This window comes from Notolepis coatsorum (assembly GCF_963971535.1).
Source record: "Notolepis coatsorum genome assembly, chromosome: 19".
In the NCBI taxonomy this organism is placed as follows: domain Eukaryota; kingdom Metazoa; phylum Chordata; class Actinopteri; order Aulopiformes; family Paralepididae; genus Notolepis; species Notolepis coatsorum.
This window is the reverse complement of record NC_140183.1, coordinates 79,264,983-79,384,406: the sequence shown is the minus strand read 5'-3', so window position 1 is coordinate 79,384,406 and position 119,424 is coordinate 79,264,983. Positions and strand designations below refer to the sequence as shown.

At 45.0% G+C, this 119,424-nt stretch overlaps 4 protein-coding genes across 5 annotated transcripts in view; 3 read left to right on the top strand and 1 right to left on the bottom strand.

Moving 5' to 3' along the window:
- tuft1a (tuftelin 1a) overlaps positions 1 to 9,697 on the top strand; it is a gene marked incomplete at its 5' end in the record, with an annotated part of 13,145 nt that extends 3,448 nt beyond the window's left edge. Inside the window, 4 exons of the mRNA XM_084336722.1 lie at positions 797 to 902; positions 2,697 to 2,780; positions 3,834 to 3,928; positions 7,582 to 9,697. Coding sequence (XP_084192848.1) covers positions 797 to 902; positions 2,697 to 2,780; positions 3,834 to 3,928; positions 7,582 to 7,654 — 358 coding nt within the window. The 3' untranslated portion in view covers positions 7,655 to 9,697. The remainder of the gene's footprint in view (positions 1 to 796; positions 903 to 2,696; positions 2,781 to 3,833; positions 3,929 to 7,581) is intronic.
- Positions 9,698 to 17,288: 7,591 nt separating this feature from the next.
- ltap1 (lipid transport auxiliary protein 1) lies at positions 17,289 to 25,337 on the bottom strand. Its single transcript, XM_084336172.1, has 7 exons — positions 25,049 to 25,337; positions 24,743 to 24,844; positions 23,565 to 23,667; positions 22,745 to 22,798; positions 20,937 to 21,103; positions 19,848 to 19,906; positions 17,289 to 18,679 (listed from the first exon to the last, which is right to left on the bottom strand). Exons 1-7 carry the CDS (start codon positions 25,109 to 25,111, stop codon positions 18,466 to 18,468), a joined length of 762 nt encoding a protein of 253 aa, XP_084192298.1. The 5' UTR covers positions 25,112 to 25,337; the 3' UTR covers positions 17,289 to 18,465.
- A 17,042-nt stretch (positions 25,338 to 42,379) lies between these two features.
- On the top strand, positions 42,380 to 51,865 carry LOC311245832 (uncharacterized protein). Of its 2 annotated transcripts, none has more exons than XM_084335834.1 (6): positions 42,380 to 45,481; positions 46,183 to 46,378; positions 46,577 to 46,675; positions 46,904 to 47,156; positions 48,608 to 48,724; positions 49,998 to 51,865. In XM_084335834.1, the coding sequence occupies exons 1-6, from the start codon at positions 42,741 to 42,743 to the stop codon at positions 50,159 to 50,161; spliced, it is 3,570 nt and encodes a 1,189-aa protein (XP_084191960.1). In that variant the 5' UTR covers positions 42,380 to 42,740; the 3' UTR covers positions 50,162 to 51,865. The 2 variants fall into 2 exon arrangements, with proteins under 2 accessions (XP_084191960.1, XP_084191961.1); XM_084335835.1 differs by having other exon boundaries at positions 46,904 to 47,163.
- A 6,793-nt stretch (positions 51,866 to 58,658) lies between these two features.
- On the top strand, positions 58,659 to 92,406 carry aqp10a (aquaporin 10a; the record flags this gene model as incomplete). Its single annotated transcript, XM_084336721.1, has 6 exons — positions 58,659 to 58,742; positions 65,518 to 65,644; positions 86,490 to 86,627; positions 88,515 to 88,633; positions 90,449 to 90,666; positions 92,190 to 92,406. The coding sequence occupies 6 exons, from the start codon at positions 58,659 to 58,661 to the stop codon at positions 92,404 to 92,406; spliced, it is 903 nt and encodes a 300-aa protein (XP_084192847.1).
- Positions 92,407 to 119,424: the final 27,018 nt, after the last annotated feature.

Below are 119,424 nucleotides of genomic sequence, written 5' to 3'. Positions count from 1 at the left end.
TCCAGAACGTATGCCGTTGGTGACGATCAAAGCATCAAAAAATTACCCCCCCCCCCCCCCCTTTCATGCATTCATGATGAAACATAATACCTATTATATACATTTGATTTGGAAATAGTAGCGTGTCCAGGCGAGCAACGCCAACGCTTTTAGTCAAATTCACATATTCCTCCATAGCGCCGTTTTATGGAATTAACCAGGATCACTCTGAAACTATACTTATATTCACCACGGTATAACACGCGAACGTATACATGAAACAATTTATTATTTTTCACATATTGAACGATGGATAGTTGATGTCAAATGAGCCATAGTATTGTATCCATAGCTATAATATAGAATATAGATATAGTCCTGCAAACACCGCCACGCAGCCCTATCTCTTAGAGTGGCGGCACAGTAGGAACTAAGATGGGCTAGGCCTCTGGTGCTGAAAGAGTTAACACACACACACACACACACACACATTAACACACACACATTAACACATACACACATACATTAACACACACACACACACACAAACACATATTAACTCAGTAATTGTGTCTTTATTATATACATTAGAAATGTCTGTTTTAAATAATTCTGTGTTAAACAGCCAACAAATACATTAGAATTACCCCTTGGTTCAGATCGGCAAGAAATGGCCACTACAGTAAAAGAAAAATGTATTTCCCCCTCCTAGTCTGATGCACATCCATACTTCTGAATCCAGTGTGTGTGCACACTATTATAAATCAATGTCAGTCCAGTAACCACTCGTTGTGTGTTTGTGTTTGTTTGTTTATAGGGCAGAGCATTTGGAGAAGGAGGTGGCTGTTCTGAAGGAGAAGATCCATCATCTAGATGACATGCTGAAGAGCCAGCAGAGGAAAGTTAGACACATGATTGAACAGGTGAGACACACACACACACACACACACACACACACACACACACACACACACACACACACACACACACACACACACACACACACACACTCTTGCTCTTTCAAAACCGGAGTCCAGGGTGAAGTTGCATCCCAGTTACAGTGGTTGCGTGTGGACATAGTAACCGAGATTATTTCCAGTGTTTACGGCAGAGCTGTCTTTCTCTGGTCTGCATCCCCTTAACAATTGTTTGTATTGAGCCGTATTGTATTGTATCCATTCTGCAATCTGTTAAATAAAGTTTTCATCCATTCATTCTACTAGCGTTAACGTTACTAGTACAACCAATAGCGAGCGATATAACAACATTAACCAGACTGCTATATCAACAATGTTTGTGTCCAGCAAGATAGTCTCCCATATGTAACGTTACTACGCTAATGTACGCTAGCCGCAATGCTAACTATTATAATGGCAAATCACATTAGCATGTAAGCTAACAAAATCGGCTATCTTTTTGTGAGACTAAACTTTCCGCTCTTGGTGGTAAATTGTGTTGATGTTGGTTTTGTTTCATCAACAAATGAGGCAGAACACACAGTGAATGTATCCTTTTTTGTTTGTTGCACTTTGTTCTAGCTGCAAACAAATAATGAATGCTAATGTGCTAAGCGAGCAATTTAAAGATGGCGGGTTTCTGTTTTGTGAAGGACGTTCCCTCATGTAACGTAGTGACACGTTCAACCCTTCTGATTGGTTGAAATTGCCTTCATGTTTGAACTACATTGCCACCTATTGCTTTGGCATTGTACTACATGTATATTACTTCAGTTTAAACCACCTGTGTGTACAGAGGTTTATTTTTTTGAAAACCTCTGTGTCAAAAATACCCGTGATTGTGTGGACTGGGCCTAACTGTGGTGTAATCAACGTTTCTTTATGAGGTGGCCAGATTATATGGATGTTGATAAATCTAAAGGGCTCATGATAGATATTTTGACCTCTAAAGGTTATGTTGAAATGGTATGTGGTCCAGTTACGCTGCTCTGATTAAATGTCATGTCAAAGTGGTATGTGGTCCAGTTACACTGCTCTGATTACGTCCTCTTGAAGTTGACAGGCTTCAAATGTGACAGTATATCATCTTCTTCTTTTTTTTTATATTTTCTTTTTTTAAAATTTTTTAAACATAACAACAAATTAGACACACAAGCATTAACAGTAAACATCCAATGAAATCAACATTTGAATCATTATAAATGTAGTTTACGAGATATATACCTAATACTTGCTATCTAATACCATACAAATTATGCTCCTGCTCGCTCACCCCCCCCGGACCCCCACTTGGATAATCCATCCATTTTCATTCGTTTCTAACCAGGCACTACACTTCATATGCTAGCTTTTATAAGATGACAGTATATCATCTTCATACATTTTCGCCATGTTTTTCTATGCTAAATATTTTTCTTCAAAGTAACTAGAAACTGTGATGGGTTCAGATAAATGTAGTGGAGTAAAAGTATAAAGTTCCCTAAAATGAAAATACTCAAAGTACAAGTAGCTCGAAATTGTACTTAAAAGAACACGCCAACATTTTGGGAAAATAGCTTATCATCTTCTCCAGAGAGAGACAAGAAGATAGATACCAGTTTCCTCTCTGTGCGTTCACTAGAAAGCTAGCTGGCTGCACGTTAGCCTAACTTAGCACAATGAATGTTGGCGTGTTCCTTTAAGTACAGTACTTGAGTACAAATACTTACTTTCCCCCACTGGTCATGATAGATACGTGTGTGTGTGTGTTTGTGTCCTCAGCTCCAGAACTCTCGTATGGTGATCCAGGAGAGGGACCGGGTGATCAAAGATCTTGAAGAGAAGGTGGCTTTCCTGCAGGCTGAGGTGAGAACTGCTAACCATTTTATTTATTTATTTCTTAATTTCGCACCATTTCAACAAAACAGTAAAAACATTGACCATGACAGGAAGTATATAAAGGTGCTGAGTAGAGGCAATGATGGGCCTATACGGGGGCCTCAACTCATTAAATCATTGGATTAAAAAAAATAAACAAGAACAAAAGTAAAGTGAAATAAGTTCACAAAACAATTTTCATAATATTAAGATAATAATAAGATAATAATAATGATAACAATTATAATCAAAGTAATAATAATAATAACAAAAACAACAACATTAATAATTAGTCTAAACAAATTAACATGAAACTGTAAAACAAAGTGACATTAATGGTTTTATGAGATTGAAACTATTAATTTAATAATGTATATTTAAGCTTGGATTTGAGTGATGAAATAGATGAGCACATTTTTATTATGGAGGGTTTTGAATTCCAAATACCTCTAGCTCTATAAGTCGCTCTGTCGGTTGGTTGGTTGGTTGGTTGGTTGGTTGGTTGGTTGGTTGGTTGTTCCACAACATTCCCCACCCTTTAGCAGCCACAGTTTTCGCCCTAGGAGGCTGAAATGCATGGATGTCAATCAAGTGTGTGTGTTCATGCCAATTGGCTAAAAGGGGGCATGACAATGGGAGTGGCCTATCACAAAAAGGTGCATAACATCCAAATGGATTCACAGACTTGCACAAGATTTTGTGGAAAGGTTGGTCATGAGCCAAAGGACAGCTGGCTATCTGTTCACGCCAATTGGCACAAGAAAAGGGGGGTGGCAGTGGGAGTGGCCTATAACAAAAAGGCACATACCTGTGCCACTGAGCCACCATGGTTCCCCATAATCTGCTGTTATAACATGGCTTTCTCTTCGCCTCATTACTGTGTTCAACCATGTTGAATTCACCTGTTTGTTGGTTCAGATCATCAAGGTGTGGAGAGGAGGTCATGTTAAACAAAGATGATACAACCGTTGTCTGCTGTGCGTCAACTCTTACTCTGTTGTATTCTACAACCTGACCTCTGACTCCTTCCTCTTTGCGCAGAACCGGGAGATGCATGATCAGATGGACTACTTCCTGGGAGGGCAACGGTCAAACTCCTACCTCTCATCAGAACACAACCCCCAGATTGTCTACAGGTAACCAGGCCCCTACACGACAAGAACCACCGTAGTGCTGTGTCGAATTTGGTGCCATTGTGTCAAATGGTGGCGCTATAACAATGGACTTTACGCTTTGGCCTGTAACTTTTGATTCACAACTCTCAAAAACCTTTTTTTCCCCACTACTCCTCCTACAAATTTTGAGCAATTTGGACCAAGCTGAAGACATTTTATATTTCATACAGTCTTGCTATACAGTAGCTGGACCTCAAAGTTTGCTCAAATGCAAAACAAAAACCTTCATCCCTCCTGAACACTTTGGGCTATTGCAACCACGTTCAGGGGACATGTGTAATAAATATGATGTCTGAGTGACTATGACACATTTGGTGCCATTTGGCCAATAGGTGGCGCTGTAGCAGCATCACAAGTTTAAATAGCCATAATGAACTGCATATCTCGAGAACTGTTCATCCAATCAACTGGCTGTATTGCTGAGGGCCCAAGTAAGTGCAGTGCCAGATGTAAGGTTGATTGGATGCGCGGCTCTTGAGAACGCTGCAAGCAGCAATACCACAGTTCTTGAGAACGCTGCAAGCAGCAATATCACAGTTCTTGAGAACGCTGCAAGCAGCAATACCACAGTTCTTGAGAACGCTGCAAGCAGCAATACCACAGTTCTTGAGAACGCTGCAAGCAGCAATACCACAGTTCTTGAGAACGCTGCAAGCAGCAATACCACAGTTCTTGAGAACGCTGCAAGCAGCAATACCACAGTTCTTGAGAACGCGAACGCTGCAAGCAGCAATACCACAGTTCTTGAGAACGCGAACGCTGCAAGCAGCAATACCACAGTTCTTGAGAACGCTGCAAGCAGCAATACCACAGTTCTTGAGAACGCTGCAAGCAGCAATACCACAGTTCTTGAGAACGCTGCAAGCAGCAATACCACAGTTCTTGAGAACGCTGCAAGCAGCAATACCACAGTTCTTGAGAACGCTGCAAGCAGCAATACCACAGTTCTTGAGAACGCTGCAAGCAGCAATACCACAGTTCTTGAGAACGCTGCAAGCAGCAATACCACAGTTCTTGAGAATGCTGCAAGCAGCAATACCACAGTTCTTGAGAACGCTGCAATCAGCAATACCACAGTTCTTGAGAACGCTCACAGTTCTTGAGAACACTGCAAGCAGCAATACCACAGTTCTTGAGAACGCTGCAAGCAGCAATACCACAGTTCTTGAGAACGCTGCAAGCAGCACTTTCAGGGTCCCGGCATTCGGCCCCAGATCCGATCGGCCATGTTTTGAACTGCACTAGTTTTGCATGAATGAGGAGCGGATCCCCCCCCCCCCCCCCCGTTCTCCGTTGAGTAGTTTCCCCGTGTCCGCTCATTAAACAAACGCAACCATAATGTCCGCCGTCAAACTAAATACCCACTGTCATTCATTCTGTCTTGATTTGGAGCCGTGAAAATATTTGTAATATCATTCATTTATATATATATAATACAGTGGCGGCTGCTGACCAAATTTTATTGGTGAAGCACAAAATTATTATATTATATTATATATTAAATTATATTTTTTAAACATCCCCAACGCTGCAACACCCCCATTCCTCCCAGGTGTCAGGCTCCTCATTCGCTTCCATTCATTTTGGGGACCATGTTTAACCTGTTCCACACGATGTGAAAATCAGCATAAAATATATACCTAGGTAAATGGAATATTGCTCCACTTCTACAAGGGCTATTTGCAGGGAATGTATTCACAGTGTCAGAAATATTGTGTCTATTACTAGGCTTGCTTAAATTGTGATGAAACAAAGGAGAATATGAATTATGATTTTTCTTTGCATCTTTGACAGTGAATAACACCATGCTAATAATGACCGAAATCGAAGGAAATTAATAAAGGGAAGATGATAAAACCGGTTCTGTAGATACAGTACTGAATTCTCCCATCCGGACCAATGCAATTTGAAATATTATTATAGAATATAGAATAGATGCTTATTATAGCCAATTCGCACATTTATATATATATACATATTATCTTTCAAATGCCCGGGTTCAATTTGGATTTAGTATCACCAGGCGTGCATAAGAACAGATAATGATATCTACTGTAATCTAGTGTACTTTTTTACTTTCCCCACAGTGCAACCGTTTTGAAACTAATTTCAGATCTAATTGTTCCTACATGCTAACAATAGGGAGGAGAAACGAACTGCGTTTCAATATTTGTCGAAAACATTACCTTTTGTGGCTTATTATCGCGAATAATAACAGTTATTGACATATTTATAATTCAACTCTGAACTTTGAACCCCCATATAACTTGAAGGGAAATGTAGTTTGGAAAAATTCCAACGCTGGTCGACAGCCGTGCATGTCCTCTACGAAATGGCCGCAAAAAGACTACAATTCCCATGGTTCATAATATTATTTTTTTCAAGCTTGGAATGGCGATCGAAAAATGAAAACTTAAAAAATCTTTTAACACATTTAACCTATTGCTAAACTAACGTATTGGTGATAATATACATTCTACATGCTTTGTGACATGTTAGTGATGTTAATACTTGAAAACGTTTGATTTTAAAATCGCAAATTGTTTGCATCACTCTGAAAAATATGGATCTATGATCATAATGTAATTTAGGGGTCGGTACTGCTGTGACGATTTCAATAAAACAGACCATTCTGAGTCAATGGTACAGCAAAACTGTACAATGGAATATTGGTAAACATATCGGTCAATCCCATTGTCCCGTGGGATTATGCCCCCCCCCCTCCCCGCTGCGATATTAATATTTGATTAGAAACGCAAGCAAGGCTTGCGGCGACTCATGTGGTCCTTGGGGGCTACCTGGTGCCCGCGCGAACCGTGTTGGTATTACACACGCAAGGCCACAGCGGGCCAATGAATTCATAATCACTGTAAAATATATATATATATTTTAAATGCACTCACCACACAACAGCCAAAGCAGTGACCGATCTCATCTTCCATTGAATATTGCAGCTGCCTTCTTTCCTTCTCTATTGATATCTCCTCATCACATCTTGGGAATCATAAACATTCCTTCCTTCCTCACTTCCCTAAAGCGTCTTGTTACTCGCTCTGCTCTCGTCCCCCCGCCCCCCTCCTCCTCACGAGCTCCATGTAACGCGGAAGTGCAGTGGTCTATGCCATGTCTCGCAGCTCCTCTCTGATTGAGTCTCAGACCGTCGAGGGCTGTCAATCATTCAACCCGCGTTCGTGAGTAGCGTGCGCAAAGTTGCACAAGCAGGGCATAGATGACTCAAATAGCCTATTTTGATTGGATAATAGAATAAAAAGATCAACCCGTGCAGGGAAAGTTGCACTTGAGTGATTGACAGCTAGCCATTACTGACTGCAGGCCTGATCAGAGAGCTCAGAGCTGTCACTTTTGGCCATTTTTGAAGAAGAAAAAAATGCACTGGCATATATATATATATGTAAATTATTAATAATTATGAATTATGAGTGAATTTGTGTTTCACGTGTTGTCATGGAATAACCTCCACTGATATAATACTTTTTGGAAGGGTGTGTGTCTGGAGAAAAGATGTGGAAGAAAATTACTCAAAATCCTTTTGTACTACTACTACTATGTCATCCCGTCTAAAAAGCTGTATGGATTTCTGGTTGACCCCACAGTAAGACAATCAAACCAACCTCCTCCTCCAACAAACCACTCCCCTTCATCAAAGTCATCGAGATCAAGTCTTGAGCCGGAGGAATGCGGAGGAGAGGAAGAGGAGGGAGAGGACACTCCAAACCCACCAAACCTGTAACAAAAGAAGGAAGTGAACTGAAACCGGAGACCAGACCAAACCTGTAACAACAGAAGGAAATGGACTGAAACCGGAGACCAGAATCGTACTCTTTGAGTTTAACTTGTGATGCACATCAGCAGAGACGCACATTGACACTGAGCGCTAGGCCTCATTGGCCACACACACTTTTGAAGGATGCTATGGCAAATCTGCATGTATGTGTGTGTGTGTGTGTGTGTATGAATGGACTTGCATTTATATAGCGTTTTTTAATCCAAATCGGTTTAAAATATATTCCTCACATTTTACCCATTCACTCACACATTCACACACCGACAGCAGAGGCGACCATGCCAACCTGCTCATCAGGAGCAATTGGGGGGTTAAGTGTCTTGCTCAAGGACACTTCGACACGCTGCCTGGGAGGAGCGGGAATCAAACCGGGAACCTCCGGATTACCAGACGACTGCTCTACCTTCATACCCCCTGTCGCCACTCTGTGCGTGTGTGTGTGTGTGCGTGCATACTGTATGTTTTTGACCTTCCGCGTGACTGTGCGTCTGTCTGTATGTATGCATGAATGAGCGTGTGAGGACCTGGGTGTAGGTGTAGATACAGATACAGATACATATAGATACATATACATACAGATACATAATATATAAATATACAGATACATATACAGATAAGATACATATACAGATACAGTCGGCATACCGACAGCACTGATCTACAGATTAAGTTTTACACGTTTTACACACGGGTTATTCATGCGTTGCAGACATCTCTGTTTGTTCACCCACTCCATTTGCCTCTATAGTGTTATGACGTAATACGAAAACCAGTGACCGGTGACGAGAGGTCTGAGCGGCAACAGAAACGACACAGAACACTGAACGCGGGGGGAATTAGCCGCGTCATGTGTCATAAGCGACCCAGGTGTTGTGCGAAGCGCAGCGCGGCTGACATGCTGGCTCGGTGAGGTCAACGAAGGGTCATGAGGATGTGAACTCCATACATAGCTGTAGCTGCCGCATAGCAAACCAGACTCGGTCCTGACGGGAGACATGGGGGTATAGAGGAACCGAAGACAAGAGATGTTTCCAGGGGACCGGAGTAGGCTCGACACAGCTGCAGGGCTTAAAATTATTATTATTATTATTATTATTATTATTATTGTTATTGTTATTATTATTATTATTATTATTATTGTTATTGTTATTGTTATTATTATTATTTTTTTTTTTTAAATATGTTCCAGATACAATCATATGACAGATTGAGTATTGGAACCACATGTTGTTGATAGACATACATCGTTTCTCCATGACGGTTGGCTGTACATTAACACCATGACCTACTGTACACCCTGTACTGATGTGGCCTTGTACTTTTTACTTCCTTGAACTCATCCATTACAATTCTGTTTGCTTTCAGGAGTGAATGATATGCCACCTCTGACTGGGTGTAAATACCGACTGTAGCATACTAGCCTAGATACCGGTAAGACCACTGACATCTGTGTCGATGGCATTGGCTTTGATTGAGTGGTGTGTTGTTTTGTTGTTGTTGTTTTTGTACGAGCTGGATATGGTTATGAAGGCCCCCACCAACAATATGGAACTGTGTATTCAAATGGAAGTAAAAAATTAAATAAAAATGAAGGTGAAGTTATTTGGCAAGAACATAGTCCTCTTGTGAATATCTTGTCATTATTACAATAGAATCAGCGCAACAAGGCATTTCATATCCATTACGTTTCATTCATTATATTATTTGTAAATAACATTCTTTGTTTCTTCTTTTTATTTATGTTTTGCTTTTCTGACTTGCTCTTAACGTGACAATGTTCTCATTTTAAACTATTTATATAAAAAAAATATTCTTTTTAGAAAGATTATTGATTGATATGACTTTTTGTGTGTCTGTGTTGTTATCTAATACTTAATGTGTGCGTTTGTTTTGGTTATTTGAATAAATGTATTTTAAAAATCTTACTTTCCAATACAGCTTTTTGCTTCTCGATGCTGTGAAACTGAGGCCATTACACATTGTTAAGGTGATGGCGCCCTCTGCTGGTCACTCGGTGTCCTATGTGCTTAATCCTCTCTCCATGCCCTTTTGTGCCATAGAATATATGTATGTATGTAAGTAAGTAAGTAAGTAAGTAAGTAAGTAAGTAAGTAAGTAAGTAAGTAAGTAAGTAAGTAAGTAAGTAAGTAAGTAAGTAAGTAAGTAAGTAAGTAAGTAAGTAAGTAAGTAAGTAAGTAAGTAAGTATTTATAAAGCACCTTTCATACATGTCATGTAGCTCAAAGTGCTGTACACAAACATAGGCATATATAACGATAAAAGCAATAAAGTCACAGTGATCAGTTAAGTTGGTGCACAGCTTCAAGAAGGCCCATGTCAGACTTGCTTAACCTTTTTCATGTAATTGTTACAGAATAGGTCATGGACCTCCTTTGAGAAGATTTTGTCTTGCAACTTGTTCCTGTTTGCGGACGACTCAGCCCTGCTGGTCTCTGACAAGAACAAGTTACAGGTTGAAAAAACCCTCAGCTCAGAACTAGGCAAAATCTGCATATGGCTCGCTGATAACAAACTATCATTACACATGGGCAAAACAGAGTCCATTCTCTTCGGTTCAAATAACAAATGTTGGCGCAGCAGCCATTTTCAGCAAAGGTCTAGACAGCCTTGGGCTACTAAGGAGGAATAAAAGACGCCACACACTTCATTGCAGTTTCACACACCACTGACCGAATCTCACAAGTGAGCCGGCAATGATCCCTTTATTGGAACCAGCTGCGTAATTGTCAAGCTGACAAGTATGACGTCAGCATAAGAGCATTAAAGAGATGCATCGTTCACGACTGTTCAACACCCCCACTTGATCTTATTCTGATAAAACCTTTGACATACATTTACATTTTCTTTTCTTTCATTTTTAACCTTCAACACCAAAAATAAAATACACAAACTTTTCAAGCATGACCTTTGTTGCAGGTTTGGTTAACATATCAGCTACCATTTCTGTTGTTGGACAGTATTCAATAATAATGTTTCCATCATTTACTGCAGATCGAACAAAATGATATTTAATGTCAACATGTTTACACCTTTGGCGACACACAGGATTCTTTGAAAGTGCAATTGCCCCTTGGTTATCCTCAAAGATTGTCACTGGTGCATAATCATTTTCACTATCCATTCCTTTTAATAACTGCACAAGATAAAAACTTTCCTGTGTAGCAGCTGCCAAAGCCATATATTCTGCTTCACATGTGGATAAAGCAACTGTAGGCTGTTTCTTAGATTTCCAGGAAATAACAGGTCCTGTCTGACATAGACTAAAACAGTACCCAGTTGTGCTCCGTCTGTCATTTTGATCTGCTGCCCAATCAGCATCACAATATGCAACAAGTTTTAGTTTTGAATCACTTCTCTTGTAACACAACTCCTGGTCTACAGTTCCCTTCAAGTATCTCAACACATGTTTTGCTGTTACCATATGCTGTTCTTTTGGTTCGGATAAGTGTTGAGACAACTTACTGACAATAAAACTTAGATCAGGTCTAGTACATGTCATTACATAAATCAAGCTGCCTACCACTTCACGATACCTCTTTTGATCAACAGATTCACCTTCATTGTCAAATTGTTGTTTATACTCACATGGAGTCGATCTTGCCTTGCAGTCAGACATGTCAAACCTTTGCAATATTTTCATGATGTACCTTTTCTGGTTCATCTTTATTTCACCATCTGTCTGTGTGAAATCAATGCCTAGAAAGTTCTTAAGTTTGCCAAGATCTTTCATCTTAAATTTGGCTCCCAAAATGTCTTTTACATTTTGGATTGTTTGACTGTTGCTTCCTGCAATGATAAGATCGTCAACCCAGATTATCAAAATAATCCTTTCACCTTTAGATGTTAGTTTATTGTAAACACAATGGTCAGCCGGGTTTTGGATAAAACCATTTTCACTTAGATAATCATGGAGCATTTTATTCCAATTCCGTCCTGATTGTTTCAGACCATACAGTGATTTGTTAAGTTTACAGACCAGTTTCTCCCCCTTCTCTGACTTAACCTCAAATCCTTCAGGTTGCTCCATAAACAACTCACAGTCTATAGGAGCATGTAAATATGCCGTTTTAACATCCATTTGATGCAACTCCAAATTATGTTCTACTGCAATTTGCATTAGACTACGTATAGAGGTCATATTTGCGGTTGGAGAAAAGGTTTCCTTATAATCAATACCAGACACTTGACTATAGCCTTTTGCTACATACCTGGCTTTGCATGTTTCAACTGGGTTCTCTTTCACTGTGTAAACCCATCTGCCCCCCACTGCATGTTTACCTTCTGGCAGTGTGGTCAGGGTAAATGTGTCATTTTCCCTCAGTGAATCCATTTCCTCTTCCATAGCTTTAGTCCATAATTGAGAATTTGGTGATGACATAGCCTCCTCCAATGTTTGGGGCACATCACAAATAACTCTATAACAGTAATCAAGGGTTAGTTCTTCTTGGTCATCAGATTCGACTTTACACTCATAATCCTTCAAATATTGAGGAGGTTTTCTTTCCCTTTGTGGATAAGATTTACTCTGGAAATATTGAGGAGGTTTTCTTTCTCTTTGTGGATAAGATGTACTCTGGCTACTTTGGCCTTCACCTGTCTCAATGTTATCACAAATCTCATTCTCCTGTGACTCTTTTGTGAGTACATTTGCCTTTTCAGTTTTTGGTAGGTGGTTTACAGCTCTCCTCATACTGAAATCTTCATCACCTGTTTCCTGCTCTGTTTGAGTCTGATTCTCAATGACACTCTTGGTGATGAATTTGACCAACCTATTTTTAAGTACTTTTCCTGTGTCAGGATAAAACACCAAATAAGCAGGGCTGTTCTTATCATAGCCTACAAAAATACCCTTTTCACATCTTGAATCCAACTTTTTCTTGTTTTGCTTGTAAGCATAGCATGGTGACCCAAATGTTCTCATTTTTGAAAGGTTAGGCTTCTTTCCTGTTAACATATAGTATGGAGTCTGTCCTACACGCTTGTTGTAACACCTATTTCGAATGACAGCAGCAGTCATAACTGCATATGTCCACAACTCTTTTGGTAAGTCACTCTCAATTAGCATGCATCTTGCCATTTCAAACAATGTTCTCCAATTTCTCTCAGCTGTCCCATTTTGATGGGGTGAATAAGGAGCTGAGGTCTCATGTCTGATGGCATTTCTACTTAGCAATGACTGAAATTGACCAGAAGTATACTCTGTACCATTATCAGATCTCATGCATTTGATTTTTCCATAAGGTGAAACGTCAGCAATGTACTTCTCAGTAGCCTTGACTGTGTCACTCTTTGATTTCAAAAAATAAACAAAAACTGCTCCTGAATAGTCATCAGTAAATGCTAATGTGTATCTGAACCCATCTTTAGCTGTAGGATCTATAGGTCCAGACAAATCTGTGTGTACAAGCTGCAGTGGAGCCTTTGCTCTTTCATCTGGCTCTCTGCTCCTGCTCTGAGCAAATTTACCCTTTGTGCACACTTCACATGTCAAATTAGATGTATCAGTTTTGCCTTTAATTGTCATACCCTCTGTGACTTTTTGCAATTTTAACACATCTTCGTAGTTACAGTGACCTAGAATTTCGTGCCATGTTTTGATATCATAACACCCATGACATTCATCAACATTTTCATCATTAACTGTGTTTAGATAAAACAATCTATCATACACCTTAATATCAAATGTCGTACCGTTCTCATGAATGAGCTTGTTCTGTCCTTCCTTGAATACAACCGTGGCTCCGTTGGTCGTCGCTGCCTTGACCGAGAAAATGTCTTGGGGAAAGGATGGGACGTACAGCGCCCCCGTCAGCATCGTCTCCACCTCTCGACCCGTATTGTCTTTCAGCCAAACTTTGGCTGCACCTCTCTTCAGCGCTATGCCAGAGGCCCTCACTCCATCAGCCAACTCCAGGACATGTTTTCGTGGCTCGAAACTCTCGTCAAAGTCTTTGAACTTGCTCACGTCAGTCACTATGTGCGATGTAGCACCGGTGTCGACCATAAGCCCTCTTTGCTTCAGGCCATTGCCTGGGTCGCCGTCCACCTGTCGTTCGCGGGCCTTGAAGGCGAATGTGTGGTGGTGGTCGTGGTCCTCTTCATCCGCGGCCTGTTTTACGTTGTCTCGTCGTCCTCTCCGCCTGCAGTTTGCATCTCTGTGCGTGGAACTTCTGCAAAAACGGCACCACTGTCTCTGTTGTTCCCCGTGACCAGCAGCCTTGCACTCGCGGGCCATATGGCCCTTTTGGCCGCAAGCATAACAGGTCAGCAGCTTCACATCAAAGTCTTTGCCTCTTACTTTCATCACGCTGTCATCAACTGAGCTCCCACTGAACTTCTCAGTGCTCTCGTAGCTCCTCAGCTTGGTTTTGAACTCGGCGAAGGTGATCTTCTCATCACTTTGTGTAATGTGGATAGAAAACGGTTTAAACGACGCTGGCAGCCCCTTCAGAATCATCGCTATCAATAAACCGTCACTTAAAATCTCGTCTGCATTCCTCAGTGCTGTGATAGCAGTTTCTGCTCGTATAATATAGTCTGTAATGCTTTCATTAGCATATTTCTGGAGAGACGTAAGCTCTGTGTACAAGCTGATCACACGTGGTTTTCCTGTACTTGCGTAGTGATCCCTCAGAATCTTCAACGCCTTTCTCCCATCGTCCGCTGCATCTCTCATGACCAGAGACAAACTTGTGTCGTCCAACAATTGGATAAGTTCGGCGTAGACTTCTTCATTTTTGTCAGCATCTTCTGCGGCTCTTGTTGCGGCTGCGTCTGCGTCTTCTTCGTCCCCGTCACCGTCAGGTTTTTTCAATATGGTGCTTTTCAGCCCATGTAGACGCAGGTGGCCAAGAAACTTTGTTTCCCACAACTCATAGTTTTTCTCCTCTCCGTCAAAGCACAAACGATTCCATCGGCTTCCAAGATCCTTTCTGGGCCCATAACCTGTTGGCGCAGCAGCCATTTTCAGCAAAGGTCTAGACAGCCTTGGGCTACTAAGGAGGAATAAAAGACGCCACACACTTCATTGCAGTTTCACACACCACTGACCGAATCTCACAAGTGAGCCGGCAATGATCCCTTTATTGGAACCAGCTGCGTAATTGTCAAGCTGACAAGTATGACGTCAGCATAAGAGCATTAAAGAGATGCATCGTTCACGACTGTTCAACAACAAACTCAGCAAGACCGACGGCTTCTCAGTTACAGTGGGTGACAATATTGTCACAAGGAAAGAAGATATTACCTACCTGGGTTCCATCCTAGAGGCAAATCTTTCCTGTGATAAAATGGCATCCAATGTAATAAAAAAAAGTCAACCAACGAACTCGATTCTTGTACCGGATCTCCTCACTGGTAAACAAGAATACACTGAAGACTCTGGCAGGAGCACTCATTCAAGGGTACTACGACTATGCTTGCACCTCATGGTACCAAAGCACCTCAAAGGCGCTAAAAACAAAATTACAAACATCTCAAAACAAACTGGTCAGACTACTGCTTTTCTTTTTTTTTTGAGAAAAAAAATTATTTCCAATTTTTTGACATGACATACAGTAAAACTAGACACACAAACATTAAAAATTAAAATCCACAATAAATCATAGGACCATGATAGTCCAGTATTTAAATCAAAATAAATGTAGATTAAAGGATATACATATACATAATAATAATTACGATACACTACAATACATACAAATGCTCTTGCTGGCTCTTCTGCACCCTTCCTTTCTCCTGTGGTTACTTCTTCCCAGAATATCTTCACAGGGGGACATTCCCAATACATATGCATAAATGTACCGATCTCACCCTTTAAACACAATGAGCATCGAGAGTCCTGTTTAAGCCCCATAAGGTACAACCGTCTAGGAGTCAAGTAAGTCCTATGAATAAAATTAAGATTAATCTGTTGATGATCCGGGTTGCGTGACGAGTGACGACAGCCGAACGTTTGCCCAGACTTCATACCAATCAAAATCCACTTCCAAGTCTGGTATATCCTTCCTACAAACTGAGTCTAGGGGAAGGACTTCATACGAAGTGACGATAAAAGTCAGAGACGAAGCCTCTCGATGTCTCCTTTTCATAAAAGAATTTGTGATATCTGTGGTGCACAAGTGGACTCTTTAAAGGAACTCCATGAGCCTTCAAAGCAGCTCTTAATTGTAGATAGAAATAATAAGTAGAGCAGGTGAGGTTAAATTTGTTATGTATATCTCGATAGCTACAGAAACCCTGTTTGTTGAAAATCTACTGCTTGACCTTACTCCTAGAACCCACCTCACCCCTGCCCACTTTGACAACCTAGGATGGCTTAGAGTAGACGACAGAGTACAGCAACTTGCAATGGGCCTGGTCTACAAGATACACTACACGACCAAGGTACCCATGTACATGTCAAAATACTTCCCAAAGGTCAGTGAATACCACGATCACAACACCAGAGGGAGCTCCACAAATCATGTTAAACCCAGATTCGGCTCAAACAAGGGACTAAACACGTTTCGCAATTATGCCACATCAATGTGGAACGCCCTACCCAAAGCTGTAAAGGAATGTGAATCACTACCCACTTTCAAAAACACTCTCAAAAAACACCTACGGGAGACTGCAATTCAAAACTGGCCCCTGTAAATGTCCTAACACAACCCTCTCCAATGTACAGTAAATTACCAAACTGGTCTTGTCAATATTCCAATGTACAGTTTTGCTTGTACAGTTGTACAGTGTCCCCCCCCCCCCCCCAACCACCTCCAATGTACAGTCCCCCCCCACCTACCCAACCTCCTCCAATGTACATTTCTACGTCAAATGTATATACTCTCTTTTCTGGACTCTTTTCGTATCACAAACAGTACTGTATTTGCAAATCTGGTATGTCATAAATGTATAGATGTAGCAGTACTGTCTTATGTATGTCATATATGTTATGATTAATTGAAAATGGGGGACCCTGATGTAAACAAGACGAAAGTCTTTCTCTGGTCTGCATCCCCTTAACAATTGTATGTATTGAGCTGTACTGTACCCATTCTGCAATCTGTTAATAAAGTTTTCAATCAATTAATCAATAAGATTTGATTGTTGTTATTATATATATGTTAGATATGATTAAGCCCAGCATTCTAAATACTGAGATCCCAATGGAGATATTTTGTCATTCAGCTGACGCTTTTATTCAAAGCGACTTACAAGTTCTGTACAACAAGTCAGCAGGAAGGGTACAACTCTGGTAACAATGTTCACCAAACAGTGTTGAAACGTGGGTGCTAGTCTTGAGTAAAGAAGATATTAGCAGTAGTAAAGACACATTCTTCTTATTGACATAACCTCTACTGAATGAAATGGTGAAATTAAACTATGCCATATTTCTCTTTGGACCCCCTGGAAACCGCTCTAGGTCCCATGGGAGTGCCCAGACTCCCATGTTGAGAACCACTGGACTATATTCCATATCGCCCTTACTACCAGACAGACATTATTATTTCATTAATCACTTTTATTGAAATAGCATCTTATACATCTCACAGGATCACACAACGAATCAATTCAGGCGTTGCCAGGATAACCTGTGAAGCCACAATCCCACCAACCACACACAGTCCAGACACGGCTGGGCCAGTCTACATAATGGCTGGGCCAGTCTACATAATGGCTGGGCCGGTCTACATAATGGCTGGGCCGGTCTACATAATGGCTGGGCCGGTCTACATAATGGCTGGGCCGGTCTACATAATGGCTGGGCCGGTCTACATAATGGCTGGGCCGGTCTACATAATGGCTGGGCCGGTCTACATAATGGCTGGGCCGGTCTACATAATGGCTGGGCCAGTCTACATAATGGCTGGGCCAGTCTACATAATGGCTGGGCCGGTCTACATAATGGCTGGGCCAGTCTACATAATGGAGTGATGAGGCAGAGATGAGACCGGCCCGAAAGCGACACACCATAACATTCAGAACACATGGACGCTCTGGAAAGACTCTTAAGTTACATCATAATCAGTAAAAGAGCACTTATAGTCATTAGGATTAATTCGATCAAATATGGCTTCTGTAAAACAAGTGTTAAAAGCTAAATACAAATTGGCTATCGTGAATTTCTACTGCAGCAAATGAACAGTAGAGGCAGTGCAGAAGCCATTTTAACACTGAGACACGAAACACGGTTAAAGAACAGTTACAACCAGTATGTCGAACATATCACTTATATGGGCACATGACGTTTTACACAAACGCCCTCCCGAGTTCTGCTGGCAAATCTGCATAGGTATTTATATTGCGCAATGAACACTGATTGTCTTGTGCAAGTGCATAGCTCTGTTAGGTCTGGTTTCACTTTGGTCAAACCAACCATACACACTCAATATAAGGAGTTATTATCTATATTCTGTCCAACTAATGTCACGATAATGTTCTACTATCGTATAAGATATATAGGCTAAGCATAGCGGAAGGGCACTGGATTCGATACCAGTGCATTACACACGCTATGAGCCAATTGTACTGTGTGTTAGTACAGGTAGTCAATGTTTTTCTCATGGGTCTAGGGCGACATTACTCGTTATTCATACTACTGTGCTGAGTCTTGCCCCCCGTCCTCGTAGGCACTTAACAACGTTCCAATCCGATGGGGAATCCGATAGCGCGAGAGATCCAATAAGTGCTTTTCAGAATGTGCTCTCCAGCGTATTGTAGTTGTCCTTGAAGTTCTTCAGCTCCAGGAAGTGCTTGGGCCGCTTGCTGCGCTGCTGGGCCGTGGGCGTGAGGTGGGTGGTCTGGGTAGGGGGGGAGGACGGGGGGTGGTCCGGGACGCCGGTCAGGTCTTTGGCCGCAGACTGGTGGTGCTGGTTCAGGGCACTGCTGCTAGTCTGGGCCTTCACGCTGGATTGAGGATAAAAATTAAAACGGGTTATTCCTTCAGCGCATCACATTAAAAGGTTCCCGTTGCTGAACGTAGGGGACATTTAGATGACTATCCCCAATAGTCTCGTTCGTTCAGATTCTAGGACTTGTAATGTGGCATGTTGTAGTGCTATGCATCTATGACGTGTGTTTGGGGAAGTCAGTTCACCCTGCAGCTCTCTGGATAACGAAGACCTGACCCCTATCTCTTTGAATGGGGAGACATCCATATGTAAGAATTTATCGTACATATCATAATTTTAATTTCATAATTAATAATAATAATAATAATAATAATAATACATCTATTTTATATAGCGCTTTTCCAGGTGCTCAAAGACGCTTCACATGGGCAGGAGAGACAAACTATGGCAAAACAAAAAAACAGAACAAAACAGAACAAAAATAATACATGACAAAATAAAATAAAACCGACAGAATTAGAGGTCAAAAGCAAGATTGAAAAGGTGGGTTTTGAGGGCTGATTTAAAAGATGTCAGGGTGTTTGCATCACGGATATGGCTGGGGAGGGCATTCCAGAGGGAGGGGGCAGCAGCAGCAAAGGCCCTGTCGCCCCAGGTCCGGAGCTTGGTCGTGGGAGGTGTTAGAAGGTTGGCATCTGCAGACCTAAGGCGACGGGTGGGCGTGTGACGGCGGAGGAGGTCGGACAGGTAGGGAGGGGCAAGGTTGTTGAGGGCTTTAAATGTGATGAGTAGTATTTTAAAATGTATCCTGTATTTGATTGGAAGCCAGTGGAGGTCGTGGAGGACAGGGGTGATGTGATCATAATTGAAGTCACTGGTAAATTACTGACAACACTGAATGGCAAATTTGGCCAAAAAGGATAAAGTTATGATTTATGCCCGTCTGAAAAATGTCTCTTCATACATAGAGATTAGAGCGGCTATGAAGGCTTCACAGGGTGCAGTAGTGGCAAGGGCGAAACTTTAGTTTGAGAAGTGGGGAGGACACAATTATTATGGAATGGGAAATATGTACATGCGATTGATTTTTTTTTGTGCATGTGAAGAACACACACGTTTTTACTGGTTTTACTTTTTGAAAAAAGTGAGGGGGACAAAAACAAGATTTTGAAAAGGACATGTCGCCCCTGAGTAGTAATAAGTAGTAATGGTTGTTTACTCACACAGAGGCCAGTTCAGTTAAAGCCTCTTGGTATTTCACAAACTCTGCTTCACCAAACACCTAACGGCACGACAGGTCACACACAGAGAGGGGAAGAGTGACGACATGCACTACAGAACAGAGAATACCGACTGACCCATCTCAAACCCACCCTCTTTTCTTAATCGTCCAAACTTTGTTTGTCCGAGGGCAGCAACGGTTGTGATTGGAGGATCAAGAAAAGTAGACAGGGCTCGAGATAGGTCAATTTCACACACGCAGACATTTTTAGATTTGCAGTGAAGACAATCATGAGTCTTCTAGTCTCCGTTTCACACAAACAGTAAACAGTTCAGTTCAGTTATTTTTTATTTCGGGCTTTGGACACATAACAACGTCCATTCCATAAATCACCAAAGTTTTACCAGCTGCTATTGCAGCATTGTCCAATTGTCCGAAAAGGGCTGAAGGGAGAAGCACTAGGCTTGTCGGGCCCTACCCCTGAAGACTTACGTTTCATTTTTTTTTCTTTTTTCATTTACATACATACATAGTAGATACATATAGCACACATTTCAGTACACATTACAGTACACATTACAGTATAGTATACCTGCAGTATATAATAGCATATATAATAGTATATAGTACATAATAGTGTATACAGCACATATATAATGTGATGTGAGATATATAGTACATGTACAATACTAGATATACTATGTGAGATATACTATACAATACAATATAGTACCATAATATAATAGTATATACTGCAAATATAGTTCAATATAATATACAAATTAATTATAATATGATTATATAATGTGATATGATATAGCACACAATACAGTATCATATGTATTTATTATTATTTTTATATGCAATTAAAGCTCTTCTTCCCTTCTGTACCTATCAAAAATTGATTTTTTTAGTCTAGATTTGAATTGATTTATGTTTTCACAATATTTGTGTTCATCCTGTAGCCCATTCCACAGGGTGGCTCCGTAAGAGGAGATACACATTATTTTCAGGTTGGTTTTCATCACAGGTTTTTTGAAGTTCAACAGGCATACGACGCACACACGCACACGCACACAGAATGACTGACCCCTGTCCCGTGGCGTGCGTTATTGTAGCCCTCCAGCACAGAGTCTATGAGGGAACTTTGGGTGTTGCGGAAGAGGGAGTTGGAGTTCCGTAGCTCCAGGAGCCAGGTCCGGAACCTTTTCCCTGTCACAGCAGTGGGAGTCCCTCCCAGCTCACGGAAAGGGAAGTCTGCCCCGAGGGGGAAGAGAGACATTAAGGTAATGCCACAATAGGATTTGTAGGCAGTTACACGTTGTGATCAGCAGGAGGCACTGTTGGACTATGACGAAATGTGAAATGTACGCCAGCAAGTGGAGTAACCCCTCCCTCTGTTGTCTCAGCTCCTCCTACCTACATGGGTGAAGGCGTGTACTGGATATACAACACAGGTTAAAGGAACACGCCAACATTTTGGGAAATTAGCTTATCGTCTTCTCCAGAGAGAGAGACAAGATAGATACCAGTTTCCACAATGCTAAGCTAGGCTAATGTGCAGCCAGATAGCTTTCTAGTGAACACACAGAGAGGAAGCTGGTATCTATCTTCTTGTCTCTCTCTGGAGAAGACGGTAATGTAATTTCCCAAAATGTTGGCGTGTTCTTTTAAATGGCAAGGTAGAGTACGGCAAGCCTACCCGTACTGTGCCATCCCTACTAGTGAGTGGAATTGTCAATTATCATATAATGGGGTATCATTGGAAAGCCACACTCATTGGCTACAACCCTGTGCAAAGATTTTCGAGATCGCCAAATGATTGACGGAGCTAGACCCCCGGGAGTCGAGGGTGGTAATGTGTACTTTTGCGTACTTTGGGGCACACCTCACATATCGGCATGTAACTCGAGAACCGCTGAACGGATTTTGTCACCTGAAAGGGCAATCGACAGGCAACAAATAGGGCTTTAATTCTATCTATATAATGTATTAAAAGAAATACACACAAGCCACTAGAGGTCGGCAAAGAATCGTCCACATGTGGGATTGTGGGCCCTTGGATGTTAAGAGGTTAATGTTTTTAAATATTTTTTTGTAGCCAAGAGTAAAGACCATAACCCTATCAAAAACAGTAGTCAAAGTGTAAAATATTATTTTCATTTTTACCGATGTTTTATACGATTTATCGGAAATACGAATTTATCGGAAAATGCTAATTATCGTAAAAACCGCAAGGAAATGACTAAATCCAGATTCAACCCTGCCATTGGAAAGAGGAGCATTTTCCCTATCCATAGATGTATGATTTGGCCATAATAAGGTCAAGGTCAAGTTCAAATATGAATTTATAATTAAAATCGATTATCGTTAATTACTGTATCTACAAATCCTTCTGTTTAATCATCTTCCCTTTATTCATTTGCTTAGATTTTTTGTACACATGATCTCAATAAGGTGGTGAATGAGCTCAGTGAGCATTTTCCCGTACCCCGCAGATTTAACATGATCAAATATGCAAAAATCATAATTTATATTCTCCTTTTCTTCATTACAATTTACTCAGCCTAGTAACAGACACAATATTTCTGACACTGGAAATACATACCCCCAGGTCCCTAGATGTTCCTAGATACCAAGAACATGCAAATTGACCTTGCAGAAGTGGAGCAATCTTCCATTTACTTAGGCATGTACCTTTAGGCGAAATATTCCTACAGCTTAAGACAACTAACTAACTAACCAACCAGTGTCTCTGATAGCATCCATTGACCTCATCCTGTAGAGGTAGTGAGTTAAGACAACTAACTAACTAACCAACCAACCAGTGTCTCTGATAGTATCCAGTGCTCTCATCCTGTAGAGGTAGTGAGTTAAGACAACTAACTAACCACTAACCAGTGTCTCTGATAGCATCCAGTGCTCTCATCCTGTAGAGGAAGTCGTAACAGCCTGCAACACACAGAGACACATCGGGTCAGTGCAGTACAGTTCAATTCACTTTATTTACCATACATGGGAAATTGTAAATCATAATAACCGAATCATAACAAAGACAGCATGAACATACAAGAGACATCTAGCAACAAAGCCGAAAATGCCATACATTACGTGTGGAAGTGCAAGTGCAAATAATTATATAATAATAATAAACATTGTTTTATAGCACCGTTCATACAAGAATTGCAGCTCAAGGTGCTTTACAGCAGTAATAGGAGACAGGCATAAAATGAGGACAAAATTGGCAGATCAAGAGCAATGCATAAAGTGCAGACATAAAATAAATATAAAACAAGTATAAAATAGATAGCAGCAAAATAGACAAAGTAAGGCATAGAACATTAAATCACATCGTTTTTCATATTAGGATCCAACATCTTAATAGGCCACTTTGTTTATGGTTTGATTATCACTGATACACATGATATAGACATTTAGATGTTTAGAGCTGTCAGATCCACCACAGGTCTTTCTCATATACTCCGCCTTTCCCCCCGTTCTAAGGTACTTTAAGTTTCATTGCAAAGTTCACACGGCAGGAAATAATATTAAATCAACTCAATGGTGTCTGACAGTTCTATGGCCATTTTAAATAGACAGTAATAAAAGAGAGAAATAGAATAGACAGAGTAAAATAGAATAGAATATAATGCAATAGTGTGTGTGTGTGTGTGTGTGTGTGTGTGTGTGTGTGTGTGTGTGTGTGTGTGTTCCTCACCAGCCTGTGCTTTTAACCGGTCGTCATCCAGTGTCAGCAGACGGGGCTCAAAGCTTATTTTCAGTACTTTATTTAGTTTGCTGTCAATTTCCTGTCTCAGATCCTAAGGTACACAGAGAAACGGTGTCACCAGTCACATACAGTATATAAACACACTTATGTCAACACTTTAGTCAAACACTAGAACGTCCTGCAGCCTCACTAGCAGCCATTGAGGCTGACGTGACCCTACCACCCCACCTACGTACCTCCTGGATCACTACCCACTTTCAAAACCTCTCTCAAGGGACACCTACGGGAGACTGCAATTCAACACTGGCCCCTGTAAATATCCTAACCCAACCCCCTCCAATGTACAGTCATTTACCTAGTATGGTTGTCAATAGTTCAATGTACAATTGTGTTTGTTTGTACAGTGTCTCCTCCCCCCCCCCCTCAATGTACAGTGTTACTTGTTTATACAGTGTGCCCCCCGCCCCCCCCCCCCCCAACCACCTCCAATGTAAATTACCCAGTATGGTTGTCAATATCCCAATGTACCCAACCCCCCCCACCCAACCTCCTCCAATGTACAGTTTCTACGTCAAATGTATATACTCCCTTTTCCTGACTCCTTCTGTATCACAAACAGTACTGTATTTGCAAATCTGGTATGTCATAAATGTATAGATGTAGCAGTACTGACTATCTGTATGTCATGTATGTCATATATGTCTATATGAATTGAAAATGGGGGACCCTGATGGAAACAAGACAAACGTCTTTCTCAGGTCTGCATCCCCTTAACAATTGTATGTATTGAGCCGTACTGTATTGTACCCATTCTGCAATCTGTTAAATAAAGTTTTCATTCATTCATTCATTCATTCCTCTCTTTTTTAGACTATTTTTGTATCACAAACAGTACTGTATTTCATGTATATCTTGTATGTCATAAATGTATAGATGTAGCAGATTTTTTATAAACGTTGGACCTCTACTATACATGATGCATGATGAATTGAAAATGGGGGACCCTGATGTAAACAAGACGAAAGTATTTCTCTGGTCTGCATCCCCTTAACAATTGTATGTATTGAGCTGTACTGTACCCATTCTGCAATCTGTTAAATACAGTTTTCAATCAATCAATCAATCAATCAAGTGACGTGACGGGGTGTGGTGCGTCGTGTTGTTACCTTGGGGGCATTGTGGCCAAGGGGGACATGTGGACCTCTCCGAGACTTCATAGCAAAGCGCATGATCTGTCTCTTCACAAAGATGAACAACAAAACAAACACCTGGAAACAAGAGAGTTTGTCAGTTTCCCCATCGTGTCCAATGCGTGCTCAAGAAAGAGTTGCATCGGATCAGCAGAGGGCTCACACACCCTTGCCTCGGTTTGATCGTCTGTTTATTTTACACTGCGATGTTCCAATTCCCATCACAAACATAAACCGATCTGACATTGTGTTTATCATAGTTAGCTAGAGAGCTGAACTTACCAGACTCCCGTAAGCCATTACAAGAACTACGTTGACGCTTGAGAGACGAGAATCGGACCCCATGTCTCTCTTCTTTCGTCTTCGTTGTTGCAACTAATTTATTTGTACCTGACGGTGCAGCACCACTCCGGGTACCGTAAGACATGCAGTTTCATAAATCGACAGTCTGTAAACATATACAAATAATAGACAAGAGAGGAAACAGAAGAGGTCAAAAGAAACGTTGTGCTGTTTCAGTCCATGTTTCGGACCGGTATGGTAAGCTCACGGGTACGCTCTACTACTACAGTTTGTTGACTTCCTGGATAATCACGTGATCGCAGAATTGATGACGTAAGGTCACCCCAATAGGGTATATCTGCAGAGCCGCAAGCCCAACGCCTGGGCGGGGCTTCGGGGCTTGTACTCGGTTTGACTGTGCGGTAGTCAGTTTGTGCTGTTTATTTTTACAAGCAGTGAGGACTCGACAGCATTTGCATTTCTGTGTTCCGTGTTGCAGGTTAAGGTTAGGGTTAAGGTTAGGGTTAGGATTAAAAATAAACAGCACAAACTGACTACTTCCGGGTTTTACAGGAAACAAGACAAGGTACAAGCCCCGACGCCTATTGCTTATTAACAGCGGAGCAGTGCTGCCGTTGCTTCCGCGTTTTCCCTGATTGGCTGCGACACGCCCCGCGGCAGGCGCGGCAACCGCGGAGCGGAGCTCTGCCGCGGAGCGGAGCGGCAGAGCTTGCGGCATTATGTAACCGCCCTAATCCGCCATGATTTTCATTCGAAGCTCAGCTCACCTGGCAGCGCAGCTGTCCTGCGGTCCTGCGGTCCGTTATTGACAAGTTTGAATCCCATCAATTTTTTTTTAACGTGTATTCTTTCGCCGGTTAAGGTTAGGCATGGTTAAGGTTAAAGTTAAGGTTAGGCATTGTTTCGGAGTTGGTTAAGGCAGTGGCGGCCGGTGGGTACTTCGCCACTAGGGGCGCTATACCAAAAATTTTGCAAACATGTACAGTACAGTACCACGCAACAGACTCATGGCAAGACGTGAGCGATTCGACTCACGCTCACGGCAATGAATCGGCTCTTATGAACGAGTCGCTCAGCTGTTACTACAACAACACACAACCAGTCAAATAAAGTATAGTCTAGACTCTAATTCACAACTTGAAACACAATATATAAATAGAAAAGTTAGAAACAAAACTCGCCCGTCTCCAAACACAGGAAGATCTCTCACTCTCTCCTTCTCTCTCTCACACACAGCGCGACGTGGAATCGATTCGTTACACAATCAGACCTATTATATACCAAGAATAACTTCAGTATGAGTACAGGGCTGTACACATATTTTGCATATTGTTAAACGAGCCAAGGCTAGCTATTAAACTATCGATATGAATCGAAAATCTGGGACCCTGATGTAAACAAGACAAACGTCTTTCTCTGGTCTGCATCCCCTTAACAATTGTGTGTATTGAGCCGTACTGTATTGTACCCATTCTGCAATCTGTTAATAAAGTTCTCATTCATTCATTCATTCAAACATAGACGATATTGAACAAGCCATAATCCACGTATTTTCAATCCGAGAGAGCTGCAGTAGTTAAATCAATGAGCCATCGACATAGTCAGTGTGGTAAGTAACGTTATTATTGCATCCAAGATTGATACACGGCTGGCTAGGCAGTTGGTAGTCATAGTCTTGTGTTATAAAATAAATATACAATCAGCAATGTCTCGCTTCATGAATGGCCAGCAGTAGCCTAACAGTACTGCTCCTAAAAAGAGAGAGAGAGAGAGAGAGAGAGAGATAGAGAGAGAGAGAGAGAGAGACTTACTGTTTAGTTGAAACGTCCAGGGCAGGCAGGAGAGCTTGATAAACGTGTATAATCCGCCATATAGCTTGTTAGCCAAGTGTTAGCTCGTTAGCACAACACAAGTACATTCCTTTGTCCATTTCCGCTCGAACAGACTGCAAACTACCTGGCGTTCTATCGCCATGCTCTAATCAATCAATCAATCAAATTTATTTATAAAGCACATTTCACATGACGCGTGTCAACCAAAGTGCTGTACAGAGGGTAAATACACAAGATACATATAGACAACAATCACACTCCGTTTTATGGGAGGGCACACAGGCAAACACATAGAAAAACAGGGCATGAGTCAGTGAACGGGAAAGGCTAGTAGATAGAAGTGGGTTTTGAGCCTCGATTTGAAGGCATCTATCGAGGGGGCGAGCCTAATGGAGGTGGGGATGCTGTTCCACAGTTCAGGGGCTGCGATAGCAAAGGCACGGCCCCCCCTGAGCTTGAGGTTAGACCTTCGGACTGTCAGGAGCCTCTGATCGGCTGACCTGAGGGACCTGGTGTTGGAATAGGGGGATAGGAGGTCTGAGATGTAAGAGGGTGTGTGACCATTAAGGGCTTTAAAAACAAATAGGAGAACCTTAAAATCTATCCTGTAGCGTACTGGGAGCCAATGAAGGGAGGCAAGGACAGGGGTGATGTGGTCTCTCTTGCGGGTTCCGGTCAACAGTCTGGCAGCAGCGTTTTGTACCAGTTGTAAGCGGGACAGGGAAGACTGGTTAATGCCTATATAGAGGGAGTTGCAGTAGTCTAATCTAGATGAAATGAAGGCGTGGATGACTCTCTGAAGGTCTGCAGGGGAGAGAAGGGCTTTGAGTTTGGCAATGGTGCGTAGTTGGAAAAAACATGCCTTTACCACTGAGTTTACTTGTCTGTCAAATTTAAATTGTGGATCAAAAATGACCCCTAGGTTCTTGACATACGGCTTGACCAGGGAGGACAGGTTGCCAAGGCTGTTGGTAAGGGTGGTGACAGCGTCTGGGGGACCGAAGAGGATTATTTCAGGCAGGATATGAGACTGTTAAGTAGAGACTGGTTGTTGGGTTTCAGGGAAACATAAAGCTGTGTGTCGTCAGCATAACAGTGAAAAGAGATGTTGTGCTTCTGAATGATTGGACCAAGGGGTAGCATGTAAAGGGAGAACAGGATCGGGCCAAGGATGGACCCTTGTGGGACCTAAGACAAACTCTAACCTTAACCAACTTTGAAAGAGTGCCTAAGCTTAACAGTCTAAAGAACTTGCAGTCACGGCACGCTTGTCTAAGACAAACAGCTGCCTGCATCATTCTCACAACAACACAACTATCTCCACCGACCAACCTAGGACCAACCTAGGAACCAACCTAGCCGGAATAACCTAGAATTGGAACATTAGAAATTGGATTTGGCCAATCAGAGATCGTCTCTGTGTAATTCTGCTACGGAAAAAAATACTGGCGTCGGCCAATCAGAGAGCGTCTCCGCGAAATGCGGCTACAGATATTCTTGACGCTACTGGCTAGACCGCTTCAAATCGCGCCCGGATTCCAACATAATAGTCATATTTCAACGCACAACGCATTATGCACTGATTGGCTGTGACGGATACAGCGATCAAACTGTGACGCGCACTCAGAGCGCTATCGCGTATAGCCCGGGCCGAGAAATACGAAAAAATTTAAAAAATTTAAAAAACGTGATGTCACTTCCTGCTCTGGAAAACGAGTGTTTTTTAATTGCGATAATAACGTTATATTGTGCATTGGAAATACAAACATACTTAAAATGAGTAAATATTATTCATTTTAAACATGTTTATATTATTTATAGGGCTATAAAACTAAAAACTAAAAACTTATTTTTCTTGTTCTCTCATATAACCAGGGTAGTTCCTGAGGGGGGGCGGCACCCGAGCGCCCCTAGTGGCGAGCCGCAACTGGGTTAAGGTTAGAACGGCTAAGTTTAGGCGCTGTTAAGGAGCTGGTTAAGGTATAGAGTTTGTCTTAGAGAATGGCAATATTCTTTCTATGGTTAAGGTTAAGGTTAAGGTTAGGCATGGTTAAGGTTAAGGTTAAGGTTAGGCATTGTTTCGGAGTTGGTTAAGGTTAGAACGGTTAAGTTTAGGCGCTGTTAAGGAGCTGGTTAAGGTTAGAGTTTGTCTTAGAGAATGGCAATATTCTTTCTATGGTTAAGGTTAAGGTTAGGCATGGTTAAGGTTAAGGTTAAGGTTAGGCATTGTTTCGGAGTTGGTTAAGGTTAGAACGGTTAAGTTTAGGCGCTGTTAAGGAGCTGGTTAAGGTTAGAGTTTGTCTTAGAGAATGGCAATATTCTTTCTATGGTTAAGGTTAAGGTTAGGCATGGTTAAGGTTAAGGTTAGGCCATCGGCGTATTCAGACCACTATCACTAGGGCACGTGCCCTACTGATGATCATCTGTGCCCCAGTGATACAAATTTTTTTTTAACTTTTTTTTTTTTTTTTTTTAACAAATGTTTTTTATTTTCCCTTTTTTAACATGATCAAATGATCATTTAACATGATCAAATAATTATTATAATATTTTTTACTTCGCTTTGAAATATTATAGTGAAATATTTTGCACTGCATTTATCTTGTTGAAATCCTCCAACAGGCTCTTTTTTGTAAGTTGACTGGTTTGCACACCAATAATACAGTGCAATAATAGAATAGTAGAATAGATAGTAAAATTATGCAATAGAATGGCCAGAGTAAAATAGTGCTACAGTACAATCAACAGCGGGGTGTATTAGAAGGCTATGGTGAAGAGGTACGTTTTTAGCTTATTTCTGAAAATATTAAGAGATCTAGCTTCCCTAATGTCCATAGGTAGTGTGTTCCATAACTTTGGTGCATAGTTAGCAAAGGCTGCATCCCTGATTTTCTTTAGACTTTGGCTTGGAACCTTCAATAGACCAGTAGTAGATGATCACAATGTTTATACGAGGTGGAGGACCTTGAAATCAATTCTAAATGTTACCAGAAGCCAGTGTAGGTTACTTACTTGTAACTTCGGGTTTGATCCAAGGAGTAAGTTGCCCCATATTGCTCTGTAACATTTCTCTTTTTGTTATAGGACCGACTAGTAGGATTTCAGTTTTGCCCTCATTTAATTTTAGGAAGTTGTTCGTCATCCATTTGTTTATTGCTAAGAGACAGGCGGAAATGGAGTTTATAGCTGTGTGATCATTTGGTTCAGCGGAGATGTACAATTGTGTGTCATCTGCGTAACTATGGAAACATACATTGTGCTTTTGTAACCCAGGGTTCAGATTCATAACTAGCATAGGAACATAAATAGTTCCTGTTTATCTGTGAGCTACCACTTCCTGTTTTACCATGAGGTCCCACTTCCTGTATATAGAACGTAAAACAGTCTAGAACCAGCGTATGATGTCATGATAGAAGGTTCTGGAACTTTTGTGATGTCATCCTATGATGTCATATAGAACGTTCCGGAACATCTTGGTTTCCTATAAAAACAGCTAGCTCTCAAGCAGCCAGTCCTCTTTCCGCCTCGACCTCCGAACCAGCAACATCGCCCAGACGGACCGGACTAACCAACCGACTAAAGCCGCAAGTCTCAACCAGCATATGTATGTATTATTACTGTTTATCTAGCGCGCTTTTAATTAAAACACCGGTTATTGTTATACCTCTGCCTCTGGTCTACTATTCTTTTAATTGTGCATATTACTCGTCGCATTCGAACCTAGAACTGTGCCCGTGGCAAACAGCTGTTACTGTTATTAACACAAGTGCTACACTTTCTAATGATGTCTCCTCAATGTTCAATGTTCAATGCAATGTTCAATGCAAGTAAAGCACTTTAAACTTTAAGTATGACTAAATGCTTTCTTGACTATATATATAGTAACTGTTCCAAAATGCATAGATTTCTATGTATTTTAGGGGTTTGGGTGGCTAGCTCTTTTTAATATAAATGTCAGATTGTTTTATTTATTTCATAGATTTCTATGCATTTCAGGAGTTTGGGGGGATGGCTCCCCAAAATAATTAAATAACATAACCCTAACCTAACCCTAAAACCGAAATAAAGTTAAAAAAAAATAGTTACAAAATCCACCCATTTTCGCCCACAAACCGGCCAAAACCGGCCAAATTTTTTTGGTGCCCTTCTGTGCCCTACTGAAGTGCTGGGTCTAGATACGCCCCTGGGTTAGGCATTGTTTCGGAGTTGGTTAAGGTTAGAACGGTTAAGTTTAGGCGCTGTTAAGGAGCTGGTTAAGGTTAGCGTTTGTCTTAGAGAATGGCAATAGATAGACAGCCTATTTCCGCATTGCCGCTCTCTCGCGCTGCCGCGGTCACATGGTCAAATTGTCACATTCTTGCACTCCTCCGCTGTTAAAAAGCAACACGCAGCCCCGACGCCCCGCCCACGCACAGTCAAACCGAATACAAGTCCCGAAGACCCGCCTCAAACCGAGTACAAGCCACGAAGCCCCGCCCAGACGTTGGGCTTTGGCTCTGCAGATATACCCTACTCGGTCACCTCGCTTCCGTGTCCTCTTCCACCACCTGCCGTTCAAAGGGAAGTTGCAACTGCCCACCAAACAGTAAACCAAATTGATGAGATGATAATAACGAGGCACGGGATTAAATAATCTTTGCATTGCATTTTGTATCCTGTGACCACCAGCCCTACGGGCCATTTTCATTATTAGAAGACAAGATGCTTCATTGATAGCCTATCAGTGAGCTGGATGCAATCCTACCTGGAGGGGAGAGAACAGATGGTGGAGGTAAACGGTACTCTATTCCCCCCCCTCACAGTGAGCTGTGGTGTTCCACAAGGAAGCATACTAGGACCGCTACTCTTCCTAATTTATGCAAATGACATGTCGTCAGCCTGTGACTGCAACTTGTTCCTGTTTGCGGACGACTCAGCCCTGCTGGTCTCTGACAAGAACAAATTGCAGGTTGAAAAAACCCTCAGCACGGAACTAGGCAAAATCTGCATATGGCTCGCTGATAACAAACTATCATTACACATGGGCAAAACAGAGTCCATTCTCTTCGGTTCAAATAACAAACTCAGCAAGACCGACGGTTTCTCAGTTACAGTGGGTGACAATATTGTCACAAGGAAAGACGAAATTACCTACCTGGGTTCCATCCTAGAGGCAAATCTTTCCTGTGACAAAATGGCATCCAATGTAATAAAAAAAAGTCAACCAACGAACTAGATTCTTGTACCGGATCTCCTCTCTGGTAAACAAGAATACCCTGAAGACTCTGGCAGGAGCACTCATTCAAGGGTACTATGACTATGCGTGCACCTCATGGTACCAAAGCACCTCAAAGGCGCTTAAAACAAAATTACAAACATCACAAAACAAACTGGTCAGACTACTACTTGACCTGAACCCCAGAACCCACCTCACCCCTGCCCACTTTGCCAACCTAGGATGGCTTAGAGTAGACGACAGAGTACAGCAACTTGCAATGGGCCTGGTCTACAAGATACACTATACGACCGGGGTGCCCATGTACATGTCAAAATACTTCCCAAAGGTCAGTGAATACCACAACCACTACACCAGAGGAAGCTCAACAAATCATGTTAAACCCAGATTCGGCTCAAACAAGGGACTAAACACGTTCCGCAATTATGCCACAACAATGTGGAACGCCCTACCCAAAGCTGTAAAGGAATGTGAATCCCTGCCCACATTCAAAACCGCCCTTAAAGAGCACCTACGGGAGGCTGCAATTCGAAACTGGCCACCGTAAATGCCCAAAACCCCCACCACCTCCTAATAGACAGTCTCCTCCCCACCGCATGTATATATTCCCTCCCCGCCGTATGTATATTTCCCTCCCACCCACCCACCCCCTCCTAATGTACAGTCCCCTCCCCATCATATGTATATACTCTGTCAGGATCTAGGGGTAACAGTACTGTATATTTGAATACCGCCTATGTCACAAATGTATCAGTACTAAATACCTATATGTCCCTATGCCATAAATGTCATGTATGTTGTGTATGTCATAAATGTCTATATGAATTGAAAATGGGGGACCCTGATGGAAACAAGACAAACGTCTTTCTCAGGTCTGCATCCCCTTAACAATTGTATGTATTGAGCCGTACTGTATTGTACCCATTCTGCAATCTGTTAAATAAAGTTTTCATTCATTCATTCATGACAGCTCAGATCTCTGACAGGCTGAGGTAGGCGGCTACACTCTTAAGTCTAACCAGTTTACTCCCCACACATTGTCATATTTGACTAAATTATTGCAGAGATTGCACGACTGTTCCCTCCCACAAGATTACAGGGAGTAAATATCATAATTGCTTGTTGTCCTCCTGGCTGTCCCCCCTTCCCACTGTTCCACTACAACACATTTGCTGTGTCACGTGGTGTCACATGGTTCACTGGAGCTGTGAGGCCCCCCACACCCTAAGCATTGAGTTTAAAAGCACCAGTGTGTCTAATGTGAGGCGGGGTGATGATTTGCATCCATCCTGCAGCAGACACAGAGCGAGCTATTCTTCTGTCAGGGAAAGGGGTGGGTGTCTGTCTGACAGAAAGTTCTGGGTCCTCAGAGGAACACTGGACTCTATAGCCCCCCCCCCCCTCACTCACAAGCAACACCATGCAACTCTCCCACTCCCCCTGTTTCCTTTTAGGAAATCAATGACTGGATCGACACACTCTGCCCTTATGGTGAAAAGGCCTATAAGCCACCGATGAACTATCCTCCTGTTTCGTCTTAACGGCTCTTCACGGTGTCTTCTGTAGCGGGTGTGTTTTTGACGGTTATGGACGGACGTTGAGATGAGCAGATGCCCTCTCTTGCCCTCTCTGCAGCGTGCCGAGGCACAAACCACAACCCAACTTCCTCTCTGCCTCAGCAGTGGAAGACACTAATGGCACGAGGTGACTGCTGTGAGTTGATCTACAGTACTACGTGTTTGCCAAAGGTTGCATCAAGGGTAAGTTTTGGTGGTTTTCTTCTAGGGTTTGTGTTTATATCTGCAGTTATCGGTGTGTGCTAACTAAGTTGTTTGCCTGTATTGTGTGTAGCCTATTCATTCATTGGTTGTTCAGCGTCCCACTTGGTATAATCTGGTATTCCAACAAACAATGCCACTTCTTCTTCTGCGTTATCTATCAGCATTCTCAGCTGCGTCTCCCCTGCCGTTTGCATGGCTTCTTCCCTCCTTTCCTTTGGTCCCCTGAACCAAGAGGAAACTCTTCTTGTGAGAAAAAATACTTTTCTAAGGTTGGGCACTAATAGAGTACATGTAACTGGATTATAGATGTAGTTCATATTGAATATTTGAAATGATAGACAATAGCATACTTTTACACAACTTTAAACATTGATGAGTAGTGTTCTGTAAAAGGATGATACCGAACATGTAAATATATTCTGTAGCTGGGAATACACTATTGTTTTAACACCATCAGTGCCGGCCTTGTTTTCCTTTTTACCCCCTTGAATGCCATCATCCACTTCAATGTTAGCGTTAAAAACGCATAATCTATGTTTTAAATTATGGCTATGTGTCTGCCCGTCGCTTATCAATGACTTGTTTGCAGTCAACATTGTCGAAACGAATTGTTTTTTAATCGGTTCATATCCTTTTTATAGCATTTCGAAAAGCTATCGTTCTCTGGAAAATTTCCGGAAAATTGAAAGATGCCCCCATAAACGGCATTTATTGGAATATTCTCGAATACACTAGACACGTTGTCATTTGTCGGCCTATTTATGAATCGTTTTCAAATAAAGGCTAGATTATCGATAGTATATGTGTACTTATGCACGCTATAGAAGCGGGCTGAAAAATCTATTCTCTCATTTCCTCAAGATCACACACACACTGTTAGGGTCCTCACACACACACACACACACACACACACACACACACACACACACACACACACACACACACACACGGCACATGCTGATATCTCAGTGAATACAGCTCTGATTATCCTAAAACTGGTAACATAGACTCCTTACCTTAGATCAGATGTTCTCCAAAAAGATTATTCCAATTCCTGATCGCCATTCCAAATATCGATTGCGTTTATTGATTGATTATTGGCTGCTGTAAATATATATTCCACGCTGCTTTCCAACTCGCGATCACTTCCATGTTCATCAGACAGCTTGCCAGCACAGTGGATTGGCTCCACCTCCACAGATCCAGCAGTATCGAATGACCTGCAGTTACACAGGGATAGACGCTAGGGGGCGGTATTTTCCCATCTGAGCTCCTAGAGGGTCTGCTGTACCAACGGGAGACTCGGTTGATGAAATATGAATTCAGATCACTAATAAAAAAATCAAACGACATTTCACGTCGTCGGCACTCAACGGGGGGCATGATAAGACGACAATACACGTCGTCGGCACTCAAAGTGTTAAGGGCCCAATCCGTAATTCAAACGCTAAAGGGATAGTTCTGATTTTCAGATATTTTTCTTGCTTACCAATGAGGATATTGACTGGTGGAGTCCTCTCTCTCTCAACACGGTCCAGTTGCTGTTCCTTGTACTAGCTCCAGAGAGTTAGCCACAATTCAAACGAATGCAGTCCATGGGGTCGCGCTCCTGTCTGTACGAGCTGAGCGAGGCTCACTGAAATCTACCCTACACCGTCCTGCTCACAAAGTGGATTTCAGCGAGCCTCTGTCAGCCTTTACAGCGTGACCCCATTGACTTTGCATTGGTTTGCGATTAACTATCGGAGCTAGTATGAGGAAGTGTGAGGAACAGAACTACCCCCCCTAACAAATGGATATCCCCAAAGATAAAAGATAAAACACAGGAACAGAGACATCTTGTCCTTATCTAGTTGACTTGAATACTAGAGAATGGGTAAATATGAGGTTATCTTTTTTTTTATTTGCTATATTTTGTGGTGCATTGGTAATGTTTGTAAACATAATGGTAAACGGACGGCATCGGTCAACCATGGTGCTCCCACCTACAGTAAGTGGGAGCACCATGCGCCCCAGCCGTCCCCTTGGGCCCAGGAGAACCAGGCTCTCCACTCGTCCCTTTGTGCCCAAATTCTGATTTACACCGGTTCGGGAAAAACTTCAAACAGCTTATTTTTCAACTTCAAATCAAATTCTTCTAGAATGTATGTGAATGTACTTCAGTCGTAGGGTCGGGTACCAAACTCTGACCAAATTACATCGGTACTACCGAGTACCACCGATTCACGCTAGATCAATCGGTACCAAATTCCGGTACCTTCACATGTTTAGTATAAGAGTGTAAAATACTAGACAAGAGGGAGCCTTTTCCACAAATATACAGTCCTATCTCTTGGGTCTTTGAAAAGACCAGATGAGGTCTGAGGAGTTTGATAGTATTTACAGAGGATGGCCAGATGATGTTGATATTTAAACATTTCAAAACACAATACATGATCATGCGATTTATGTGTGTTACAACAATAAATAACAAAACAAAAACATTTTGTTATTACAGAGAGTTAAGTACAGAAAAAGATACCGGTAGGTACCGATACTGAATTCCAGGAACCAGTACCGGTACCGATATTGGTTAAAATGTGAACGGTACCCAACCCATTTCAGTAGTAACCAAAAGTCATCAGACTACATTACTAACATTGATTATTCCAGTGGATTTACATTACAGTTTACAATTGTGACGATCATACATTTGAATATGTAACAGGTTGTTGTTACAAATGTCTTTATTGCCAAGTAAGCTTGTACATACAAGGAATTTGTCTTGGTCATTTGGTGCATCAACATTAACAGACAATTAAAGTTTTTATTTATTTATTTTTTTTATTTTTTGTATTATTAAAGTAGAATCAAATTAAATAGAATAAGCTAGTATATATAAACTAAATTGGAATACAACTATAATATAGGACAGTACTTGTGCAGGATTGTAGTAGAATTAGAAATTAAAATTACAATTGTGCCATCATTCCGCTCCGTCTGTGGGATTTGTGTCATGTGACCTACTTTAACACTATAGTTGTGTCATGTGACCTAACACTATAGTTGTGTCATGTGACACTATACCTTCCATTAGAGGTAGAATTCGGTCTGCGTTATTATCCCTGCTGTTTTGCCTCGGCTAGGCCTGCCGCGATAAGCAATAAATCGATCAATCGACGCGATAATTTAAATGAATGCAATGATTTTGACGGGCGCGATTAATTGCTATTTGCGCGTTTGTTTTAATGAGACGGAACCAGTACCCCTTGTCAGTCACTCTCTGTGTGGGGGCCCGCTGGCCTTACTACAGAGCACAGCACGGGAGCTCCATGGGGCACTAGCAACGCCACATAGCTTAACTACATTTCTCAATAGTGTTGCTCCTTTTAACCAAGTAGCGTTCTTTGTAGTGTAGCTATTTTTAGACCCAAGTAGTTACTCGCTACTGCCCGGAGAAACTGGACTGCTAAATAAAGATTAAAGATCTAGCGTTGATGCTATTCAATGCTAGCAACATTAGCAAAATACCTAACAAACGAAATACAACGTATAGCATAGCTACAACACAGAATAACGTTAATACAATTACATGCATCATTGTTTACATGGACTGGACACGGGGACAAGTTAAACATGAATTAATTTATTATAACAGGTGGTTTCGAGTCGTGCCTACGCACCACGGGGCTACTATTCTATTATATACAGCTTTGACGCTTCCTCCTCATCGTTGATTGCCTGTAGTAGCTGCATCTAACGTTAGTAGCTAACGTTAAAACTAACCTAAAGTTAGTTGTTCACCAACAATCTCAACATTTGTTTTATCATTAGCTCAAAAACACAGAACCGGACGAGACAAGTTGTCCGCTCATAGGTGCTGCTAGGATAATAACAACAATACTTCCGCTCCGGTCGGTGGGTTTCAAAATAAAAGTCTAAAACACAGGAAAATACGTTTATTTTCTACAGCGTTTTCCTCCACGAGTACTCAAGTACATCATGTGATCAATCGATCTGGATTATTTTTGCCCATCCCTAGTTTATCCTGTGCTGAAGTCTCCATTCCAATAGAGATGGTATATATTTTGGTGTTTATTTGATTATTGTTTCACTGCCTTTTTATTTATTACGTTTCCACAGTTTTTTCCTCATACTTTATTAACATTTTGTACATGGTACCGCAAGGTACATTAATAATACATGTACATGTTAAAAGGATGACACAAAAAGCCAGACAGAGGGTGTAACTGCCCCCCGGCTTGGTGTTGAAATAAAGATGCGGTTATGTTTCGTACAGATGCTTTTATTTATTTTCTCTTTTTTCTTTTCTTTTGCATTTCAGCTTAGCAGTACTGTAGCTTTTCTTTGGTACTTTGTAGTTTGTACAGGTAGTGACGGTTGCCTCATTTGCTCCGTTTGCACCCCGTTTGCACCTCGTTTGCACCGTGAAAACTGCATAGGACAGTCAAACACAAACATACAAATTAGTTACATATTTCACAGTTCAATATTGTTCACATGTTGTTCATTATTATACCAACGTGTTCAAACAAACAATTGCATTCAAAGATATTTAAAGGTGAACTCGTCTTCCATAACAAAGGCACTCAGGGAAAAACAATGATATATAATAACGTTACTTGTCCGGCAGCAGGTGCCTTTGATTAGAAGCTACTTCGTGAGTGCACCACTTTATATGTTTATAAATGTTTGGCGGTTACACACATAAATATACAACAACATATCTTCAACAACAGTAATAATAATAATACATTTGAGTGTTCGACATACCTTATTCCGCTTTACCAAGGGTAGTTAATTTAACTGGAGTAAGGTCCTTCTATCATACATAATTTGCTGCCTGCTCCGTCATTATCTCTGAGTTACTTCCGCCTTGGTCACACAGGAAGCTGTGACTTTTATACTAAAGGAAGACGAGCTCTGCCCCCATGTGGACACTAAATGAAAATGCACAAGTGGCTCCGAAATATTATTTTCTTAAATAGATAAATAGAGGGCTCAGTATTCTGAGCCAATACAGAGAAATTGATCATCTAGACCAACGCAAATCAAAGCTTACTGACAGTAAAGATGATAGGCATCTTTACCCTTGGCGGTCAGTTGTTTTCAGTTTCAGTTTGTTTTATAATAAACAATCAAACTGAGCATTTTTTTATTTAGGATATTTAAAATGTCTTCCAATGTTAAATAAAGGTTTATTGCACTTTGAAACGGATTCCTTGCATTATTATGCTATTATTATATTAGTAAAAAAAAAAAAAAAATGTTAATTGAAAACGTTTGGGAAATACATTTCTCAAAAAAAAAATCTCTCAAAACCGCAATAATATCGCTTATCGCAATATTTTCTGGGACAATTAATCGCCCAGCAAAATGTGTTATCGTGACAGGCCGCCCTCGGCGTTCGTGTCATCACTTATATTTATTTTTGGGTTTTCTGTATTTTTCACCCATCCCAATTTAGTCGTTTTGCCAATTCCCTTCCTGGTCGTTGCACACATTGCCCCACTGTCGGCATCCGATACATGTGGAGTCGCCAGCCGCTTCTTTTCACCTGACAGAGAGGAGTTTCACTGGCGCGTGCAGAGGTTCACGCTATCTCCCCCAGATCCCCTCCCTGCTGAACTGGCGCCCCGACCGACCAGTAGGAGTCGCTGTTTACAACGACCAACGACACATACCCCACCGGCTTCCCACCCGCTAACACTGCCAATTGTGTTAGTAGGGACGACTGACCAAGCCGGAGGTACCACTGACAGCTGGATTCGAACCCAGAGTCTCTGCGGTGGTAGGCGAGCGCTTAGTCCACTGCGCTGCCCAGCTTCCCTCGCGTCATCCCTTTCGTGCTCTCCGATCCGTAAGGCGCGCTCTGTCGCTGTTGTGTCTTGCGATGCCTCTTCAGTCCCCAGTGATTACAGCCCATTATGCGGGTCACACAATTCCTGTCAGTTGCTGCTGACATTCGCTAAATGTCACGGATTTATACTTGGTGTTAAGGGGATGATATTCAAGACGAGGTCATACTATTATAGGCCCTGTGTGACTGTCTAGATCTGTTCTCCCTTCACCTGTGTGTCTCGGTTTCACTTAGCTGAACTTTATCCCTTCTCCCTTGGGGCTACGATGTAGTGATGTCACACAAAGTAGACAGAGATGGATTTTGATATGTTTGTTTTGTTGTGCGTGTGTGTTCATGTGTTCATGTGTGTGTGTGTGTGTGTGTGTGTGTGTGTGCGTGTGCGTGTGGGAGTATGGCATATATCGTGTGGTCAAAAGGTGAGCTTGTCAGGAATGCCACCCTAAGAGGGACGAGAGCAACAATGGGAGGGGGAGGAGAGAGAGACTGAGAAGGAGTGAGAGAGGGAGGGAGGGAGGGAGAAACAAGAGAGTAAACCAGTGGGGCAGGTTTGTGTCATTGTACAGAATCCATCATGCAAAGTTGATGGAAAGAGGAGAGAGGGGAGAGAGGGGGGGAGAGAGAGAGAGAGAGAGAGAGAGAGAGAGAGAGAGAGAGAGAGAGAGAGAGAGAGAGAGAGAGAGAGAGCGCTGAGGTCGTGGGGCTGTGCTTCCTCTTAACAACACATCACAACAGCTTGGCTCTGAGCAAGATCACAACTCTCATTCCCAACATATCCCGAAGGTAGGGTGTGTGTGTGTGTGTGTGTGTGTGTGTGTGTGTGTCCGCCTGTCTGTCTGTCTGTCTGTCTTCCTGTCCACCCGCCTGTGTCTTGTGTGTGTGTGCGTCTCTGTGTGCATTTGTGTCTTTATTTGTGCATCTGTTTTCATTTTGAGGTTGTAAGTAAACGGGGGCCTTGTTGCCAACGGTTACCCAGGTGGGAGGCTTTGTGACCTAGCTGAGCAGGTGTTTCTGTAAACCGACACTCATACTCGCCTGCATGGGCAAACACAGCAAAGAGAAAAAAAAACTCACATAGACGCACAATGTCACACAGGCCGGGTGGAAGGCATGCATTGTGCTGATGATATGACTGCTTCATCATTTCCACTGCTTCGTTTTGTCTGAGGTCAGGCGTGCTCACAGCAGTGCCATCTATACGCTCTCTATAGTCTACAGTGACACTATAGTCTTATCCCACTGATCGTATCTGAGGGGGACTGAGATGATCAAAGGCAACCTGTCGCTGGCTTACCACCGGTAATGGCCATTACTTTTGTGTTTGCCGCTAATTGTATCAGATTAAAGTCCAACCGAATCTCTGTGACAGGCGTTATCCCAGGAGGGGGCCGTGCATCATCATCGCTATTCTCTGGTATCTCTTTGTCCATCTAGAGCGGAGCCTTGAGCTGTGTATGTAAATCCACTTCGTTACGCTCTCTCTCTGACCACGTTACAGTATCTGATCATGTTTAAAGGGAATCCTTTTGTTAGCCACTTTGAGTCAATTGTGCGCTCTCTCTCTCTCTCTCTCTCTCTCTCTCTGTTTGCAACTGCTGGCCAGCGTGTCTGTGTGACGAGCGCAGTCCATTCTAGTCACTGTAATACATTGTTTCTCCTGGGAGGAGGATTGCCGCTTGGTGAGTTTTTCCTGTTTTAGATGTTGCTTTCAGCCGGGGCTGACAAGGTAGCCTACTACAGTACTGTTCTTGTGTAAACAGACGTTATGTGGCACGTGTTTGTTCTAGAGAGTGTGTGTGTGTGTGTGTGTGTTGTTAGGGTCCTGCCTTTTCTGTGAATGGTTTCATTGAGTCAGTATGAGGGGAATGTTAGGAAGGAGGCACGGCAGGGCCATGTCACCGATGAGGTAACTCTGACAGAGAGAGAGAGAGAGAGAGAGAGAGAGAGAGAGAGAGACAGAGAGAGACAGAGAGAGACAGAGAGACAGAGAGAGAGAGAGAGACAGAGAGACAGAGAGACAGAGAGACAGAGAGACAGAGAGACAGAGAGAGAGAGAGAGCCTGTTGAGTGTGGAGTAAAGTTAGAGTCTCTAGTTACTTCCCGCTCTCACTCTTCTGTTTCCTCTTATCTTGTTCTGATCCCCCACCACCCCTCACTTGATCCCTATTTTTATTCCTACTCCTTTTTTCCATTAATTTCTCACTTTCAGCCTTTCCAGCCGTTCTCCGCTGCCTCTCTCTCTCTCTCTCTCTCTCTCTCTCTCTCTCTCTCTCTCTCTCTCTCTCTCTCTCTCTCTCTCTCTCTCTCTCTCTCTCTCTCTCCTCTCTCTTCCACCGCTCTGTGATTCAGTTTGACCGTTCGGAACAGCCTCTCTCACCACCGTAGAGACCACAATCCACATATCACAACAATCCGGGCCATTCTCGGGAATTCTGTGGATGGAACTTCATCATTTTTGTGTATTCTTATGCTTGGCAGGCGACTGAAGCTCTTGTCGGGATCGATGCCGCCGCTGGCCGTGGGGGAACTACGCGACAGCAGCTGAGGACGACCCCCCCCCCCCCCCCCCCCCCCCCCCACCATGCCACACACCTCCCAACCCTGACCCCCCCAACCCTGACCCAGAGAGAGAAGAGAGAGGACTGGAGGGAGGGGAAAAAAGAGAATATTGAGAATAATCAGTTCATTTTAGAGCGGGAAAAAGAGGAAGCATCAACAGCCGCATCAGTGGAATGTCAAGCTTGTGGATATATACTGTACCAGTACGTGCCTGTGCGAATGTGTTTCCAAGTCCAAACACCAGAGGACTGTAGTTGGGCTGCTCTGGTGTCTGACCTGGGGTTGGTTCCGGGGATGGGTTCTGGGGCTGGGTTCTGGGGCTGAGCCCTACCAGGGACATCTGCACCCATGCTAATTGCTTTGAGTGGAATCTAAAGAGACAATTGCTCTGAATCCCTAAATTCACCCTTTCCTCTCTGAGACAATGGACGTACCGCTGCTTCCTCCTTCCCCGATGAGTGAGTACAGTAGGGAGGACACAGGAGCACGCTTCACTGTCCACTCAGCCATCACCCGCAGACTGGGCATGAGGAGATCCAAAGCACTGTCAGAGAAGGAGGAGGAGGGAGGAGAGGAAGCCAACGCAGAGGAGGTCAGAGGGAGACGAGGCGGGGAGGAGGCACCGAGACAGACCGACACAAATAAGGAGGACAGCAAAGATGATGAAGTCAAGACTGAGACTCGGAGTGAGGGCAAAGGAACACCTGACCCCCAAATGCCTGTCCAGTTCAGGGCAGAATGGAGGAGGTCTGACAGGAGTAACAGTCTGGACTGCAGAGGAGGCCGGTGCACCAGGACCGGGGTGCTGGCGTTCTCGGGCAACCTAGGAGATACCGCCATGAAACAGGACGAGCGTTTGGAAAGGGCAGGTGCAAGAGACAGAAGCAGAGCAGAGGGTACTGAGCGCAATGTGATGTCTAGGTTCAAAGCCTACAACTCAACAGGCACGGGCACTGTGGGCGGAGAGAGGAGCCCACGGGATAGATCTCCAACGGGGCAGGCGGGGCCAGGACTTCATCACGTCACCCAGGTGCTGGAGAGAACTAGTGGGGCACAGTCCCTCCCCTCCAGGCTGAGGCCCCAGGCAAGCTCTGGGCTCAGGGAGACAGCCAGCTCCGTTGGGTCCAAAGCAGGTCAAAGCATCTGGGAGCGGATAGAAAAGCTCTACGGGTCGACCGGGTCAGCCGAGGATTCCCCCAAAGCCAAGCGCCACTCTGTCCCAGCAGGAGACTGGCCTCCGTCTGAAGGGGTGGGGCGAGAAGCAGGGGCGGACCGTCGAAGGTCAACTTCAGACTCTTCCTCTCTGTCCACCTCCTCCTTCCCCTCCTCCTCGCCTCTCAGCCAGTGGAGAGGGGTGGCCGGATCCTTCCCCAGACATTTATCTAAAGGGGAAAATAACGGTCCGCAAGGTAGTCAGACGACCACCTGCACGGCTCAGGCAGACGCAGACAGCTCAGCTCAGCGACAGGCAGGTTCTGTCCTCTCGGCGCCTATGGCTCCGGGCGGGACCAGGGAGAAAGCCACAGGGGCACAGTGGCAGGGACCGACCCAGGGCAGGCGTCCGGGTGACGGGGAGGCCAAGTGCGGGGGTAGAGGCGTGTTGGAGGCGGGCACCATGTCTCTGGATAGAGGCCGGAGTAAGTTCACCGTGGCCGCTCGGATCAGAGCCGCTAGGGCCGAGGGAACCATCGCCGCCGCACACACACAGCCGGCGGGCGGCGGAGGGGACGGGAAGCAGATGGCAAACGACAGGGAGGGAGTAGGCGGGGTGGACGAAATTAGCGAGAAGGAGAAAGAGGGGACGGGAAGCTTGGCACTGAAGGTGGAGAGGATTAGAGAGCGGGAAATGGAGAAAGGGAGTGACGTCAAAGGAGGAAAAGAAGAAAAGAAGGGAGGAGAAAACACAACAGAGACAAGTTGCATCGCAGATGATATATTTGAGTCCGGCGAGCGGAAGATGGGCTCAAAAGCCACAGAGAGGAAGAGATGTCCCGACAAGCTGGTCGTTCCGTCCGCAGCCAGCGTGAGGAATAAGATCCACCAGTACGAGGCCCTGGCGGCCCAGGGCTCCTCGGCGGCGACGGCCCCGTTCAGGCGGGCCTTCTCGGTACCGAGCAAGCTCAGCAGGGCCAGAGAGGGGGTGAGGAAGAGCGGGTCCGACAGGTCGCTGGGCGGGCTGAGAGAGAGGTGGGAGGGACTGAGAGAGGAAGAGAATAGGAGGACAGGGGAGGACGTGAAAGGGACGGGAGAAGGAGTGAAGAAGAGCGCGTCGGCGGGCAGAGCTCTGACCGTGTTTAGGATCGAGGTGCTCGAGCAGGACCAGGGGGTGCAGAGAGGGTCGATCATCGTGAAGTCTGCGTCAGTAGACGAGGTGGTGTTGGGACTGGGGAGCAGGAAGAGGAGAGGCAGTGATGGGGTGGAGGTGGAAGGCAAACAGGAGAGGAGTGGTGGTGCTAATAGCCCTGACCCAGACGTTGGGAAATATTCCAGACTCAAGGATAAACTACAAATCCCTCTCGAGGGAGGAGCTAGAAGACCGACTCATAAAGACCTTTACATAGACGAGACAGATTTATCTAAAGTCACAAGCCCAGAGAGTCCAAGCAAGAGAGATACCCAAACCAACGATACTCCATCCTCTTTATATTCTAACTCCAATAACCACTCTAATGGTTCGCTACATACCCCGGCGCGACCAGAGGTGCAGAACAAGCCCCCCGCAGCGATGCCCTCACCTGTTAGCGACGAGGACAAGACTCCAACAAACACCCCCTACAACTCCCCCTTTCTTTCAGAACCGCTGCCTGGAAATACAGCTACGACTGACAGTAGAGACACAGTAGAGTCCCCAGTCTCCACACGTACGCTTCCAGCTGATACAAACACCTCCCCCCCGCATCTCCCCTCACCCCTCACCTCGTCCTCTCATGGCCACCTCCCAGATCTCGTCCCCGTCCCCCGTCTGAAGGGTGGGAGGCGGGATGAGAACCTGGACGCTTGGGTGGCCAACTTGAACCAGACGATCGAGGGCTGGAACTGTGGCGAGGATGACGACGAAGGCACGGAGAAAGATGATGATTCCAACTATGACTCTGACTCTGGGGGATCCTCGGTGACCATCACCAGCAACATGAGCCAATCGGATCGCAGGAGCTTCTGTCTCAGGTGGGTAGCTAATCATGAACAGCATCATATTGGCGACATTAAGTGCAACCACAACAGAAAAGAGGCAATATAATATGTTAACTTCAATAAAACAAAATGCATAGGAGAAATTACATATAGAGGAAGATTATTCATTTATGAAACAAGCGTGCAAAACTAGTTCAGGCACGCAACTGGAGTGGTGCTTCCCCACCAAGTCAGGGGTTATGTCGGCTGTCATACGGCTCAACATCATCTAATAGGGCATCTATTTAATAAATGGCTGAGCTCACTGTCTCGTCCTGCAGCAGCAGACGTGCTTCTTGTTTGCGGCAGCTGCTGCTGCTTGCCCAGCATGTTTATGGCTCCTCCACCATCACCACCCCTGTAACCACATGTGGGCTCTGTTCTCTATGGTTTCCTTATGGGGAATTCTACAATGTATCACTCCCCGCGCTCATATTTGGACGGCTTTTTTAATTACACATAGCACGGAGGGAATGATAAGAAACAGAGCCTCAATACCAAAAATAAAACCGTTGAGATGAATTCTCAATTAAATTACATAATTCAGTAAAGGAGTCGTTAGACTGAAATATTTTTGTTGCGTATATTAGAGCTCGACATTTCTGATTATCTGTCATACTACGTAATAACATCTCTCTGCCTATCCCATTCCACTCTCCTCTCCTCTCCTCTTCCTCCCCCCCCCCCCCCTCCAGTCTGGCAGACCTGTGTAACTTTGGCGGTGTTGAGTACGAGTCGGAGACTGACAGTGACGAGTGGTCGTCCGGCCGGCGGTCGGCCTCCCTGAGCTCAGACGTGTCGTCGGCACTGTCCTGTGTGTCTGTGCTGGCCAGCGAGGAGCTCGAACGGCTCCTGGAGGACGTCAGGGGCCTCGGGGAAAACACTCTGCAGGTACCAGCACTACGCCACCCCTGCCGCTCAGTCACTGGAGATTCTTGGCTGTTTCAAGAGAGGAGTATTGAGAGCACCCCTCTGATCTAACTGAGACATCTCCCTCTCTGTCTCTCTGTCTCTCTCTCTCTCTCTTTCTCTCTCTCTGTCTCTCTATCTCTCTCTCTCAAACACTCTCGCTCTCTCTCTCCTTCCTAGAACCATGAAGACGTGCAGGTGGTGGTACTCCACAAGGAGGTTGGAGTAGGGCTGGGCTTCACGATGGCAGGAGGAGTGGACCAGAACAAGCCAATCACTGTGAGAGAGAGAGAGAGAGAGACTAGTCATTCCTTATAACCATATTGATCATTCTCCTTATTATGCACTTAAGGGCAGCACCTCAATAACCGCTCCGTTCTCTCCGTTTGTGTGTGCGTTCTTTTGACCCAGGCACCAAGAAGCAAAGCACACGTGTTTCTGTTGAATGGCCATGAATGCCTTTTTATCAGCCCCCTCACTCCCTCGTCTGCCCTCCGCCCTCCCTAGGTCCACAAAGTGTTCCCATTCGGAGTAGCTGCCCAGGAGGGCTCCATCAGGGAAGGCGACCGGGTCCTGTCGATCAACGGCACGGCGCTGTGCGGCTGCGCCCACTGGGAGGCCCTGAGGACCGTGAGGAGGGCAAGGACTCGCGGGATGGGAGTCGTGGTCCTGAGGAGAGGAGGCGTCGGTATCCCCTCTAAAGGAGGAGGTGGGGCGGCAAACACTCAGGAGCAAACACAGACCCAGTCCACGGGGTCAGGTGAGAGGTCATGGCTCTGTTAGAACTCTACACCAGGCAGCAGAGATAGATTAGATGCACCAAAAGACCTGTAACAACTACACTCTGTAGGTTGGGGGGTCGATTGGTGGGTTGGTTAGTTGGTTGGTTGGTTGGTTGGTTGGTTGGTTGGTTGGTTGGTTGGTTGGTTGGTTAGTTGGTTGGTTGGGTGGTTGGTTAGTTGGTGGGTTGGTTGGTTAGTTGGTGGGTTGGTTGGTTGGTTGGTTGGTTGGTTGGTTGGTTGGTTGGTTGGTTGGTTAGTTGGTTGGTTGGGTGGTTGGTTAGTTGGTGGGTTGGTTGGTTAGTTGGTGGGTTGGTTGGTTGGTTGGTTGGTTGGTTGGTTGGTTGGTTGGTTGGTTGGTTGGTTGGTTGGTTGGTTGGTTGGTGGGTTGGTTGGTTAGTTGGTGGGTTAGTTGGTTGGGTGGTTGGTTAGTTGGTTGATTAGTTGGTGAGTTGGTTGGTTGGTTGGTTGGTTGGTTGGTTGGTTGGTTGGTTGGTTGGTTGGTTGGTTGGTTGGGTGGTTAGTTGGTTGGTTGGTTAGTTGGTGGGTTGGTTGGTTGGTTGGTTGGTTGGTTGGTTGGTTGGTTGGTTGGTTGGTTGGTTGGTTGGTTAGTTAGTTTGTTGGGTGGTTGGTTGGTTGGTTAGTTGGTGGGTTAGTTGGTTGGGTGGTTGGTTGGTTGGTTAATTGGTGGGTTAGTTGGTTGGGTGGTTGGTTGGTTGGTTAATTGGTTGGTTGGGTGGTTGGTTAGTTGGTGGGTTGGTTGGTTAGTTGGTGGGTTGGTTGGTTAGTTGGTGGGTTGGTTGGTTGGTTGGTTAGTTGGTGGGTTGGCTGGTTAGTTGGTGGGTTAGTTGGTTGGGTGGTTGGTTAGTTGGTTGATTAGTTGGTGAGTTGGTTGGTTAGTTGGTTGGTTGGGTGGTTAGTTGGTTGGTTGATTAGTTGGTTGGTTAGTTGGTGGGTTGGTTGGTTGGTTGGTTGGTTGGGTGGTTGGTTGGTTGGTTAGTTGGTGGGTTAGTTGGTTGGGTGGTTTGTTGGTTAATTGGTTGGTTAGTTGATGGGTTGGTTGGTTAGTTGGTTGGTTAGTTGATGGGTTGGTTGGTTAGTTGGTTGGTTGGTGCTTCCTTCATCACACAGTTGACCAAACTGCAAATCCACCAGATTCCTAATCAAAATCCACTGAACCCCCTTCCAAGCACCTATAAAGCACTAGCACACTTGTTATGTATTTTGAATGTACTGTATTACTGTACATATGGATGTAGATTGATGTACGCGCGTCTCTATCTATAGACCTTTTCAGGGGACTTCCGTTGCTAGGGGAACAGTATATTTCACGTCAGCTATTGCATTAGCAAACACTGCAACAGGAAACAAACTTGTGCCTATTTAGAATGTTCACGTGGAGTTCTAAAAGGTCTATGTGCTCTCCGCTCAGGCCAGCGTGTGTGTTTGAGGCTGGAGAAGCGCAGCAGGGACCTGGGCTTCAGTCTGGAGGGAGGCGTCGGCTCCAACCTGGGGGACAGACCACTCAGCATACAGAAGATCTTTCAAGGTAAGAGAATAAAGTTACCCGCTGAAGAAGAAGAAGCAAACGCACATCCAGCCAGACATGCATGAACACATGATAAATAAACAGGAGTCTGCACACTCCTCGCTCGTAAAAAGCTGTTTGTTTTCACAGAGAGGATAGAGTCGACCTTTTACGGCACCGCAGAGATGCGTGGGTTTCAAACATGTTCTCTGTCATTGTGCTGCATTCCATGTTGTTCAAGAGGAACCGGCGGTCGGCTGCAAGAGAATTCCTAGGATAGCTTTCATCGTAATGCAGCGTCTAACCGGTCATTAAAGAAACAAAAAGATTGTTTCTTCGTTGACCTATCACTTTGAAAAACTATTGTGAAAGTGCACTAGGTTCCGTTCTGGCAATACAATGCACCTATTGCAGCCATAGACAGGTGTTCCAATAAGCTGCTTTGTGCTTTCGTGGTGTATCGTGTCTGGATTTTCTGAACTTGCCATCAGACTGGTTAATCCTGTCCATTGCACATTTCCAAACCCGCAGGAAAGGAAACAGTATTTGTGATGGGAAGCAGGTTATGTGGGCTTGCTATTGCTGAGATGGTCACATTTTATAGTATCCCTTATAGAGTTATAGACTACCCGTTCTATACCTTAAGTATAGGGATACTAGTAGTATAATACTATACCATAGTATCCCTATAAAAGGTACACAATGTATAGTATACTATACTAGTATCCCTATAGGATGTATAGTATACTATACCACACTACACTAGTATCCATATAAAAGGGATATGATGTTTGTACACTGTTTTTTTCACGGGAAATTCACTGTATTATTTTACAGATTACTTTTGTTTTTCTACTTTAAGTGCAAATGCCATAAAAATACAGTAAATTACATTTTATCAAAATATTAACCTTTAAATAAAAGTTGTAATCTGTAAATGTATTTGATTTTACTGTAATTTGACACTAAGTATTTGGCAACCATTGATGCCAGACATTTACCGTTTTCTTGCAGCTTTTTTTCTTACAGTGTATACAGTATGGTATAGTATTACTAATATCCCTATAAAAGGTATAGAATATATAGAATGGTATAGTATACTATACTAGTATCCCTATAAAGGTATAAGATGTATAGTATACTATACCACACTATACTAGTATCCCTATGAAAGGTATAGGATATATAGTATGGTATAGTATACTATACTAGTATATTAGTATAGGTATAGGTATATATTAGTATACTGTAGGGCAGGCTTTCATTCCACTCCCTGGCTGTCTGTCCCTCTCAGGAGGCCCAGTGAGCGAGGTGCTTCCTGGGGACGAGGTGCTGGAGATTGAAGGTGTGAGCATGGTTGGGATGCGACGGCTGGAGGCCTGGACTCTGATAAGGAGACTGCCCGCTGGGCCCGTGAACGTGGTACTACACCGCCCGCTCAAACCGCTGGAGCCGTAGGGGGAACATCCAGGTACCCTTGCTGGCCACGGCGTGGGCTCAGACAACGATGGACCCCGTGATTTTTTTTTAAGTATCCATGGGACCTGGAAGTACATGAGAAGAAGGAATTTTACTAATCAAGTTTACTGCCCTGAGAGAATATTATATCATCACTGCTCGTGTTAAAGCATTGACATGTGTTAGTTGGAGCTAATGTGGGCCATGTGCCATTCAAGCACCTCAAGGACATTATCCTCATGGATCACAATAACAAAGCACTGGAGGAGAAAATACCTCAGAAGATCTCAGAGACTATGCTGCAACTAGTAAATGAGCGGTTCTCAATATGGGGAATTGTTTAATTTCACCATTTCATTCAGTAGAAGTTCAAGCCCAATGAGGGAATGTATAAGAACGACTGATTCTGGTCACAGGTTTCAACTCTCTGCTGTTTTCTCCTCAATTACAGTATAGACAGCCATGGAATTCTGGACTTTAGTCATAACAACCAACATCTTCATAGATAGGGGTCCCTGAGACAAAAAGGGTCCAGAATTGTTTATCATTGATACACAGAAATGTGTATCCATTTGGGGTCCTTGACAGGAAAAAGGTTGAGAACTATTGGAACGAGAGGCCCTGGTTTCCGGGTTAAATGCCTGTATGTTTTCTGATTCTGGGTTAAATGCCTGTATGTTTTCTGATTCTGGGTTAAATGCCTGGATGTTTTCTGATTCTGGGTTAAATGCCTGGATGTTTTCTGATTCTGGGTTAAATGCCTGGATGTTTTCTGATTCTGGGTTAAATGCCTGGATGTCTTCTGATTCTGGGTTAAATGCCTGTATGTTTTCTGATTCTGGGTTTAATGCCTGGATGTCTTCTGATTCTGGGTTAAATGCCTGTATGTTTTCTGATTCTGGGTTAAATGCCTGGATGTCTTCTGATTCTGGGTTAAATGCCTGTATGTTTTCTGATTCTGGGTTAAATGCCTGGATGTTTTCTGATTCTGGGTTCAATGCCTGTATGTTTTCTGATTCTGGGTTAAATGCCTGGATGTTTTCTGATTCTGGGTTCAATGTCTGGATGTTTTCTGATTCTGGTTTAAATGCCTGTATGTTTTCTGATTCAGGGTTCAATGTCTGGATGTTTTCTGATTCAGGGTTCAATGTCTGGATGTTTTCTGATTCTGGGTTCAATGTCTGGATATTTTCTGATTCTGGGTTAAATGCTTCTTATGTTTTCTGATTCAGGGTTCAATGTCTGGATGTTTTCTGATTCTGGGTTCAATGTCTGGATATTTTCTGATTCTGGGTTAAATGCCTCTTATGTATTCTGAATCCGCGTTAAATGCCTCTATGTGTTCTGGTTCTGGGTTAAATGCCTCTATGTTTTCTGGTTCTGGGTTAAATGTTTTGAGTTTGGCCTACTGTTTCTAAGGACTACCTCTACCTCTACCTCAATGGCTGGGATGGATCACTTACACCCATGAATACAAATAAAAAAGCACTTACAAGGACTTACTTTGAAGGGTAACATCTACAACAATTAATTGTTTTGCCAGTTAAAAACCAATAATTATGGTATCTGTATGTGCAAACCGTACAGAACCTTTTATATATATTTTAATTTGTTGTAATATATTGTGAATACAAAGCTAATATACAGACATATACAGAGTTCATGTTGAGTTCATGTTGCTTTTTAATAAATCCTAACTTTTAACTGAATGCCTCTTATTTGAAATACACTACAATATGTATCCAGCAGGGGTCGATATAACATTAGAAAATGTCATTTGTTTCCCTTGTCTATATAAGATAAGATAAGATATTCCTTTATTGATCCCCTTGGGGAAATTCAGGCATCATAGCAGCATGGGGGGGGGGGGGGGGGGGCAGTACAGGTAGTAGAAGACATACAGGTACAGGTCACAGAATTATAGTACAGTGGAGAAGTACAAATAAAAATAGAATAAAAAGGCAGTGTAAACAATATACAATATAATTAACTCTGGACATGCACATATGGGCAACAACGTGCGAGATGAGGGTATGGTATGGTATGGTTTATTTCTTAATCCCCGAGAGGAAACATGGTTTGCCACCAGAGCGAATACACATATACAAACATGAAAGAAACAGTTACATGATACAATTAGAGATGGGTACCTTTCACATTTGAACCGATACCGGTACCGGTACCGGTACCTGTGAATCGATACCGGTACCCAACGGTACCTTTTTTCGGTACTTTAGTCTCAAGAAATTGAATTTACCTACCTCAGTCGTAAAAAAAAATCAAAACTTCAAATAACTACAATTTCGACAGTTTTCGGCTTGTCATTGCTCCGACTGCTTTGTTGTTGAATCAAGTCAAATCCTAGGTAAGCATATATTGTGCGTGTGAACGTTGTTGACATGAAAAGAAAAAAGTAAAAAAAAAAAAAAAAAATGTTATTCTTTTTTCGGTTTCTCACTTGATTCGATACTCGGTAGTACCGACGTGTTTCGGTTCGGTACCTCAAAAGTACCGAATTCGGTACCCATCCCTAGATACAATACACTACAGGATACACAACACAATAGGAGAGCCTCTTAACACAGTGCTATCGGTGTTCGTAATTTCTTTCTACCGCAGCAGGAACAAAGGACCTTCTCAATCGCTCAGTAGAGCATTGAGGCATCAACAATCTATTACTTATTAATCTGTAATGAGCTTCGCAGAGCATCGAAAATACTAAACAGTGGGTGGCCTACAAAAGATAAAATGGTGTTCAGTTTAGTCCTGGTTCGCTTGGCTATGGTGATCTCCAGGGAATCAGGAGGAAGGCCAATAACTGAGCCAGCCTTTTTAATGATTTTATTTATACGTTTTTTGTCCGAAACAGTGATGATGCCCCCCCAGCAGAGAACAGCATTAAACAGGACACTAGCCAGGATACCTTGGTAGAATACATAGAGAAGTGACCTGCTGATGTCGAAAGAACAAAGTTTTCTCAGATGAAAGAGGAGAGACTGGGCTTTTTTGAACACAGAATCTGTGTTCTGCTTCCAGTCCAGCTTACCGTCCAGGTGAACGCCAAGGTATCTATAGGACTGGACTATTTCAACCTCCTGCCCCCTAATGATGACAGGAGAGACATTCACCTTCTTCCTACTGAAGTTGATGACCAACTCCTTGGTTTTTTCTATGTTTAATTCCAAGAAGTTGGCATCGCACCAGTGGACAAATGAGTCAATCTCCTTTTTATAGACCCGGTCATCGCCTTTGTTGATGAGACCGATCAGAGCAGTATCGTCAGAAAATCTTTGCATATGGCACATGGCCTCGCTATGTCTGCAGTCCGCAGTATAAAGAACAAAGAGGAAGGGCGCCAAAACTGTTCCCTGGGGGGCTCCAGTTATATTTGCCCTACAATAAATATAGTTACAATATAAATCTAATCTAATATATAATCTAAAAAAACCTAAATGCTAAATATATGCAATATATAATCGAATAATCTAAATCTAATCTATAGTCTAAACATGCTAAATGCTAAATATATGATGAAGTATACAGTATTCACATAAGGTGCGGTACGTATAAGGTAAGTATATTGTCCTTTTAGGCGGGAGTCAGCTACTAGGTTCCTAGTCGTTGGATGTCTGGCAGCAGTCCCTGCCCACTGTTGTGGAGCCTGATGGCCGCTGGTATGAAGGACTGGCCGAGGTGGTTAGTTGAGTGTCGGGGGGGTATGAGTCTGTGACTGAACGTGCTTCTCATCTTGACTAGCTCATCGTAGAGGGGTGGGAGTGATTCTCCAGGATAGCAGCCAGCTTCCTTCTCATCCCCCTCTCTGCCACCACCTCTAGTCTGACCAGCTCGACTCCCACCACGGAGCTAGCCTTCCTCACCAGCTTGTTCAGTTTGTTGGTGTCCCTCGAATTGATGTAGCCCCCCCAGCATGCCACAGCATAGAAGAGGATGCTGGCCACTACAGACTGGTAGAATGACTGCAGCAGTCTATTGCAAACATTGAAGGACCTGAGTCTCCTCAGCAAGAACAGCCTGCTCTGTCCCTTCCTGTAGAGGGCCTCTGTGTTGTCTGACCAGTCCAGTTTATTGTTCAGGTGTACCCCAAGGAACTTATATGACTCCACCACCCCCACCTCATCCCCTCGGATGGTGATGGGAATCGGGGGGGGGTCTCTTCTTGCCCCTCCGGAAGTCCACCACCAGCTCCTTGGTTTTGAGTTGGAGGTGGTTGCTGTCGCTCCACCCCACAAAGCTCTCCACCAGGGCTCTATACTCTTCCACATAGTCATCGGTGATGTAGCTTATGAATATAATAATAATAATAGATACAAGTTCTATAGCGCCTTTCATGAAACCCAAGGTCTCTTCACAATCACAACAAAAAAATAGGGCTAGGGAAGTAGGGAAAAAAGGGGGATGAGGGCAGGTAAGGGATAATGAACCTAATCTAAACTAACTAATGGGGAAAAGCCTTGGTGAAGAGGTGTGTTTTGAGAGCAGTTTTGAAGGTGTCCAGGGTTGGGGCGTTGCAGATTTCAGGGGGGAGAGAGTTCCAGAGGGTAGGGGACGCCACGCTGAAGGCTCTGTCACCAAAAGTCTGCAACCTGGTGCGAGGGATGGAGAGGAGACCCAGATCAGAGGATCGTAGGTTCCGGGATGGAGTTTGCTGGTGGAGGAGATCAGACAGGTATCGGGGGGGGCGAGGGCATGGAGGGACTTGTAGGTGAGGAGCAGGAGTTTGAAAGAGATGTGGAACTTGACTGGGAGCCAGTGGAGGTGGATGAGGGTGGGGGTGATGTGCTGCCAGGGCTTGGTGTGAGTGAGAACCCTGGCAGCTGAGTTCTGAACATACTGGAGCCTGTCCAGGGCTTTGCTGGGTACCCCGAACAGGACTCCGTTGCAGTAGTCCAACCGGGAGGTGATAAATGAGTGGATCAGGGTCTCAGCCACAGAATCTGAGAGTGAGGGTCGGAGGTGGTAGAAGGCAGACTTGGTAACGGATTTGATGTGGGAGTGAAATGAAAGTGTGGAGTCGAGGGTGACGCCCAGGTTATGGACTTCGAGAGACAGGGAGATGGAACAGCCGTCAACGTGGAGGAGGAGATCTCCAACCTTCCGGAGCAGTGCCTTGGGGGCCACAACCATGAGCTCTGTCTTTTTGCTGTTGAGTTTGAGTAGTTTGGTTGACATCCAGGTTTTTATGGCGTGGAGGCAGTTGACTAAGGACTGTGGGGGGAGCTGGGAGGATGGTGAGGTGCTGAGATAGAGCTGAGTATCATCAGCGTAGCAGTGAAAGTTGAGTCCGTAGTGACGTATGATCTGACCGAGGGGGAGCATGTAAATGGTGAATAGTAGGGGACCCAGCACGGAGCCTTGGGGGACACCGTGGTTGACTGGGGCCGGGGGGGAGGATGAGCCGCTGACGCTGACAAACTGAGATCTATTTGCGAGATATGAGTGAAACCAAGACAGAGCTGTACCGGTGATGCCAAGGTTGTTGGAGAGTCATTTGAGGGGGCTGATGTGTCCGGAGTCTGCAGAATATGGAGGAGTCGTCAGAGAACTTCTGCAGGTGGCACCCGCTTGAGTTGTGGCAGAAGTCTGAGGTATAGAGGGTGAAAAGGAAGGGTGACAGCACAGTTCCTTGGGGGGCGCCGGTGTTGCTCACCAGTACGTCAGACTGACTGTCCTGTAGTCTGACGTACTGCGCAGTCCTTGATCCAGGCCACCAAGCCGTGCCCCAGCTGCATCACGGAGAGCTTCTCCGCTAGCAGTGAAGGCTGGATGGTGTTGAAGGCACTGGAGAAATCGAAGAACATAATCCTCACTGAGCTGTGCGGCTTCTCCAGGTGTGTGTAAGCTCTGTGGAGCATATAGATGATGGCGTCCTCCACCCCGATGTTTGCCTGGTATGCAAACTGCAGGGGGTCGAGGGAGTCACGCACCAGGGGCTTGAGGTGTTGCAGGACCAGCCTCTTGAACGCCTTCATGACGTGTGACGTCAGAGCGACTGGCCTGTAGTCGTTGAGGGTGCTGGGTCGTCCCTTCTTGGGCACCGGGACAATGCAGGAGGTCTTCAAGAGCTGGGGCGCCCTCTTCAGCCTCAGGGAGAGGTTGAAGGGGTGTTGGAGCGGTGCTGCCAGCTCCCCCGCACATGCTTTGAGTACCCTGGGATTGGTGTTGTCCGGTCCTCTGGCCTTATTCACTAATCTTGGAGAGCTGCCTCCTGACCTGGCTGTTATTGATATATCACCATATCAAGGTTTTTATTGTGTTATTGTGGAGAGATAGCTATCAGCTCACTTTTGTAAATGTTCTACAGTATCTGTCTCCTTATCAAATGACAGTGAAGTTGTTAAATGGAAACATTTCCATTTATAGTCACCTATGTGGTTCCAAATCAGAGTAATAATCATTCAAGCTGTACTCTATTACCTCTTATCTAATGTCAGCCTGTCCACTTAATGTGACATGACTCCTCTGCAATAATATTGGTCACCTGGGAATTACAGTGATCATCTGATAAGGCATCTATTAGATGATTACACAATGAATTTGTGGCAAAAGTTCATTATGAGGTCATGTGCACAGATAAGGGTCTTGAACATGCCTTGTCTTGTCATGTATTCGTGTCCGAATAAGACGCCCACCCCCCATCATTTTCTTCTTTCAAGGATTCCCTTTCATGTTTACATGAAAGAGTACATTGTAGCTGCTCCACCAAACTCCTACAGATACAGGAATGTACAGGGCAGGCCTACTTTGAACATGGTTATCTTGAAATCGTTTAGTACACCCTGAATATTTTAGGTCTAAATGTGTACATTTGGCAGAACACTGTTAAGAAATCACAGGTTTCACCGTGTTATAAGTCCCCTTTCTTCCGTGTGAGTTTACGATTATGACGGTCAAAGTCTTGGAGATACTGTACGTTAGATCACTGATAAAGTTGATGGACCGATGTCCAGGGAATCGTATGGACATCTCCGGAGGTCCGTGGTCTGATTGGCTACATCTCCGGAGGTCCGTGGTCTGATTGGCTACATCTCCAGAGGTCCGTGGTCTGATTGGCTGCAAACTACAGTCTTATTGTACCTCCTCTACTCCCTGTACACACATGACTGTGTGGCACAGCAGAACAACAACACAATCATCAAATTTGCTGATGACACAGTAGTGGTGGGCCTGATCTCTGCCAACAACGAGAGGGCCTACCTGGAAGAGGTAGAGAATCTGTCGCAGTGGTGTCAGGAGAACTGCCTCTCCCTGAACGTCAGCAAAACAAAAGAGATGATTGTGGACTTCAGGAGGTCGGGGGTCAGGGACTACAGCCCCCTCAGCATCGACGGGGCACCGGTTGAGAGAGTGAACAGTTTCAAGTACCTCGGAGTCCACATATCCGAGGACTTGACATGGACCACACACATTGACAGTGTTGTGAAGAAGGCACAGCAACGCCTCTACTTCCTCAGGCGCCTAAGGAAGTTCCAAGTCAGTCAGAAGATCCTTAAGAACTTCTACTCATGCACAATAGAGAGCATCCTGACTGGCAATATCACCTCCTGGTTTTGGAATAGCACCGCACAAGACCGTAGCAGACTACAGAGAGTGGCCCGTTCAGCCGAACGCACAATTGGAGGGGGCTTCCCACTCTCCAGGACATTTACAACAAGCGGTGCATGGGTAAGGCTAAGAGAATTATCAAAGACTCCAGCTGCACCCAAACAACTGCCTCTTTGAACTGCTGCGGTCAGGCAAGCGATATCAGAGTTTCATGGCAAGCACAGAGAGACTCAGAAGAAGCTTCTATCCTCAGGCCATCAGAATGCTAAATGACAATAACACTATGTAACAACCATCAAATGCACTCACAGCACACACATCCACACACACACACTCACTTTAAACAAACAACTCACTGCAGCACCCACTTTACCCACTTTATAACACCTAAACACACTTTATATTTATTGGTAAAGAATTTGCGCTACAACCCATACCTCATTACACCTTACTGTAAATTTTACCTAAATTGTACCTCATCCCATTTCTTCCTGGTTAAATAAAGGTTAAATAAAATAAAAAAAATATGAGACACATGGACATAATAAGACACAATAAGATACAGAGGTGTATATTCATCTTGAACTTGACTCTGAGGAGGAATAGGCGCCAGTAGGGGTTTTGCCATCTTAAGAACCCATAGGTGGATTCTGCTCCCTGGCTTGGCCAATCGTATAGTGTATGAGCAATAGATGCATGTCCTCTGCTGGTGTGAGTGAACAGGTGATAGCAGAGACACATATCTACTACATCAGATCGCAGATAGGCAATCTGTCTTTAGCAGTGCTGAGCCGGATAGCTGCTCTGCATGATGGTGGCGAGAGGAAGCGGGGCAGACAGGGAAATCAAGCCAGTCAAGGGCCGAGGGGTGGCTGATCGGGAGGACACAGGGAGGGGGGTGGGGGCTGGATGGATCCCCAGCCGACTGAAGGCGATGGTGAAGCGCCAGCCCCTGAAGGTGAGGAGCCCGCTGATGCGAGAGTGCATGGCAGAGTTCCTGGGAACCTTCATCCTGCTGGTGAGTGAGCGCATGTTTTTTCTTTAGCAGTTCCCCGTTGATTTGGAGGAGACCCAGTGGTGTCGATCAGTTCCCTGTTGATTTGGAGGAGACCCAGCAGTATTGATCAGTTCCCTGTTGATTTGGAGGAGACCCAGCAGTATTGATCAGTTCCCTGTTGATTTGTAGGAGACACAGCAGTATCAAGAGGATTCAGCGTCTCAGGATTCAGCTTGTTATACTGTATACTCACTATACACTGTATAGTGACAGTGGGGTTACTTGAGTATAGTAGATCATTTTTTTATGTGATTTAAATTATTATTCCAAACCATCTAATTATGTACTAATCACACCTTGCAGCTATATGTAGCCATTTACACACCATCTAATTATGTACTAATCACATGCACCTTGCAGCTACAGTGTATGTTGACATTTACACACCATACAGTTCCTGTGTTTCCATACCTAATGGCAGCAGTGGTTATTATGAAACCCAGCTCATACTGTATGTGTGTTTACTTGTAAAGTCATACTGTGTTGAAGGGGCAATAATGTAGATAAGAAGTGGCCAGTTGATCATTACAAAGTCTGAGTTTATGAGGAGCCAAGTCGTGCAATTACATGTGTGTGCGTGCATGTGCGTGAGTGCTTGTGTATGTGTGATTATAGCGTCATGCATCTATGTATGTGTGAGTGCTTGTGACCGTGCACGCTACTTAACACATTCAGTGCCAAAAACGACTTAAGTCGTTTCTGGGTCGTTTTTCCTTATTTTTTTTTTGTTGTTGATATTTCGATATTTTTATTCATTATCCATCTAGGGAGCCTGTTGTTACCATAGGGAATGAGTCTGAGGTCGCCAAAGTGCAATACCGGCCACATCTAGCTAGACGGCGGTATCGAGCACCCGTTGAAACCTTGTATCTTGGCTTGTGCGTCGATCTAATGTTTCCGGGTCGTTTTTTTGTTGTTGCTCAAACTGAGAGGTTATAACGGTCGGATTGAGAAGAATCAAATGCTCCTGATGCATGATGTGTAGTGGATTATGTTGGCAACACGATGGACATCAATACTTGGAATCGTGATCAGATCATTGGAATATTCTTTTTGGTGTACATCCTAGTCAAGGTAATGATATCAATCTTGCGTTGATCCAAGCATGTCTTCACCTCGATCCGACCGTGTGTGTGTAACGTTAGTCTACAACGTATGCCGTTGGTGGCGATCAAAGCATAAAAAAACGACCTTTCATGCATTCATGATGAAACATAATACCTATGATATAGATTTGATTTGAGAATAATAGCGGGTCCAGGCAACAAACGGCAACGGTTATAGTATAATACACTTATAAGGCTATTCCTCAGCATTTCACGAATTACCCCAGACCGATCTAAAAACATACTTATATTCACCACGGTATAACGCGCGAATGTATGTGTAACGGATGGTATCGTGTCGTGAAGAGCAGTCAAGAGGGGATGGGGTGAGTAGCAGTGCTATGGGTTAAACTCACTCTCACATCCTCAAAACACACATAGACACGGTACAAAGAAGTGAATTCACCTCTTGGTATAGCGGTCTGTGTTGCTGCCCGCGGTGTGGGAGACCGGGGATCAACTCCCACTCGGGGCATCGAAGTTTGAGGTGACGTTGTCACAACCGTTACAATGGTGCCGACTGACCCGGATGCGTGAACACTTTCGGCAACCAACATGTACTTCCGCGTTTCTCTGATTGGCCAGCGATCGGCCAGCCCTCTACGCTCGTTTTCCCCCTACGCCGGTAACGCGCGCATGCGCATTTTCTTTTTGACGGCACTCACACGCCAAGCGAGGCTAATCGCAGAAATGTAATGTTATGTTGTTGTACCAGCATGGCGCGGGACCCGACCCCCCCCTCCCCCCTTCCCACCCACGACAACAAAGCCCCCCCCGCCCCACTCAGAGGAACAGATCACAAATGAACAATACTTCGAACCTGACAACATCAATGAAATAACCAACTCCAATGGGCTGAACATTTTCCACCTTAACATAAACAGCCTAAAAAACAAATTGGATGAAATCAAACAATTATTCATAAATGGTAAGGCAAACATACTGTGCTTCTCAGAAACTAAGCTTGACGATTCTGTAAAAGATCCAGAGATAGAGATTGAGAACTACTCAATAATCAGGAATGATAGGAACAAACATGGAGGTGGCGTCTGTATGTACATACACAAAGACACCAAATTCATCAACAGAAATGACCTGAATCATGAATCAATTGAAACTGTATGGGTGGAAATCCTATTCGAAAGGGCGAAATCCCTACTGGTTGGCTCAATCTACAGACCGCCAGATCATAGTGGCTTTTATGATACACTTGACGGGTGTTTAGCTGGAGTTGAGGATGTAGACGAAATTCTTATTGGAGACTGGAACACGGATATGCAACGAAAAGATGCACCCGTCTTCAAGTCATTCAGTAGGCTTTGTGATCTGCACGGCCTCAGCCAGCTAATCACCCAACCCACACGTGTATGTGAATCAACTCAGACTACCATTGACCTCATTCTGACCTCCGACAAGTCCAAGATCTCCAATAAAGGGGTTATAGCATGCGGGTTAAGTGATCATTATATGATATTCTGTACCCACAAAAAGCTAAAACAAAAGGCTGGCTGCCACAAAAGAGTCACATCTAGAGACCTCAAAACCTACTCTAGTGAGGCCTTTAACCTTGAACTGGAGAGTCTGGACTGGTCAGATGAACTCAATGGTACACTGGTTGAAGAAACATGGCTTGGTTTCAAAACCAAATTTTCAACATACTAAACGACATGGCCCCCCTAAGAACCACCAGGGTAAAAAATCGCGCTGAGCCGTGGATGCACTCCGAGATCCTGGCCGCTATGAAAACCAGAGACAAAAAATGCTCTGAGTTTCGTAAAAGTCAGTCAAAGCTTACCAAAAGCACGAGTAGTGAACTCCAAGCCCAAGTGACTGAACTCAAACTAGAAAGAAACAGACTAAGAAACGACGTAAACTCCATGATCAAAACTGCAAAACATTATTTCATCAATGACAAAACTGAGGAAAACAAAAACAAACCACGTGAACTTTGGAAATTACTCAATAATCAACTAGGATGCAGTAAAAAACTTAAAACCAGATTATCAAACATAAACATAAAAACTGACAACACGCTCATCACAGACAAGCTGGATGTAGCCAATTACTTAAACATTTTCTTCACAAACATAGCCACAACACTGGTAAACAAACTACCCTCCCACTCAGGGCTTTATGGGGTAGAACACATAGTACTTACTACAAAAACCTAGGGTCCGTAAGGACGACTTCAAGCTGGAAATGGTAACAACAGATGAGGTACTCAAAAAACTGAGCGCCCTCCAACCTAACAAGGCCACTGGCCATGACAACATCCCCTCCAAATTCCTCAGAGACTCAGCAGCCGCCATCACCCCAGTCATCACACACATAATAAACCTCTCCATAAAACAGGGACACGTCCCCAAGGACTTCAAAATTGCGAGGGTGACCCCTCTGCACAAAAAGGGCAGCTAATTAGACCCAGGCAACTACCGCCCTGTTTCTATTCTCACCTCCATCTCGAAAGTCATGGAAAAAATAGTCTACGAACAGGTCGAAAAGTACCTAGCGGAAAAAAATCTAATCTACGAATTCCAATCTGGCTTCAGAACATCCCACTCCACTGACACATGTCTTCTCTATTTGAACGACCACATCAAACAAGAGGTGGACGTGGGCAAATACTGCGGCATGGTCATGCTGGACCTACAAAAGGCCTTCGACACTGTCAATCACTCCATTCTGATTGACAAGCTAAAAGCAATTGGTTTTGATAGTCTATCAGTGAGCTGGATGCAATCCTACCTTGAGGGGAGGGAACAGATGGTGGAGGTAAACGGTACCCGATCCCCTCCCCTCACAGTGAGCTGTGGTGTTCCACAAGGAAGCATACTAGGACCGCTACTGTTCCTAATTTATGCAAATGAAATGTCGTCAGCTTGTGACTGCAACTTGTTCCTGTTTGCGGACGACTCAGCCCTGCTGGTCTCTGACAAGAACAAGTTACAGGTTGAAAAAACCCTCAGCACGGAACTAGGCAAAATCTGCATATGGCTCGCTGATAACAAACTATCATTACATATGGGCAAAACAGAGTCCATTCTCTTCGGTTCAAATAACAAACTCAGCAAGACCGACGGCTTCTCAGTTACAGTGGTTGACAATATTGTCACAAGGAAATTACCTACCTGGGTTCCATCCTAGAGGCTAATCTCTCCTGTGACAAAATGGCATCCAATGTAATAAAAAAAGTCAACCAACAAACTCGATTCTTGTACCGGATCTCCTCTCTGGTAAACAAGAATACCCTGAAGACTATGGCAGGAGCACTCATTCAAGGGTACTACGACTATGCTTGCACCTCATGGTACCAAAGCACCTCAAAGGTGCTAAAAACAAAATTACAAACATCTCAAAACAAACTGGTCAGACTACTGCTTGACCTTACTCCTAGAACCCACCTCACCCCTGTCCACTTTGACAACCTAGGATGGCTTAGAGTAGACGACAGAGTACAGCAACTTGCAATGGGCCTGGTCTACAAGATACACTACACGACCAAGGTACCCATGTACATGTCAAAATACTTCCCAAAGGTCAGTGAATACCACGATCACAACACCAGAGGGAGCTCCACAAATCATGTTAAACCCAGATTCGGCTCAAACAAGGGACTAAACACGTTTCGCAATTATGCCACATCAATGTGGAACGCCCTACCCAAAGCTGTAAAGGAATGTGAATCACTACCCACTGCAATTCGAAAAACTGGCCCCTGTAAATGTCCTAACCCAACCCCCTCCAATGTACAGTAATTTACCTAGTATGGTTTTGTCAATATTCCAATGTACAATTTTGTTTGTTTGTACAGTGTCCCCCCCCCCCCCCCAATGTACAGTTTTGCTTGTTTATACAGTGTTTCTCCCCCCCCCCCCCCACCTCCAATGTAAATTACCCAGTATGGTTGTCAATATCCCAATGTACCCAACCCCCCCCACACAACCCCACCCAACCTCCTCCAATGTACAGTTTCTACGTCAAATGTATATACTCCCTTTCCTTGACTCTTTTTGTATCACAAACAGTACTGTATTTGCAAATCTGGTATGTCATAAGTGTATAGATGTAGCAGTACTGTCTATCTGTATGTCATGTATGTCATATATGTCCTGATGAATTGAAAATGGGGGACCCTGATGTAAACAAGACGAAAGTCTTTCTCTGGTCTGCATCCCCTTAACAATTGTGAGTATTGAGCTGTACTGTATTGTACCCATTCTGCAATCTGTTAATAAAGTTTTCATAACGTTAAACACTAACACTACGATACCCAGAGCTCATCGAGCAAACCGGAAGCGGACATACGTAATCTTTCCTCGCCGCGTCACTCTAACGTTACCTCACCAGCAACTTATCTAATTTAACAGCAAATTAAAACATCTTTTCAAAATCTTTCTTCACATCTATATTTGTAAATTCCACATAACCTTAGATATTGTTCTTTAAACATTACGTAGGCCCCTTACCCACTCGCGAATTGAACTCCACCTCATACGTTAAGCTAAAACCAAAGATTTTCACCCATCACCCCGTTTTAAACAGCGTAAATACGACATTTCTCTCAGTTTTTAAAGCAATCAACTTATATACGCCAACTCCCCCACACCTTAGCTAGTATCCCTCCATTTTTAACAACAATCCGACAGTCGCAACATATTTAAAACACATAATATTCATCGCTAGTCATTACACGCTAAACCCTGCCGCTCTCGCAAGATGCTCGTATTTTCAAACCTCTTTGTCTAGTTTAGCGACACGACACGACAATTCAACATTACTTTTACAGTTATACTGTTTATTAAAACACACACGTATTTAACAACGACCTCAAGTACTTCCTATTTAGCTCCTGTATCATAACACAAGCGTATTTGTACGCTCTGTAAACGAGCACCTGGGGGGAGCCTCATGCGCATAGGCGTAGGGAACGAGCGTAGAGCGGCTGGTATTCACGAAGGAGAGAGCTGGCCAACGCTGGCCAATCAGAGAAACGCGGAAGTACATGTTGGTTGCCGAAAGTGTTCACGCGACCCGGATGCCTTGGGTGGAGTGGAGTGAGTTTAAGGAGGGTGAGTGTAACGGATGGTATCGTGAAGCGCAGTCGAGAAGGGCTGGGGTGAGTAGCGGTGCTATGGGTTAAACTCACTCTCACATCCTCAAAAGACGCATAGACACGGTACAAAGAAGTGAATTCACCTCTTGGTATAGCAGTCTGTGTTGCTGCCCGCGGTGTGGGAGACCGGGGTTCAACTCCCACTCGGGGCATCGAAGTTTGAGGTGACGTTGTCACAACCGTTACATATGCATGGGAAAATTATCTCTTTTTTGCATCTTGACCGGAAGAAAGTCACTGTGAAATTACCATAGTATTGTATCCATAGCTATAATATAGAATATAGTTATAGCTCTACAAACAAGGTGAGGGACTCCGTGGCAGTGAATAGATGGGGCCCGAAAACAGCGCAGCACTCAAAGTGTTAAGAAAACAATTGCCCTGTGTTGTACTTCCTAGAACTGGCTGTTTTGTGTGTTGCTTGAATTTCCACCCCACCCCCCCCCTTACACACACACACACACACCACTCCCTCCCTTACACACACACCCCTCCCTCCCCCATACCTGTCTTCTAGTTGTTTGGCTGTGCTGCTGCAGCTCAGGTGAAGACCAGCAGGGAGACAAAAGGCCAGTTCCTGTCTGTCAACATGGCCTTCTCCGTGGGGGTGATGGTAGCCATGTACCTCAGCAAGAACATCTCAGGTGAACCAACTCCTGCTACCAAACCAGCATTCATCCATGTCACTCCATCTCACCGTTTGTTCATTCACTCTTTCATTATTAACGTAACATCAGTGTCGGCCGTCATTCAGTCTAATGATTGATCACTTCATTGAATGGTTTGATTACTTATCACATTTATGCAAATGACATGTCGTCAGCTTGTGACTGCAACTTGTTCCTGTTTGCGGACGACTCAGCCCTGCTGGTCTCTGACAAGAACAAGTTACAGGTTGAAAAAACCCTCAGCTCGGAACTAGGCAAAATCTGCATATGGCTCGCTGATAACAAACTATCATTACACATGGGCAAAACAGAGTCCATTCTCTTCGGTTCAAATAACAAACTCAGCAAGACCGACGGCTTCTCAGTTACAGTGGGTGACAATATTGTCACAAGGAAAGATGAAATTACCTACCTGGGTTCCATCCTAGAGGCTAATCTCTCCTGTGACAAAATGGCATCCAATGTAATAAAAAAAGTCAACCAACGAACTCGATTCTTGTACCGGATCTCCTCTCTGGTAAACAAGAATACCCTGAGTGAAGACTCTGGCAGGAGCACTCATTCAAGGGTACTACGACTATGCTTGCACCTCATCGTACCAAAGCACCTCAAAGGCGCTAAAAACAAAATTACAAACATCTCAAAACAAACTGGTCAGACTACTGCTTGACCTTACTCCTAGAACCCACCTCACCCCTGCCCACTTTGACAACCTAGGATGGCTTAGAGTAGACGACAGAGTACAGCAACTTGCAATGGGCCTGGTCTACAAGATACACTACACGACCAAGGTACCCATGTACATGTCAAAATACTTCCCAAAGGTCAGTGAATACCACGATCACAACACCAGAGGGAGCTCCACAAATCATGTTAAACCCAGATTCGGCTCAAACAAGGGACTAAACACGTTTCGCAATTATGCCACATCAATGTGGAACGCCCTACCCAAAGCTGTAAAGGAATGTGAATCACTACCCACTTTCAAAACCACTCTCAAGGGACACCTACGGGAGACTGCAATTCGAAACTGGCCCCTGTAAATGTCCTAACCCAACCCCCTCCAATGTACAGTAGTTTACCTAGTATGGTTTTGTCAATATTCCAATGTACAATTTAGCTTGTTTGTACAGTGTCCCCCCCCCCCCAATGTACAGTTTTGCTTGTTTATACGGTGTTTCCCCCCCCCCCTCCCCCAACCACCTCCAATGTAAATGACCCAGTATGGTTGTCAATATCCCAATGTACCCAACCCCCCCCCCACACAACCCCACCCAACCTCCTACAATGTACAGTTTCTACATCAAATGTATACTCCCTTTTCTTGACTCTTTTTGTATCACAAACAGTACTGTATTTGCAAATCTGGTATGTCATAAATGTATAGATGTAGCAGTACTGTCTATCTGTATGTCATGTATGTCATATATGTCCTGATGAATTGAAAATGGGGGACCCTGATGTAAACAAGACGAAAGTATTTCTCTGGTCTGCATCCCCTTAACAATTGTGTGTATTGAGCTGTACTATATTGTACCCATTCTGCAATCTGTTAATAAAGTTTTCAATCAATCAATCAGATAAAAGCCTACACATAAGACTTAAGTGTAATATTGTACTCTGTTGTACAGAGTGTTACATTACTACTGTAGTGATATAGAATACATTTTTATTTCAAGAACGGGGGGAGGTTGGAGGTGGTGAGTTTGTAGCAGAGAAGGCAGGCAGGCAGTGGTGATCCTGAGGCAGAAGAAACACAGAACGAGCGAAGCACAAAAAACACAGAAAAACGGACAAAAAACCTGTAGAGGAATTATTTCCAAAGAGAGGCCTGAAACATCACTACCAAGTAGCTGAGTTAACAATCTGATGAAGAGTGACTGAAGATCACCGGGGTAGATGTACTGCAGGGCTGATGAGAAGATGGCTGACAGGTGTGGTTGCTGAGCAAGTGAGTGGAATGAGCTGATTGCCAGGAAGCTGCCCATATATGGGCTGCAGGAAGCTGCACTGATCTAAGCATGGCCTCTCCTGAGCTCTCCTGATATACTGTATCACACATGGTTACTACTGGGACTCGCAGACAGAAGAAAGGCATAGGTTAGCAGGGATTCTCAAGATCCACTACTGTAGTGGTTCTCAAAGTGTGGTCCGGGGAACCCCAGGGTTCATTGACGTGGCTTCCAGGGCGTCCCCAGCTAAATAGGGGAATATTTCTATTTCTATTCTCATCATAGGTTTCACCTCCTCTGTCATCTCTCCACCAACAGTAGAGACAGTTGTGTAATTCTGGACTAATTAATATTAAAGATTAAGATTAAACTGGACTTTGAAGAAGTCTTTTATTCATTGCACACATTGACAATGACAATGACATTTTCCTCTCTGCGTTTGACCCATCCCGCCGGGAGCAGACATGGGCTGTGGCGCGGGGCCACGCCCGGGGACCAATCCAAGTGCTCCTGTCCGTCTTCGTCAGGGACGCGACAGCGTTAGCGATCTGTTCTGCATGTTTTTCCATTGGGTTTATCTTATCGGGAGGGGAAACCCTTGTAGTGGGGCGGTTAAGCAAACTAATTGTGCATTTTATGAAAGAAGCATGAAACTTTCAGCATATCATCTACATACCCCAAGGTTTGATTTCAGACGTGGAAACACTTTCAGACTGACCTCTAGGGCTGACCCCTATTAGTCGATTAGTCGACTAATCGGTCGAAAGGAGCCGTAGTCGACTAACCAACCTCTTAGTAGAATACAAAAAAATATATATATAATTGATAATATTATTTTTTAATTTTTTATTATCATTCTTTCCAAAAGAAAAGAGGCCTACTGTAGAAGCGTGGCTAACGCTAATGGCACGCATACCAGAGGCTAACTGCCTACGAAAACAGGCACAGAGGCACTGAAAGAGGATTTCACCCATCTAATGAACACACTAGACTAGACAAATATCAAGATGTATCCATCAGTGGACCAATTGCATGCTTTTGCAGAGGACAAGAAGCCTTCAGTCGACTCCTTCAGACATTAAGCACCCCCACAGCCCAAATGGAATGATACAAAAAAAAATATTATACTTTTTTTTGTCGACCAATAGTCGACTAAGGGCAAATTTTGGCCAATCATAGTCGACCATCCAAATCCTTAGTCGGGGACAGCCCTACTGACCTCTGGTGACCTTGAGGGGTCATTGACCTCAGCATTGCATTTTTCCACTTTTCGTCCCATTATTCTCCTTTATATGTTTGTTAAAATGGCAGTTCTGTTCTAATAAAGACATTCACTAGCTCAGCCATGGCCTTGTGTCCATGTGTCAGTTTGTTGCATGATTTTACTGCAGTAGAGCAGCAGAGGGCAGTAGCCTGAAAAGAGTGCACATGAGAGAAGAGATTTTGATGTATGGACAGGTGAGAATTTTGATCATGTTCTTATTGATCAAATATTATTTCTAGCTGTTGATGATGAATGAAATGTTGATGATGATGAATGAAATTAAATTAAATGCAGTTAGCTATCTAGCTAGCAACTAGCTAGCTAGCTAGCCATTGTGTAATGTTAGCCAATCCACCTCCAACCTCTTCACCATTAATTCCTCCAAAGAGGGTGTTAATGACATTTTTCTCACTAAATATGTACAAAAATAAATACATGCGTAAAATAATACCAATATATACTTACATCTACAATATGGTATGTTCACTACAGGATTTTTGTATGTGTCAGCTAGCTACTGGCAAGGCAGCCTATGACACTCTTCAGCAATTTGATGCAACACAGTGCCTGCATCATGTCAAAACGCCATATCCTGATTGATCCAGCCCAGCCTTCTACATCTAAGAAGCTGGATTTCCCCACTAACTGGGAACTCTGTGCTCTCTGCCAAGTGGAAACAAGGGACGCTTTGCAATGCCCTGCCCACTCAAGCAAGCCACCACTAGGCAGTGATTATGTGTCATTGGCCAGGCATCTTCTTGAATTTCAAGAATTTGGACAGATACCCGCTGAGCTGGACCTAAACAGGCCCACCAAGTTACTGCTGCTAGCCTGTACAAGCTACTGCCCCTGGCCTACAATCAGCACTGCATACCTGAAGCGGCCCCTCCAACATTTGAATGGTGCCTACAGCGAGTCAGGGAAAGTGTGCATTTCGACTACTGGTTGAAAAACTTATCACTTGAAGTCCTCATGCTCATATACGTCAGATCACTGCGGGAGGGCAACTTTCAACTCTATGTGGAAACCCTCACACAGCTACTACCCTGGATGTTTGCTCTGGACCACACTCACTACTCCAGGTGGCTATCAGTGCATGTCCGTGACATGATGATCCTCTCTGATAAACAGCCAGCCATCCTGGAGGAGTTCCGTGTTGGAAAGTTTGTTGTGCATAAAACAAGTCACAAATTCTCTGATATTGCAATTGACCACTGCCACAAATAGAACAACGCACTCATCAAAGGATCTGGTGGAGCAGTTGGCCTGACAGAGAATCCTGGGGCACTGCATCGCTGGATGGTGGCAGGTCCAGAAATGGCCAGAATGACTACAGATTTCGAGAATGAAAGTGAAAATCGTCACCACGAGCAGCAGCCAGCAGTGCAAGAAACCTTCATAAAACATGTTAGGTCCCTCAGAGCAGTGATCGAAGAGATGGGGAACCCATTTCTTGAAGAGAGTCAGGATCTCCTGGTGCTTGACTCTAAAGACATCATGAGTTCATCAGTTGCAGACACAGTAAGGAAAGTGGAGTCCCTTGGTGCACAACAGTACAAGCCCTTTGTGGAAGAACGCCTGGAGCAGCAAACAAAGCCAGTCACAGATACCCTGCCCAAGAACAAATTGCCTCTGTTCAGCTGCCCACCAGTGAAAACACAGTCAAAGCAGAAGATACAACTTGAAGCACTGAAGCGTGATTGCAATCTCTTCCCGCGGCTGTATGTGGCTTGTCAAACACGTGATGGCAATCTGGATCAGTTCTTCAGTCATGAAAACCAGGAAGCACCACCATCTTTATCTCAAGGAGGGAAGATGCGGCTTGGTACAAAAGCAGACCTCTTGCACTGCATAATGATTGATGACACTGACTCACAACCTCCTCCTGTGGTTGATGCTGTGTTCCTTGATGGTGCAGCTGTGGTCCAGATGCTGAATCCTGGTCCAGCAAAGACCTTCTCACGAGGAAGCAGACACACGCTTGCTTCTGCATGTGTCAGATGCTGTTCAGAAGGGTTGCAAGAAGGTGACTATTCGTACTGTTGACACCGATGTTGTAGTCCTGGCCGTGGACATGTTTAGGAAGATCAAGCCAGAGGAAATGTGGATTGCTCTTGGTAGTGGAACCAACCTCAGATATATTGGCATTCATGAAATAGCCAACAAGCTGGGTCCAAGTACCTGTGCTGCTCTCCCATTGTTCCACGCACTCACAGTGTTGAAGTCAGAGGTTCTGTGTAGGATTGTTAGTAACTGTCTAACTGCATATATAACTGTTTCCACTAGAGGGCGCTCTAGGCGGAGCACTAGTGGACGCTCTGCGTCTCATTGCATATATCTCGCTTCAGCATATATACACTGAATAAATTTCAAAATGTACCTTTAAATGCCAGCATTCATCTGGCCACACCCCCATCCGCTTACCTATATAAGCAGGGGTGGTGCCACACACTCATCTCCTTCCCAACAAATTTCACCACAATGAAAAATCAAGGGCCGCAGCGGCGTCTAGACGCAGAGCGTCCACTAGTGTTAACAGAACTTGGTTATAGTCATAACCTAACGTTCTGTATCACACTAGCTCCCGCTCTGCGTCTCATTGCATAATAGGAGCTGAGCGGGAGCTAGAAGCTCGACAAATACACCCCGCTGAGGCCCCCCACAGCCATCAGATCAGGGAGGACCGAGCCCCCCCGACCCCCCCTAATGGAGGGCACCCCCCCTATTAGAGGTTTCCCGGGAGGGCGACGGACCCGACCGTGCGAAGAGGCACTCAAGCAACTCAACGCACAGGGTGAGCAGACCGTGGCCTGACCCCACGACTACACACACGCACAACCCGCATGCCACCCGGGAACGAACGGAGGGAACAACCTCGTTACTGCCCCCTAGAATCACGGGGTCAAGGGTAAACCCAACCCCGTGGCAAAGCCGTAGCAGCGGAGCGCGAAGGAAGACCCAGACCCACCAAAGGGACTGGACCCCCTGGAACGGGGGCCCGGAGAAGTCCATGATGTCAGCATCAAGACTCCACCAGGTGGGCACTTAGTGACCCCGCCCCCCACATCGCCAGCGTATTCGGACAAAGGCCCCTCAGCCGAGCGGGCCCTGTCCCCCCAATAGTACACCGCCTGGCACACTGACCCTGCAGAACAGGCAGTCAGCATGGCCGTAAGCACACGAAAAAGGTTAACCAACGGAAGCAGGCAGCGCACCGGGGAAAAACCAGGCAACAGGCTGTTAACCCTAGCCTGGAGACTGCGGACGAGACAGGCGCCAGAGGAGACAGCTGAACACAGCCGCCCCGGCGGAAGGGGCGTAAGCTGGCGGTGTTGCATGACCAAGCCTCCATTAAAAAAAACCCACCCAGAGGGGTTGAGGCAGAGAAGGCTGACACGATTGGCAGACGTCATGAACGTGCAGGGGCACCCTCAAACGGTGAACCCGGGAGTTGACACTGCTCCAACACACCAGGGAATCAACCACCTTGGTGTTACTCAATGCGGTGGTTGTTCCTATAACCCCTCAAGAAAAAACTCCAAAACACACCTGCGGGTATACACCAGCTATACCGCAGTACAAGTGTTTTAGTTTTCCAAAAAAGGGTTAACCCAGGTGTAACTGAGGGGTACAATTCCCTGACTGTATTGTTAGATATGATATTTAATACCACTACCTCATGTACTTTAACTTCTGGCCACCCAGTACAAGATATAAGTATGATGAACACTTTCCCACCTGATGAAACGAACCAACACAAATGTACCAAATCGAAGGTTTAATACAGCAAAGGGTGTATACAACGATCACTTAATTACATTTATGATTTGAAATATGGAATATGCACTTTTATGGCAAATGAGTATTCGTATGTAAATCAACATTGAATGTCCAATCTCTGGTTGCGCAGGGAGTAAGTATACAACCTGGAATATTTAGGAAAACGATAGCGATGGTACTTAAATGATTATAGCTGGATACACTAAGGGGGGGGGGGGGTCCCGCTGGTTGTAAGACAGTAGGAGGGGGGGGTTAGAGAAGCCGCTGGCGGTATCCCATCTGGCCGACGGTGTCTTGGGAGAATCCAAAGTCTTGGACACGGTGCCCACAGAACCTTGGGCCGCAGACGAATACAGCTGGACCCTCGGTGGAACGGTATCTGCCGGTCCACAACGGAGAGACGTGAGGCGACCTCACGTGTAGAGCGCCGTCTCACCTGGAGTCCTCTCCGGGGGGTAATTCCAACACTCAGCAGTGTTGGCCTTTATCCATGGAATAATCAAAGCACACAAAGCATAATCCAAGCCGTGGAAGGCTCGCCGTCGTCTGGGTAGAGTAATCCAATATACAGGTCCAGTCGCTCTTGGCCCGGAGCTCCTCGGATGCAATCACCACTAGGGGTCTGACCAGCCTGGTTAAGCGTCCAGATAACGTCAGGAACGATGGGGGTACTGATAACTGTAGAACTCTAACCGAACGATGCACCATACATAAATAGACTATTATTATGTTAATAGAATACGTCCAACTCGACGGTATGGTGCCAAACTATGACCATTCAACTATTAATCTACACGATATCTCAATGCCTATTCTGGGCCAAGTAGGCCTTACTACACCGCACGTGCGTCGTGGGGAGGCTTTTGCGTCTGTCACTCTGTTGGAGGGTAAAGAACTGGACTAAAAGAAAAGTTCTACTTTACTGGCGCCATATATATATGCGCTATGAACAAATAGTACCATTCGTATTTCGCCCGACATATTACTGCGCGGAACCGGGGGTTTGCCTCGACATGTTAGGCGGCACGATTGAACTTGGACCTAGGGGTATGGCAACCTGGCGCCAGGTTCTCGTCCAATGGTAGAATGAAACTATTATGGGCTGTTTAGTAGAAACGGGGATATTCAATGCATATTGTACAAGGAATATACAGGGGATATCAAACGATATACAAATACAATTAAATATATATATATAAATAAATATACATATTCGGTTTAATCTGATCCTTCACAACAGCCGCCCCCTAATTAGTCCCACCTAATTAGCTAAGCAGAGACAGATTAACCGCACTGTCTACCACTCAAGGTCCGCTGTAAGGGTCAGTCAACTCACAAAGTCATAGGGTCATGGTCATCATCGATAGTATCTGGGAGTCGGGGCAGTTCTATGAGCCTCGCCACGGGACGTGTGTAAGTGCGCCCTTGGACGAGTACTTCAGCTGCTCGGACCTTGCCATCGGCACCGGTGATCACTTTGCTTACGCGGCCAGCCGGCCACATAGCTCTGGGTAGTGACTGGTCAATAATCATGACGACTGTTCCTTCTGTCAAATTGTCTCTCTCTTTTACCCACTTCTGGCGGGTCTGTAGAGATGGTAGGTAGTGAAGTAGGAAGCTGCTCCAAAACTTGTCAGCTAGTACTTGGCTGTACCTCCACATTCTTCGGCCGTTCGCTTCTTCAGGCCTGTACATTGTCTGGGGTAGCGCGGGGTCCAGCCGCCCCATTAGGAGTGTGTTGGGGGTGACTGGGTCGACATCTGCTACATCACTGGAGACGTAACCGAGGGGCTTTGAGTTCAATACTCCCTCGATCTCCGTGAGGACTGTCATTAGGACTTCCTCTGCCACAGTCTGGGCTCCGAGTACGGCGTACAGGGCTGTCTTTATAGAACGTACTTCTCGTTCCCAGGTTCCACCGAAGTGGGGTGCGTTCGGGGGATTAAACTGGAAGTCAATCTGGGCTGGAGCGAGGTGGGTCTTAAGTTCTGGGCCCATAGCTTGGAAGCTCTCTCTCAGCTCTCTTTCTCCGCCTTTGAAGTTGGTCCCGTGATCAGACAACAATGTAGACGGTTTTCCTTTCCGTGATGTGAATCTCCGGAAGGCCATAAGGAATGAGTCTGTGCTCATGGTCGGAAGGAGCTCGATATGTATCGCTCTGGTGGTCATGCATTTGAATACAATACCCCACCGCTTCTCGGTGCCTCTTCCTCTCTTTATATACAACGGGCCAAAGCAGTCCATGCCTGTGGAGTGGAATGGCTTGTCGCCGATTCGGAGGCGACAGGGGGGTAAGTCAGCCATCCGTGGTATGCTGGGCTGCGCGCGCCACTTACGGCAGTCTAGACAGGTTCGCTGGAAGCGCCGTACTGCTTCTCTCCCTTGCAATATCCAATAACGACGTCTGATCTCCGCGAAGACTCTCTCTGCTCCTGCGTGGTGTACATCCTCGTCGTATTTCTTTATGATCAGCTCTGTGACCTTGTGTCGGCTGTTCAAGACGATCGGGTGCTTAATGTCATCTGGTAGATCGGGGGCTCTCCGCAGGCGACCACCCACTCTGATGAGATTATGTGCGTCACTCTCTGGTGCCAGGTGAATCAGTCTGCTGTCTGATGGGACGGGGTTTCCTCCCTGTAGACAGTCTAGCTCATCGGGGAACGAGTCTCTCTGGGCTCGTTGTAGTAGAAGAAGTTCTGCTTCTTCGTAGTCAGCTGCTGACATGTCAGTGGTGGACTGAATCTCTGGGTGGTGCCGCAGGAATGTTCTTTGTTGCGCACTCTCTAGGGTAATGCAGTCATCTATGTTGGGGTCTGTGGAGGCGACAGTGCTCAGTCCACAGAACATAGGCTTCTTGTTCTCAGCCTCCTCGTTACTTGCTTCCCTCGGGGTGGGCGTAGGCCAATCTCCTTCCGGGAGCTTGAGGAATGCTGGTCCGTCACTGTAGATGTTGCGACGGGTTAGGTCATCCAGGGACATTCCCCGGGTGATGACGTCAGCTGGGTTGTGTTTGGTGTCCACATACCTCCAGCTTGCTTCTTCTGTTAATTCTTGAATCTCGGTGACTCTGACTCCCACGAAGACTTTGTATCTGCATGAATCAGACTTAATCCATGTGAGTACTGTCGTGGAATCTGACCACAAGATTGTTCTATGCACCGGAATGGTGAGTTCACGTTGGATTAACGTGGCTAGATGCGCTCCTGCGAGGGCTGCGCAGAGCTCTAGACGTGGGATAGATTGTTGCTTACGTGGGGCTATTCTTGAGCGGGCCAGGATGAAAGCAGTGTGTATCTTTCCTCCCATCTCTTGGGCACGCAAATAGGCAACCGATCCGTAGGCTACTTCGGAGGCGTCGCTGAAGACGTGTAGCTCAATCTCGCATGTCTCTGGCCTCACTGTGGATGGGAAGTAGCTGCGGTGTATATTGACACCTGGGAGTGAGCGGAGTTCCGTCTCCCACTCTCTCCATGTTGAGGCAAGGTGTGCGGGTATTGGGTCGTCCCAGCCCTGGTCCTTGTCCCATAGTGCTCGTACAATCATCTTTGCCCTGGTGGTGTAAGGTAGAATACATCCCAACGGGTCATATTGTCTGGCGAGTGTTCTGTACACACTCCGTCTGGTGGTCGGTATCGCCGCCGACCTTCCCTGCTCTGGAGCCAAGGGTTTGTGTCTATAGTGGAGCGAGTCTGTTTTGAAGCGCCAGACTAGTCCTAGTGTCATTTCTTGGGCTTCTCCTGGGATTGTCGCCATCCAGGTCTCGCTGCTGGCAGCCTTGTCCGCGGAGGAGAGGCTGCGCAATACGTGCGGGTCGCTGCTGGCCCACTGCCTGAGATCAAAGCCGCCTTTGATTAGGGAGGCGCGTAACTTGATTAGGAGAGCCTCGGCTTCTTCTTGAGTCGAGACGCTTTGTAAACAGTTGTCCACGTAGAAACTGTTCTTCACACTGTGTTGGACCTCTTCATCTGCTGCTGGGTCCTCTGCGACCTCGGGGTTGAGGTTGCGCAATGCTGGGGGGTCGCTGCTGGCCCGCTGCCGGAGATCAAAGCCGTCTTTGATCAGGGAGGCGCGGAGCAGCGCGCGACGTCGCCAGTCTATTTTCTTCTCGACATGCTGCAGGAGTGTGGTGTCTCCTGTCACTCTGGAGTGGAAGCAGCTAGTGGCTGCTGTTCGGTTGAGAGATTTAGCGAGGGGGCCTTGTAATGTCCATCCTAGGCGGGTCTCGACTGCTGCAGGACAGCCTCGGGGGCCTGTATGGACCCGGTCAATCGGGACTATGAGTTCTGCATGGTCGGAGCCTATCAACAGGGTCGGGGTAGCGCCGTCTATGAGCGGGATAGGTAATTGGCGCAGGTGCACATATTTATCCATCAACTTGGTGACAGGGTAGGTGTACTGCGATAGTCCTATTTCTTGGCTGGTGAAAGCATTTGTGATCTTGTACCGTCGCTCTGGCTGCCCGTTGGCTGCGATAGTGAAGGAGACATTCTCGCCCTTTATCGTCTTTAAATCTCTTCTTATTGTCCGAATCGTCATTTCGTTCTTGCTCCCCCGCAGTCCCAGCTGGGTCGCAGCGGAGGCGAGCAGAAGGGTCTTCTCTGACCCGTCATCAAGGACGGCGTAAGTGTCCATGACTTTATCTTGGTAGCTCAATGTCACACGGACTACCTTTAAGAGCACTTGAGCTCCGTTGCTGCTGGCGGGGTCAATGTACATGACACTTGCCTTGGTGCCGCTCCGTGGTGCAGGTATAGGCCGTCTTCCGTTACTATCATGTAGTATATCTAGATGGGCTCCATCGCACCGGCTGCACCTTTTCTTTAGGCGGCATTCGGCTGCCATGTGGGGCCGCGCACATCGATAACAGCGCCGGTTGGACTTTATCCATTGGCTCACTTCTTCTGCATTCATCTTTGTGAATGAGTCGCATTGTGACAGCCAGTGTTCTTTCTCACAGTAGGGACACGCTATCTTCCACTTCTCTTTTCTCGAGGGGGTGCTGTGACTCTTACTGCTCGGTACTGACTCTGATTGGTGCATGACAGTCACCGATCTTCTTCCATCATTTATTCTCCTGGGTCCCTCTCTGGAGCTTGGCGTGCTCCGCCCGAAGGTGTCCAGTCGTAAGCTGCTGACCTCTCTCGCCAGGAAGTCGGCCAGATCAAGGAGGGATGGCTCGGGGCCGTCGGGATCTCGGTAGTCCCTCTGCCGCCTAAAGCGCTCCTGTCTTGCGGGTGGCAGCTTCTCCAAAATCCTCTCAACGTTAGAGTTGGCGTATAGCTCATGCATGCCCTTCTCCCGTTGAGCTCCCAGCATCCCCACCAGGGACTGCACTTTGATTGACAGGTCGTCTAGTGAGCGATTGTCTGTGGCTGGGTGTAGGCGGTCAATGTGCCTTATCTCCTGGATTACGTAATCCCATATACGTCCATATCTCTGATCCAGCGCTGCAAGGGCCGCTGTGTATGGGGTCGAGGAGGTAGCATAGGCTAGCGCTATATTGTGCGCTCGCGGTACTTTCAGGTGCTTCAGTAATATTGCATACTTGTGGCGTTCATCAGCGACATCCACCATCATTGTCTCTAAGCACATCCGGAGCTCCGTGTACTGTGCTCGACTCTCATAGGCGAAGTCTGGGAATGACGGCGTGGCGTTGTATGACGCCGTGGATGGCTGATACATCGGCGAGCGTTGGGGGAGAGACCTCCTGGGCGAGTCCCCTCTTGCGCCTCGCTGTGGGCTGGTACTGGCAGGGTACCATGGCCCGCTGGTCCAGGTACTGTTCCTCGGGGCTGGTCGTGCGTCGTGCTCACCCGTGAATAGAGTCGGGGGTCTGTAGCGCAGCGCCGCGGGGGTATAGCCTGGACTGTATGGGACCTCCTGGTCCGGTGGAGTACTGTGCTGTCGTCGGGCTTGGTTCTCCTCTTCTCCCTCTTCTTCCTCTATCAAATCTTCCAGATCCTGTAATCGTTTATTTAGCTTCTCCGCAGTGTATGCCGCTCCTTCCTTGTAGCTGGGTCTCGCTTGGACCGGTATGGGAAGGGGGTCTGCGGGGGGTCTAGACTCGGTCTGTTGGTCAAGTTCAGGGTCGCTTGCTCGTTGCGGTGACGCTGCTCTTGACTGTTGTCTCGACGAGTTCCTCGAGCCCCTGGCGGAGGGAGAGGGAGTTGTCCTTTTGATCAGCTGCTCTATTAGTTGCGCTTGTAGTCTGTCGCGCTCTGCGTCTCTTTGGGCACCGGCAGCGGCGCGCTGGGCGTCGGCGGCGGCGCGCTCTGTTTCTCTTTGGGCACCGGCAGCGGCGCGCTGGGCGTCGTCGGCGGCGCGCTCTGTTTCTCTTTGGGCACCGGCAGCGGCGCGCTGGGCGTCGGCCCGGTCTCTTGCCATATTCTCTTCCATCTGGAAGCGTCTCATCTCCAGACGTGTGCGCTGTTCTTCGCTCCGTTGCTGCGCTTGGAGGTGTTCGCGCTCGCCAAGCATCTGTGCTTGGAGACGATCGCGCTCGGCAGAGGCTGTCAGGCTGACGAGGAACGCCTGTTGTAGTATCCTCTCCGCTTCGCTGGGGGAAGGCGGTTGTGGAGGTGAGCCGCTCCTGCGTGAGCCGCTCCTGGGGGTACTCGTTGGGGAGTCCTGGAGCTCTAGTTCCTCGGCGCTCTCCTCCTCTTCTTCCGTGCAGAGTTCTCTCTCTGTAGGGTTGTCTTCCTCCCGGGGCTGTTCGGGGACTACTTCTTGAGTAGTGGCGGGGGGTAAAGGCATGTCAATTCCCTCCTGGTCCCCACCGTGGGCTTGGTCAGTTACATTAGGACCTACTAGGGCCTCGGTGGTTGGGGAAACCTGGTCGTTAAGGTCAGACATAATTTTACTTTCTACTTTTACCGCGTTTACCGTTTGTCGAAGGCTAGGTAGTTGACTGACAGTGTAAGCCTCTAAGTACTGAGGTGTCTGTCGTCTGCGCCGCGGGCGTTCTAGGTTAGGAGGATCGTTTCGTGGAGTGTTCATCATAGGCCATTTCGATATTAATAACACTATATTAATATTACACTAGTTACCCTCCGGCTCGAAGGACCAATTGTAACTGAGGGGTACAATTCCCTGACTGTATTGTTAGATATGATATTTAATACCACTACCTCATGTACTTTAACTTCTGGCCACCCAGTACAAGATATAAGTATGATGAACACTTTCCCACCTGATGAAACGAACCAACACAAATGTACCAAATCGAAGGTTTAATACAGCAAAGGGTGTATACAACGATCACTTAATTACATTTATGATTTGAAATATGGAATATGCACTTTTATGGCAAATGAGTATTCGTAGGTAAATCAACATTGAATGTCCAATCTCTGGTTGCGCAGGGAGTAAGTATACAACCTGGAATATTTAGGAAAACGATAGCGATGGTACTTAAATGATTATAGCTGGATACACTAAGGGGGGGGGGGTCCCGCTGGTTGTAAGACAGTAGGAGGGGGGGGTTAGAGAAGCCGCTGGCGGTATCCCATCTGGCCGACGGTGTCTTGGGAGAATCCAAAGTCTTGGACACGGTGCCCACAGAACCTCGGGCCGCAGACGAATACAGCTGGACCCTCGGTGGAACGGTATCTGCCGGTCCACAACGGAGAGACGTGAGGCGACCTCACGTGTAGAGCGCCGTCTCACCTGGAGTCCTCTCCGGGGGGTAATTCCAACACTCAGCAGTGTTGGCCTTTATCCATGGAATAATCAAAGCACACAAAGCATAATCCAAGCCGTGGAAGGCTCGCCGTCGTCTGGGTAGAGTAATCCAATATACAGGTCCAGTCGCTCTTGGCCCGGAGCTCCTCGGATGCAATCACCACTAGGGGTCTGACCAGCCTGGTTAAGCGTCCAGATAACGTCAGGAACGATGGGGGTACTGATAACTGTAGAACTCTAACCGAACGATGCACCATACATAAATAGACTATTATTATCTTAATAGAATACGTCCAACTCGACGGTATGGTGCCAAACTATGACCATTCAACTATTAATCTACACGATATCTCAATGCCTATTCTGGGCCAAGTAGGCCTTACTACACCGCACGTGCGTCGTGGGGAGGCTTTTGCGTCTGTCACTCTGTTGGAGGGTAAAGAACTGGACTAAAAGAAAAGTTCTACTTTACTGGCGCCATATATATATGCGCTATGAACAAATAGTACCATTCGTATTTCGCCCGACATATTACTGCGCGGAACCGGGGGTTTGCCTCGACATGTTAGGCGGCACGATTGAACTTGGACCTAGGGGTATGGCAACCTGGCGCCAGGTTCTCGTCCAATGGTAGAATGAAACTATTATGGGCTGTTTAGTAGAAACGGGGATATTCAATGCATATTGTACAAGGAATATACAGGGGATATCAAACGATATACAAATACAATTAAATATATATATATAAATAAATATACATATTCGGTTTAATCTGATCCTTCACAACACCAGGCCTACGGGTCGACGAAACATTACTTCGGACCGGGCCCGGCGATACCCCAACAGGCCCCTCTTCGCCATGCGTGAGAGAGGAGCGAAAAAGAATGGAGAACCAGCCCCAAGCACACCGTACTTGGTATTCCCAGGCGGTCTCCCAACCAAGTACTAACCAGGACCAACCTGTGTAGCGGCCGAGATCTGACGAGATCGAGCGTGTTTTGCGCCATTACGACAGTGCTGAGTAAAAAACGTACCCAACCAGGGTCTCCATAGTGCTTAACCCTGTGACACCCGGACCAACCTGGCATTTTTCCCCCTGAAAAAAGCCCAAGTCCCTCAGGGTACCAGAACAGCAGATCTGCATCCCCGGCGGACAACGGGTTCAACTGATCCGGACCAGCGTGACCAGAACCAGTCCCGTGCCCTAACCACGCCGACATGCCTACTCCAGGAGAAAGGGCAGATATGCGTGTTGATCTTAAACATGAAAAGAAGGCGCCACCCAGACGTTCGGGCGAACCGCGCCCGGTGGCCCACCCCCAGGGCGTGAGACCCCTCTACATATGTTCAGATCCATTCCGTCATCATCCCCCAGACATGAACGAGAATCCGTCGATAACAAAAACCAGGTCGTTGGATTTGGTCGTCGGAAGAGGAAAAACCTCCATCCCAGTTGCTTTATAAAAACGCCGTTTTAACCTCAAGCAACCAAGGCGTGCCAGTCAGTCGCCTGTTTACAGAACACCCCGAGCTAGCACTATACGTGCGTCGGGACACACCCACATCAATGAACAGGCTATTTAGACCTGTCATTGAATCCCCAAGGCGCCATGGGGAACGACAAGAGGGGTGTGACACTTCCTAACTCCAACTCTTTTTAGTAGAAAAGAAGGAAGCACCAACAGTATGTATCCCAGTCTACACAGCCGGGGGTAATTTTTTTTCACATTTTTACATCCCACCACCCTCCCATAGGAAGGAGACGGGAATCCCCAGAGAGACTTCCCACGCGAGCTGTACAGATTGAAAAGAATATATTGCACCTTGAGCCATGTAAAAAATTGGATTTAGGGCTCTCCGGGGAGGAGGCACTGAACCCATACACACTCAATAATCGAATTGAATCGAATACATACACAATAGAGTAGGACTCCTTCTAGAGGGTCCACTCACCTTGACAATCTGAGGAGGAGGCTCTGTACTCTGAAGGAGGCTCCCTCACATGGAAGGAGGAGTCCCAACTCACAGAAGGCCCGAATAGGAGCTTGGTGAGGAGGAGCCCTGACCACCCCCCGAAACAGATCCATCACATGGACCTGAACAGCACACGGAAGTCCTACCAACAGAGACGCGCACGGTGACGTACTCTATGGCGGGGGAATTTCTGCGGTGCACACGCCCAATATTCCAGGCCGTGTGACCAGGAAACTCCCTCCCCCCCCCCTCACCCTGTAACGTGCCGAACCGCAACGTGACAGGAACCTTGAAGGACAGGTGGGTTTACCCCTGACCAACAGAAAAAAGGGGAAGGAAAGGTTACCAGTTCACCGCTTTACGACCCCACACCCATGATACGATGTAATGACAAAAAGAGAATATGACACAGTCATAGTCAGCTCTATGAAGCGTCTGACAGCTTCACACAGCGCATGAGCTAACCTGCTATCTGATTTTTACTAAGGAAAAAAACACAGAATAGAGAGGGCTCTTCAAGAGCCCCGGTACCAAACTTACACATGTGCTTCTGTGGCCAGTCCAACCCAGTTGTAGGTCACATGACACACACAACCCATCATCACCTACAAAAAATGGCAAAAACACTCTACAGAGGAACGCCGTTTTTCATAATGAGAGAATACATAATTCTCGATTAGTATCGGCCACAGGCCTTGCTAAGCACACACGAAAGCGACCAAACAATCTTTTCTTTTAGGAAAATAAAGTTTCTCCAGCAGTTTTAGCACAACCTCAGCAATCAAGCTAAGGGTTACATCGCATCCCTACCACACAGAGACACAATGTAGTGCAACAACATGTCTGATAGGAGGATGAAGAAGTCCCCAGGGAACCGGGGGGAAACACAATCCTCCTACTTTACCCTTAATACGGCCAGTTAAAACAGGAAAACCTGTTAATATGTGAACACACTGTTCATTGTCATTACAGGCTGAGAAAAGAACATTCTTTACTCATTTGTCACTAAGCATAGCTTTATAGGTTAGTTAACCCCCTTAGTTGTGAGTACACGGTCCATATAAACACACATGATGTTTCTCAACACAACAAACCAGATCATTTTCACATCTGAAACAACAACCCGATTTGCACGGAGAAGCTAAATACCTAGTGACAAGACAATTCACACACAACTCGCGTCGTATCCTAAATGTAGTGCAGTAACACTCGTTTTGGAAAACATCGTTATTTACAAAACATTTAGAAGGGAAAGCCAGAAGAAGTGTACAAGGTCTGGTCAGACCTGGCCTACCCGGAGCGTAGATCAACGAAGTGCAGTCTCAAGACACCGTAGAAAACACAGCCGTCCTGTGTTGTTCGATCTGGGCAGCGTCGCCGCTCCAACCCGTCGCTACGGTCCCCTTTGTTGACGCAGGCTTTGCTGTCCTGGCCCAGGGCAGGTTCGACGAACATCCTCTGTCAAAGATGACGTCGTAGTCAAGATTGTTTAAAACATGTTATAATCAAAGCACGTTCAACAGAGTAGCATTAAGCTAACGGCCGCTCCAACCGTCGGTCGCTACTGCCCCTGCCCGCGAGACGCCGAGCGAACGGCGCACACGACCAGAGGGGAGCTCGCGGCGGCGCGCGAGGAGCCGGAACCACCCCGCGCTGGGCCTTGGCCGATAGCAGCAAGCTAACGTTTCCTAGTGATCACAGCAGGCTAGCGCCGCAGCTAACAGCTGACTGGCTAACAGTAGGCCCAACCTAAGCAGCTATCACCTGAACTTGTACACAATGATATAACACTCACCCAGACAGGCCGCCGTTCTGAAACCCTCCTCACTTTTTAAGAGAAAAGAGAAACAAGATGTTAACACAGTTTTACAACAGTGACTTTACCAACACCCGACGGAGCCAGCACAATACCCAACTGGCCTGTGTAGCTGACTTTGAACACAGATCTTCCGCTAAAGAACATCTATGCCCATATCTCCTCGTGAGGGAATACTCTCATTTGGCTATGAAAGATGGGGCCTTAACACGGTGACAGAGAGATATCCACTCGTCCAGAAAACACAGGGATCACCAGTGTTAATGGTCGTGGCCCACTAGTCAAACTATAATGGGCTTCAGATCAAGGTCTTCCGCTGCTGCCCAAGAGGCTGAACCAAAAGACCTTAAACTGGGGCCGGTGTTCGTAAACATTGTCAGTTAGCCCCCATAGCACTAACAGACAAGTGGAGCCGCAAGCAAACAGTACTCACCCAACCTGAAACCCACCGCTTCTCACAACAGCGGCGCGTCCTACAGTTCAGCTGTGTCCTGAAAGGTTTCACCCCAACCAACACAGCAAGGAACTGCAGTTGAGAGGCATGCAGCGGCGTGCTCCCAATACGAAAACCGGTGGAGGATTTTAGAATGATCACCATCTTCCAAACACTCCAGTGACGAAGACAATATGGCCGTATTTTCTCGAAAATAGTGAGAGAGAAAATAAAGATATGATGTCAACGTATCTCCTTGTTCTTCCTTTCCTCGTAACATTGCTCTTCCAGCCAATATTTTTCTCCACGTCAAGTGGGCATATAGCAACACGTTGCTTGTGATGAAATTTGAGAAGGAGATGAGTGTGTGGCACCACCCCTGCTTATATAGGTAAGCGGATGGGGGTGTGGCCAGATGAATGCTGGCATTTAAAGGTACATTTTGAAATGTATTCAGTGTATATATGCTGAAGCGAGATATATGCAATGAGACGCAGAGCGGGAGCTAGTGTGATACAGAACTGCTGCTCATACCACGTGAATAAATAAACCACGCCAGTTAAAGGCTAAAGAAGGAAACCATGCCTCTTGACCACATTATTGTCGCCCTATAGCCGGATTCTGTCAACACACAGAATGTGACACAGTCTCAGCATTTGCTGGAAGAGGAAAGAAAACAGCATGGCAGACTTGGAAGGCTTTCCCTGAAGTGACTGAGGCTTTCGATGAGCTCCTGCAGATGCAGGGTGATGTGAGTGAGCTGTCCAAGTCACGGTTGGAGCACTTTGTCGTACTGATGTATGACAGGACAAGCGAAACCACAGAGGTAAATGAAGCTAGAAAACAGCTCTTCACTCAGAAATCCAGAGCTCTGGAGAACATGCCCCCAACGAAGGATGCGCTATAGAGCAACACATTAAGCGTGCCAGCTATCAGGCCAATGTTTGGAGCAACGCCTTGGAACCGGACCCTCAGCTGCCAAGCCCTGCTGATTGGGGCTGGGTGAAAGAAGAAGTGGGATGGCAGCCACTGTGGACCACCCTTCCAGAAGCATCACAGAGCCGCTATGAACTGATCCATTGTGGTTGCAAAAAGGCTGCCCTCAAGTGTACTGCCCTTTGCTCATGCTCAGGAGACTGTTAGGCCTCACTAATAATGCCATTGTAGGGCAGGTACTACTTACTACAACTAGGGTAGGTTAAGAGATGTCAACTGTTCAATCAAATTTAACACGCATATTGTTGAAAGTCCTTTTTTGAGTCTTTGTGTTTGTGATGAGGTATGTTTGTATGACATGAAACCCAATTGCCATATCCTATACAGCTGATTTAATCTATTAAAGCACTTTTATGATGACCAGTGGGTTCCACAACTCTTCTTTTTGATATAATACCTTTGTGCCTGGAAAGAAAGTTAAAAATAACATGTTTTTGAGAGCCCAAAATGTGTACAGCCTCTGACAAGTTCCAGCGGTCAATTCAGAAGTGTTTCCACGTCTGAAAACAAACTTCATGGTATATAGAAACACTGTAGAAAGTTTCATGCTTCTTTCATAAAATGCACAATATGAGCTTATCTGCCCCACTATTGGGAGCACAGGGAGAACTCCACACAGAAAGGCCTGGGAGATATCCCACCTGGGTAACTGGCAACTCGGAAACCTGGTCCCCAAGCGGGAATCGAACCCTGGACCTTCTAGCTGTGAGGCGACAGTGTTAACCACTACGCCAGCGTGCCGCCTAACAACAAATAACTTCTCAGATGGGGGTCACCTGAGACAAACTCTGCGCCACTCTCTGTGTTTACCTAGTTGTGTCGATGGAATACCCCTCTCCTGTACATTGTTGTCACACAAATCGTCATAGCAGCAAGTCGATCTTGACTCGACCATCTCTGACACTGATCTCTCTCTCATGCCGTAGGTGCCCACCTGAACCCTGCAGTGACCCTGAGTTTCTGTGTGTTGGGCCAAGTGTCCTGGAGCAGGCTGCTGCCTTACTCCCTCGCACAGCTGCTGGGGGCGTATACAGGATCAGGACTGGTCTACCTCATCTACTATGGTCAGTCTGTTACACACCCACACAGACACACACACACACACACACACACACACACACACACACACACACACACATAGCTGGCCCCGGTAAATGTCAAAATCCCACTCCCCCACCCACCCAACCCCAGCCCCCTCTAATGTACATTTTCTTCTCCTTTTGTTTTCTATTTTTATGATGTTCTCTCTTTCTTACATAGTACTGTATATTTGTACTGTATATGTCACTAAATGTGAATTGAAAATGGAGGACCTACTGTATGTAAACAAGACACACGTCTTTTTCTGGTCTTCATCCTCTTAGCAGTTGTTGTATTGAGCTGTACTGTATTGTACCCATTCTGCAATCTGTTAATAACGTTTTCAATCAATCAATAAAACACACACACGCGCACGCACGCATGCACGCACGCACACACACACACACACACACACACACACAGACACACACACTGGCAACCACATACTTCTCCAGAGTCAGGGGCAGAAAATACTAAAATGGACACTTTCTAGGAGTTCCATACTTATATAGGTACGGGCGGCCTATGAGAAAGGGTGCACTGGGCATGGTCTTTTTATTTTATTTAATATTTTTTGGGCTTTCTGTATTTTTCACCCATCCCATTTTAGTCATTATGCCAATTCCCTTCCTGGTCGTTGCGCACATTGCCCCACTGTCGGCCTGGGGAGGGTGTAGAACTACCACATGCCTCCTCCGATACATGTGGAGTCGCCAGCCGCTTCTTTTCACCTGACAGCGAGGAGTTTCACTGGGGGGACGTAACGCGTGCGGAGGTTCACGCTATTTCCCCCAGATCCCCTCCCTGCTGAACAGGCGCCCCGACCGACCAGTAGGAGTCGCAGTTTTACAACGACTAGGACACATACCCCACCGGCTTCCCACCCGCTATGACTGCCAATTGACCTGTCTCAAACCCTGCCCCTTTTCTTGATCCTCCAATCACAACTGTCGCTTACCTCGGACAAACCAAGTTTGTCCGAGGTAAGCGACAGTTGTGATTGGAGGATCAAGAAAAGAGGGCAGGGTTTGAGACAGGTCCATTGTGTTAGTAGGGATGACTGACCAAACCGGAGGTACCGCTGACAGCTGGATTCGATCCCAGCTGTCTAGTGCTTAGTCCACTTCTCTACCCAGCCACCCGCTGGGCATGGTCTTTGCTCCGGTCTCTATGAGTAACCGCTTCTACAATGCAAATAATTCTGTCACGTTTCCCGCTCTGACATGAATTTTTGGTAAAATTACACAATATATTGAAAGTGTCTTTTTAAAAGCCAGGAAATATACGTCAGCGATGTCTATAGCAGCATCTGAAAATGACAAAAAGAGCATGTGTGTGACATGTTACACATGTGCGAGTGTGTTAGATATTGTGCCCGTGTGTTTGTGCGTGTGGCAGCGGCATGTGCATGGGGAGGGGGACTTCTCAGATTAAGATAAAATAACTAAGATATTCCTTTATTGATCCCCTTGGGGAAATTCAGGCAGCATGGGGAGGGGGGAGGGGAGGTACAGGTAGTAGAAGACACAATATAATTAACTCTGGAATTATAGTACACTAAAAAAGAAGAAAAAAGATAGAATAAAAAGAAAAGGCAGTGTAAACAATATAATTAACTCTGGACATGCGCATATGGGCAACAAGGTGCGAGATGAGGGTATATATGCCATCTCAGTTATATTTGCCCTACAATAAATATAGTTACAATATATATAATCTAATATATAATAAAAAAAAAATGCTAAATGCTAAATATATGCTCTGATGAAGTGTACAGTATACACATAAGGTTCAGATTGAATAAAATGTTGCACTACAATATGCATTACAATGTCCAATGGTTGATCGCTCCATCCCTACCTGTTTCTTAGACGCCATAATGGAGTTCAGTGGAGGAGTGTTGACTGTTTATGGTCAAAATGAGACAGCATCGATTTTCGCCACTTATCCGTCAGAATACGTCTCTCTCTGCAGTACCTTCCTGGACCAGGTTAGTTGGAATAATGTTGTCTGTGATTCTCAATTGGGGGGCTGTGGCCCACAAGGGGGCCTCAAGGTGATTATTGAAAACGTGAATTCACAAAACATCAATGAAACATGGGTAATTATTCAACTACATAAATAAAGTAGTAGTAAAGTGGTTTTATATATAAGTATAATAATTACTGTTATACTTTCTGTAGATGTCATTTCTGCTCTCATATGTTTGTAATGAATGGGGAAAATGAAATATAAAGAAGGATATTTGCTTTTATGAGGTCAAAAGGAATTTGATTTGATTTGATTTGATTTTTATTTGTCTCGAACATAGAAACATAAAACAAGTTAAAAAACAAAAAGGTAAATAGTCAAAGACTATTTCCATACAATAAGTGTTTGAGAAGGAACAGGGGGAAGTAAAACTTATCAAGCCCTGCCCCTTCCTTACAATATTTGACATTATAATTTAATAAGAATAAAAATAATATAACAAATAATATAAAATAAAAGTACAGTTTTTTATATATCCAAATATCCAAATGAGAAAAAATAATAGGGTCACATTACTGCTCAAGCTCCTCTCTCTTATATGTGTCCATAAGTGCTTGTTTATAGCTACCTTTAAATGTATTGATATTTTTGCTTAATTTTATATTCGCATCCAGACCATTCCAGAGTGATACCCCACAAACTGCAATGCACATACTTTTAAGAGTTGTACGTACCGTAGGTTGCTTTAAAGCTAATGTCCCTCTAAAATTATAAACACTCTCTCTAGCCGTGACATTTTTTTGAATGTTGCTTGGTAATTTGTTTTTTATTGCCAGAAACATAATTTGTGCAGATTTGAATTTGATTAAGTCCATGAATTTTAATGTTTGACTGCTTACAAACAGAATATTTGTGTGATCTAAATATCTACCATGATGTACTATCCGTATATAGAGTTTTCTGATTCAGGATATATCTAGTCTTGCCCAGTATACCAATACTTCTCGCTAACTTTGAACACAAATATTTTATATGGGGTTTCCAGCAGAGTTTGTGGTCTATTAAGACCCCTAGAAACTTGTTTGTATATACTCTCTCAATTTTTACATTATCAATTTTCAGTTGAGGATCAGTGATTATTTTACAATTTCCAAATATCATGACGTTGGTTTTTTTCAAATTGAGTGACAACTTATTTGTGTTGAACCAACCTTTTAATTTGTCCATTTCTATGTTTGCCACTTGTAAAAGCTGCTGAAGGTCATCCCCCGAACATAAAATGTTTGTGTCATCCGCAAAGACAACAAGTTTCAGTATGTCAGATACTTTACATATATCATTTATGTATAAAATGAACAATTTGGGTCCCAATACTGACCCCTGTGGAACACCACAGGTAATGTTTAAGCATTGTGACTTGTGCTGACCCATCAGAACAAATTGCTGCCTGTTACTAATATAGCTTTTCAGCCAGTCTAGAGCAACCCCTCTGACACCAAACCTGTCCATCTTTTTCAGTAAAATCGCATGATATATTGTATCAAAAGCTTTTTTTAGGTCAAAGAATATTCCTAATACATATTTCTTTCTCTCTATACCGTCCGTTATTTCCTCTACAAGCTCCATTAATGCCATGGAGGTAGATCTAGCTGTTCTAAAACCTGTCCATTAGGAGATTATGTTTTTCAATGAAAGTGTCTAATCTTGCAACATATAGTTTTTCGAGTATCTTTGAGAACTGTGATAGCAGGGATAGCAGTTGTATAACAGCTGCACCTCCCATAACGATTGTGCTTTCATCGCTATATTTCATCGCTATACTGTACACAACCAGGTGGTCGGCACTGGCATGTTGTTGGTGAGCATCCTGGGTTTGGGTGAGAAGAGGAATACCCCGGCCCCCGACGAGCTGATTCCTGCTATCGTGGCCGTGATGGTCCTGGGGATCTCCATGTCGATGTCCTCTAACTGCGGCGCTGCCATCAACCCGGCCAGAGACCTGGGCCCACGCCTCCTGACGCTGACCGCAGGCTGGGGCACAGAGGTCTTCACGTACGTGTCTTAGTCAATGTGGTACAGATTAAACAATCATTAAAGGAACACACCGACATTTTGGGAAATTAGCGTATCGTCTTCTCCAGAGAGAGACAAGAAGATAGATACCAGTTTCCTCTCTGTGCGTCCAGTAGAAAGCTATCTGGCTGCATGTTAGCCTAGCTTAGCACAATGAATGGAAGTGGACATGACCGGTTAGCCTTCGGGAGAGGTGTTAGTTGGACAATACCTAGGCTAACCGGTCATGTCCGCGTCCATTCATTGTGCTAAGCTAGGCTAACATGCAGCCAGATAGCTTTCTACTGAACGCACAGAGAGGAAACTGGTATCTATCGTCTCTCTCTGGAGAAGACGTAAGCTAATTTCCCAAAATGTTGGCGTGTTCCTTTAACATTTCAGTTAGATGATTCATGTGTGACATGTCATCGTATCTTATCTTATCTTTACTTTACTTAATAGAAATGAGACTTCCTGCTCATCACTCCTAGTAACACACACAGTCCCCTACGCCATACGCATTTATTCAGAGAGGTCAGAGTGCAGTGCAGAGCTACCTCCTGGAGCAGGGGTTCAGTGCCTTGGTCAAGGTCACTTTGGCAGAGATGGTGTGCAACCAGGTAGATGTAATACCAGCCACCCTCCACTCAGTCACTTGCAACTGGAATACACCCTCCTGTCAGTACTGGGGATCAAACTGACAACCTTTCGGTCACTTATCGGCCTTTTCTACCTCGAGGGGAACAACCTGCCACCCGAGTTAAACTCACTAAGGTCATGTGTGCCACATTGATTAAGTGATCCAATCCACCTACACCATCAATCCATTCAATGTTATAATAACTCATGAGAAGTGACTCTCTACACAGAGATCTACCAACTGCAGCATTCTTATTCACATCTGAGCATGGGCTTTCCCAGAGTGATGTATGTTATCAGAAGCTAGGGGCACTCTAGCAAGAATATCCAGTCCCATGGGAAACTAATGTGTGAGCTTATTGACAGTGACACAATACATTTAGTTAACAGCTGGTGTTGCAGCCTGCAGCTCATAGTAGTCTCCTCACAACAGCACCACAGTTGACTCTTTTCTTCCTATTCTGAATGGTGCACTCTTTGCAGTTGCAGCTGTGCATACTGTATAAAAGATGACTGAATAGGGGCAAATAGCAGAAGAATATTAGACTTTATATATTTGTATATACTGTTACTGTCTGTAATACCTGACTGCTTTGGTGCTTTCTCTCTTTGTGTGTGTGTGTGTGTGTGTGTGTGTGTGTGTGTGTGTGTGTGTGTGTGTGTGTGTGTGTGTGTGTGTGTGTGTGTGTGTGTGTGTGTGTGTGTGTGTGTGTGTGTGTGTGTGTGTGTGTGTGTGTGTGTGTGTGTGTGTGTGTGTGTGTGTGTGTGTGTGTGTGTGTGTGTGTGTGTGTGTGTGTGTGTGTGTGTGTGTGTGTGTGTGTGTGTGTGTGTGTGTGTGTGTGTGTGTGTGTGGGTGGGTGGGTGGGTGTGTCTGCTGACTCCAGGTGTTACAACTACTGGTTCTGGGTCCCCCTGGTGGCTCCTATGATAGGGGGAGTTCTGGGTTCCCTGATGTACGTGGTTTTCATCGAGTGGCACCTGCCTGACCCAGACCCCCCTATAGACTCCCCCGCAAACCCCTCCGACCTCCCCATGAAAGACTGGAAGCAGCCCTCGACAGCACAGAAAGAGGAGGTGGAAATGAAGATGGCACATTTCTAATTTCCATTTCTTCCCGTCCTGTTATATATATATATTCTACTCCTCCACACAGAAGGACTAACGATATCTGGTTATAGAAGACTATATTGAATGATGCAATGCATGAGAATGTCTTTGGAACTGGAACATTGCAGATCTAGAAATGGCTCATATCAGCCTGTTGGCACATGAGCGCACACACACATACACACACGCACACACACACACACACACACATACACACACGCACACACACACACACACACACCATGATGTTCTGTTCTGGAGAAAATAGTGTCAGTGATGTCTATATGATGATGTCTGTGGGCTTGTGAGACACAACGCCAGTATGTATTGAGCCGTACTGTATTGTACCCATTCTGCAATCTGTTAATAACGTTTTCAATCAATCAATCAATCAATGGTTGGAGGAAGCTAAAGGATGCTAATAGCGCTCACGTTGTTCAGGTGTCCACTGTGACGACGTGGTAAGATGGTTGTACTGTGCCCTTTGAAGCACTGGTTGTATTGTTATTCATAGTGAATGGTATTCCTGAGTTCATAGTGTAGTTGATCTAATAAATAAATGTTTTTACATGACCCATATTATATCATGCTGTAGGTGTCTGTAACATTGTGCACGTGCAAAACATTTTAATGTGAGTAAGACTGACCAATAAATCTGTGACTGATATTTTGTTACTTTACATGACAGTGGAGCTGGACTCTGTCCACCATGGCCAACTCGGAATGAAAGCTAGTGTTTCATGTGTCAGCATCATTCCCCAACACCCCCCTACCTCCACCCCCACCCTACCTCCACCCCCCACCCTAACACCACCCCCCACCCTACCTCCACCCCCACCCTAACACCACCCCCCACCCTACCCAGTACCCACACCCTACCCTACCTCCACCCCCACCCTAACACCACCCTACCCAGTACCCACACCCTACCTCCACCACCCACCCTACCCCCACCCCCACCAGTTTTCTTTTTTGCATCTGTGTTTTTGTTCTATTTATTCAGTGTCTAATTTATTTAAGATGATTTCCTTTTCCTTGTCTTTACTTTGTGTTTGTATCTGTTTTAATTAATAATAATGCCTGTAAAAATGTCTCAACATCATTGTAAATGAGAGCTTGCTCTCAATTATCTTTTTTGAGTTGAAATAAAGATTTAATTCAATTGTATTGGAGGTTTATAATGCACTTATAGGCTTAAAGGATAACATTGCTATTTTGGACCTTACCATGTACCGGACACATACAGTAGAGACCATCATTTCACTGTCCAGTATTGAGCTAGCTACAATTCCCCTGCAGGCTCTCACTGGGCTACAATATCAGACAATGGGCAATCGTGAATCCTTTGCAAAAACAATGATAATGTTAATGATAAATGATAAGGTGCTTTTCCAAGACGGGAAGCTCGGGGTGTATTTTTCAGATTCAGATTCTTGTGCAACTTCAATTAGTTTACAATCTTCTTCTTTTTTTTGAACACATTTTTTTATAATTTTTTGACAAAACAAACATTAACAGTAAATATCTCCATAAATCACAGGAATATACATTCCTGTATTTGAATAAATAAATGTAGGTTACGAGATATATACATAATCCCCATTATTCAATACAGTACATACATATGCTCTTGCTCGTTCTTCTCCCCCCCCCCCCCCCCCTCAGGACCCCCCTTGGATAATCCATCCATTATTTGTTTCTAACCAGAGATTACAATTCATATGCTTGATTGATTGATTGAAAACTTTATTAACAGATTGCAGAATGGGTACAGTACAGTACAGCTCAATACATACAATTGTTAAGGGGATGCAGACCAGAGAAAGACTTTCGTCTTGTTTACATCAGGGTCCCCCATTTTCAATTAATCGTAACATATATGACATATATGACAGTACTGCTACATCTATACATCAAGTCAAGTCAAGTCAAGTCAAGAGTTTTAATTGTCACGGCATACAAGTATACAATGAAATGCGGGTGGTCTTGCCCGCAACGATGTGCAATACAGTGGTACAACATATAATAGAATCCAATAAAAAAACAACATTGTGCAATAAACAGGTAACAGGTAACATGGTGTGACATCTCGGTATCTGTACATAGTTATTTACAGAGCATATAGGACATGCTAGGTAGCTTTGGTAGTGCAATACACTGTTCCTGTTATTCTAATTTAAAGTGGCCTTTCCTTTTGGCCATAAGTGTGCGGCATGAGTGTGTGCCCGCTCATGTTAAAGTGATTAAGTGGCTGCTAGTGTGTGAGCGTGCACAGCGTGCGTGTCGTGTGTGTGTTCATGTGTGCTTGTGTGGATAGTTCAGTGTTCTGTGGCACTCAATGTTCATTGTTCAGGGCTCTGATGGCCTGGGGGAAGAAGCTGAGCCTAAGCCGCTCTGTCCTAGTAGCTGGGGTTCGCAGGCGTCTGCCTGACCTCAGCAGCTGGAACAGGCTGTTATTGGGGTGGTGAGGGTCTTTCATTATCCTGCAGGCTCTGGATTTGCACCTCTTGTTGTATAGAACCTGCAGGGGAGGTAGTGCAATACCCGTGGTACGCTCGGCTGAGCGCACCACTCTCTGTAGGGCCTTCTTGTCTTGTGCCGTGCTGTTTCCATACCAGGCAGTGATGTTTCCGGTCAAGATGCTCTCTACAGCTCCTGAGTAGAAGGACTGGAGTATCTTCCCCGATACTCTGAACTTCCTTAACTGTCTCAGGTGGTAGAGGCGCTGTTTCGCCTTCTTTATTACTGTGTCTATGTGTGTTGACCATGTCAGATCCTCTGAGATGTGGAGTCTGGACCCCCAGGTACTTAAAGCTGCTCACCCTGTCCACGGTAGCCCCGTGAATCATCAGTGGTGTGTGTGTCTCCTGCTGTCCTCTCCTATAATCCACGATCAGCTCCTTGGTTTTACCAATGTTCAGGAGCAGGCTGTTGTCCTGGCACCAGCGTTCCAGTACCTCAACCTCCTCCCGGTAGGCCTTCTCGTCGTTGTCCGAGATCAGCCCCACCACCACCGTGTCGTCTGCGAACTTCACTATGGAGTTGGAGCTGAACTTGGCCACACAGTCGTGTGTGTAGAGTGAGTACAGCAGGGGGCTTAGAACACAGCCCTGGGGGGACCCGATGCTCAGGGTGATGGTGTTGGAGGTCTGACCCCCCACCCTGACCGCCTGGGGTCTTCCACTCAGAAAGTCCAGTACCCAGGCGCTCAGGGCGGAGCTCAGACCCAGCTCGATCAGCTTGTCCACCAGTCTGGTGGGGACTATGGTGTTGAACGCTGAGCTGTAGTCAATGAACAACAGTCTCACATAGCCCCCCTTCTGACGGTCAAGGTGGGAGAGGGTGCTGTGCAGTACATTTATGACATACCAGATTTGCAAATACAGTACTGTTTGTGATACAAAAAGAATCCAGAGAAAAAGTATATACATTTGACGTAGAAACTGTACATTGGAGGAGGCTGGTTAGGTGGGGGGGGGGGGGGGGGGGGGGGTACTGTACATTGGAGGTGGGTGGGGGGGAGGTTGGGTAGGAGTGGGGGGGGGGGGGTTGGGTAGGAGGGGTGGGTGGGGGACATTGTATAACCTTTATTCTCTCCACCACTTCTAACCAGATTGCAATGCTGGCTTCATTGACACCTAAAATTCTTGCTGTAGATATCTCTAAATAAATCACATCGAGATAGGTAAGAACCCATACCTTCCGGCACATTTTATCCGGTTGAATCCATCGTGATGCTATCAACTTTTTAGCAGCCGTAAGACCGGACAACATTTTTCTCTTTAGCTGTATAGAGGCTGCTAACTACGAAACATCATTCAACAACAATACAGAAGGCATTACAGGTATGTTCAGAAATACAAATTCTGATAATTGCGTAGTGACTTCTTCCCAGAATATCTTAACAGGGGGGCATTCCCAATACATATGCATAAATGTACCTATATCACCTCTTAGACACAAGGAGCATAGAGAGTCTTGTTTAAGCCCCATTCGGTTCAATCTTATAGGTGTCAGGTAAGTCCTATGAATATAATTAAGATTAATCTGTTGATGGTCCAGGTTGCGTGACGCTAGTCGAACGTTTGCCCAGACTTCTTGCCAATCAAAATCTACTTTCAAGTCTGGTATATCCCTCCTCCAAACTGAGTCTAGGGCAGGGGTGCCCAACCTTTTTTGAACCAAGATCTACTTTTTAATTTGTCACATAGCCGAGAGCTACCAGCCCAAATTTGTCCTACTCTCGGCTAGTATTAGTTATATAGTTATATGTTATATATATATATATATATATATATATATATATATATATATATATATATATATATATATATATATATATATATATATATATATATATATATATATATATATATATATATATATATATAGTAGTATATATGATGAATTGAAAATGGGGGACCCTGATGTAAACAAGACGAAAGTCGACTTGCCTTTAAATATAAAGCACCAGCTGATTGGAACAAACTGCCTAGTTCACTCAGATCTCTTACTTCTTACCGGTTATTCAAGATATTTTTGTTCACTCATCTACAGACTACTTGCACCTGTTATTGATTTACTGTGTTAGGGCTTAAATGTCGTTTTCAGATCAAATTATAATTTTGTTTGTGTTTTATAAGGGAACATATATATATATATTGGTGATCCTCTTGGGATGAATCAGTGTGGATTGTGGGAGTGAGCTTGGGAGAGCGTCTGTCAGTGTATAAGTGCATTTGTTGTCTTGTTTTTTGTTTTGTTATGTATTGTATTGTATTGTATGTTTTGTATCATATGTTAAGGACCCCCTCGAAAACGAGATAGCATATCTCAAGGGGTTTATCCTTCAAATAAATTTTAATTTCTCTGGTCTGCATCCCCTTAACAATTGTATGTTGAGCTGTACTGTACTGTACCCATTCTGCAATCTATTAATAAAGTTTTCAATCAATCAATCAATCAATCAATCAGTAGTAATAGTATTACCCATTCAATATGCACATGACAGAAAATATTATATGGCATATAATATTTTCTGTCATGTGCATATTGAATGGGTATATAATATAATATGCTATTTTATATATCATTGTAACAGTGTAGTGTAGGAATTACAAGAATGACAAGACTGTAACTGTAACTTCTCACGTTTATTTCACACTCTGCATACACACTGACAACACACACACACTCAGTTCAATGGGCATGAGAAAACATATGTTTACATTGCAGTGGAACAATACAATCAAAACAAAAATATATGTACAATTAAAAGGGAATAGGAATGATATGTAAACAGAGCTATCACATTGCAAAATGGAATACAATCAAAAAACAATTCCACAAAAAGGTCTGTCAACAGTCACTGATAGTTCTCCTTTATCTGTTTTTTTTTTTATTTTTTATTAAATGTCTCTACCTTAGTGAGAACGCTGGCACTGGGAAGAGGAAGCTAGTTTTTCAAAGTCTGGGTTGTAGGAGCTGGTTGCAAGCCTCAGGCAGTCCACAAGATGGTCATCTGTCAATGTGGTTCTGTACTTGGACTTGATGATCTTCATGAGAGAAAGCGGCAGCCACAGTCAATGCCTCTTTTACACAGTCGCCGTCTTTGAAGGATTTTTTCTTTTTAGCGAGAATGTGACTGACACGATAAGATGCAATTGTTGCAGATTTTGCCTTGGTGTTGGGCTTCGTAAAAGTGGACTGTTGTCCCACTAGTGAAGAATTCATCTGCTGGAGTTCTGTTCTTCGTAGGACTGTTTTTGGAGGAAAATCCGTGCAGTGTTTCTTGTGCATCGTTGTATAATGCCGCTCCAAATTACCCTTTTTCGGCACAGCCACGGTTTGTTTGCAAATCAGACAGACTGATTTTGCGTTGAAATAAACAAAAAAGTAAGCCTCCTCCCACTCTTCATGGAAATTATATGTTTTTGGTCTTTTGGCTGCTCCGGTTCTGCTTGCGGCGCTGACGCTGGTGCTATCCGGTATCTCGTCGGAGGCGGCGTTGGAGCTGCTCCCTGGCGGCGGCGGCAGCTCGTCGGAGGGTCCTGACTGGCGGCAGTGAGGTCTTGCTAGCGTTGTTGAAAAGTAGCATCCTCTGAATGAACCTCTTTTTTGCTGGTGGTGTTCCATTCATCTTGCAGTTTCGAGTGACTCAAGGCTGGTCTCAGAGCCACGTTTATACTGTACCTGCCAGGTGATGGGCCCGACCCCCACTCATGCCACTCCATGAAAACAAAGGCACCAATTTGCATCCCTATGGGTGAAGCTCGCTGTCCAGAATGTACGGAATGTAGACGTATCGATTGGCTCAGGCTGCCTGACTGCCTGTTATACACAGGACTGCTCGAACGTTTTTTGTCCTCCCCTCCAAATCAAATCAAATTAAATGATTTTCCAAAATAATCTCGCGGTCTACTTGAAACCAGCGCACAATCTACTGGTCGATCGCGATCGACTGGTTGGGCACCACTGGTCTAGGGGAAGGATTCCATACGAAGACGTTAGTAAGTGATGATAAAAGTCAGATCATATGAAGCCTCTCGATGTCTCCCTTTCATAGAAGAATTTGTGATATCTGTGGTGCTCAAGTGATATCTTTAATGGGACTCCATGAGCCTTCAAAGTTGCTAATAACTGTATATAGAAATAATAAGTGGAGCTGGTGAGGTTAAATTTGTTCTGAATTTCATGATAGCTACAGAAACCCCGTTCGTTGAATATATCTCCCAGTGTATGTATGCCTTGCTTTTCCCATTTGGGATATCTGATAGGTCGTTGTGCAATAAGGAGTGCATTGTTATTAAATATGGGAGAATGGCTGTGCCATTTGTGTTGGTTAGTAAATTTTTTCTGTGTGTCACGCCATATCCGAATCACATGTGTTATAAGAGGGCCAAATTTCAAGTCGCATTGCTTAATTGATAATTTGATGTATACTATATCCTGCAATCTATGTGGTGCCACTATGTTTTCTTCTAATGTTCTCCAGGATACAGATGCTTGAGGATCAAACCAGGTGCTCAGTGGTCTTAAAGAGAACGCTTTAAAATAGTGGTAGAAGTCTGGAAATGCTAAACCTCCGTCGGCTTTGTTTCTCTGTGCAGTGGATCTTTTTATTCGTGGAGGTTATTCCAAATAAATTTATATGCGGTGGAGTGTAATTTTTTCCAGTAATCAGCAGGAGGGGGTAACGGTAACATTGAGCTAAAGAAGTTGATTCTAGGTAAAACATCCATCTTAACTATTGATACTCAGGCCTGTACTGAGTTTTTAAGTTTTGACCACCTGTCAAAGTATAATAAAATAATAATAATTTAGGACCTGCTCAGAGGTCATCAATCGGCACACATGCGATGCATGCATGCAATTCGTATCTGCGATTAACCCATCCCATCGTCCTTCCCCCCCAAGGGCAGCCGGGAGCAGACAGGCGTCAACGTGAGCCGCGCCAGGGGACCAATCCAAGTGCTCCTGTCCGTCTTCGTCAAGGACGCCACGGCGTTAGCGATCTATTGTTGTGCATGTTTTTCCATTGGGTTTATCTTATCGGGGGGAAACCCTTGCGAGCACGGGGAGAACATGTAAACTCCACACAGAAAGGCCTGGGAGATACCCCACCTGGGTAACTGGCATTTGTGATCCTATCTAGAAGTCTTGTATAATTATACTTCACTGTTTGGCTTATAGTAGGGAATATTTCAACTCCAAGACATCTAAAATGTTCTACCATTGGTATATTTCCTGGAAGGAATGTTGCCTTCACAGAGACATTAAGTGGGAGGAAGGCCGATTTTGGCCAGTTTATCCTAAATCCCGATAGAACAATATTACGTCGTCCGCATATAAACGAATATGATATTGTATGCCCTTAATTGAGATTGGCTCTATGGATTGGGATTGTCTTATATACTGTGCTAAAGGCTCTAAGGATAGAGCAAATAGTCCGGGACTAAGAGGGCAACCCTGTCTGGACGAGCGCAACACAGGAAAGAGTGTGGAGATGAATTTACCTGTTATTATCATGGCCGATGGGTCTTTGTATAACACTTTTATCATATTAATGAATCCATTTCCTAACCCCATCCTTCCGAATACTGCCTGTTACAAAGGGTCAGATTAAACCGAATATATATATTTATTGCCTGAGATCCCATGTATAATATTTGTATATCGTTTGATATCCCTTGTATATTCTTTGTACATATACACGGAATATCCCTTTACCTGGTACAGGACAGACCATAATATTCGTTCTCCTATTGGAAGCGATCCCCTAGGCGCCACGGCCATACCCCCAATGTCTAGTTCAAAGTCACCGCTAAGACATGCCTGAACATGCCCGGTTTTGCGCAGTAATACGAGACAGAAATAAGGCTGGTACTAGATTATTCACCGTACATATAAATACGTCGCAGGTGGATACAGCAGTAGTCTTATCTTAGTCTTAGTTACCCTCAAACGTTAAAGCCTTCATCACGAGTCAACGACCAAGTGAAGTGAGCGACTTTGCGTCTAAATAGAGCACTTATAACCGCGTGCGAATAGGATAGTAAAAGTGTCAGAGCTTAGTGCAATAACGTCAAGTTCGACCTAGTTAAATGTGAAGTACCGTGCACCGGAGAATCTACACCGGTGAATGCAGAGCCTTTTCCGGCTGGATTATTGCTTTGGTACTGTGGCTGCTGGAGCAGAGAACCGTCTACCCCGCTGCTGTGTGGGATTTACCCGTGAGGAGCATCACTCAAGCCCGTCTCTAGGAGAGGCTGGCTGGCTTTCACCTATGCTGTCGCGCATACTTGGATTATAGCTGCTGCTTTCGTCTGCCGATCAAGGGGAGTATATGTACCGCCTCCCGTAGCTGGAGCTTATTGATTCCTCGTTGATCCAGACTTTTGCATTCGAACATTCCTCCCCCCTGCTGGCTTACAACCGGAGGGAACCCCCTTAGTATCTCCAGCTGACCTACTAGTGTACCATATATAATTCTTATGCTACGGGTGGTATTAATTATCCCCTGCGTAATATGCTCATGGACTTACGCTCTTGACCTATTCATGCACATTCTTCGCCTTACAAGCGCAACTCTCAATCTTAATAAATAATGTAAGATAATCTTGGTGCTCTTCTAATAAATATTATTATAAACAGTACTTTCTTGTTAAGCCGTGTTATTGTGGGGGTGTTCATCACATATACCTGTGTACTGTATGGCCAGTAGTAATGTACATAACGCAGTAGTGGTTTAATGATACCATACTTATTCAATACAGTCAGGGAATTGTACCCCTCAGTTACAATTGGTCCTTCGAGCCGGATGGTAATTAGCGTAATATTAATATAATATTAATATTGACATGGCCAGCGGTGAACACTCCACAAACGGCTCTCCTAAGCTAGAACGCCCGACGCGCAGACGGCAGCCACCTCCTTACCTAGAGGACTACGCTGCCAGTCTACTACCTAGCTTTATAAAGAAGTTAAATACGGATAAAATAAATAAAGCGGATAGTCAAAGCATGTCAAATCCTACCGACCAGACGACCCTGCCAGTAGAGAACCCAGTGGGTTCTAACGAAACTGACCAAGCCCACGGGGGGGACCAGGGGGGACGTGACATGACTACACCCCCAGACAGCGTCAACGGGACGGTCCCCGGAGAGCTCCAGGATAAAGAAAGCGCTCCAGGGACAGAACCCGACCCACTACCAGAAGAGAAGCGCGCCCAGGAGACGGACCTCGAGGCGCGCCCAGAGAACAGATCTCCAACGAGCACTGCCAGAAGCCGATCACCTCCGTCGGTGTCTTCCCCTAGCGAAGCGGACAAGATGCTGGCGCAGGCATTCATCGCCACCCTGGCAGCATCCACCGAACGCGATCGACTTCAAGCGCAACAGACGAGCGAGCGCGAACAAGCTGCAGACCAACGAGAGCACCTTCACGCGCAACTCCAAGCGCAAGCCCTCAGTGAACGCGAACATTCTGCAACCGAGCGAGATCGCTTCCAGGCGCAACAAAGGAGTGAAGACGACCGCATAACACTGGAGACCAGACGCCTTCAGACGGAAGAGAACATTGAAAGAAGCCGCGCCGATGCGCAGCACGCCGCCGCCAATGCGCAGCGCGACACCGCCAATGCCCACCGCGAAGCACAGCGCGACGCCGCCCATGCCCAGCGCGAAGCAGAGCGCGACCGGCTGCAGGCGAAGATGGTAGAACAATTGATCGCCATGGCGACACCCCCTCTCTCCGCACGGAGCTCCCGGAGATCATCACAACAAGGGTCTAGGGCACATTCCCCTACCCGACCAAGTGACCCGGGACCCCGCCAACAGGAGGATCCTGTCCACGTCTCCGAACCCCCTTCCCGGCCGGTCCATACGAGACCCAGCAACCGGGAAGAACCGGACCACGCCGAGAGACTGACTAGAAGACTCCAGGACTTAGCAGAGGAAGAGGAAGAGGAGGAATGTCAAGCCGACCAGCAGCAACGTACTCTGGACCAGGAGGCCCAGTACAGCCCGACCAGCAGCAACGTACTCTGGACCAGGAGGCCCAGTACAGCCCAGACGTCAGCCCGAGTCACTGCGCTACAAACCCCCGACTCAACTCACGGGTGAGTTTGACGCACCGTCAGCACCGAGGAACAGCACCTGGGTACCCGGCCCCTGGTACCCACCAAGTACCAGCCCACGACGACACGTACGGGGAGACTCGCCCAGGAGGCCTCTCCCCCAACGCTCACCGATGTGCCAGCCATCCATGGCATCGTACCTTGGCACACCGACGTTCCCGGACTTCACACACGAGAACAGAGCACAGTACACAGAGCTACGGATGTGCTTAGAGACTATGATGTCCGACGTCCCAGACGAGACGTACAAATATGCTATCCTCCTCAAGCACCTGAAGGTGCCCAGAGCGCATAATATAGCGCTGGCATATTCCAACTCAAGTACCCCATACACCGCGGCTCTAGTAGCCCTCGACCAGCGTTATGGACGCATATGGGACTACGTGATACAAGAGATAAGAGACATTGACCGTCTCCCCCCAGCCAGAGACAACAGAGCATTGGATGACCTCTCTATCAAGGTACAGTCCCTGGTAGGGATGCTGGGGTCCCAAAAGGAAAAAGGGATATACAAACTGTACGCTAACTCTAATGTAGAAAGAATATTAGAGAAGCTCCCTCCCGCCCGACAAGAGCGTTTTCGGCGGCAGAGAGACCACCGCGACCCCAACGGCCCAGAGGCATCCCTCCTAGACATATCTGACTTCCTTGCGAGAGAAGTCAGCAGCCTACGACTGGACACGTTCGTGTGGAGTGGACCAAGCCCAAGACCAGGACCTCGGGGATCAAATGATAACCGCCGGTCGGTGACCGTTATGCACCAAGCCGAATCAGTACCGCAGCACAAGAACCACAACACCCCCTCGACGAAAGAGGAGTGGAAGATTGAATGCCAGTACTGTGAAGGGGAACATCGGCTGTATCAATGCGACCCTTTCAAGAAGCTGACCACGGACGAGGTGAGTCAGTGGATCAAAGACCACCGCCGCTGCTTCCGCTGCGCGCGCAGCCATATGGCAGCTGAGTGCCGTTTGAAGAAGAAGTGCGGCAGGTGCGGCGGCGCCAACTTGGAGGTCCTGCATGACATCAACAGGCGTCCGCCAGGACAACAAAGTGGGCCCGTCACGGTAATGTACCAGGCCGAGGCGGTGGCACCAGTACCGAAGATCCACCAGACCCCCCCCTGGTGTACCGACTGCTACAGCAGACACTGGGAGTCACGGTGCTACTCGGACGACCGCGAGTCGGCACCACTCCAGAAGATCCAAAGCAACCGACCAACAGGAGTGCTCCATATAGACCAGCATAGCGGGACCCCCCGAGTGCTCATCAAAGTGGTCAGAGTGCTCCTGAGCTACGAGGACAAGGTCCTGGACACTTACGCCGTCCTGGACGATGGGTCTGAAAAGACTCTCCTCCTCGCTTCCGCCGCAGCCCAGTTGGGCCTGCGGGGTGCCAAAGGTACCATGACAATACGTACCATCAGAAGGGACCAGAAGACCATAAAGGGTGAAAATGTCTCCTTCAAGATAGCAGCGGTGGACCAGCCCGAGAAGCAGTATAGTATTACCAACGTCTTCACCAGCCACGACATAGGCCTATCACAGTACACCTACCCCATCCCACAGCTGATGGCGAAGTATGTGCACCTACGTCAACTACCTATACCGCTTATCGACGGCGCCACACCGACCCTGCTCATCGGCTCCGACCACGCGGACCTCATTCTCCCAATTGAGGCGGCCCACATCGGACCCAAAGGATGCCCAGTCGCGGTTCAGACCCGACTGGGGTGGACGCTCCAGGGCCCCCTCTACGGACTTGACAGTCAACCCACGTCTACACGCTGCCTACACACAAAGGCGAGCGACACCGGCCACTCCCTCGTACAGCCCGTTGAGAGGCTATTGACATTAAGCGAGAGGCCTGTGAGAGAACCGTGGGCACAAGAGGGAGTTCGGAACTCCACCCCCCTCAGCTGCGCTCCAGACGTAGCTGACCTTGAACCCAGCACCCCAAGCGACTCCTTGATGGGGCGGCCGGAACCGGCCCCTCCTCAGACGGGGTACAGAGCAAACAAGAGAAACAGACGGAGGAGGTGGAGGCGCAGCCAAGCACAGATCAAAGCAGTCTCAGGCCCGCTTCCTCCTAACCCCCCTACCATCCCTTCCAGCCCGTCAGAAGCGGGTCAAGGACGGGGACAACTTAAAAGTGGACACAGTCGTCGTGATCATAGACCAGTCACTACCCCGAGCTGCGTGGCCGGCCGACCGCGTAAGCAAAGTGATCACTGGTGCCGACGGAAAGGTCAGAGCGGCAGAAGTGCTCGTCCAGGGGCGGACATACACCCGACCCGTGGCGAGGCTGATAGAGTTGCCAAGGCTCCCCGACTCTCCTAATGACGACCATGACCCACTGACTTTGTGAATTGCCCTACTCCTCACAACAGACATTGAGTAGTGGACAAGGCGGTTAATCTGTCTCTGCTTATCTAATTAGGTGCGGACTAATTAGGAGGCGGCTGTTACAAAGGGTCAGATTAAACCGAATATATATATTTATTGCCTGAGATCCCATGTATAATATTTGTATATCGTTTGATATCCCTTGTATATTCTTTGTACATATACACGGAATATCCCTTTACCTGGTACAGGACAGACCATAATATTCGTTCTCCTATTGGAAGCGATCCCCTAGGCGCCACGGCCATACCCCCAATGTCTAGTTCAAAGTCACCGCTAAGACATGCCTGAACATGCCCGGTTTTGCGCAGTAATACGAGACAGAAATAAGGCTGGTACTAGATTATTCACCGTACATATAAATACGTCGCAGGTGGATACAGCAGTAGTCTTATCTTAGTCTTAGTTACCCTCAAACGTTAAAGCCTTCATCACGAGTCAACGACCAAGTGAAGTGAGCGACTTTGCGTCTAAATAGAGCACTTATAACCGCGTGCGAATAGGATAGTAAAAGTGTCAGAGCTTAGTGCAATAATGTCAAGTTCGACCTAGTTAAATGTGAAGTACCGTGCACCGGATAATCTACACCGGTGAATGCAGAGCCTTTTCCGGCTGGATTATTGCTTTGGTACTGTGGCTGCTGGAGCAGAGAACCGTCTACCCCGCTGCTGTGTGGGATTTACCCGTGAGGAGCATCACTCGAGCCCGTCTCTAGGAGAGGCTGGCTGGCTTTCACCTATGCTGTCGCGCATACTTGGATTATAGCTGCTGCTTTCGTCTGCCGATCAAGGGGAGTATATGTACCGCCTCCCGTAGCTGGAGCTTATTGATTCCTCGTTGATCCAGACTTTTGCATTCGAACATTCCTCCCCCCTGCTGGCTTACAACCGGAGGGAACCCCCTTAGTATCTCCAGCTGACCTACTAGTGTACCATATATAATTCTTATGCTACGGGTGGTATTAATTATCCCCTGCGTAATATGCTCATGGACTTACGCTCTTGACCTATTCATGCACATTCTTCGCCTTACAAGCGCAACTCTCAATCTTAATAAATAATGTAAGATAATCTTGGTGCTCTTCTAATAAATATTATTATAAACAGTACTTTCTTGTTAAGCCGTGTTATTGTGGGGGTGTTCATCACATATACCTGTGTACTGTATGGCCAGTAGTAATGTACATAACGCAGTAGTGGTTTAATGATACCATACGTATTCAATACAGTCAGGGAATTGTACCCCTCAGTTACACTGCCCATAAATAAGACCATTCCAATCTATCAAAGGCTTTCATCGCATCCAAGGATAATACAGCTGTAGGTGCAATGGCATCCTTACTGGCGTCTAACATATGTAGTAACCGTCTTATATTATCCGTGATCAGGCGGCCTTTTATAAATCCAGTCTGATCAGGATGAACTAAATATGTCATATGCTTTTGAAGTCTGATGGCTAGTACCTTAGCATACAGCTTAATATCAGTTCCAAGGTGTTATGGTTTGACACCGACCCCAAACGCACGACACAAGAGAGTAGGAATTCAGAGTTGCCAAATACAAGGGCTTGTTTATTTGAATACTAAATATAAAGAGTACAGGATAGGCAAGTCAACAAGACAGGTACATAGGCCAGGGGGCAAAAGTTCTGCTGCTCTGCAGCTTCTCCCGTGGTGGTAGTTTGGGAATAGCAGATGTTGACGTCAGAACCGCTCTGCAGAATTCTCTCGGCAGAATCTCCGATGTGTTGCGAGACCGAGAGAGGGAGAGAGGGAACGAGTCAACAACAGTGCAGGTTGAACGAGCAGGAGAACAGGGTGAACTAATCTTTGTGTAATTAAACACAGTGAGCACAATTCCAAAACAAATCCCAAGTGAATCTCTTCGTGTAATACACACAGTGAGCAAAATTCCAAACACAGTCCCAAGTGAATATCTTCGTGTAATATACACAGTGAGCAAAATTCCAAACACAGTCCCAAGTGAATATCTTCGTGTAATATACACACAGTAGTGAAGTCCAAAAACAATCCAAATGTGAATAATATCTTCGGTGTGAGCAACACACAGAGGGAGATGAAAAGTCCCAAAAATATTATCCCAAAGGGAACAAACAAAAGGGAACGCTGGGTGAGTGACTGTCTGACAAAAAGGTGGTAATCTTCAGTGTAATAGTAACACACGAAAAACGGAATAGATCAAGACAGTCAATAAAAACTCACCCAGACGTAATGCGTAATGGTGCTGGAACAAAGCGGAGCGAGCGCGCGCCACGGGAACAGGTGTCCAAGAGGAAGGCTTCTTGGAAAAATCCTGGAGATAGCACAGAGAGCAAAAGCAGCAGCAGTAGCAAAACGGAGAATGCAACCAGAGAAAAATCAAGACGATCCAACAAACTTAGAGTGGAGAAACGGGGTATAAATAATAAGGGATTGATTGATTGACAAGCAGTGACAGCTGGGGAATGTGATTGAAAAGCGTGCGGACCTGAGAGAACCAATCAGCGACGTCTCTGATGACGTCACTGGGGAGAAGCGTGTGAATGAGGGAATTGAAATAATTAACAGAAAAAACAAATGAAAACAGAGCGAGGTGGTTAAAGGAACAGAACGAGTGAGAGAGCAAGGACAGAACCTCACACAAGGAGGCTTAAGGGTCTATAACTACCACAATCGGTAGGGTCTTTGTCTTTTTTAAGGAGGTCAGATATGAGTGCAATATTGCCGTTCTTATGGAAATTCCCCTCTTTGATCGAGTATAAAATCATATCAAGTAATAGGGGTCCAATTACATCCCAACATGATAGGTACAGTTCTGGAGGTATACCATCCCATCCAGGAGCCTTACCAATTAGCATTTCAGATATAGCCTCCCTAAGTTCCTCTTTCAATTCCATAAATATACAAGATATAAAAGATGGGGTTAAGCTCTACAGTCTGTTTTTATGCTTCTAAACACAGTATCTAAAAAGATGTTTCAAGTCTATTTTTTTTCTCCCATCCCAATTTCGTATTGTCCAATTCTACCCTCCCCTGTCTCGAACGCTGTTAGGCCATGCCTCCCACAGGCCGGCTGCAATGTGGACGAAGCCTTGCATCACGTCTCCCCTCCGGTACACGAGGAGGCAGCCGTCGCATCTTTTCACCTGCACAGCGCAATCTCTCAGCGGCGAGGGTCTGCATGGGAGGGTCACGCCGCCCCGTTGCTTCCTGATTCTGCTGCGCAGGCGCACCAACCGACCTGTAGGAGTCGCTGTCCACAACGTCCGATCCCTACCCACCAGCTTCCCACCTCTAACTGCCAATTGCGTTAGTATGAACGACCAGCCAAGCTGGTAGCAATGCCGAGAGCTGGGCTCGAACCCAGCATCTCCTGCATTAGTGGCGAGCGCCTTGCCCACTGCGCCACTTAGCCGCCCCTTGTTTCAAGTCTATTTGATATTTCAAATGTATTGTACTAAAAGAAAAACACAAGAAAAAGCCTACAGACACGAAAGAATAACACACCATTGATGCTGCACTCTTATGGTGAATCACCCTCTCAAATCATAACAGGAAATGTATTCTTGTGTACTGTATGGCCAGTAGTAATGTACATAACGCAGTAGTGGTTTAATGATACCATACGTATTCAATACAGTCAGGGAATTGTACCCCTCAGTTACACTGCCCATAAATAAGACCATTCCAATCTATCAAAGGCTTTCATCGCATCCAAGGATAATACAGCTGTAGGTGCAATGGCATCCTTACTGGCGTCTAACATATGTAGTAACCGTCTTATATTATCCGTGATCAGGCGGCCTTTTATAAATCCAGTCTGATCAGGATGAACTAAATATGTCATATGCTTTTGAAGTCTGATGGCTAGTACCTTAGCATACAGCTTAATATCAGTTCCAAGGTGTTATGGTTTGACACCGACCCCAAACGCACGACACAAGAGAGTAGGAATTCAGAGTTGCCAAATACAAGGGCTTGTTTATTTGAATACTAAATATAAAGAGTACAGGATAGGCAAGTCAACAAGACAGGTACATAGGCCAGGGGGCAAAAGTTCTGCTGCTCTGCAGCTTCTCCCGTGGTGGTAGTTTGGGAATAGCAGATGTTGACGTCAGAACCGCTCTGCAGAATTCTCTCGGCAGAATCTCCGATGTGTTGCGAGACCGAGAGAGGGAGAGAGGGAACGAGTCAACAACAGTGCAGGTTGAACGAGCAGGAGAACAGGGTGAACTAATCTTCGTGTAATTAAACACAGTGAGCACAATTCCAAAACAAATCCCAAGTGAATCTCTTCGTGTAATACACACAGTGAGCAAAATTCCAAACACAGTCCCAAGTGAATATCTTCGTGTAATATACACAGTGAGCAAAATTCCAAACACAGTCCCAAGTGAATATCTTCGTGTAATATACACACAGTAGTGAAGTCCAAAAACAATCCAAATGTGAATAATATCTTCGGTGTGAGCAACACACAGAGGGAGATGAAAAGTCCCAAAAATATTATCCCAAAGGGAACAAACAAAAGGGAACGCTGGGTGAGTGACTGTCTGACAAAAAGGTGGTAATCTTCAGTGTAATAGTAACACACGAAAAACGGAATAGATCAAGACAGTCAATAAAAACTCACCCAGACGTAATGCGTAATGGTGCTGGAACAAAGCGGAGCGAGCGCGCGCCACGGGAACAGGTGTCCAAGAGGAAGGCTTCTTGGAAAAATCCTGGAGATAGCACAGAGAGCAAAAGCAGCAGCAGTAGCAAAACGGAGAATGCAACCAGAGAAAAATCAAGACGATCCAACAAACTTAGAGTGGAGAAACGGGGTATAAATAATAAGGGATTGATTGATTGACAAGCAGTGACAGCTGGGGAATGTGATTGAAAAGCGTGCGGACCTGAGAGAACCAATCAGCGACGTCTCTGATGACGTCACTGGGGAGAAGCGTGTGAATGAGGGAATTGAAATAATTAACAGAAAAAACAAATGAAAACAGAGCGAGGTGGTTAAAGGAACAGAACGAGTGAGAGAGCAAGGACAGAACCTCACACAAGGAGGCTTAAGGGTCTATAACTACCACAATCGGTAGGGTCTTTGTCTTTTTTAAGGAGGTCAGATATGAGTGCAATATTGCCGTTCTTATGGAAATTCCCCTCTTTGATCGAGTATAAAATCATATCAAGTAATAGGGGTCCAATTACATCCCAACATGATAGGTACAGTTCTGGAGGTATACCATCCCATCCAGGAGCCTTACCAATTAGCATTTCAGATATAGCCTCCCTAAGTTCCTCTTTCAATTCCATAAATATACAAGATATAAAAGATGGGGTTAAGCTCTACAGTCTGTTTTTATGCTTCTAAACACAGTATCTAAAAAGATGTTTCAAGTCTATTTTTTTTCTCCCATCCCAATTTCGTATTGTCCAATTCTACCCTCCCCTGTCTCGAACGCTGTTAGGCCATGCCTCCCACAGGCCGGCTGCAATGTGGACGAAGCCTTGCATCACGTCTCCCCTCCGGTACACGAGGAGGCAGCCGTCGCATCTTTTCACCTGCACAGCGCAATCTCTCAGCGGCGAGGGTCTGCATGGGAGGGTCACGCCGCCCCGTTGCTTCCTGATTCTGCTGCGCAGGCGCACCAACCGACCTGTAGGAGTCGCTGTCCACAACGTCCGATCCCTACCCACCAGCTTCCCACCTCTAACTGCCAATTGCGTTAGTATGAACGACCAGCCAAGCTGGTAGCAATGCCGAGAGCTGGGCTCGAACCCAGCATCTCCTGCATTAGTGGCGAGCGCCTTGCCCACTGCGCCACTTAGCCGCCCCTTGTTTCAAGTCTATTTGATATTTCAAATGTATTGTACTAAAAGAAAAACACAAGAAAAAGCCTACAGACACGAAAGAATAACACACCATTGATGCTGCACTCTTATGGTGAATCACCCTCTCAAATCATAACAGGAAATGTATTCTTTCTTATTTACATACAATCCACTGCAGGACATCCTTCAGTTCATAAACCTCTGGAAGGCAGTGGGCCAAGAGGTAGAGGGTGCAGGTAGAGTGTCGTCTTCAAGAGAGGGAAAATGTATGTTAGCCATACAGCCGTACAGCTTCTCTGGTGTCTGTCCCATCTCTGATGGCTTTGAGTTGAGTAGAATCTGGGCAGGCAGGAGGACATTTTGGGGAGAAGAGACCTTAGTTGGTTCCAGACTGAGAGGCCTTGACGTCTCTTTGGGCAGCCGACTCAGAGATGTCACAGGCATCTCATTGTCCAGAGAGGGGAACCCTATCTTCGCCAAACGGCTGTATTTTCCCACCATCACAGGGAGCTCTACTGGGTCCTCTGCATAGATCTCGGCTGGTTGTGGGCTGAGAGGCAGCAGGACCTCTTTGTGCAGAGAGATCTGATGGTGAGCAGCGTGCAGCAGGACAGCCACAGATGAAGACACATCTATGGGCGGAGGGCTGTCTGGCAGAGGGACGTTCATTTCCAGGCAGTTCTCTAGAGGCAGAGGGTCATACATGGACAAAGGAATCCATGCCTTCTGCATGGCTGCACCACGCCTGTGGAACAGCCTCCCCATCCAGCTGAGGGCACCACAGAGCCTGGACTCTTTTAAAGCAGGCCTGAAAACCTACCTGTTCAAAAAGGCCTTTGACTGTTAGCTTTTTATTTTAATTTTCTTGTGCTGTTGTTTTTAAATAGTCTGTTTATACTATGTTTTTAATTAACTATGTTCTATTTTTATCTTATTTTTATTCTGTATTTTATTTTATTTGTTTTACTAATAACTATTTTATTTAATTTTTTAACTATGTTTTAACCCTGTAGTGTAGCACTTTGGGATCCCAGCGAACAAAAAGTGCATTACAAATTCAATCTATTATTATTATTATTATTATTATTATTATTATTATTATTATTATTATTATTATTATTATTATTATTATTATTATTATTATTATTATTATTATTATTATTATTATTATTATTATTATTATTATTATTATTATTATTATTATTATTATTATTATTATTATTATTATTATTATTATTATTATTATTATGCGTACCCCAGGTCTTCAGACAGACTGAGGTCTTCTGGCCCTGGACTATCTGGTAGTGGGACATCCTCAGCACAAAATAACACAAGCCTGTCATAGCTGCATAGGAATGTCAAGTTGGCAATATGTCAGTATGCAAGATAAAAACAAATATCCTTTATGCATTCTGATATTATGGCATGGTCTAAAAACAGGTTATACAATTAAGAGTAGTGTACCACATACCTGCGAGTTTCGACCTGAAGAAGCAAGTGATGACGGTCATTGCAGTCACCCGTCTGTTGGTCAAGTTTCAAGTTTCAAGTTTCTTTAATAGTTGTCATACAGAAGTACAGAATACTTTTATACAAAATGCTTCTTACTGTTACGCTCCAGAGACTGTGCAAGATAAGATAAGTATGAAATAAAATAACATAGTATAGCATGTAAATTAGAAGTAAAAAAAAAATGAGGTCACAGTGTTCAGTATAGACATATGTACAATGTTCGATGCAGAATAGACTCGATGCTGAGGGGGCTGTAGTCCTTGACCCCCGACCTCCTGAAGTCCACAATCATCTCTTTTGTTTTGCTGACGTTCAGGGAGAGGCAGTTCTCCTGACACCACTGTGACAGGTTCTCTACCTCTTCCAGGTAGGCCCTCTCGTCGTTGGCAGAGATCAGGCCCACCACTACTGTGTCATCAGCAAATTTGATGATTGTGTTGTTGTTCCGCTGTGCCACGCAGTCATGTGTGTACAGGGAGTAGAGGAGGGGGCTCAGAACACAGCCCTGGGGGGCCCCTATGTTGAGCGTGATGGATGAGGAGGTGCAGTTGCCTGCTCTTACCACCTGGGGTCTGCCCGTCAGGAAGTCCAGGACCCACTGGCAGAGGTCATAGTTCAAGCCCAGGTCCCTGAGCTTGGCTATGAGTTTGGAGGGGACTATGGTATTGAATGCTGAGCTGTAGTCGATGAACAGCATTCTCACATAGTTCCCCTTCCCCTGAAGCTCCTTAAGAGCGTTCTGCTCTTTGTAGATCACCTATGGTATAAGGGACAGTTTTATTAGATTTGTAATATGAATTAAATGTTACAGTGAGTGCAGTGAAGAACATGATGATAACTACAACAACAAGAAGGGCATTCCTTGTCCATTATTTTTCTATTTATGATCTATCCATATGGGGAGTGTATGTATGTCCTCACCTTGGTTTTCACCACAAACATTCTCCCTCTTTAGCTATTTCCTGGGAAATGGTACAAATCATTTTAATCTCATGTCTCTTCCCGTTACATGAAGAAATATATATTTGCATTTATTTATTTTATGATAAATAGCAGAGTAAGCTAAGCTTTACAGTCAAGATTTATTTACATGTTCAAAATAAAGATTTCAAATCAAATGAAATCAAAGATTTGCACTACAGCTCTACAAATCTTTAGCATTTTATTTGTTTGCATTTTGTACTTTAGTTTTGTATATTGTATATTTTGTATAATGTTTGGTCTTTATTCTTTTTAGTTTTTTACAGTATGAAGCACAATCTCAGGAGGCTCATACAGAACCAAGCATGTCACTGTAATGTAATGTACATGTACCTATTATATGTGACAAATAAAACGAAACTTGAAACTTGAACTTGAGATGTCAATATGTGTGTAACGGTATGTGTATTCACAGTTCGGTACCAGAACAATACGTCTGCTGGGAGACTATATACGACACTAGGTGGAACTATAGGGTTGCCACGGTGATGTGATATTTAAATGAATAATAACTCATGACATCACAGGTAATACCGGTGACATCGGACATTTTACAAAATGATACTCAATATCTAGACAGTGTAGAGGGCGAGGCTTACTTTGATCTTTAACTTTAACTTTAACAGATTACTGATTATCTATTTTAAATTGTGATACTATACTTCACTATACCCTGATGAAGGCCCTATGTAGACCGAAACATGTTGGTTTCTTTTAAATTATCTAAATAATGTGAGCCATTAAATAAAGGCTTTTAAAAATTTGTAGAGCTGCCTTAGACTTCAACTTCTTTTCTAACTATACTTCACTATACCGGCTCAGTGGCCTCGTGGGTAGAGTGTCCGCCCTGAGTTCGGGAGGCTGGGAGTTCAAGCCCCGGCAGAGTCATACCAAAGACTATTAAAAAATGGTACCCATAGCCTCCCTGCTTGACACTCAGCATCAATGGTTGGTTTGGGGGGGAAGTCCTTGCGACATACTAGCGTCATGGCCAAGGGGTGTACTTGTACATCAAGCTGCCTCACGCTACGGAAACAGGAGATAGGCTCCTGCCCCATGTGCCATTACAGCTCGAGAACCATTGGTTCTCAAAGGCAAAACTTCACTATACTTCACCTGGCTTGCTGATAACAAACTATATCATTACACACAGAGTCCATTCTCTTCGGATCAAATAACAAACTCAGCAAGACCAACAGCTTCGCAGTTACTAGTGGGTGACAATATTGTCACAAGGAAAGATGAAATTACATACGCGGGTTGCCTCTATACTTCCCACAAGCAAGTTGTCCTTCCGCGTTGCTCTGATTGGCCACGCACGTTTCTGGTCATGTGACATGTGCGCCCAATCGTGTGACGGCAAGTTCTTTGGACGGTTAAGCTTAGGCGCTCTTTTGAAGTTGGTTAAGGTTAGAGTTTGTCTTAGAGCATGGCGATAGAACGCCAGCCCTGATTCCAAACTCTAACCTTAACCAACTGCGAAAGAGTCGCCTAAGCTTAACCAGTGATAAACTAGGCGTTTGGTCGTTTGCAGGCTGTTTGACGCGGAAATGGGCTAAGACACTGCTCGTCATGCGATTGGGCGCACATGTCACATGACCATTAACGTCAGTGGCCAATCAGATTCGCAAAACGCACAAACCGTAGGTCAGTGGCCAATCAGAGCAACGCGGAAGGACAACTTGCTTGTGGGAAGTATAGACGCACCTGGGTTCCATAGAGGCAACTCTTTCCTGTGATAAAATGGCATCCAATGTAATAAAAAAAAGTCAACCAACAAACTAGATTCTTGTACCGGATCTCCTCTCTGGTAAACAAGAATACCCTGAATACTCTGGCAGGAGCACTCATTCAAGGGTACTACGAATATGCATGCACCTCATGGTACCAAAGCACCTCAAAGGCGCTAAAAACAAGATTACAAACATCACAAAACAAACTGGTCAGACTACTGCTTGACTTTACTCCTAAAACCCACCTCACCCCTGCCTACTTTGACAACCTAGGATGGCTTAGAGTAGACGAGTACAGCAACTTGCAATGGGCCTGGTCTACAAGATACACTACACCACTCAGGTACCCATGTACATGTCAGAATACTTCCCAAAGGTCAGTGAATACCACGCCCACAACACCAGTGGGAGTTCCACAAATCATGTGCAACCCAGATTCGGCACAAACAAGGGACTAAACACGTTTCGCAATGCCACAACAATGTGGAACACCCTACCCACAGCCGTAAAAAAATTTGAATCCCTATACCACATTCAAAACTGCTCTCAAAGAGCACCTACTCTACACCTACTAGTGACCCTCATGTTACACGTGTTAACTATCGATGTTTAAATGTCAAGAGTTTTAAAAAAGTTCCTAAAATACTTTCAGTTTCTCCTTCACTGTGCACACTGAAGAATGTCTCTGAGTTTAATGTCTGGATTCTAGAATCTGATGTCACAATAGAGAAGAAACAAACCGTAACCTTTGTGGTTTCGGGTCTGTTTCAATTACTGCTACCAAACCAACATTCATTCATTCAGTTCACTTCATCTCACTATTCACATTCACTCTTCATATGGGTCCTACTAATCACCCCAAAGTACCAGAAAAGACCCCAAAGTATACCCCAAAATACCCCAAAATACCCCAAAGTATACCCCAAAATACCCCCAAAGTACCCTAAAATACCCCCAAAGTACCCCCAAAGTACCCCAAAGTATACCCCAAAATACCCCAAAGTACCCTAAAATACCCCAAACTACCCCAAAATACCCTAAAGTACCCCAAAGTATACCCCAAAATACCCCAAAGTACCAGAAAATACCCCAAAGTACCCCAAAGTACCCCAAAATACCCCAAAGTATACCCCAAAATACCCCAAAGTACCCCAAAATACCCCAAAGTACCCCAAAGTATACCCCAAAATACCCAAAGTACCCCAACATATCCCAAAATACCCCAAAGTGCCTGGAAATATACCACAAAGTACCACAAAATACCTCAAATGAAAAACTAAAATGTGCACATTTTGTGTAATAGTGTGCTAGTGTAATAGTGTGTAATAGTGTAATCGTGTGCTAGTGTAATAGTGTGTAATAGTGTAATAGTGTAATAGTGTGTAATAGTGTAATAGTGTAATAGTGTGTAATAGTGTAATAGTGTGTAATAGTGTGTAATAGTGTAATAGTGTGTAATAGTGTAATAGTGTGTAATAGAGTGTAATAGTGTAATAGTGTGTAATAGTGTAATAGTGTGCTAGTGTAATAGTGTGTAATAGTGTGTAATAGTGTAAAATAGTGTGCTAGTGTGCTAGTGTAATAGTGTGTAATAGTGTAATAGTGTAATAGTGTAATAGTGTGTAATAGTGTAATAGTGTAATAGTGTGTAATAGTGTGTAATAGTGTGTAATAGTGTAATAGTGTGTAATAGTGTAATAGTGTGTAATAGTGTAATAGTGTACTAGTGTAATAGTGTGTAATAGTGTGTAATAGTGTAATGGTGTAATAGTGTGTAATAGTGTAATAGTGTAATAGTGTGTAATAGTTCAAGTTCAAGTTTCAAGTTTCTTTAATAGTTGTCATACAGAAGTACAGAATACTTTTGTACGAAATGCTTCTTACTGTATAGTGTACTAGTGTGTAATAGTGTAATAGTGTAATAGTGTAATAGAGTGTAATAGTGTGTAATAGTGTAATAGTGTAATAGTGTGTAATACTGTAATAGTGTGTAATACTGTAATAGTGTAATAGTGTGTAATAGTGTGCTAGTGTGCTAGTGTGCTAGTGTGCTAGTGTGTAATAGCGTAATAGTGTAATAGAGTGTAATAGTGTGTAATAGTGTGTAATAGTGTAATAGTGTAATAGTGTGTAATAGAGTGTAATAGTGTGCTAGTGTGCTAGTGTGCTAGTGTAATAGTGTGTAATAGTGTGTAATAGTGTGTAATAGTGTAATAGTGTAATAGTGTAATGGTGTAATAGTTTGTTGTAGAGACTTGCGGGTTGTGCCATTGTACTCAGTAGGGATGTCCTCTTTCATCGGTCTATGTTGACCATGCCCATAGTTTGGCTCCTCCCCCTTTGTGTATCTTTTTAACCGTTTGTCGTAGAGACTTGCGGGTTGTGTCATTGCACTCAGTAGGGATATCCTCTTTGTGATGCACAGTCACAAAAGGGGCTAAAATCCTTCTGTGAGGGAGGAGCATCCAGCTGCAGCCCGGCAGACCATACTGGGCTCCCACTGCCACACTCTCAGACCCCACACTCTCACACCCCACGCTTTCAGGCCCCTCTCTCCCAATGGCTGATTTGGGTCATGAGACCGTCACAGGCCCGCTCAGCAGCGCCACCCACCCAATGGCTGAATTGGAGTATTGCACTGTGTGGGATTGATTGATTGATTGATTGATTGATTGAAAACTTTATTAACAGATTGCAGAATGGGTACAGTACAGTACAGCTCAATACACACAATTGTTAAGGGCACATGCAAATATGTGATGTAATGATCTGTATATGTTTTGTTGTCTAAAATAAATACCATACCATACTACATGGTACTACAGGGTACTACATGGTATACATGGCACTACAGGGTACTACATGGTACTACAGGGTCCTACATGGTACTACAGGGTACTACAGGGTACTACATGGTATACATGGCACTACAGGGTACTACATGGTACTACAGGGTACTACAGGGTACTACATGGTATACATGGCACTACAGGGTACTACATGGTACTACATGGTACTACAGGGTACTACATGGTATACATGGCACTACAGGGTACTACATGGTACTACAGGGTACTACAGGATACTACATGGCACTACATGGTACTACATGGTACTACAGGGTACTACATGGCACTACATGGTACTACAGGGTACTACAGGGTACTACAGGGTACTACATGGCACTACATGGTACTACATGGTACTACATGGTACTACAGGGTACTACAGGATACTACATGGCACTACATGGTACTACATGGCACTACATGGTACTACAGGGTACTACATGGTACTACAGGGTACTACAGGGTACTACATGGTATACATGGCACTACAGGGTACTACATGGTACTACAGGGTACTACAGGGTACTACATGGTATACATGGCACTACAGGGTACTACATGGTACTACAGGGTACTACAGGATACTACATGGCACTACATGGTACTACATGGTACTACAGGGTACTACATGGCACTACAGGGTACTACAAGGCACTACAGGGTACGCAGGGGAAATTGTGAAAGTGTGGGTGACGCCTGTGCACCGCCGGCCAACGGGAGAGGGTCTCTCGCGAGTCTCTATGACAAACGGTTCAAAAGATACAAAAAGGGGGCACGGCCTAAGGATCGTGGGAGTGGTCAACATAGACCAATGAAAGAGGATATCCCTACTGAGTGCAATGACACAACACGCAAGTCTCTACGACAAACGGTTAAAAATATCACAAAGGGGGAGGAGCCAAACTATGGGCATGGTCAACATAGACAGATGAAAGAGGACATCCCTACTGAGTACAATGGTACAACCCGCAAGTCTCTACGACAAACTATTACACCATTACACTATTACACTATTACACACTATTACACTATTACACACTATTACACTAGCACATTATTACACTATTACACA

Coding starts and splice junctions, on each gene's coding strand:
- ltap1 (XM_084336172.1), bottom strand. CDS start 25,111: ATGGGGTCCGATTCTCGTCTCTCAAGCGTCAACGTAGTTCTTGTAATG. Junction 24,845..25,048: donor TAATGGCTTACGGGAGTCTG/GTAAGTTCAGCT, acceptor TCTTGTTTCCAG/GTGTTTGTTTTGTTGTTCAT. Junction 21,104..22,744: donor GGATGCTATCAGAGACACTG/GTTAGTGGTTAG, acceptor CCCTCGGGGCAG/ACTTCCCTTTCCGTGAGCTG.
- LOC311245832 (XM_084335834.1), top strand. CDS start 42,741: ATGGACGTACCGCTGCTTCCTCCTTCCCCGATGAGTGAGTACAGTAGG. Junction 45,482..46,182: donor CGCAGGAGCTTCTGTCTCAG/GTGGGTAGCTAA, acceptor CCCCCCCTCCAG/TCTGGCAGACCTGTGTAACT. Junction 46,379..46,576: donor TCGGGGAAAACACTCTGCAG/GTACCAGCACTA, acceptor TCTCCTTCCTAG/AACCATGAAGACGTGCAGGT.